At 34.4% G+C, this 144,179-nt stretch overlaps 2 protein-coding genes and 1 non-coding gene across 4 annotated transcripts; 2 read left to right on the forward strand and 1 right to left on the reverse strand.

Moving 5' to 3' along the window:
- The first annotated feature begins 25,613 nt into the window (after window positions 1-25,613).
- On the forward strand, window positions 25,614-25,720 carry LOC128282297 (small nucleolar RNA R71). Its single transcript, XR_008272518.1, has one exon. It is a non-coding gene; the product is annotated as a small nucleolar RNA R71 (small nucleolar RNA).
- Window positions 25,721-30,091: 4,371 nt separating this feature from the next.
- LOC108482575 (nuclear-pore anchor) lies at window positions 30,092-60,795 on the forward strand. Of its 2 annotated transcripts, none has more exons than XM_017785705.2 (48): window positions 30,092-30,608; window positions 30,731-30,877; window positions 30,980-31,078; window positions 31,198-31,326; window positions 31,409-31,501; window positions 31,612-31,677; window positions 32,600-32,689; window positions 32,783-32,860; window positions 33,106-33,215; window positions 33,853-33,973; window positions 34,059-34,151; window positions 37,106-37,154; window positions 37,430-37,533; window positions 37,623-37,691; window positions 38,449-38,586; window positions 38,709-38,813; window positions 39,222-39,335; window positions 39,441-39,519; window positions 40,556-40,599; window positions 41,620-41,693; window positions 42,783-42,885; window positions 43,034-43,168; window positions 43,298-43,396; window positions 43,733-43,774; window positions 43,877-43,930; window positions 44,102-44,281; window positions 44,418-44,465; window positions 45,333-45,380; window positions 46,813-46,893; window positions 46,969-47,043; window positions 47,142-47,326; window positions 47,411-47,513; window positions 49,846-49,962; window positions 52,400-52,492; window positions 53,268-53,420; window positions 53,519-53,572; window positions 54,101-54,214; window positions 54,485-54,562; window positions 54,700-54,849; window positions 54,926-54,997; window positions 56,627-56,782; window positions 56,877-56,930; window positions 57,078-57,165; window positions 57,237-57,310; window positions 57,394-57,522; window positions 58,205-58,309; window positions 58,886-59,060; window positions 59,133-60,795. In XM_017785705.2, the coding sequence occupies exons 1-48, from the start codon at window positions 30,303-30,305 to the stop codon at window positions 60,536-60,538; spliced, it is 6,279 nt and encodes a 2,092-aa protein (XP_017641194.1). In that variant the 5' UTR covers window positions 30,092-30,302; the 3' UTR covers window positions 60,539-60,795. The 2 variants fall into 2 exon arrangements, with proteins under 2 accessions (XP_017641194.1, XP_052885801.1); XM_053029841.1 differs by having other exon boundaries at window positions 59,139-60,795.
- A 7,729-nt stretch (window positions 60,796-68,524) lies between these two features.
- Window positions 68,525-68,959, reverse strand: LOC108481619 (uncharacterized). The gene has a single exon (XM_017784729.1). It carries the CDS (start codon window positions 68,957-68,959, stop codon window positions 68,525-68,527), a length of 435 nt encoding a protein of 144 aa, XP_017640218.1.
- Between the last annotated feature and the right edge of the window lie 75,220 nt (window positions 68,960-144,179).

Genomic DNA, 144,179 nt, shown 5'->3' on the forward strand with positions numbered 1-144,179 from the left:
CATGATTTAATGGGAGTTTATATTTTATTTGTTTTATGTTTGTTTTCAGACATTTATGTATTTGGTTATTTTCTGATCAGAAATAAAGTATTCAGTTTATTCATTATGTTTATTATTTTGGTACTGACTTCACTTAAGTTTAAAGAGGACCAATTGGAAATAGACATATTTAGATCATATTGCATGTAATTTCCATGCTACACATTCATACTTGATCTATGTCACTCGGTTGTATTAATATACGTGATCATGGATGGATTTAGTTACAATATATGTAATGAAAGTCTCATTGGTTCTATGTTAACATAATTAATGGACGAGATTGTTCGGAATACCTTTTAGATATGACAGTAAAATTTTGAGCTCATAAAGTTATATAATGACATGTAATTATAGAGTAATTAGTATATATATATATATATGTGGTCCAAGTGGGAAATTATTGGAAAATATAGACATCACATATATCATAAGGGTAATTACATGTTATTATTTATTATCATAATAGGTTAGCCCAAATTAAAAGTGATCTCATTTGTTTAAAATTTTATTGGGCTTTAATTATTAAATAAAGTATGGGTCACATATGTGTAGATACTCTAGTACTTGAATTCTAATCAAATTCTGATTAATGATGGGCTAATTAGAATTTGATTAGAACCAATGTACCAAGGTTATAAATATTAGGGTTATGGTCCCCAAATTATACACAAGATATCTTTTCTAATATCCTATCATTAGGAAAGAGTGAGCAGATATTCTCTGAATTTCTTGTGTGCCAATTTGGAAGATCAAATCCCTAAGATCCGGTAAAACTTCAAGAAATTCATGGATTCAGGTACGCTTCTGCATCTAGTTTTATTCTTAATTTGCTCTTAATTTATTCTTAATGATTTGACATGATAGATCCTGGTTTATTAAGTTTTATTTCAGATTTATTTTACAAATCTAACAGCATCACCTACTAATCAATATGTACTATCTTATTCTGGTACCTATACTAACTCTATCATCTTCACACAAGCACCATATATTCCACCACATTTTTTTACTTCTACTTCTATGCTAGGTTTTGTTTTTGGAGCTCCGTCCCTGATGTAATATATGCCCATACCTTCTACATTTCCAATGGCAACGTATAGCCCGTCTATGTTTCAAGCACAGATCGGGAGTCCACTCATTATGTCATCGGTGTATGAGACACAACATAGTTATACTCATTCGACGTTTGTGATGCAAACACCTCTAAGATCATTGTTCTACCAAGGTGGATCATCTTCCCAACCACCTATTCCTAAACCGGAGGATGCACGGTAGCAGCTGAAGATGGACGAATCATAATCAACCAAAGGCGAAGATGATGAACTACTGAGACCACAACCCCAACTGGAGGTTAAACCAAGAAGGAATTTGGTATGCAACTATCGACCACCCCGACGTGGCACAAATTCTGACCGACATTTCAACTAATTTGTTTTATCATTTTAGCAAACTTTTTTTTCTGTATAGGTACTATATTTATTATTATGTTTTTAAAAGAGCATAATTTTTTCATCCAAGTTGGTATGTTTTACCATTTTACATAATTAAAGTTGGTATTTGTTTATTTCAAAAAATTAAAGTTGATATTTGTTATCATTTCACAAAGGCACACGTTTACAATTTACAATAAAATTGATGTTTTCTAGTTAGCATCGTCCTTTCACTTTGGATATGACAGCATTATATGGCTCGGGTTCTTATATCACCCTCGTAACTTCAGTTAGTTTGTCCTCTCTTAAATATCCATGTTGTCACGTGTTCGAGTTGACATCTGTTGACCTTTTGGTTTGCGATGCAATGACCTATCGGGTAACAACTTAAATGGAGCGCTCAATACAGGCAGCCACATATGTTCATTTAGGACTAGTGGGAAAATGTGTCTCCACACATTGTACAAGTTTTCTAATTTGTACACTTCATCTACAAAGCTCATAGGATCCAAGCGTTGATTGCTACATCTGTAATTGCATAAGTACATGGAAAACAAAGTGCGTCAAATCTCCCATAGTCACAAGTCCTTTGTCTGAGGTGTATACGGTACACTCCCCTAGAAATACCTTGGTCCGGTCTATCAAACTCCATTACCCAAAACCATAGTTCTTTACACTAGTGACATACTGGATGCATACAGTTCGCTTGTGCCATAGCCTTTCTAATTTCTTTAAGTACATTCGGGCTCCATATATGGCCTCTTTGCAGTTGTCCAACATAATTTGCCGTTCACTTTAGGAAAAGTTTCACCAAATGGAAGTATGTCTCACTCACAACAAAGGTTATCGGCAAATGACGCATTCCCTTCAAAACGAAATTTATCCATTCCGTCATAAAAGTTCATGAAGTGGTAGAAATAGCTTAATTTTCCACAATGAATTGTTGCGGATTATTAAAAATAAGTATTCAGTAACAATGTAGTATAAAAACATGTCTCGGTTCATTTGGAAATTATTGGTTGGTGACTATTTGGTTTCTCTAATAGACAATCATGTGGTAACGTCGAGTATTGGTCTTCACGATAAGATCTAGTCAGTGTGTCGCGTCGCGACGAGGAGCTCTTGAGGTCGCGACATCAACTCGATGTTTTGATTTTATTACAACTTGATCTTAAATTGACCTCGAGTTAGTAATAGAGCTTTCGTAAACTCGTATAATGCCAGAAAATGAATACCTATCATTTTATATTCTTGTTTTACTTATATTTGAATGTTTAATGATTTTAAATTGAGTGTAATTTGATCATAGTTGCTTCAGCAACGAATGTGGCACCTTGCAGCTCGAACTTGGCGTTCAGGTTGAGAATGGGGCGTTATAACATAAGCATAAACAGAACATAAATATAACTATAGAACTCTTTCAACCCACCATTATCCCCCTTTCACCAACCTTGTTCCCAACCAAACTCTCAGCCCCTCATTACACCAAAATCATAATACAATTTGTACATAGACATATCATTTCAAATTCGAGACACGAAGCCCTAGAAGTTGTGACACCTATGTGAGATATTTTTAAAACTTTGTAGTTTAGTCCTTATTCACTATCGGGATGGTATTAAGCTTTCGTAATCTCGTATTTGACTCAAAAACATTTATATAACATGTTTTATAAATATAATACTTGTATTTGAAAGTTTATTGATGGAATGTGAATATAGTTTATCGTATTTGCTCCAGCAACGGATATGGCATTCCATAACTTGGACTCAACTATCGGGTTAGGTATAGGGTATTACATTTAATGGCATCAGAGTTATAGATTTAACCAATTCTCAGGCTAAGTCTAACTCGGGATTAAGTCTAGAGGTACAGGCCAAAGTCGATTTTGAGTCAATACTTGGATGTTGATTATGAAATTAATTTATTTTATAGTTGAAATGTCTGAAGAATCAAGAAATGTTGTTGAATAAGGAATCAACAAACAATGATCACTTTGTTGAGGGTGAAAATCAGGTTGGGATTGACGCACACGGTGTTGATCAAGCTAGTGCTCAACAAAATATAGTTAATAGACCTCACTGAGAAGGTAAAGATGATGAAGATTTTCTCCGCATAATAGTTGAGGTGCTTTAGAGAATAGCGGTAGCTGCTCCACGAGCTGCATCAGTAGCCGCAGCCCAATAAGCCCTGATAAAAAAGTTGCGAAGGTATAGAAAAATTGAATTTAAAGGAGTGATAGGTGTCGACCCTTTTACAACTAAAAACTGGTTAGATTCAACTGAATGAGGTTTCCAATAGTTAGAATGTATGTCAATTGAGTGTGTCACTTGTGTGGTGTCTCTTCTAAAAGAAGAAGCTTATTAGTAGTGGCTAACTGTTACTTTTCGTGTTAAAGTTAAAAAGCAAAAATTTATATTGGTGAGTTGTATTTGGAGGTTAGAAAGTAAGAATTTATAATGTTGAGGCAATGAGACATTTTAGTAACCAATTACGAACAAGAATTCTTATGACTCAACAAGTACACTCTCAAGTTAGTGCCAATAGAAGAAGAGAGTTGCAGGCGATTCCTTTAGGGACTGTAAGATAAGCTCCAAGTTTAGTTTGTCACATCCCGAAATTAGGTCTAGAAGTTTCAAGAGTAATTTTGGAATTATGGCACGAAATGAGTTCAAAAATTTAGAATATGGTAACTTGAAAATAACTTTGTCTATGGTTTTAGAAAATTTAAACTAATTTATGAAAATAGTGGAAAATAGGCTTTCAATTTTGAAAAGACAATTGTTAAATTAGGAGTAGCTGTAAAAAAAATTATACCATGTTTTAAAATCAGCCCATATTTTCCCCATTTTCACTCTATTTTTGACGTGGAAGAAAAAAAAGAGAAACACATTTTCACCATTTTCTTTGTACCGTCCATTAGAGAAAAAAATCCTTAAACGCCATTCTTCAATATTTGGCCTTCACCATTCCAAACCCTTGTTTTCTATCATCCTCCAAACATCAAATCTCTTTTAAATACAAGAATAAACCAAAAATACCATCAATTGCATTGATATTCTCTAAGTGGGTTTTCTCAAATTTCAATCAATCATTCGTCATTTTCTTCAATCGATTGTAAATATGAAATTTTTCTTAATTAATAATTTTTTTTTCACTTTAAAATCATTCTAAATTAATCAAAATTAAAAAAATTTTTAAGTTAAAATTTAAAATTTAGAATTACATAATATTTTCATTTATAAATATAAAATTTACATGAAGCACTATATATTGATATAGTTCAGCCATTAAATCAAAGATTTTCCATGTTAGTTTAAATTAAATGTTAATGGTAAATTTTATATTTATAAATGAAAATATTGCTTCTATGTAATTTTAAACTTGTTTTTATGTGATTAGAAAGTTTTTAAACTTGCTTTAAAGTTTCGTTAATAGATTTGAAGGTTTTATTGAGTTTTTGTTAAGAAAGGCCATGGATATCGAAATTTTCAAAACAGTGAATATAAACAGTTTTAGGTGTTTTAAAGGTTGAAATTTGTTCTTAGATGAGTAATTAGATGTTTAGAATCATTTATAAGTGATATGAATGAATGTGGATCAAGATATTTGGGTTTTGGCTATGCTAGTCAAAATTTTCAGTTCCAAGAAGAACTAGTATTAGACATGCGTTGTTGTTTGTTTAAGGTGTCTTATGGCAGCTAATTAATTTTTTATATTGTGTGCTTAATATGTGTGAAGCTTCGGCATCATTGGGACCTTCTTTAAGTAAGGCGAAAGGCAAGAAAAAGCTAGTTTAAGCTTTCGAAAAATTGGCCAAAGCGTGAACAATAAGTGTTGTAGAATCGCAACTTGTAGACATGATTCATAGCATTAATTAAGAGCTTAAGAATAGCCTAAACCCTTATCCTAAGTTCCATTTGTAAGCTTTTCTTATACTCTTTTTCTTATTATGAAAATATGCATAATGTATGTCAAATTATGGAATGTGATGCTGATGTGACAGGTAAAGTAAATGAATATTGGTATGTGGTATGTGATAATTTGATTTATAATACATTCATATATGAACGGATATGTGATGACTCAATGAGCATAGTTGTGGCACTTAAAGTGCAATTAAATGTGAATTTGATAAGTGGCCTTCGAACATACTAACATCCAGAGTGTGAATGCTGCAATAAAAATAGAGAGTTATGAGGCAGATCTACAAGTATACGGGTCGAGTTGTAATATAGATTTTACAACGAATTAGGTGAGTACTCCGAGGATCATACCCAAGGGAAGTGAGTACTAAATCAATCTTAACCTAAACAACTAAAAATCTAATTAATACTTTAAACCAATTATAGTATGAAAGTAAAATAAGAGATAATTTTAGGGTTTCTTAAATAAAATAACAAAGAATTGAATTTCAAAAGATATAAAGAATAAAGTGAATCGAATCTAAAGATGGGTGATTAGCTCACTTCAACAATCCCAATAAATTATTGTCTCGAGTTCTTTGTCAACCAACTAGTCATTACCTTAGCAAGATCTTCTGATATTTAACTAATATAATGAGTCAGTATTGACTACCTATCTTTTGACCTCACAGTCTAAACTGGCTTGGGGTAAAGGTGTTCACGAATGGGCAATACCAATTTTGGGTTAATTCCCACCTTGATGACTTCTTGGGGTTGTCAGGCCTAGGGTTTGTTTCACGTTCTTCCTTTCCTAAACAAATTATCCGTTAAGTAACCCTACAAAATAGTTAAGAGATCATGCTTCCACTCACTAATTCGCTATAGAAGGATTAGTTCCTCATGATTTTCATAAATAAGATAGAAAAGATAGAAGAATTAATCATAGGGAATAGACTGAAATAGAAGGTTTAATAAAAGCCTGATTGACATTAATAATAAGCACGAATCCACAACAGTTGACATCCTTTATAAATCAAAACTCTTGAAAGAGACAAAGAAAAAATAAACTAAAACTATGAAAACCTAAAGAAAGCAAGAAAATAAAACTTAAACCTAAAGAGATAATCTAAGCTAATGGAATAATGTTCATAATGTGTGCCAAAGGAGCCTATTTATAGCTTTCAGGTAGCAGTCGTTATTAACCTCAGGTTAGCTAATGTTCCCGAGCTTTAAGTTTGATTGTGTAGACCAAAGTGCCCGTACTTTATGTTTTATTCTTGTCACAGAGTCGATGTCATGACACACTAAGACTTGTGTCACGACATAGCAACCATTATGCACTTTTGCAGCCATCTTTAGGGGTATGTTGTGACACCCTCAGCCTGTGTCGCGACATTGAAGGCAGTTTCTTACTTTCTCCATTCTATTCTCTATGTTGCAATATCGGATCTCCCATGTCGCGACATAGCATCCAATATTGGTCCAAAATACCTTCTAATAGTTTCTTGTACATTCACAAAGTACATTAGTTCTCCTTTAGGCCTCATTGGCCCTTAAGATAAATAAAAGACTCAATGTGCACATTTTATTTAATGTAAGTAAAACTAAAGAAACCTACTTAAAACATAAGGAAAATGTTTGTATTCAAGCTCCTTAAATGTGAAATCTAGTTTAATCTACTACATAGAATTATGGCAAAACAATAAGTATGAATTATGTACAAATTGTGATGTGAATTGATGTTCATGAATAGAGATTAATTGCTTAAGAACAATAATTAAATGTGTGTATTTATGGATACTTTGGCATTGTGATATCGTGAAACCATTAGATATAGTTGGAATGTCATAGGATTGTGAGTATTCACCCTAATGTTTTGTGATTTAGGCATTAAGGCCCCGAGACAGATTGGTAGGATAAGGGAATGTTGAGCTAAGCTCCATTCACCGGGATATGTTGATATGTTGGGGAATGCTTAGCTTTATGGTACACTTATGGGATATGTAAGGCTCTTTGAGTCATTAGTGTGATGGAGATCCGTGTATCCAATGTGTGGTGATAGAGTCCACTTTTATGTTTCATGTTTCCAGGTTACCAAATTATCATAAATTGATTAAAACATGAATATGTTGTGTGTAAATGCATTTGAGTATATGAGCTAGACTTGTGAGTCATTAAAGCATGAATACATTGTTTTATCTTGATCAATTATCGTTAAATAAATTATATATATATGAGTTGAGTGTAATAGCATTTGAGAGTATGTAATAGTTTTATGATTTAATGAAGCATGAATATTTTATTTTGACTTATTGAAAATATAATTATGAGTGAGTCGTAGTATGCTCTTGCTTAACATGTGATATTGTGTATATTTGTTGTAATTCCCAACATTCACTAAGTTTATTTAAGCTCACACTCCTCATTAACATCTTGCAAATAAGTAGTGTTTTCGATGTGAGCAGTGCGGCCAAGGAAGTGATCTGTGAAAGGCAATAAACTTTTGAGTAGGTGGTTTTATAATAATTTTTGAACTTTTTGAATAAAGATAATGTGGGTTTAGAAATTTCAGTTGGTTATTATTACTATAGTTTTTGTTATTAATCTTAATTGTTTTAATATGGATTTGGACCAATAAGGTATCAATGTTATGTTGGACTATGTTTTGGGCTTATTTGATGTTTAATGATGTGGTGGATATTGCATGTTGGAAAGGGAATATGTTAAGCATGAAATATACATTGTTTTGCTATATTTTTGTCGAATTGTACAGGGGTAACGATATTCAGGGCATAAGTATTAATACCTCAGTGTTAAAAAGAGTGAGCAGGAGAAAAATAGCTTTATTTGGTATCGATACACTTTCATGAGTATCGATATTCAGGGTAAAAATATCGATACCTTTGATTATGGATCAATGAAATGTTTTTGGTCCAAAAATGAGTTGGAAAAATAGAATGCTAGAATGGTATCGTTTTTCTTATTAGTTTCGATACCTATCATCATAAAATATCGATACCTATTATTGTGTATAGCTACCTACGTGGTTTTCTTGGGAAATTTATTAAATGGTCCTTAAGCATGTTTTTAAATTATTTCTAATGTCAATTAATAATTGTTAGGCTGTGAGTTTCTCTGTAATTGATTAAGTTATTAAAAGTTGACCTTGTTTAAATGTTATGTGTGTATGTATAAATTATGGTGGTTGATGTGGCATCCTATTTCTCGGGTTCAATGATTGGGCTGAGTGTGAGGTGTTACATAGTTGATATCTCATAAAATAAAAGAGTTTGTCGATCTACCTGAACGAGTGAAACAAGTTGAACAAGCCATGAGCTTAAATAAAAAAGTAGAGCATTCCCAAGTATTCGAAAAAAAGTCGGGACCACTAGTTCGCAACATCTGTCTAAGCGAGCTAGAGAGTCTCGAATACCTTGGAGATCAAATCAATTGAATTTTGGATCAGAGAAAGGTCGGGTTAATAAGCCATTAGCATGTATTAGCGGTACTGAGGACTCGGAGAGGAATGCACGCATCCTAAATTGTGAGTATTGTGGAATGAGGCATAATAATGAATGTTGGAAGAAAATGGGAGCATGTCTCCAATGCGGATCCTTTGAGCACTCAGCTTATGATTGTTTGAAAAATGTTAAGAATGTTCCTACTACTACCTAAAGCTCAGCTCCTACAACTAGAGATCAGGGGATCACCTTTGATGGCTCAGCCACTAGGGGTAGACAGTGTAGAGGAACTGATTCAGCAGTACTTCATCCCCATCATATTTCAGGTAAAATTTCTAGGATGAAATTTCTTAAGGGGAGAATGGTAACGACCCAATTTTTAGCGGTGTCAAAAAATGTAGTTTTGGAACCTCATTTCCATAAATCGAGTCTATAAATATTAAATAGAGATATTTACGGAATTAATATATAAATGTACTGGAATTTGGTTAAGCAATTTAGTTGGATATGTGGTTAATTAAAGCATAAGGACTAAATTATAAGGCTTAATCTTTATAGATTTTAAATTAGAAAAAGGCTTTAGGGCATAAATAGCAATTATCAAAAGAACTAGAATAGCAAATAAAATAATTTTAAATAGATGATAGTGAGATGTGATGTTAAATGTATAACAATCTGAAATTTAGTGGTGTTAAAAAATACAGTTTCAGAACCCTATTTCCATAAATTGAGTCTATAAATATTAAATAAAAATATGTACGGAGTTATTATGGAAATAAATTGAAGTTCGGTTAAGTATTTTAGCCGAAAAAGTAGTTAATTAAATTTAGGGACTAAATTGTAAAAATCTAATCACTATAGAATTTTAATTAAGAAAAGGCTTGAGAACCTAGATAAAAATCATTCAAATGAACAAATTGGTTATTAAACCATTATTTCTTTAATGTTAGTGGACAATGATGATGTTGGCCATTTAAATTAAGTTAATTAAGTTTAAAGAAAAAATAGGTTTAATTAAGTTATAGACATGATTAATTAGCAATTAGTTTTATCTTAATTATAATATATATATATATATATATATATATATATATATATAGCAAACTAAGTGGGAAAAGATGAGATATTATCATCTTTCCCATTTCTTCCCCGTCTAACTTTTGAAAGAAAGAAGAAAAAATCTTCAAATTGTTTCAATATTCGACCAATAAATTAGGTATGAGTTTCAAGCCATTTTCTTGTAATTTTTGTAGATTTGTGATCATCTGAGCTTGATTTAGCTAGCCCATGTACCAATTTGTGAAACTGTTAAAATTTTAAAAAGTTTCCATTGTTGAGTACTTGAAAAATTAGGCTTGAAATTGATAGATTTTAAGCGTAGATTATGAAAAGGACTAGATTGTAAAGTTAATTTAGCTTGGTTGTTAACTTTGATACATTAGGGAACAAATTGAATAAATGTAAAATCTATCATGAAATTATGTTAGAAATAGAAAATATAAGGTCCCTTATAACACCCTATACCCAACCCGATCGTCGAGCCCGAGTAACAGGATGCTACACCACCGCCACACATCAATCTCATAGTAGTTTGTCACGTTATTAATAAATCACTCTTTTTATAAAGCATTCGCACGAATTTTAAGTCCAACATACATCAATCAATATTAAAATATGCTCAGCATACTTCAATGGAACTAATATTAACAAATATACAGGTTTTTGAACAACTTAGCAAAAATTCCTAAATAAGTACGTAGGTATCGATACTGTAACAAAGGTATCGATATTTCTCTTAAAGGGTATCGATACCGATTAGAAAATCAATACTAAATCAGCATTTTGTTTCTCGTATAAAAATTAAAGTCTCGAAAATTATTGGTACCCTTATTAAAGTATTGATTATTTTACCTCGAGTATCGATACTCGTGATATGGTATCGATACCAAATTGTAAAATTGACTTCCTGCACTTTGAAATATCACAGAGGTATCATTTTTATAACCCGAGTATCAATACTTCTATTCCAAACCATAAAAATACAACACATTTAAGCATTTAATCCATTTCAACAAATATCTAATCAACATGAATCATTTACCTTTGTAAACTAATGTCAAAACGACCAATATAACAGTTTAAAACATCAAAAACATGTCCTAGCAAGAATCAACATACCAAGGTCCAAGCCTATAATTCCTAAGAACAATTAAACCACAAAATATCCAAAACATCATGGAAATATCATGCAACATTTCTACCACATTGCCTTTATTCCCCCAAAACATAAACAAATAAATAAACACCTACGGATAATGTAAAAGTCTCACTTGGATCACCTTTCGGAATCACACCACTCACACCGAAATTCAACTAGACTGCAATAGTTTAAAATGGAGTGGGTAAGCTTAACAAGCTCAGTGAATGTTTAAAAAAACTATCATGCAAATGTATCATCATGCAATATCAAGTAACCATATAGCACAATTACAACATTTCAACCCTAGTGTCGTGTTATTTTTTTATGCATTATCTATTGATTTCGTTACATAATAATCACATAACATTTAAGCATACATCACAATACTCATAAACATATTTATGGATAATTTGGCACTTGAGCTATGAAACGTAAAAGTGGGCTCTACTACCACTCATCGGATACACAGATCTCTAATACACTAAAAGACTTATAGAGTCGAACATATCCCAAAAAGTGAAGCATAAAGCTAACACTCTCCAGCATACCAAACATATCTCGTTGAATGGAGCTTAGCTCCCATTCCTTTATCTTTCCAACATGTCACAGGGCCTCAGTGCCCAAAATCACAATACATATAGGTGAGTACTCACGTCTCAACGTTCACAAGGCCAAAATATATGTTATTAAGCATACATATTACTTACTATTTTCTACACTTTTCTCTGCATAATCACATTATAATCACAACATATTCACTGTGACATGGCATGTATAACATGCCCACAAACAACTCTCTCGCAATAGTTATCATAAGATTATTACACATATCATAATATCACATTTTAATCCACAATTTCACAACACATTTTCACATATAAAATCATAACCATGAGAAATGTTACACTCAAAATTTAGAGTAAGAGTTTGGGCTACTTCTAAATTCTCAATTAACACAATGAATCGCGTCTACAAGTAGTGATTCCAAACACTCACCAGCTACTTTCCCCTAGATAACAAAAGCTTCAACTATCCTTTCCTTAGCTTGTAGAAGGTCCTAATGAATCTGACGCTTCAACACAATAAATCACACAGTAATACAATCAACAATCAGTTAAATACTTACCTTAAGCAATTAAAAACAAGCCTAAGCTAAGTTCTCAAGTAACCAAAACTTTCGACATAGCAAACTTAAATTCCAAATATCTCGGTCTATACTTAATATTTTTGCCAAAACCTTATTTCGTTCATCTAATTATTTACTTATGATAGATTCTCAACCTTTAAACTATGCAAAACTACTTAATTCATGTCATCAAAATTTTTGACATGTTTATGATAATTTTCCCGAAATTCATTTAAAACCCAAGAAATACTTAACAAAATCTTCAAATTAGATTTGGAAACCTTCTAATCTAATCAAAACTAATTGAAAAATACCTTGAAACCATATTTTAACTCTAAATCCTGAAATTCACTATTAACGACCCAAATTTTGGATTTTATTTAAAACATGCAATTTAACGGCTAAAAAATCAGTTTAAAAATCTGGATAACATTTAAAAACAAAAATGAAAATGATTTGTTACCTTCAATGACGAAAAACTGAGTTTCTGATCAAAAACTCAAGAAACCCGAAAGTTAAACAAAAAACAGATGAGAAATCTATGGTGTTTTTGGATTTTTTCTTGACATACTATGGAGGTTTTTGGCTTAGGTGATAATAGGAATAAAAAGGATGAAGATTTAATAAATAAAATTGAAAGAGAGAACTTGAAAGAGAAAGGGATGGCAATAAGGGGTTAGGGAGATGGCTATCGTGAAAATAAAACTATAGGTGGGGGATATTAGGTTAATTTTAGAATTTTGGTTTAATTACTTCATAAATGCACAGAATTTTTCCCATTTTACAAATCAGTCCATATTTCAAAATTTAAAGTCTTTTGAACATCATTTTCAAAAATTGATTTAATTTTTAAAATGCCTTAGACAAAAATATTCTCGAACACCATGCTAACAAAATTCTTGAGCTCACTAGAGCTAAAATCACTAAAATACCCCTAAAACTCTTAGGTCCAATTTTGGAGTATTACATTCCTAATGAGAATATGTGAAATCAATTTTTTATTTCAAGCTAGGAATCGAAAGATATGATTATCTCGAGTTTAGGTACTAAATTGAATAAAATGCAAAATATGTTTAACTTTGTATTTAAGTGTGAATTGGATGAAAATTGATAATGGTTTATCTACCATATTAATATACATAGTTATTGACGACGTCAGGCCATCGAGAGGGAAAGAAAAGCGAGAGATGTCAATAAACGATGCAAGATATCAATTTATACTTTTATGATTTGAGATGGATATAATTGCTTACATATACATATTAATTGCATGATTGAATATTAAGGTGAAAATATAATTTTGTATGAATTGATTTGCTTTGATTGTTATTTAATATCATGATAATGGACTAAATTGAATAACATAGAAAGGAAGTATGATTTTATGAAACATGGTTGTAATATTTGAATGGACTGAATGATGTTATTTGATATGAATTAATTGTGGATTGATGATGTTTTGAGATATGATTCTTAAATTGAATATAAATATATATAAATAAGAATTGGTTTGAATTGAAATGAAATGTAAATAGCGATTCCTATGTGATTGTATAATGTACAAGGAATGTCAGGTAAGTATAAATAATTATAGAATACAATTGTAAAAATACAGATGGATTTCATGATATGAAAATCAAAGATGTGCCTTTTTACAAGGTGTGATATGTATATGTAAGTAATTACAATGACGATATTGAAATAGGTGAAATTTATGCCCATGTGAACTTATAAAATGTTAGGGTACGATTGGCATGCCAATAAGGACATATTCGCGCTTGTACAGTTTATAACGAGATCTAGAATTTATTGTAGATTCTCAGGTTATATGTAACATAGGTTTAGGTTCGAACGAGTAACTTGATGAAATGTCAGCTTGTGTGAGCAATTTAATTCACCCGTATCCCAGTATGTTTTACTAAGGTTTTATCAAGCAAAACATTATAAATGAAATTGGAAAATTGAACATATAACGAAATAGGTTGATAATAGGATATGGAAATGAATTGAATTGTATGAAATTATTATGAGTTGTAAACTGAAAAATGTATAGGAACTATATGTGTGCTTTTATATGACTTGTGATATATGTGATTCATGTTAAAGAAAGTAAATAAAAGAGATCATGAAAATGGTTGGAAACGAGCCCTGGAGGCTGAAATGAGTACGAATAGATCAGTAGACTCCAGATAGGTATTGAATGGTAAGTTAAAAGATAAATGATGCAAGTTAATCATGGAATTGAATGGCTTAATGTTTATGGTATATATATGTTATTTACGAGTGGTATTGAGTGTTTTTAAATGGCATAAAGTGTGGCACTTGACAAATAGCATGAATTGGTCATTTCTTTTGCAAATGTTGAATGATTTGATTTTTCCATTTGTAATATGTATGCTCACATACACACAGAGACACATATATATATATATATATGATAATGGAATGAATTGCATAAGTAGGTGGTGAATTTAATGGCAAATGGCTAGGTAAGTATTAGAAATTATAATACGTAACAATCATATGTATTGGTTGAAAAAAACCATATTTTCATTTGAGGTGCTATGAAATGAAAGTATTGGTATCTTTATGTAGAATAGCATGACATGGTAAGTTTAAATCCTAATATGAACCGAGTTGAATTGCAAAAAGGGTTATTTGTATATTTCACTCGATAGTAGAAGTTTTTGGAATGAACAAGTATGTGAAATAGCTAAAGTTTGAAATTGAATTGATTGTATGAATTTGATTAATGTTTGGATTTTATTGACTTGAATCATGAAAGTACTGCTAGGCTTTAATGCTCAGCATACGGTTTGTTTATCTGTGTGCAAGTACAAGTACATTTCAAGGTTACAAGAATTAATTCCAGCATTCAGGCAGTGACCTTCGACTTAACAATATTTGTATAGTTCCTTTCATTTTGATATATGGCATATACCTAGGTTGTGAGTTAGTTTTGTATAATATATGGCTATGTGGATAGTTTATATTAGAAATGGTTAATTATGATGTGGTTATATGGTGAGTTGAGTAAATGAAATTGGTATATTATTTGAAAAGCTAAGTTTGCCTATGTATATATATGATACCTAAAGTTTGAATGGTTCAAATGATAGAATGGTCTTGTATGATAAGTTTGTCCTTGAATTGAATGGTTAAATGATGAATTGGTTAGTTATGAACTTTCAATGAAATATTTGAGGTATAGGATATATATATATAGCTTATGTTAAAACATATTAAATGTGTGTTTGGCTAGCTTATTAGGCCATTGTGAATTGGTTTCATTTGAACCATTTAGAATCAGGTAGCCACATTACAAAATCGGGCCCCTTAACATCGCAACGAGGCCAAGTCACTAAGTTACATCGCGACGAGGAACACTCGAAGTCATAACGTCAACACAATATTTTGTAAACTTTACAATTTGGTCCTATTAGACCTCGAGCTAACAAAAGAGCTTTCATAAGCTCGTATAAGACCCATAAATGATGAAAATTTATATTGAAATTTAATAATATTGTTAATAACATTTATAAAAAGGTAAATTAAATTGTAGTTGCTTCGACAACGAGTCATGTATAGGGTGTTATAAAATGTCATTAGATTAAATTAATTAAGGATTAATGTTTAATTAAACATGATTAAAATAATTAATTAAGCTTAATTATAATCTAATCTAGCTATATAAGTGAAATTGAGTGGAGAAATGTTATCATCTTCTCCAAACTCTACCATCCACCATAGCCAAGAAGAAAAGTAGAAAGCTTTAAAACTAGCTTGACATTCGACTAATAATTCCATGTAAGTCCCTAGCAATTTCCTTTTGATTTCTATAGATTTTTTAATCATGAAAGCTTGATTTAGCTAGCCCATGTATCAATTTGTTCAATTAGTGAAATTTTGATAAGTTTCCATTGTTAAGAATTTGATGAATTAGGTGTAAAATTGATAGAAATTAAGCATAGATTATAAAAATGACTAAACTGTAAAGCTTGATTGTTAACTTTGTACATTAGGGATCAAATTGAATAAAATAAAAATCTATTATGAGATTGTGGTAGTAATAGAAAGTATAAGGTCCCTAATGAATAAATGTGAAATCAGATTTTAATTTGAAGCTTTAGATCAAAAGTTATGCTTATCCTGGGTTTAAGGACTAAATTGAATAAATTGTAAAAAATGAATAATTTAGCATTTTATTGTGAATTGAATGGAAATTTATAGTGTTATATGTTTTGTGACTTTACGTAGCTAATGTCGATGTTGAGCCCTCGAGAGGGAAAGGAAAAGCTAGAGTTGTCGACGAGTGACGCAATATTCCAGTTTGTACTTTTATGACTTGAGATCAATTTAATTGCTTGGATATACACATTAATTGCATGATTGAATACCGGTCTGAGTATACAACAATCATATGAATTAAATTGGAGTGATTGATATTGAGTATTGAAATTGTGAACTGAATTGAATAGTGTGATGGTGTTGAATGCCGGAACTATGAATTAGTCCGAGTATAGTAAAATGAGTTCAATATGAATTGCTATACGATATGAGATGTATGAATTGAATTAGTGTTGAGATTGAAATATGATAGGTGGTTATGATGTTTATTGATTCATCGTCACCCTATTAACGAACTTGAATACTGTCAAATTAGTTGCCATGACTTAGGTTGAAAACTATCATTGCTGAGCCATACAAGTTTGTAAAATGTGTATATGGCAAAAACCATCATTGTCAGGCTATCCGACATGGTAGAATGTTCAGATATTGAATGACATCATTGTCGAGCTATCTGGGATGGTGGGATATATAAATTGTGAGAACCATCGTTGCTGAGTCCTCTAAGGTGGTAAAAAATAAGAATAATGAAAGTCATCGTTTTCAGGCCATCCGGGATGGTAATATATTGAATAGTGTGAAGCATCAGGCCACCTAGAATGGTATAATCAGTATATACTAAAAGTCATCATTGTCGGGCAACCCAAGATGACAAGACTAGTATAAAAAGTTATAGAGTGTTGATCAAATTGGTATATTGTGTTTCTATGTGTAGTTCATGATAGATAAGGTGTGTAAACTACTATGTGAATAAGTTGAAAACGAGCTTTGGGGGTTGAAACGAATATGAATGAGTTGATAGACGCTAAAAAGAGATTTGAATGATAAGTTAAATGGTTTATTGATGCTGAATGAATTTGAAATTGAATGTCATAATGTCAAGGATATAAACTTGTCATTCATGAATGGCAATGAATGATTGAATGGCTTAAAGATAGGTATTTGGCAAGTGCTACCATTTGCTAATTGTATGCTCACATACGTACATATTAATGGAATTGCTTGGCATTATAGGACATGACTTGGATAGTTATTAAGATTTTATACTTATTGAAAATTGTTAATGTTTATGTTATATTATCTTGAATCATGAAAGTACATCTAAGCTTTATCACTCAATGTACGGTTTGGTTGTTTTGTGCGCAGGTATGGGGTAACTCTGAAAGCCTGGGAAGTGAATCCAACATCCGATCGAAACCTCCGACACAACGAAGTTTTTATAGTTCCTTTCATTTTGTCAAATGGCATGTACCCATGATTTGCTAGTTGGAATTGTAAATGGTCAAGTTTTGGTAATGTTGTTGTGATGGTAAATGTGGTAATGGTTTGAAAATATTATGTTGAGCATGTCAAATTATGTTGAATGGTTGATTAGGCCTTAAGGCCAAAATATGTTATCTTATGTTAGGTTGTATGAAATGGAAATTTTGGAAATAGTGGACTACCGTGGAAGTTGCAAATTCACACATTGAATGTCGACATCACGCTATCTCGTCGCGACGTCCCCTATTTGAGGTTGCGATGTTGACTTTATTTCATTTTGAAAACTCTTCAATTTGGTCCTCAGGTTGGGAAGCTTGATTAGTATCTGATACGTGATATTCGTGACAGGTTTTAAAAATTTATAATTAATCACTCTTGAAACTAACTATTTTCACGATAAAGGCAAGTGTACTTACTGAACAGTAGTATAGCTTTAGCAAGACCTGGTTGTCGAACCCAAATGAACCAAGAGTACTAGTAATTACTTTCTTTTTATTATCTAGCCTAAAAATTAAGGGATTTGTTTGTCTAAACTAATTAATTAAACTAAGGGTGCACAGAGAGAAAATTAGGGAAAAGCTTTTGGGAAAACTCGATTGATGAATACAATACCTAAGGAAAAATCCACCTAGACTTCACTGTTATTTGACTCTGAATCAGACGATTTATTCATTTGACTTGATCCGTAGAAATCCCTAAGTTATATTATTATCTTTCTCGAGACTAATAACGTCTAACCCTAGGTTGATTAATTGAAATCTCTTTCTAATTAACACCCTGGTGTTGCATTAACTCGATCTATAGACTCCCTTATTAGGTTTCACCCTAATCCAGCAAAATCTTGTCACCCTATCTCTAGGCATACAATCAACTCTGATTAATTATGAAAAATTTACTCTTAGATAGGGACTTTTGCTCCTCTAAATAAGCGCATAAACTTGAATCAATATCCTCAAATTTTAAAACAAGAATTAAGAACACATAATTAAGAACAAGTCAAATATTTATCCTACAATTCATATAATAATAACAAGATCCGTCTTAGGTTTCATTCCCCTTAGGTATTTAGGGGTTTTAGTTCATAACTATGAAAAAAAAACATCTCAAAAGAATAAAGATAACAAAACATAAAGAAAACCCAAAACTCCTGAAGGAAATTGAAGGGAGATATTCAGTCTTGACGATGAATCCGGCTTCTGAGATGGATCAATCGACTTTCCTTGAGTAATTCCTTGCCTCTTACTCCGTGTGTCTTTTCTAGTGCCTCCTCATGTGTTTAAACAGGCTTTAGAATGCCTAAGAGCCCTCAAAAGTGGCCTTTTCTGAATAGGACTATACTTGGGCTCGACAGGGACACGCCCGTGTGCGATTGCTTCAGACCGTGGTTAAAGCTGTTAAATAGGCACCGGCGTGTGGTCTGCCCGTGTAAGTCGTGCTTCGATTTTGCTAAATAGACACGGCCGTGTAGACTACCCGTTTGAGGAAGTCTAGGCTGTGTTGATTTCTCATGTTGGTCCATTTTCTCCGTTTTCGGCCCGTTTCTCGCCCTTTTTATTCTCCTATGTTCACCTAAGTATAAAACATGAAATGAAAGGATTAGGAGCATCAAATTCACCAAATCTAAGAAGAAATCATCCATAAATATGCTAAGTATGGGATAAAAATATGTATAAATTACGGTTTATCAAATACCCCCATACTTAAGTGTTTACTCATCCTCAAGCAAAATCCTCAACTCACAATCAAAATAAACTCTTCTCAACTTATAATCCCTATTGATAATATCTCAAAATAAACATAAGTAGTCATACATTGAGAGTTCAACTAGAAGAACATCAAAGTTTCAAACATTCCAAGTTGAGCATTTTATCACGAAAGCATATGTGTCTCCCCTCATTTAAGACATTACCTTTGATTCAAAATATCACAAAGTTTAACATCCTCACTAAAGATTCACTCAAATCACTCGAGGTGTTTAAGGACAACAAATGAAGCACTCATTAGTCACTATGAAACGTTATTACCATAGGCTTGCATAAAAATCAAATCTCCACCACTATATATTGAGATGATATGTTAATCAAAAAGTCTTTAGAGGGTTGTAACGTGGCTTTGGTTAGGGGGTGTGGTCACAAGCTGAAAGAAAAGGTTAGAATCAAGATTGAATTAAAAAATTACCTAATTAGAAAAACAACTAATCATTAATTTGAATACAAGTGAGCTTCAATTAACACTTAAACTAAAAAAATGATGAATAACTACTAATATATATGTATGTATTGTATTTTTTTAAAAAAGTCAAATAACATAGGCAATCTATAAAAATAAAACATAGCTAAGAAATTTATTCAAATCAAATCTTGACAAAAATAGGGATCAAATTAATTTAAGGGATTTCAACAATAATAGGTTAAGGGTTAATGTTGAGGGTAAATCAATGATTGGGTTGTTAGGCTCGAGGGGTTCACTAAGGGTTAATTGTGAAGGTAGGCTTTTATGGAGTGAGTGGGTTAAACCTAAATGCCTTTATCATCTTGACATATCAAATCAAATGGTGTGCTCTTGACATGCATAATCAAGCAAGTTCTAGAATGACAATTCAATATTGACGCACTCAAAGCAACAATAAAAGTGATCATGAAAGAAATAATACATGCTCTACAGGCTCAAGATCTCATAAAAATTATGGCTTTTTGATGTTTAAACCCGTGAATTTCAACTCAAGATAATACCTAAACTTGGGGAAACAACCTAAAAATTTTTAATTATCAAAAATCAACTTTATCATGCTTGATTCTCTAATTCCTTAAAGTTTGAATAGTTAATGCATAAATACCCATATTTTAATTGAAAACATATTAATAAAAATCATAAATTAATCAAAATTCATTCTAATAATGATATGAGAAGATCAAATGAGAATAAGACAAAATTCAGGGATTTTTCTGATAATGATATAAAAGACCCCCCACACTTAAGATGTACATTGCCCTCAATTTATAAAGTTAAATTTACGATGGTATAGATATAAGATCATAAGATAGGGAGAGAAGTGAAACTTCCTGAATGATGAATGGATTCCTTGAATCGGAGTTATGGAGAATAATCGGCCAATGCCCTAATAAGAGTGAAGGAGGATACTCCGGTGGTGGTAGAGGTTCATTAGGCCATAAGTCCTGCGCCAAAAGAATATTATATCTGGTAGTAGCTATGGTCATGGTCGAGCAGGACATGGTAGTCGTGGAGAACCTTCGTAAGTAGAGGTTCGTGTTTCTAGGTAATGATGAGCTTTGGAGCTCTTTATAACTGTGATAACATCAAGAACTCTTTAGGAAATATAAAGAGGCATAATTACTCAAGGAATAGCCGAAACTATAAATTGTTTAATAAAAATTATAAAACCTAAAAATGAAATAATATTAAGGAAAATAAAATAAAAAGTACTTAAAGAAGATAAATAAAGATAAAATTAAAAATAAAAATGATAAATAAAAAAGGTTCTTAAACATCGTCATTGCTGGATGGTTCGCGAGGTGGTGGTGGCAATGAGATATGAAGGTGTTGACAAATTTGATGAAGAGTAGCATCAATGTGATCAAAGCGCTGAAAACACTGTTGCTCAAATCGAGTAACACGCTCAGAGATGTCAGAGTATGAAGCCGCCGCATGAACTGGACGATGGATAGGTGGTGGCTGAGAAGGTGGGTCCTTATGACGTGAAGGGACATCATCAGTAATGTTCTCTAGGTCCTCCTCCTCGGTGGACTGGACGAGGTGGTACTGAGGTGGGTAGGTTCTACGTCGTTTTTCGATCATCTTCATATGTAACATGCTCGAGATATCCTGTGGGGTCATCTGGCCGATGAGAGTGAGGGAGGATGATTGTACCGCTGTGTTGAGGAGCCCGAAGTACCGTGCCAATCTAGTCACATAGGGGCCAATGGAGATGACTCATCTCCTATGCCGCTCCGTCTGATGGCAAATGGCGAGGGCAATGAAATAGGTAAGGTCAAAGACATGTCCGTTCGTCATACTCCATAAAAAGTAGGCGTCATGAGTGTTGACGACGTCGGTGCTCTCCTACCGTATTGTCAAGGTGTGAGCAAGGATAGCATACAGGTATCTCAAGGACGGGGCGAGAGCTGATGCCTTAGAGCGGCTGGGGTCATAGGTGGCTGAGTCAGGGACTAAAGCTCTTCAACACTTCGAAAGAGAATAGTGGATATGGCGATGAAGGGTGTCGAGCTCGTTATCGTCCACAAACTCTTCTGTATACAGCCCTAGTGTAATTTCGAACTCGGGTATGCTCAACTGGTGAACCAAACCACCGAGGCAGAATTGGACCGTTCTTGGATCATCAAACTCCGTCATAATGGTTTCGAAGTGAAAGGTTAAACAGAGTTCCAGGGCGAGCTCGAGGTACGTCAGCTCGATGATCCCAAAGAAGAGCTCCTACGGGTCAGTCATCAGAAGAGCTTGGACTGCGTCAGCCAGTTGGACTTATTCAAGTGCGGCCTAGTCAATGCAGCGACCCACACCTAAGGGTCAGGCCTGAAGTATCTGAAAGAGTTCTTCCTGGGGCCCTAAGGGGAACTGAAAAAAATGGTGGAGAATCTCAACAGTAGGACCCGAGGATGACGTTGCTCATTTCCTCTCCTTTGAAGCGGGGACGGCGGTCTTTTTGCCACGCGAGGTTGACATGGTATACCTGCAATGAAAAGTAAAAGTTAAAACAATACTACCCAAGAATGGCATGGAGAGGTATGCAAATATGCTATCATTAAAGAAGAATACTTCATGGGCATCACAGGTAACAGATATGATGAAAAGTAACTAAATCCTAATAGAAATCATTATTAACAATAGGAACATGGGAATAGTGCTAAATGGAATATCTAGTTAATGGATGTATGTAGGTTTGATAATATGAAATATGGTGTGGGTAAGCATGAAATCCATGTAAACAAGAAAAATAGATGAATGTAGCATAATGCATTGATTAAAATGGCAAATCTAACAAAGAGCATAAGTATTACTATCATTATAACCATAAATATTTACCCAAAATAGTCAAATAAAATAATAAAAAATCTTGAAATAAGTAAAATATTTGAACAGAATAGAGAGAAAAGAGTAGAGAAACGCAAGATGAAAGAGCTTGGGTCGGCGTACGAGTGTGGTAAGGAGGGCGTGGGCAAGAGTTGCGGCGGCTAGGGTTAGGGATTTTAGGGAAGGGGATGATGAATGTGAGGGGTTTATATAGATTTTAGGGCACACGGTTATGGGACACGGTCGTGGGGCACGCCCGTGTGCCTTTATCTTAGCCCGTGTTTATCGTGATTTTCAAAATTAGGCGCATCTGAAATTCGTCCCACTCCCGTGTCCTTTGGGAGTGTCGATGCACACAGTCGTGTCACACGACCGTGTTCTACTTCGTTCGCTTCTCTCACGCTCGTGTATATAGCTGCACGCCCGTGTTGTTTTATCAGTCTTGAGCACGGGTGGTAGGCACAGACGTGTCACACGCTCGTGCTAAATTCTCAGTTTCAACCACGGTTTCGAGACACGGGCGTGTCTCACGCCCTTGTTATTTTGACAGGCTCTTCCACGGCCACGTCGCACGGCCATGGCAACTTATCGCATCTTGTGTTGGGAAAAATTTTACCCTATTTTCATACGGTCGTATCGCACGGCCGTGTCTCCGCTCGTGGTGTGAGCACAGCCTAAGGCACGTCCGTGTGCCTGGTCGTGTGGATTAGAAAACATGTGTTTCAAGGACTCAGTTAGTGATTAGATGTTAAAAACTAAAATTTTAAAGAAATCAATACTGTTAGTGCTCGAGTTGCCTCCCAAGAAGCGCTTATTTATAGTCTAAGCTCGACTTACTTCGATCTTCAATAGTCATGGTGGTTCGAGTAGTTTACACTCTTCATCCCTACTATCAATTTTATCAAAATAAGGTTTAGACGAGTATTATTTACCTTGAAAGTGCGAAATTTAAGATGAATTACCTCGGCTGTACCGTATGGAAAAATATTGAGTACCGTGAGAGGAATTTCTCCATTAGATTCAGAAGTGGCAATACGAGGATCTACTGAATCCAGCAGTATTTTGCCTCAAACCTTAAGTTTATTTTGAGCTCGTCAAGGCCTGGTTTTGGTTTATGTGTCCGCCATTTATCTAGTTCTTCAACTCGTAGCCTTTTTTCTTCATAGATAGGTCCTTTGTTGTTGCTTGAACATGGCTCATGTATGTTCTTCGAACCTATTTTTTGTACAAAGGGTTTCACCACATGATCAGTACTAGTAGTATGATTTATGCAATCACATTCGATTTTTGAGGTGTTACTCAAATTACGAGCTTGAAGGGTGATTGTTTCGTCTCCCACACGAAATATGAGTTCACCTATGTCAACATCAATTATTGTTCTAGCAGTTGCTAAAAAGGGCCTCCCGAAAATTAAAGGAACGTTATTATCCTCCTCTATGTCTAGAACAATGAAATTAACTAAGAATATAAATTTGTCAATTTTAACGAGTACATATTCAATAATACCCCTAGGAAATCTGGTTGTTTTATCGGCTAATTGAATACTCATCCTAGTTTGTTTTGGTTTCCCAAGGCCTAGTTGCTTAAACATTTTGTAAGGCATGTCATTGATACTAGCTTCTAAATTAGTATTAACATCTAAACTACCAATTAAACAAGGAAGCGTAAAACTTCTTAGATCTTTTAATTTATTGGCCAGCTTATTCTATAGTATGACTGAGCAAACCGTATTTAGCTCCACATACGACGCCTCATCCAACTTCCTCTTATTTGTTAAAAGCTCCTTTAAGAATTTGACTGCGTTTGGCATCTGCGAAAGAGCTTCAATAAATGGTAAGTTAATATGTAACTTCTTTAATAATTGAAAGAATTTACTGAATTGTTCGTCTGTGCGGTCTTTCCTTGTCGCATTGGGGTATGGTACACGAGGTTTGTACTCTTTACTTATCGGTGTTTGTTCACTGTGGTCTTCCTCACCTCTGCTTTTACTTACCACAATTCCTTGCCTCGATTCTGGTTCAGGTTCTACTAACCCTTCCTTGTCTTGGATGGTAATTGCATTGAGTTGTTCCCTTGAGTTAGATTAAGTATTACTCGGCAGGCTACCTTGTGGACGTTCAGATATTAATTTGGCGAGTTGTCCTATCTGAGTTTTGAGCCCTTTGATCGACGCTTGTTGATTCTTAAGTGTTGTATCGGTATTCTAAAAATGAGTTTCTAACACCGAGATGAATTTTGTTAGCATCTCCTCAAGGTTTGACTTTTCTCTTATTGGTAAGGTGTTTGTTGGAAGCCTGGAGGTGGTGGTGGTCTCTGATTTCCTTGGCCTCCCCATGAAAAATTTGGGTGGTTCCTGCAACCTGCATTGTAAGTGTTACTATCAGGATTATTTTGAGATCGAGGATTATTACCCATGTAATTTAACTGCTCGTTCTCCATGTTGTGGCCATAGGGTGGGTATTCTGAATTACTTGATCCACCTCCACTTACTTCGCACTGCATTACTGGGTGAACCTGTGAAGAACAAAAAAAATCATCAATTTTTCTATTCAAAAGTTCTACCTGATTAGAGAGCATGGTGACCGAATCGACGTTAAAAACGCTGGCTATTTTCGTTGGCTTTGTCCTCATGACTTTCCACTGATAATTATTCAGTGACATTTCTTCTATAAATTCATAAGCATTATCAGGTGTCTTATTATTGATAGTTATACAGCAGCTACGTCAATCATTTGTCTAGTCGAAGGATTCAGGTTATTGTGAAATGTTTGAACCTGTAGCCACAGTGGTAACCCATGGTGAGGGCATCTTCTCAAAAGGTCATTGTATCTCTCCCATGCATCGTAGAGTGTTTCTAAATCTATCTGCACAAAAGAAGAAATATTATTACGTAATTTAACTGTTTTAGCCGGAGGAAAATATTTTAACAAAAACTTTTCGGTCATTTGTTCCCAAGTAGTGATTGACCCTCGTGGTAACGAGTTCAACCACTGTTTAGCTTTGTTCCTTAATGAAAAGGGAAATACCCGAAGACAAATGGCATCATCAGAAACATCATTGATTTTAAATGTATCGCAAAACTCCAGAAAGTTCACCAAGTGAACGTTGGGATCCTCGTCCTCAAACCATCAAACTAAACAAATTGCTGTATCATTTGAATTGTGTTAGGTTTCAGTTCAAAATTATTTTCAGCAACAGCAGGCCTAACTATGCTTGATTCAGTTCTTGTTAAAGAAGGTTTAGCATAATTATACATAATACATAGAGCAGGATTCTGATTAGCAGCAATCGCAGGAGGTAGCAGATTTTCCTGGTTTTCAGCTATCTCTTCGGTTGTGGTGTGAGCATCGTCCTCTTGCTCTTCCTTTGTGTATCTTAAGGTTCGCCTTATTTCTCTTTGGTTTTTGCGAACTGTGCGATCGATCTCACTATCGAAAAGTAATGGTCCTGACGGGTTTCTTCTGGTCATAAACTAGAAAAACCCATTAGAAGAAAATAAAATAAAAGTTAGAAAAGTGAAATTAAACTAAAAATAGATTGCACTACAAGTAAATATGGCTAAAGTAATAAAAATCGAATGTTCCTAATATCTTAGTTCCCTGGCAACTGCGCCAAAAACTTGATACGTAATATTCATGACAGGTTTTAAAAATTTATAATTAATCGCTCTTGAAACTAACTATTTTCACGATGAAGGCAAGTGTACCTACCGAACAATAGTATAGCTTTAGCAAGACCGGATTGTTGAACCCAAAGGAACCAAGAGTACTAGTAATTACTTTCTTTTTATTATCTAGCCTAAAAATTAAGGGATTTGTTTATCTAAATTAATTAATTAAACTAAGTGTGCACAGAGAAAAAATTGGGGAAAAGCTTTTGGGAAAACTCGATTGATGAAGACAATACCCAAGGAAAAATCCACCTAGATTTCACTTGTTATTTGACTCTGAATCAGACAATTTATTCATTTGACTTGATCCGTAGAAATCCCTAAGTTATATTATTATCTCTCTTAAGACTAATAACGTCTAACCCTAGGCTGATTAATTGAAATCTCTTTCTAATTAACACCCTAGTGTTGCATTAACTCGATCTATGGACTCCCTTATTAGGTTTCACCCTAATCTGGAAAAATCTTGTCACCCTATCTCTAGGCGTGCAATCAACTCCGCTTAATTATGACAAATTTACTTTTAGACAGAGACTTTTGCTCTTCTGAATAAGCGCATAAACTTGAATCAATATCCTCAAATTTTAAAACAAGAATTAAGAACACATAATTAAGAACAAATCAAATATTTATCATACAATTCAGATAATAATAACAAGATCCGTCTTAAGTTTCATTCCCCTTAGGTATTTAGGGGTTTTAGTTCATAACTATGAAAAAAAACATCTCAAAAGAATGAAGATAACAAAACATAAAGAAAACCCAAAACTCCTGAAGGAAATTGAAGGGAGATCTTTAGTCTTGACGATGGATCCGACTCCTCAGATGGATCAATCGGCTTTCTTTGAGTAATTCCTTGCCTCCTACTCTGTGTGTCTTTTCTAGTGCCTACTCATGTGTTTAAATAGGCTTTAGAATGCCTAAAAGCCCTTAAAAGTGGTCTTTTCCGAATAGGACTATACTTGGGCTCGTCAGGGACACGCCCGTGTGCAATTGCTTCAGACCATGGTCAAGGCTGTTAAATAGGCACCGGCATGTGGCCTACTTGTGTAAGTCGTGCTTCGATTTTGCCAAATAGACACGGCCGTGTGACTACCCGTGTGAGGAAGTCTAGGCTGTGTTGATTTCTCATGTTGGTCCATTTTCTCCATTTTCGGCCCGTTTCTCGCTCTTTTTATTCTCTTATGTTCACCTAAGTATAAAACATGAAATTAAAGGAATAGGAGCATCGAATTCACCAAATCTAAGGAGAAATCATCCATAAATGTGCTAAGCATGGGATAAAAATATGTATAAATTACGGTTTATCAGTATCTTCAAAGTCGCGACACTAAGCTCTAAAAGTCGCGACACCTACTTGAGATATTTTGAAAACTTTATAGTTTAGTTCTTATTCGCCCTCAGGATGGTATTAAGCTTTTGTAAGCTCATATTAGACCTAGAAATGTTTATATAACGTGTTTTATGCATATAGTGCTTGTATTTGAAAGTTTATTGATGGAATGTGAATATAGTTGATCGTAGTTGCTCTGGCAACGGATGTGACATTACATAACTCGGACCCCATGATCGAGTCGGGTATGAGGTGTTATATTTTTTCCTCAAATAACACTTTTTTTTTTGCTTTGAGAATTTTGTGGTGTTATAGTATCTCCTCAATTGGACTTCATAAATGACATATTAGTTATTCAGTTGATTTGCTCAAATCTTATTAGACTAAGGACGTGTTTAGATTATTTACTAATATAAGTTGTCTTTCCATACTATGATATGATCACGTAGTACCACTTTGTATTAGTTAAATGTTAGATAATCAATGAGTCAATATTTACTTTCATTTTGCTTTGCTTGCAAAAATTGTTGAAGACAATATACAAAGATAATAATAAAACTAATGAATATTTTATTAAACTAATTTATTCAAAAAACACCAATACATATAGACACTAGATCCCAACAATTCTCTATAATGACTTAACAAAAGCAATAAAAAAAAACATGTCTCCAGCCATTTCACCAATCATGTTGTCATTTGCACTAGATTCATGGTAAAAAAAAAGAAAAAAAACCACATGGATTTGTTTTCTCTTTCACCTTGTTATTAATTATTATTTTAAAATTATAATTGTTTCATGTTTATAGGTCAAATGTTTATCCTCAATTTTAGTAAGAAAAGTCACTTTCATCTACTATTTAATTATAGAATTTGCGCCTTACATTTTAAGTCCCTTAAAATTACATTTATTTTGGATTGAGTTAGCTCGATTGGTATTAATATTTTTATCAGTATAGGAGAATGCGGATTTGAGTGCGCTAAAACGTATTATCTTTTTATTTAAGGGTTAGGAGGGCTATGAATAGTTCTAGGCATTATATTAAAAAGAGCACATATGCACTAAGTTGTTTATTTATTTATTTATTTTTATAATTATATAAAAATGATTAAATTTCAATTTTGATTTTTCTAGATTTTAATTTATTTCAAAATTTGGTCTCTATATTTTATAGTCTTATTAATTACTTTATATAGTTAATATCGTTAACTTTTCGGTTAAAATGTTAGGTGGTTATATATGATTAAAAAGTGGATTTTTAAACATGAAAAGTAGATGGATTGAATTCTTAAAAATTAAAGTAGGGAGACTAAATTCTAAATGTACGAAATGTATAGAGGTTTAGAGTCATGGATTTTTGAATCGGATCGGACTAATTGGTTGGACCAATTGTATTAGCAATGCTATGTACTAGTCTGGAAAGAGGCATTAGAGCGGTTGAGCTTCAAACAGGTACAAACCGGTTGAACTATTTTTTTTAAATATATTGAGATTTAGAGTCATGGTTGTTTGAATAATATCAAATTAATTGATTGGACCAGTTGGATCGACAATATTAATGTACTAGTTTAAAAAGTGACATTAGAATGATTGATCTTTGAACTATACAAATCGATTGAGCTATTTTTTAAATATTTTTATAATTTTTTTAATAAATTTATATAAATTGATTGGACCAACAAACCAATCACTTGATGGATTTATCAATTTGAAGTATATTTTACTTTTAATTTGATACTAGTTTATTTATAAAAAAGAATGAATTAGAAGTAGAGGTGAGCATGGGTCAGGGCCAGGATGGGCTCGGCTAAAAATCCAGGCACAATTGCTGGGCTTGGGCCTGACCCAAAAAATGAGTCTAAAATTTTACTTAAGCTCGACCTGAATAAAAATACTAAAACCGGTTCAACCTTGCCCCATTTATATTAATTTTTATATTATTTTTATATAATTGTAAAATATATATAATACATCAAAAATATTAAAAACATCAAAATATCAATAAAATAATAGCAAAATTAAAGTTTTATACAATATTCAAATAATACCAATAAAATAATAGTAATATAATAGTAAAATAATAGTAAAATATGAAAAATAATAAGAAAATAATATTTAAAAAATTAAATATCTCACATTTTAGGCGGACTTTCGGGTTGAGCCGGGCCGGGTGACCCGTGCCATGCTAACCACTAATTAGAAGTCGTATAAATGAGATTCTTATAATTTATAACAAAATAAATAAAATATGAATTAAAAATTTATACGACATTTCTAAAATTTCAAAAGATGTCTTCTTTCATATATTAGGAACCAGTGTACTATATAAACAGAAAAGACGGGAATGAGGAGACAGATATAGGGTTCCCTTAATTCACAATAGACTCTCAATTTCTTCTTCTTTCTATTAAAACATCACAACAAGATTTCTCTCGTCACCCATTCGCACCAGTAATCACCTCAAAATCCCCCTACATGCCCCTCTTCATCTCCGACGATGAGCTGTCGCGGCTCTCCAATGATGCCGCAGCGGTGGCGGAGAGGGCCGATGCCTTCATAAGGGAGCTATACGGAGAGCTGGAGACGGCGAAGGCCAAGGCCGATGCCGCCGCCATCACTGCTGAGCAAACCTGCTCACTTCTAGAGCAGAAGTTCCTCTCCATCTCTGGGGAGTTGTCGGACCTCCAGTCTCAAAACGCACAGCTTCAATCTTCTCTGGATGAGAGACACGCCGACCTCGCCCAGGCTCAGGCTCAGAAGCATCAACTCCAAATCCAAACCGTAAGAATTTAGTTGCTAGTTACAAGTGTTATATTTTTTTATCAGTTATAAATGGATTTTTCCCTCCTTTTACTTCTCTACAAATATATTTGATGAAGCAAATAAACTGTAAATTTTATTAGATTGGAAAAGATGGAGAGATTGAGAGGTTAACGACGGAGGTGTCGGAGCTACATAAGTCGAAGAGGCAGTTGCTTGAGATGATTGAACAGAAAGATTCGGAGATTGCTGATAAGAACGCTACTATTAAGGCCTATCTTGATAAGATTGTAAATTTCTATTTTTATTTGAAACTTTTGCATCTGTACATCAATTAACTTTTGCTAGAAAACTAATGGCTGGCTTTTATGATTTCGATAACAATATCAAAGGTTAACTTGACCGACAACTCTGCCCACAAAGAGGCTCGATTAAGTGAAACCGAGGCTGAGTTGGTTCGAGTACAGGCTACTTGCACACGTCTTTCTCAGGTTTTTCCAAGAAAATTTCCATTAGGCTTTTCTTTTTCAAGTTATATGCATTCAAGGGTGTCTTTTTCCTTTCTCTTTGATTTGAGGGGAAAAGAAAAATAAAATTTGGATGTGAACAGGAAAAGGAGCTTATCGAGAGGCACAATGCTTGGCTTAACGAGGAGTTGACTGCCAAAGTTGACAATCTTACTCAGATTCGTAGAACACATGCTGAACTTGAAGCTGATATGTCTACTAGGCTTGCTGATGTAATTTTTTCTATGAAACATCGTTCGCAAAAAAAATTATGCCCTTCATCTTTCTACTTAGTTGTTCTTTTAATTCTTTCAGGTCGAGAAGCAATACAATGAATGCTCCAGCTCCTTAAATTGGCAGAAGGAAAGAACAAAGGAACTAGAAACTAAGCTGACATCTCTACAGGAGGTTTTTTATACTAAATTTTCTTTATTTGCCTTCTAAAATTGTTATTACTGTTATATTCTAGTATCAGCTGACAACAATCCTGAGTCATTGTTTTCTTTTAATTTTTGAAGGAATTGTGCTCATCGAAAGAGGTTGCTACATCCAATGAGGAGAGGTTCTCTGATGAACTATCAATTGTGAGTGCCACAAGATTTATATTTCTTGTATTTAAACCGCCTGGAACAAATTATTATTGAAAATGGAGAGACCCTTGAAAATAGCTACAATTCCATCTCTACATTTCTGTTTGGTTTTAGTTACTTGCAATTTTTGGAGATGCAGTGTCTTATGTCTCCATTCTTCGTTATGTTAAAATTGATACCTAAATAGGATTACTTTGTGAATGGACTTGACACACTGTGGAAGAATGTGCCACATTGTTTTTCCCGTGGGTAATTGCATGAGTCCTTTCTCTAAATGAACTTGACAAACTGTTGAGGATTAGCAATTTTGTTTTTCCAAGGGTATTTAATTAGTTTATTCTCTAATGTGATATTTTATCATGATATGGACAACTTGTCTTTGCTAGTGTGGTTATGAACTTAGATTTTGGTAAGATAGTTATTTACTAGTGCATAAACGTTTCTAGTTTCATTCTGTTTAGAGTGTGGCCCTATGGCCAAGGTACCAGTAGCTGCTACTGGATTCCAGTTTTATTGTATGTAATTGGTCTAGAAGGGAAGTTAAAGCTGTTTTGGGTAATCAGCTGTTAGCAATTCATGGGGATGACTCCCATATGAGATAATGCTTACCTATCCTTTCAACTGTTTAATTATGAGTTCAACCTTTGGTGCAATTCATATGTTATTATGAGGTTTTTAATAAGTCAAGTTCTATTTTAACTATAGTCAAGTCAATTAAATGACTTCAGCTGGTTAATCTTTCTTTAGAGTTTTATTTCTTTTTGCTCTCTTATTCTTTGATTTTTGTAAAGGACAGGATGATTGCTCACTATGTATTTTGCTTTATAAATATTATAAGGATATGTCTATAACGTTTTCTCTTTTGTAGTCTCTATTGGCACTAATTTGCTTATTCCTATGTTACAATGCTCTGTAGGCAAATAAGCTTGTTGAGTTATATAAGGAAAGTTCAGAGGAATGGTCCAAAAAGGCTGGGGAGCTTGAGGGAGCTATAAAAGCTTTAGAAGTAAGATTTTAGTGAATTTAGTATATAAATTTTCATATATAGGATTGTGTTGTTCTTTTTGTTAGTTTATTGTTTATTGTTATTGCAAAACAGATGCACCTTGGTCAAGTTCAAGATGATTACAAAGATAGGCTTGAGAAGGAAGCATCTGCCAAGAAACAGGTTGAAAAGGTATGGTACTTTTTTGTTGTATTCTGGTGATTTATATATCTGTCTTAAGCAACAATCTTTTTCTTGATCCATAAAAATATCTTCTCTTCGCTATTTCCGATGCATATTTATGGCTTTTTGCTCATGAACCGGTATTTAGCCATCAATGTTTTCCTTTCGTCTGAGAGGAAATACTTGGTTTCTTTGGAAATCAAACTTTTTGTCCCACTTGGTTCTAAATTCCTTTTCTGTATTGACACTTATAGGAGATGGCGGATCTGAAAGACGAGCTTGAGAAGTGCAAAGCTGAAATCGAAGCTGGTAGGAAAGCGAATGAGATGAATCTACTTCCACTTGGCAATTTTACATCAGAAGCGTATGTTTTTTTTTTTTATTGTTATTATTTTTCAGTGAAAAGAAGACTTTAAGGAGCATTGATGTATCAATGCATGTGTACTTCATTAAATCAGTGAATACTCCTAGTTACTACTGCATGAGTATGGAAATTGAGGTCATAGATGGTTGGATTTTTTTTGAGAGCAAGGTAGGAATTTACTTCAAGTTATGAATATTGGGTAAATCGTGGTTTTTGACTGCAATAATGGAGAGAAATATATTTAATATAACAGAATAAATATTAGCTATTTATCAGGGTTTTAAGAATGAACTAAGGAAGACTGCTGCTATGTTTGTTAGCCTCAATGGTAATTTTGTTTGAACCATACAGCCAGTTGCTGGAATTTGCTTGAGATTATGGTTTCTGAGTGCAATTATGGACAAATATAAATAATTAAATCAGAATAAAATATTATTCTTTATCAGGGTTTGTAAATGAACTACTGAAGACTGTTGTGATCTTTGTTAGCCTAAATGGTAATTTGTTTGAACATACAACCTGATGCTGGAATTCACTTCAATTTATTGTTGCCTTTTTGGCTTAAATTAATGATTCTTGTTCTTAATTTATTTGATATCAGTTGTTTACTTGATTCAAATGTACTCTTAAACTTCAGATGGATTAGTTCATATGATGCTAATAACATGGTTGAGGATAATCATGCGCTTGTCCCAAAGATCCCAGTTGGGGTTTCTGGAACGGCACTTGCTGCTTCTCTTCTCCGTGATGGCTGGAGCGTGAGCTTCTTGTATATTTAATTTTTCACTCTTTTATTTCTTTTATTTTGATTTTTATTTATTTTGTCTTTCTTTGGGTCTCTAGCTGGCTAAAATGTATGCAAAATATCAAGAGGCTGTTGATGCTCTTCGACATGAGCAATTGGGAAGGAAGGAATCTGAATCAATATTGCAACGGGTATTGTGTACCTTACCTTTTATGGGTTTTTTTGAAGATACTCTGCTTTTTTTGCTGTATCCTTTTTTGCGTGGTGATGCTTTGGTATACAATGATATTCCTTTAAAAGGGTTTTGCCATCTCTACTATTTTTAGAAGGGTTTTAACTCCTCAACAATCCAATACTTGTGGCTTTAGCCCCACTTGACCTAAAAATCTCCTATACTGATGTATGCTCTAAACTTCCTTTGTAAATAGATTTTCATTGGCATCTTGCTGCATGGTTGAAGTTGATGAACTTGTTTAGAAACAGTATCCACCTTGATTCTTTGATGACAAGAAAGAACAGAAGGCCTGCAGGCAGCTTTTGAGTGCATTGTGATTTTCAAGTGACATTTTACTCTGCCACCAGTATTAACTTGGTCATGCACTTTGCTAAATGAGTTGTTAAAGAGTTATCATCTCCAATTTCCCATTCTATACTTTTCAATACTCTTAGATAAACTTTTGACTCTCTTAGAGCTGGTAAACAGCGTTCCCCTCATTATTTTTAGGGTTAAGTCTCAAAACTATGCATGAACATTGGACCAATGTGAAATGTGATACATGAATTTCGATTTTTGTGCAATTCTATACATGACTAACCCCAATATTGTGTAGAACCATTTTACATTTATGTAATGCATTTAGAAATAGTTATATTTATTCAACTTGAAAATAAATGGATGCATTTACCTTTTCTCTGTGTACAATTGAATCAAGGGTCTTTGTTTGTTTCCGGATAATAAATTTAGTCAATGTAAAAAGTTTTACAGGTCAACCCAAATTCGCCTTGTTTCTTGGTAAAATGTTTTACCCTTTACGTAAGGGTAAAACATTTTACAAAAGCTCCTCGTGCTTTTAGGCAGCCTGGTTTTTTTTTTTTTTTTTTGTTAAGTCTTTTCCTTGCCTTTTTACAATTAATTCATCATATTTCCTTTTTATTTATTGAACAAAAAATAAAAATGATTGCAGATTTTCTCAGTGTTGAGTTTTGATGAGTTGACCTTGAATTAAATTTATGATAACAAATCAAACAAATAACCTTTCTATTAAATTTGCTAATCGAATTTGAAAAAAAGAACTTGCAAAATAAATCAAAATTTTAATTTATAAATTGGATTGAGATTTGCTGTGAATCCAAATTTTAAAGGTAAATTCAATTTTCTTTTAATTATATAATATTTACCTTATTATGTAATTTATATATAAAATTTGGCTTCAAAGTTTTACCCAAGATTAACTTTGTTGTTTTAATGTTGTTCGTATATTGAACAAATTGTGCTTGTGGACAATTTCGATATAGCTGTAGTATGCACTTGGACATTGTTGTTGGATTATATTTCTGTGAACTGTATGATTATAGTAATTTTGTTCAATTTATGCATTTGATTATTTTAGTTATGCTACAAAATTTATACCTACTAATTAAATATTTTTTATATTATTATAGAAAATATCATATCAAATCAATGTTTATTAATTTTATTAATTAATAATCGAACTTTTCTATAGATCAATTATATAAAAAAATTCTTGTTAATATTGTATATGTTTCACTCAAAATAACTTTTGGAAAATGATTTTAGGAAAATTTACCAAACAACAGAAAATATTTTACATCCAAACATTGAAAAATATCAGTTTTTCAGAAAATCAATACATCTTTCAGAAATCGTTTTCTGTAAAATTTTTTTCACCAAATAGACAGACCCCAAAATCAAATTTTTATGTGTATAATTGAATTCAAATAAAAATTTATTGAATCAAAATCAAAATCAAATTTTCGTGTGTATGATTGAATCCAAATCAAAGTTTCATGTGTATTATTGTATCAAATTAAAGTTTGTGTATTACATTGCATGTTGAGTCAAATTTCATGTATAAATTTGAGAGCCCTTATTTTTATCATAATCATAATAAGTTTTTTGTTACCCTATGACTTCTACAAATCAGGCAAGTTCCACTTGTTTTTGTGGTCAAGCATGAGTCATCTTCTATTCTACCATAGTTAAACCACTGAATTTCACTTTCTCCTGGCTTGAAAAATATTGGAACCAGAACTTGTTGTTCTGCATAATTTGTTGCCTGCTTTCCCTTGTCACGACTCCCTCCGCTTGGCTTGGCAGGTATGGTGGCTCCTTGACCACCCATCCTAACTGTTAGGTCATTCTTACTGTTGATCATCTTAAAGGTTAATGTCTAGTTCACTCCCATTGATCTCTAACAGAAGTGACTTTTTGAGCCGACACTAGTATGTATGAAGGTTGTTTAAGTTCGATGTCTTCTCCTAAGTGACCTGTTATTTTGGTTTTAGTGAATGAAAATTTTGATTCCACTGTTTGATAAGCCAACTTAAGTTTCTTCCTAATCTTTTCTTTCCCATATTTTGAAATTCAAACTTTTAGCTTGCTTTATTTTCATTATATTGCAGTCACCTTCGATATGAGCTTTACAAACAGTAACTTTCTTGCTTTAGTTTTTTAGCCATTTCTTTCGGCTTAACTTGCATTCAAGTTCGTGGTGTGTGGCGGTTGTTCATCAAATCCACCACCGATAGCAAATTTCTTAGTACTGCATCAAGAAAGGACTTTAATTTTCTCCTTATTTAGTTTCATTCTTAAGCCTAGCCATTAGTAAATCTAAAAGGTCATGCAGGGTTCTCTATTGATTGTGATGGTGGTCTTGGTGTGGCTATATTGTGATAAATCAATCTTCAAAAAGATGCCTCGTCTTAGTCAGTTATGTTAGCTAGGCTTGAGTTATCCTCCCACACAGTTGCTCTTCCACTTTTTTAAGGATGTGAGATGTTTATTTATTTGTTTGGAAATTTTTTGAAGATGGATAAGCTTTACTTTTGGGTGTTCTCTTTTTCATTTTGCTTCAAATTTCTTTTGAATAGAAATCTATGAACTTTTTTTGTGGTGTTTTTACAGGTGCTACGCGAAATAGAAGAGAAAGCAGTAGTCATTATGGATGAAAGAGGTACAGTGCTATTCTTGGTTGATGATTAGTACTTGTGAGTTCATAGATGAACTTTTCTTGGTCCTTCAATGGACTTCTTGCTTGTAATGTCTGGTGCTATTTGAAGGGGGCATCTGGTATGTCTTCAAATGACTGAAAGTATTGGCAACATCCTATCTATGATAAAAGTTTTAAAGTCTCTTTTTCATAGAGGAATTGAGTTACTTGATCAAAGCTTGGATATTATTGGATGATGCCCATCAGGTTCTAGATCTTGACGCTTGATTTTTGTGCAGCTGAGCATGAGAGATTGCTTGAGGCATACACTGTGATCAACCAAAAATTGCAGAATTTCACATCAGATCGCACAAATCTAGAGAAAGCAATACAGGAATTGAAGGTATGTGAAAATTTTCCCTTCAAAGGAAATACATGCCTTAATTTGTTGCTGTTTTCGTCTTTTTATGGATGGTGTGCGGATTTGTTCAGGTTGATTTGAGGAGGCATGAACGAGACAATTCCTTGGCTCAAAAGGAGATTGCTGATCTTCAAAAGCAGGTAACTGATGCCCTTATTTTGATGCTTAAGCCGCAGTTAAATTTGTTTTTAGCATTTGAGATGGAAATTATATACATTATAAACTATGAAGATTTATTCTCTCATTTTCATATTCTTTTTCCCTCCCCTTTAAGGGAAAAGTGGCCTTTTTTTATACTTAGTTGACAACTAATCATCCTTTTTTTAATTCTCTCTTTTTATTTTCCCCTATCTGGTATGGTCCTTTGGAGGACCATATCTTGTACTTTCAAATAGGGGATTCAAGTCTCTTATTCCATTGCCGTTAGGCACATAACAGGTTTCTCCCTTTTTTTTTTTACTCTCTTTTATCTCCTGACTTTTTTCTCTGCCCTTCCACTACTTCTAGTTTTCCTCTGTTTTCTGTTCTTTTCTTTCTTGATCTTTTGTTCCCAATCTTTACTTCTAATCTTTTTTTTTTTAATAAAAAAAACTATGTTCCAGTGATTGAAACAATGGCCATATATTTTCAGGATGATAATGTACTTGATGTGTTGTAAACTTTTATACATTCTTGATGTATGTATTCAGTCTTGGATGTCTCTGACGTAGACAGAATTCTTTGGGTCTAAAATTGGGTGCTACTTTGTTATCTAATCAAAGCACGAAGTTGGTTTGGGATTATGTCTATGATGAAAGATGCGATATATTTTATGTGACATTTAGTTGTGTCGAGAAGGGTCTAGGGATGCCAACATCGATCCGCTTAACCTATTCTAACTGGATCACAATGCTGTAGGTGACGGTTCTTCTTAAGGAGTGCCGTGACATACAACTACGTTGTGGGTCTCTTGGGCAAGATTTTGCAGGTGGTGATGCAACTGTTGCTGCTGCTGATATGAGTCTGGAGCCTAATGCTGACAAAGTTATATCAGAAGTGAATATTAACTTGAAACTCTAGCTAGAATTTCACTTCTCCTTTTTTTAGAATATCTTTCTCTCTTTTCTTACCCTCCAATATAATGATCTTTATCTCACATATGTTCGTTTGTTTAATAGTTGACATTCAAGGATATAACTGGCTTAGTCGAGCAGAATGTCCAACTTAGGAGCCTTGTGCATGATCTTTCTGATCAGATCGAAAGTAAAGAGATGGAGTTCAAGGTAACTAGAATTTTATATCATTCTGTAGAAATATCGATTTGTTTAGTGGAAATACACAAGTAGGGAAAAGAGTGATAATATGGAAATTTATAGGGAACATCAGAAACAGACAAAAGAAATTAGAGTGAAGCAAGGAAACAGGTATAGAAAGAGAGTATTTAGGGAGAAATGAGAAAGAAGGAATTGATATAGAAAAATAACTATACTCAAATGTTTCAAAGTAAAAATATCCATCACCCAGAACCTAAGCAAAACCTTGAATATCTTTGTACTTACAAGCCATATTTAGAACCCAAAATTACATGAATACCAAAACCCTGAAAAGCCAAAGTGATTCTCCATCTTTGGTTCACAGACATAAAAAGCACTATTTGACAAGTAGGTGTGGTTGAATATATGGTACTGCAGGAAAAACTGGAGTTGGAGCTGAAAAAACAAACTGATGAAGCGGCATCGAAAGTTGCTGTAGTGTTACAAAGAGCTGAAGAGCAAGGGCGGATGATTGAATCACTGCATACCTCTGTGAGTCTTTTATGGCCTATTATTTTCTGATCCTTTTTTTCTTGAGTTTGCATCCAGTTTTTCCTTAGTTAATCCTTGTTTTCCCATCATTTCTGTAATGTATAGGTTGCAATGTACAAAAAGTTATATGAGGAGGAACATAAGCTTCATCTGTCTTATTCCCCTGCAGCAGAAGCCACTCCAGGTTTTGTTTCTGTCCATCTTGTAATATTTTCTTTTCTATAGCCGGGCAACCATTTGATCAGGAGCTCGCATTTTAGGGGTGTGTTTGGAAAGCCACTAAGTAATTGAATTTGGGTGTTGCTGTAATTAGACATAAGTGGCATGTTTCGGTAACCATTGTAGTTAGTTTTCATCTTTTCTTCACCATAAGTTATAAAAAAACCTTGGTAATGCATTCTCTTGTAGAAGGGGTGTGTGGCAATTTATACACTTGGGACTTTGAACTTGTTTGTGGTAACTTCTGTGGGTATAACTCATTGTGGTAGTTAACATGGCAATCTGCTGTAAAATTTTCATCTTTTTCCATTTTAGGGTTATATTATAGGACTATCTGTACAAGGTACATTTACATTTATTTAAATCTAGAATATAACCTCCAATAATGCCAGGTCATCAGTGGTTTTATTTATTTTTCTATTCCATAGATTAAACATGTAACTATCCTAAATTGATTGCTAGGCTTGTAGCAGTGGGGAAATAATAAAATTGAAGGAAGCACGTGCTTTTTTGTGGGCAAACTTGATTGCTTATATTATAACCTAATGTGTCAGATTGCTTGCATTTTTAGTAGCCTGACTTGTCTATTATTTAGCATTTGCGGTTTCTTAGTTTTTATCATATTTTGTATATTTATATACATATTAGAATTTCTTTTTCTCTTGGTTTCCTTCTTTTTGAAATTTCTGTTTGTATGATGATCTTAAGCTTTGCTTGGTATGGAGGATGGAATAGAGGGCAGTTAGAAAATTTGTTAATCAAACGGTCAAGATTCATAATGACTTTCTAACTTTGTAGCTTAACCATTAGGTTGACAAATTTTCTATCCTCACTCTTTTCCATCTTTCGTACCAAGCAAATCCCTAATGATATAATTTTCATTTTTTGTTTTATTTCTGTTTTGCGTTCTTTTTGATTTGCACTACTTTTCTTTAGGCAAATGCTTCCCTTTTTCATTTTTTTTTATAAATTAATATTTAGAATTAAATCAATTATTTCAGATACTGGAAGGAGGGATCTGTTGCTTCTTCTTGAAGGTTCCCAGGTATCAATCTTATACCATTGTATTTGTTTTTATATTTTTGTAATTTATATTACATGAACATGAAATACATAATACCATAATGTGAACATTAAAAAATATTTTAAGTTGTCCATGTTTAAAATGTTAATAAAATATATAGAATTATTAAATATTATATACACTTTTAAAGTTTTAAAACAATATGGTGTGCCTAAACTAGTTGGATTAGTCATTTATAAACATGGGTGGGTTTGGGAATAGTTTGAGGCCCATATTGCAAGTTGGGCCGGCTTGGGCAACCATATACTGTGCTGATGCGATACACAGGTCACGCCTGAATCTGACCTGGCCCTAATCTGGTCCGACCAGAGATCTAACCAGGAAATACAAACTAACAAAAGGAAATTTGGGCTTTCAGACAAATCAAAGCTGAGGATTAAGGGGACAGAAATTGTTTTGGGTGGGGGGAATCCTGGGTGATATTTTTGGGAGAGGAAATAGATGAGAAAAAGGATGGGTTGAGGATTCACAAAGAGAGAGGATGGGTGGTTGGGTGGGTGACTAGAAATTTCAGCCTATGAAGACAATGCTTATAAAGTGGATGGAATTTGGTAATTACATGAGTTTGGTGAAATGGGTTTTTGATTGGCTGGTCTTACCATTTATTAGGTAACAACTTTTGAGTGTAAGATCATTGGGTGAAATTAATTCATAATCCAATACAACTATAAAATTGCCTTGATACATGACAAAATACTGCTAAAAGTAAATTTTATGTACATTTTAAAATAGATCTGATTATTTTTATTTTTGAATAATAAAATTCTAAATACGAACATGGGGATTTTTAATTTTGTCTTTTCCGTTTTTTAATCTGCATATCCTTGTAATGTTGTATCCCAATTTGTAACAAATGTGTCATTACATTTGTTGTGTCATACTGGTGTCTCTGTCCATGCTTCCTTGGGGGGTGAATATGCCTTGTTCATTTAGTTTCTGTTATATTTGGGCTGACATTTTGTATCATAATTTATAAAACAGGAAGCTAGTAAGAAAGCACAAGAAAAAGCCACTGAACGTTTAAGGTGTCTTGAAGAGGATCTAGCTAAGGCCAGGTATGTTCTTGTTATATTTTTCAAGACTAATTTATGGTTTTTGTTCTGAAATTTAAAATAGAATCTTTTGTGGAGTTTATCTATAAACTAGATCCATATATCATACGGTCAAACTAGTGTTGGTAGGAGTTCCTATTTCGTTTAGGATTAGGATCCTAAGACTATTTGAATTAATATACTCTTCCTATTGAGATATAGTTTACTATATAGCAGAGAATTTCCAGCATTATTATTTTGTGATTGTCTGATGCAATCAACCTTAGACTTGATTTCTAGATAACCCTAGGTGTATCAAAATATTCCTGCCGTATCTTACTTTTATTTGTCTTTTCTATTTGTTGTATCTAAATTTTCCTGCTTCCTCACATATCCTGATTGGAATAGCCACAAATCCTGACATCCTGGCCATCATATGTCAATTGGTCTCTTTATTTCTTTGTTATTTGTTGCTCTCTTTAAGCAGGGGATCAGTATGTATGTTCTATAGCCATGTAGTCTTTGCATAATTGTTTCACTTGCGTTACGAAACTTGTGTGTACTAGTTCAAAGAAGTGAACAATTCATTTTCTTTTAATTTTAATAGTCTGTTGATATTCATTTCCTTATTGTTACAGACAGTTTTTGTTTGCTACTTTATTAGAGCAGTGAAATGCTTTACTGTACTAAATCAACAGCTTTTATGGCAACTAACCAGCAGCTGAAGCCTCCTTTAGAAGCTATTTAAAATACAAAGAACCTACATAAAATTTATTTAAAATCCTTGCAGTTTCTGAAGATTATTCGTCATACAATGACCAGTTTAAATGCACCAGTTTAAAGCTATTTATCTTGTTTAAGTGTATCAACTAAATACATTCTTTTGATTTAAGCTTAGTAGCTTCTAGTCTATGGCAACTTCCATACTTTTGCATTATTTTAGTGTTACAAAATTGCTGTGAATTCTTGCAGCAGAATTCAGTGTTGGATTATTTGGGTCATTGCATACCTTTGATGTGAATATAATCCTAAAAGTCACCTTTTCTATTTTCTTTTTGTTCTTACGTGTTGAAACATCTTATTGTTAACTTTTGTCTTGTCTTTGATTAACAGGGGCGAGATCATATCTTTACGGTCAGAGCGTGACAAGTTGGCTCTTGAATCTAATTTTGCTAGAGAGAAACTTGAGAGTGTCATGAAAGAAGCTGAGCATGAGGTGATTAGTTTTAGCATGCTCTTTATTTTCTCATTTTATGAAGCATGTTATCTACTGTTTGTGATTCTGTTTTATTACATCTTTAGTTTATGGTCATTTACATGTTAGTGTGATGTTCTGTTTCTTTATTGCATTTGGAACATCATAGAGGGATAAAATCAATGGTGTTCTGGCAAGAAATGTGGAGTTCTCGCAGTTGATTATTGACTACCAAAAGAAGCTACGTGAAAGTTCTGAATCTTTAAATGCTGCTGAGGAGTGTTCTCGGAAATTGACAATGGAGGTAACTATTTTGTTGGCAACCTTGTCATTATATGACTTGCTGATGTTGCTGTTTATATTTTGTGTTTGGCAAACTTTGTTGTTCTGACTGTTGTAAATGTTGCTATTTATACTTTCTGTTCTCAAATAGGTGTCTATATTGAAGCAAGAAAAAGAGATGTTAGCAAATGCTGAAAAGAGAGCATGTGATGAAGTTCGCAGCTTGTCAGAGAGAGTTTATCGTCTGCAGGTTTATAGTGTGATTGATTTGGGATTTGTTTCCTTGTTGCTTTTAAAATGGATTTCACTTCTTTAAAAATTGCTATAAAGCTAAAGCAAATGATGAAAAACAACATAATTGATTAAGAATGAACAAATGACAAGTGAAATACTAATTTTGACATAATTGTTCTATGCAGAAGTCAGATAAAAAATTTTCCCCTTGATTGTTTGCCTTTTCTATTGAAACACAGTTTTTTTTTTTGTTTCCAAAAGTGAAAGTCAAGAAACAGAAGAAACAACCCAAACTTTCTTTTCTTTCACATTTGGTTGGTACCAGTAAAAATTCTAATGTTATTATATGCAGGCTAGTTTGGATACCATACAGAGTGCAGAGGAAGTTCGTGAGGTAACAAGGTTTAATTATTTTGTTACGAGAATACATCTGTTCCCTCATCTGTACGTATTTGACATGTATGTTGGTTTGATCACCTTTCTAATTGTGTTTTAGGAAACAAGAGCTTTGGAGAGAAGAAAGCAAGAGGAGTATGTTAAAAAAATAGAGGTGATTTATTTTGCATTATTGAATATACCTTGTAGAAGTTAGGTCGCAGATGTATCACCTGATGATTGGTCATATATCTTTAGCTGATTATTGAAAAATTTTGTACTTTCTCAAGAAATGCTGACATGTTTGTTTTCATGACCAACTTCTTGGCCTGACCAAATTTTGCAGAAAGAATGGGCTGAAGCTAAGAAGCAGGTGCAAGAAGAGAGGGATAATGTTCGTACTCTCATATCTGACCGTGAGCAGACTCTGAAAAATGCTATGAAACAAGTTGAAGAAATGGGAAAAGAACTGGCTAATGCTTTGCATGCTCATGCTGCTGCTGAGGCGAGGGCTACCACTTCTGAGGTAATATCATTTGTCTAACTCTTAGCTCTGCTTGTTCTTATTCACTCTTGGAGTTATATGTGCTTTACAGTCATTCCCCCCCCCTCCCCTTTAGTTGAGTTTCTGGTCTGATTTTTCTATTACAATATTTTATCAGGCCAGACTCGCTGATCTGGAGAAAAATCTTAAATCTTCTGATGCTAAGGTAGTGTTGACTATACTCCTCTGTTTACGAAGCACTATTTCCACTTTAGATGCTAATCTCTATCTCATTGAAGTGCACTATATCTTTTATATTCTTTCTACTGTGTATTTAGAGGTTTCTCCATCAATAGTGTTGTTTTTGGCCTCCAAACACTTTGCTATTACTAATTCCTGAAATTGCTATTCCACCTGTTTAAAATGTTGGGTAGAATCTTTCTGTTCATATCATTATCGCCTGCTAAGCTGGATTTCAATTTTATGTTTGAGATCAAACTTGGGTCTTGAAGCGCTTTTGGTTTTTATTCTAAGATATATGCGGACTGCTATTAAAATCATCATTTTCTTTGCCAATATGTCTTTTAAATAATTGAAAGAAAAGTATTATTTGTTGCTCGTGAGGAATTAAATGGATGTAAACTCAATATCAACATTGGGTTTCTGCAGGGCTTTGAAAAATTGCAAAAAATGCTTTGCTTTTATGAGTGTAATTAGGAAATTAATTTAGGGAAAGTTGTTTATAGCTTGTCGGTGTAACCATTGAGTTGTCTACTTTGGCACTGCATCTGTATGTGGGTGGAACTCTTTTTGGAATCATTTTATGGATTAGGAAATATATAAGATCACCATTTCTTCCATCTCATGTGCAATATAATCTTGATCTCTCATCATATTGTTAATTTGATTTGTTAATATACAAGATTTGGATATTGGTCTAAATGGTTACTTTTGTTTTTGACTGCTTTTGCTCCATCCTCCTGCTGTCTACTTTTCCTTTCCCCGCTACATTTTTATAATTTTGTTTGTTTAGTATTTTACTTCAGGTCTGATTTGGATTTCTTGCTGACTATTTGTTGGTACTCTGATGCAGATTTTGGCACTAGATGGTGGTACACCATCCGCTTTTTCAACAAACGAGGTTAGCTTTTTTCATTTATTGGTTTGGTTGTCTTTAATGATGCTCTTGCTGAAGTGTATGTGTTATGTTCCATTTCCACTGCTTACTGCTTGTTACATTTTGGATGGATACTCTGGCATTTGAATTGTTAGAAGTAACAAGTTTTGGTTGTCCAGTAAAAAAAGAAATTGACAACAAATGGAAAGGATGTAGAGCTATTTTAGGACAGCCCTTCAAACTAACATCCAGTGTACCATTTAAAGGGCAGAATGGTTATATTAACACTTCCATGAAGGCGTCATTTTCCTCAAAATAAAAAAAAAAATAAAAAAAAAAAGAAAGGAAAAAGAGGAAATGATAGTCTGACTCTTGGTTGTCTGGGAAAAAGAACTGAGAACAAACGGAAAGGAAGTACAGCTATTGTAGGGCAACCCTTGAAACTAACATCCTGTGTACCATTTAAAGGACAGAACAGAATGGTTAATGTTATTACTTTCATGAAGGCTTTTTTACTCAAAAAAAAAAAAAAAGAACAAGAAAAGGAAAGGGAAGGAAAGGAAAGAATAGTTTGGGTCTCTTTGTGCATGCTACTTTGGATAGCTCCTAGGAGCCAACACGAATGCAGATCCTTTTTCTTGGTAAAGCGAGAGTCAAGTGGTGTTTACAGTTTCTTATCAAGATTGTCTTAAATCAAAACAATATGGAGGACTTTCCATTTGTGACAAATATGCCCGTGCCTACTCATGTCCAATATAACTTTTAAAATATTTATTAGAAGTAGCATAGTCATTTTGGGTTTAAAATCTGGCTCATTTAGTTTGAGCTTCCGTATTGTAGAGACGAAGTTCTTTATATGGAACTGCATACTTCCGGTTTTGCCATGTTTATCCTGTGTTGTAAGACCAAGTATGTTGAACAAAACTTGAGATGGAAAACACTGAAGGCGAGTCATATCTGATGCAGCCTGAAACTTGAAGAACTAATACCAAGCAACGGCAATTGAAAGTTGGGGTGAATTAATTCATGGAATTTAGACTTCATTGACAAAATCTGGAACGTTGCATCTTGTTTATTTGCTTGACTTAGTCAATTATTGTTTCACAGTTCTATAGAATATATTTTTTGGTTGCTGAGAAACATCTGAAATTACCTCTCTAAATTCACTATATTCATGGAATCTAGACTTCATTGATAAATCTGGAACAGCGCATCATGTTTATTTGCTAGATTACATCAGTTACTGTTTCATGGTAAATATTTTTTATTGGTTGCTAAGAAGAAACAACTTAAATTGCCTCTCTGGGTTCTCTGTTGAAATTCCTTTTTTTTTCATATGAAAGTCTTTTCTGATTTGTATTTCTGGATGTTTTCCTGAATTTTCTACTGATTAATTGAATATTGTGTTGATTTTGGTTCTATAATTTGTTTCCCTGGTTTGGCTAAACGTCTGCAGGAGACAGAACTGCCAATGACAAAGGAAGAGAGAGAGAAACTAAAGGAGGAAGCAAAAGTTAACAGGGATCACATGCTACAGGTTTTCTAAATTTGAGTAAATTAGATTTTAATTTGTGGTAGAAATTATGTCATAATATGCCATGTTGCTTTGCAGTATAAGAACATAGCACAGGCAAATGAAGATGCATTGAAGCAAATGGAACTGGCACATGAAAATTTCAAGATTGAGGTATTTGCTGTATTTTAACTTTTGGCTGGTGAACTTTTTGTAATTGGTTGTCTGATCTGCTCTATATGCTAAATCTTTCTTTTCAATTAATTTGTCAGGCGGAAAAGTTGAAGAAATCTTTAGAAGCGGAGCTTGTTTCACTTAGAGAGAGGGTTTCTGAACTTGAGAATGAATCTTCTTTGAAATCAGAGGAAGTAGCCTCTGCAACTGCAGGAAAGGAAGAGGCTCTCTCGTCTGTATTAGCAGAAATTTCAAGTTTAAAAGAGGAAACTGCAGTCAAAAGGTCGAATTTTTCTGCTCTATGTTACATGGGGACTTATTTTAATCATCTATGATTGATTTCTGACATTCTGTGCTTTGCATATAGTTCTCAAATTATGGCATTGGAGATTCAAATTTCTTCTATGAAAGAAAACCTAGAGAATGAACATGAAAAGTGGCGTGCAGCTCAAGCCAATTATGAAAGACAGGTTTGCTCACTGCACACAAAGTTGGCTAGATAATCAATATCTACTTTGTTAATCAATGAATATGTAAGTATTGAGCCATGCCCAGTTTTCCTTTGCTCTAGCTTTGCCACATCTAATTATTAATGAGCCAAGTAATAAGTGGCCTCATATTGAAGTCTAATAGTTGTTCTCTTGGTTGAGTTGGCTAAGTTAGAGGTGGTAGCATAGATGGGCCAGGCCGTCTTAGTACCAAAGCTTGTTATTGGTCAATTTTGTCACTCCAATAATAGGAATGTGATTGGCAAGGCCCAGATGTTTATAGACCTTAAGCCCAATATTGCTGATGGCACACTATATTGTGGGATGTGCCAAGCCTGGCCTTGTACTTAGGGCTGAATATTCTTTTTTTAAAAAAAATATTATTTTCTCTAATGCATCTACTTTTTAGTTTCATAATTATTAAAAAAGAGTTAAATTTTTTAAAGAAAAAAAAAATAGTCGCATGTTACGTGTCTCAGCCTAAAATTCCCACATTCATAGGAAGAGGAAATTCTGAATTTTGAGAAGTGAAGTTTACTGACATAGAAGATATGAAAAAAGGAATTATGAGTATATCATATGAAAAGAGGGAAAGGAAAAACAGATGGAGCTATTTCCCATTAGTCAACCAAAAAAATATTGAAGATGTGATGGGTGTTGATCTAATAAAAAGATGTAAGGGTTGGGTTGTGCTGGACTGTGCCACGTGCTAGCCTGTGCTCATCATGGGCTCTGCTGTTCCAGCTATGAGCCAAACGTTTTTGACTCAGCCTGGCACTATATTAAGTACCATCCTGAGCATGATCTGCTACTATATAGCAATACGATCTGTGTTGTGTCGGCTGTACTGCCATTTTTCCAGTTCTAGGCTAACTTAATTGAGCTCCAAGCTGAACACCAGCTATTATCGAGCTTCACTCCAAGCCATAAAGATTGGCTTAGGCTCCACTTGGCTAAATTGATAACTTCAAGATAAAAAATCCACTAAGACCTATAAAAATGGCCATCTTGAAGTTCAATGGCATTGTCCTAATCTTGCTGATATCTATAACTGATAGCATTAGGAGATAGCCCAAAAAGCATTTATGAGAACTATTTCTCCTCGTCTTGTAATAATTTTGGTTTTTAGTACAAAACTAAAACAGCAAATTTTTCTTCCCCAACTCTTTAACATGTTTATGTTTTCCACTTTTAGGCACATTAAAGCTATCAACAGTAATAATATTTTAAACATCATCAAAGTTTTGACATATCTTTAAGTGTATTTCTAAATGATGTAATATTAACTAGCGAGCAAGTCTTGTTAAAAGATATTTATGGTAGTCAACATAAAGAGAGTGAGAACAAACTATAATTTAGTTCATTAGACTTGTTCACAAATATTAAATGATCTTGCTCATGAAAAAGAAAGAGCTGAATGCACCTATGTTATACAGCTTGTTTATTAAATGAAACTTGAAATCTTGTTTGAAGTCATTTGTTTGACCTACTAAACCACTGTAAACAGAACTTGAGCTGAGCTTGCTCTTGAATAGTTCACCAAATGCTTAATTCATTTACAGCTATAATTGTTTTGGTGGTGCTAGGGCATTGTTCTTAATTAAATATGAAGTATCGTTTCGTTTAATATTGATCTGATATGGTTTATGTAGCATGGTCAAGGTGCTTTTATGTTCATCTTAAGAAGCAGGGTACCATTTATTTTTGGAAATATGAATCAGAGTATCTATTATACTTGACACTCGACAGTTTCTCACCTGTAAGTTTATTGTTCAAACATCAGGCTGTGGAGTGGAGTAGTGGAGTCAACTTTTAAGCTCTATGTTTTTGAGTGTGTTAAATACAAATAAATGTTCTTTTATGTGCATTTATTTGCACCTTGCTTTTGTTGCATGAGTACATTTTTGGCAATTTACCTCTGGATTAATACAGGGGTTTCTAGTCTGTTGATGGTGCTTTTCAACTTTGACCACAGTGGAAATATGTGAATATGTTCTTATGTATTTGCATATTCATGATACCCTATTAAACTCGTATTGCCTTGGGTTGTCATCTTCCATTTATTACCATCCCTGAATTTGAAATTTCTTGGTTATGATCTCAAGACACCCAATTAAATAATGTGAAATGCTTGTGTGTTGGTTATTCATTTGAAGGGAATCAAATCATATGCTTGTAAAGAAAGATCTTTGTTTCGAGTTTGTCTATACGGGGTTTTTTTGAGTTTTTACAGCTTTTATGCATTCTATTTAATGAAAACTGTTCGGGGCTGCGTAATAGTCTTGATTGCTTTAGTGACATCCTCTTTGAACAGGTTATTCTACAATCAGAGACAATTCAGGAGTTGACTAAAACTTCACAAGAGTTGGCTTTACTGCAAGAGGAAGCATCTGAGTTGCGTAAACTGGCTGATGCACACAAAAGTGAAAATGTATGTTATTTTTACACTTTCTATTTTATTTTTGTTTGTTTGTTTTGTATGTTGAATTTTTTGCCTGCTTTTTTGGGCTGGGAATGAGTGCCCCATTGTTGAGCTTGGTTGTGTTGAGGCTAATGTTATCTTACTAGTATGGAGTTTGAACTTGTTTGGGCTTTAGTGATTTTAATGTTTAGTTCAAGCTCATCTCAAACAGGAAAACCACGGATCAGATGCAAAATATATCAAGAAATGTCCATCTCTTCCTTTACATCCTAAACCCGTCTTCACCAAGAATGCCACTTTTAAATTGAGACCAACATTGATTTAATCCAATTGATTGCAGAGACTCAAATAATCTCGAGCAATTTTGAAGTTAGTGAAATGTCTTTAAGATGTGAAATTACATAGGATCACAGGTAGGAAGAATAATTTTGAGGAACTATGTGGGGTTCAAACTGAGTAGAATGAAGAGAAAGAGAAGTCTAGTTGGGAGAGAAATAAAGGGCTCTTATTACTGATTGTTGTAAAAAAGTGGTGAGATGAGATGGTTCTGTAAGTCATGAACAATGGAAAAGAGTATCCTTAAAATAAAAGGAAAATAATATTAAACAATGGGTGCAAGCTTCTCTAATCAAGACTTGGTACAAGTGATGTCCAATCTGGAGCTTATGTCAGCAGGGCCTGTCAGTGTAAAAACACCTTTTTTTGTATTTTATTTTTCAGGAGCTTTAACATTTTGTTTATATTTATTTGTTGATAATTCTAGATTATCATAGTTGCTCCTACTCATATAAATAAATTCAATTAATTGTTTTGGATATTCAGAGATTCAAGGGAGACTCAGGAAATCCAGGAATACTATCCCAAAACCCACAATACTAATAAAACTTAAAATGTTAGGTGTTTATTATTTACTAACCATATTTAGGCAAGCCTACTATATTCGAAACCTATTTTCGGCATAGTTTATGTTTGGTAATTATAGTGGCCTGATTTGAGTGATGAGATGGCATGTTATTGTGATGGAAAGCACTTGTGGTTCAATGTTCTGAGGCAGCTCAGTGGTCGGATATGAGCTGATAGGGGGTGGTGAAGTGCTGTAATAGTAGGGCAAGAAAGAAACAGTTAAGATGTGAAACTGTTGAGCTGCAAGAACCCCAGAGTTTAGGGGAATTTAATTCGAGCTTGTGTCGCAATGTGGCTAATGAAACCCAATTACCTGCAATGGCTGATACCAAAAACATTTACCGGAGCTTTAATGGGTTATTATATAAGTAGGGGCAACTATGATAATCTGGAACAGGAGCTTTAACATTTACCGGCTGGTTCATTAGTAACCCATTAAATAAAGCCGAAACATTACATAAATCCAGAAATACTATCCAAAACCCATTAGCAAATAAACAATTCCCTTTCTTTTCTATCGAACCTTCTCTTTTCCCATGCTTCCTTTCTTTCAGTTTCTGTCGCGCTCTATCTTTCTCCATTGAACCCTAAGCCTCTCATTCTCTTTTGTTCTTAGTTCTGGCTTTCTTATTAGCTTTTCTTCTCTTTCAGTTGCCCCTTTCTCCCATTATTTTTACCAGTCAACTTCGAGCTAAGAGTTGCATTAGTTACCCATTTTTTCCAACCTCTTCAGTTTAAAAAATATGGATGAGACCACTGTTTTCTCTGTTAATGGTTTCGGCCAATTTTTCTCCATGTTTTCCTAGATTAATCACTTTCTGGTTCCAGTTTATTATCGGCTCTTGCTGGTTCACTCATTTTCTGGTTTTAACATTATAGTTGATTTGGTACATCCACTATTCCTGGTTGAACTGGCCCGGTCCGGTCCTGTTTTTACAACACTAGGTGACATCCAAAAATTATTTATTTATTAAATAATTGTAAAAAGCTTCAAATTCATACAAAATAAAAGGTCAGGTCTTTGCATTCTTACTTTTTGGGAGTTTTTATGAAACCTAAGTTTAAGTAAGTGGTTAAAGAGCAACAATGATTTGAGCGTAATAATTGCATAAAAATTAAAAATTATGCTTCCTTGTTAGTCAGGGAAATCAAATTTAAATTTATAAATTCTTCATGGTTGTGTATATTTTTCATCTACAACATTTTTTCCTTTTTAAAATTTTGTTTCAAGAGCAAAAGGAAAATGGTTGATAAACAAGTAGAACTTATATAATAGATCCCTGCTTAACATTGAAGTTGTTTGCATGCTGTTAAATATGATGCATATTTTTATGATTGTCTATAGCCTTTTAAATTGGGGGATTTGAAATTACTCTGCTTCAGTAGACATTTTCATGTTATGTCACTGTTCACTGCAATTCGTCAAGTGGTTTATTCTATGAGTTACTCTTTCTGTTTTATTTATTTAGTTATTTTTATGTTGGAATTTGTATATTGCTAAATGCATTGATATGACCTGGTTAGCTGAATATGTTCTTTCCAGGCTGAACTTAAGGCTAGGTGGGAGATGGAGAAATCAGTTCTCGAGGAATCAAGGAAAGAAGCTGAGAAAAAATATGATGAACTTAATGAACAGGTCAGTGTTGGTGTGAGTTCCGCTTGTTTATTTCTTTTTGTTCTTGCACCTTAGTCCTCTCCTTTCCTCTCCTCTCCTCTCTGCATTCATTCTCACTGGTGCAGTAATATCAGTTCTCCTCTTGTAGATGGAGTTTCAGGTTGTATAATTCAAACTCATGAAACATGTACTTTTCCTCATTATTCCCAACTTTATATGCAAGAGTATGATGTGTTCAAGGAACATTAACATTGAGCAACTAGCTTATTTGATGAGAATAGGAAAGAAGGCAATTTTACTTTCAAACCAACATTTTTCCCTTTCAGAAACTTGATAGCTTCAATGCTAATTTAAATAATAGGGTAGATACAGTCACAACAATTGCATATTAGGCTACTCAGGTGTTAATTCGGACTATAATCAGCATTTCCAATGCTGTGGTGTCCTGGCTAGCATTATCTGTTGGATAATTGAATTGATGGGTTGCAGTGTTTGGCACTTAGAATTTATTTCCCTTACGTATAGGCCATTCTAGTGAAGATTTGAACCATTGGATGTACATTTTGATTTACAACTTGTTTCTTAGACAAGACACCTGTGAGCGAACTTTGAAAGGGTTGAAGCATGTCTTCCTTCTACTATTATTTGCTCAGATTGAAATAATGTATTTGATGCTATCCTTTTTTTGTTTGTTTTTCTACTCTAGAATATATGTTGTAGTTTTATTTTAATGCAAGAGTAGAAAAATGCAGTTTTCTATGATTATTAATATGATCTTTTGTCACATGTTCTTCAGAACAAGATATTGCACAGCCGGATTGAAGCTATGCATATTCAGTATGCTGAGAAAGATCGTGGTTCTGCACTTGCTGAAAGTTCTGTTCCAGATTCACATGGTGATTCTGGTTTGCAGAATGTCATTAATTACCTCCGACGGACAAAACAAATAGTATGTTCCATTTGTTTTTTTTTTTTTTGGGTAGATTATTTCTCCTTTTGTCTTTCTAATGCTGCCTGTACTTTCTGATGTTTTGTGATTTTCTATAGGCGGAAACAGAGATATCTTTATTGAAGCAGGAGAAGCTACGGTTGCAATCACAAGTTAGTAATTCCTTTACGTAATATTAACTGAATTGCATATTTGATGTTCTGAGTCATATTTGTCGTAGTCAAGTTTGGTTTCCTATCTACCTATTGTGGTTTTATCCTTATTAAAAAAATGATGAACTTTTCAGGTTATTTTCCGAACTTTTTATAAGATACCCCTCACTCTGATGATATAATGAATTTATTTTATTTTTCTTACTTGAAAACTCTATTTGAATTGCCTATGATCACAACTACATTGTAGATGGATTCTATATATATTAAGGAGGCTAAAGGTACTTTAATGGAAGTGGTTGGTACAAATCTTTTGTTTGCTCAAAAGAGCTTTGTGAAATCAAAGAATATGTAGAAAATATGGTTTTGAGATTAATATGTCATCAAATGTGGTGTGTCCTCTTTTCCTTGTTTAATTTTGTGGTAAAAGTTTGTATATATTATAGTGTTGGCTTCAAAATGGAACAGCAGTTCTCCTGTTTCATGGAATTGTTTAATGTCATAAGTTTCCTTGCATTTGTTTTGTAGCTTGAGAATGCTCTTAAGGCAGAAGAAAGTGCCAAAGCCACACTTAATGCTGAGCGTGCCAATTCAAGAGCAGTGTTGATGACAGAGGATGAGATCAAGTCTTTACAGCACCAGGTTAGTCTTTACTTCCTGCCAAAATTATGTTAGTTCATTTGGCTTTTTTTTCCCCCCCTATGTTTTTGTCCCCTTATATAGTTTTCTTTTCTTCCAAAATATGTTGACACCTTGTCAATTTCAGTACCCTTTCAGAGACCTGGCATTTATTAGTTTATCCCTATTTCTTTTAATGTTGCCCTTGTTAATATTTTTGTTCCAAAAACCTGATAGTTAGATCATGTAATTCTTTTTTTTTGTTTTGTTTTTGTTTTTTGTTTTTTTTTGCAGATCAGGGAAATGAATTTACTCCGTGAAAGCAACATGCAGCTTAGAGAGGAGAACAAGCACAATTTTGAGGAATGCCAGGTAGAATCCTGGCACTCTTGGCCTAAGATCATTTTGGGAAAAAAATATCAATATAGTTACTTTTCATAATAAGCTGTATTTATTTAAATTTATTTATTAAATTTGTCTTTTTACAAACTTACCTGTTTTGCTTATAGAAATTACGTGAGGTGGTTCATAAACATAAGATTGAATCTGAAGCTCTAGAGAGCCAGCTGATGGAGAGGCAATTTGAGGTTGAAGCTTCTAAAAAGGAAATTGAAAAGCATCTGAGAGAGAGAGAGATCTTGGAAAAGAGGGTCTCTGAGGTATGAACACAGGTTAAAGAGTACTACTGTTTTTTTCTTTATTGTGACATTTTAACATATATTTCTTCTGTTGTAGTTACTTGAGAGATGTAGAAACATTGATGTGGAAGACTATAATCGTCTGAAAAATGATGTTCTACAGAAGGAGGTAGGATGTCCTTTTATGAACATGTCACCTTGTTATAAGTATTTGAAATGCAATTTGTGAATGGGAACTTCTAGAATCACGTTGATGCTGCCACCTGCAATAGATATAGTTGTGGGGGAATGCAAGACAGAATCAGACTTAATGCGGCGAAAATTAGGACTTCGGGAAGATGTTTTCTTTTGCTTACCTATGGTGCTGGTTTGTTAAGAGATAGCCTAAAATCTCGAGCTAAAGCATCCTAACGCCAGAATAATTTTCTGCGTAACTACTATTGAATTCAAACCTTAAAGACTGCTTGGTGGTTTTAGGGTTTAACGAATGAAAGGAAAAAATGTAGGCATAACCTCCTAATGCTACTGGAATTTGAAAGTGGAGGGATGTCATCCTAACTAACAGACATGGAAAGTAGGAGATGATAACAGAAGATGAATTCATTAATACTTTTGACTTATTAAATTTAAATTTCTGGTGTTAAATGTTGGTAAACTAAAGGGGTACTAACACATTCTTTTAATTCCTAGTTAAACATTCGAGTTATTCCTTTTTTCATCTTTGGTTTATTTCTATTAATAATTATTCTTTTTTTATCCCTTGAGTCTTTTGTGTGGTTAAGATTTTGCTATATGCTATTTGTTTTTAGATAGATTGCCCATTTTCTTAAGGGCAAATTGAACAACATGATTGGACCTGCTTGTTAAAAAATGTTACAACATTTTTTTCTGGAAACTGAACTTTTGTGAGTTCAATATTTTACCATTTAAACATCTTTGGAGGCCTTCATGTGTCAGCGATGAAGTCCTACAAATACTAATACTTTATTGTTACATTTTATTGTAAGCCTTGGTTTTACATTTTTAACCAAGAACAGACTGTTTTCATTTAATTTGTGTTTAGACTCTAGAAATTTAGTGTGTTTTTCAAGGCGTGCATCTTGCACCATGTGCCAGACAACAAAAGCACGTCAATCCCTTTCAGGCAAGGCACATTGATTAAACAAATTCCTGGTTTGCCTAGGCATGGGTTTTGTAAAGCGGTAGTGCAAAAAAAGTTAGCATGATTGAAGTTCTTTATAAATTTCTTTATTAATTGTAACTTTAATAGCAAACAAAGGGAACCATATTAAATTTTTTATAGCTTAATATTTGACTATTCAACTGTAACAGCTAGAACATAAGGAGACAGTGCATGTTTACCAACAATTGAGAAACATAATTTTGCATGTTTTGTAGGAAATATAATTGGACAACCCTAGGGTTTATTATCAGAATTATATATCTTAAGCTTATTTTGTATATATAGACAACTACATACAAAATACACATACATATTGCACCTTCACTTAGGGAAGCACTCTTTTGGTGTCTTCCACAACAGGCGATAGTACTCAGAAAGTTTCTTGTGCCTTTGATGGCACTGGAAATTTATGTGGAAATGACATGCTTTAAGAATTTACTTCTATGCTGAAAAGGGAGAAACCAAATCGGAACTGGCATGCCGATTTTAAGGTTTCTTTAGTAGGCTGATCAGCTAATCTATCATTTTGTTATAGTCTTATTGACAGCGGTTATAATTTTATATTAGCTTGTATTACTTTTTTATTTGATTTCTGATGTGAATATATCAATCCAGGAAAACTTGAAAGAGAAGGACGCTCAGATTGAAGAGATCACAAACCTTCTGTCTAAGAAGCAGGATATTATATCAAAATTGGAACAAGATCTTGCAAACAGCAAGTTGGAACTCAATGAGAAGGATAAGAAGTTAAACGATATTTTGCAGCAAGAGGTAAAACTCTCCAATTCTCTGTAATTTAAGCTATAAACTTTTAGGCTTCACTTTAGGTGTAAAAAAGTATTTCACTGTATTATTTTTTGTGTAGGCAAATTTAAAGTCAGACATTGAGAAGCAGAAGAAGCTTGTTGTTCAATTTAAGGTGGTTATGAAATGGAAACTGTTACTTAGATGCATTTTCTTGCTCATTTTGACTACAGTGCTTTAAGAAATGGAGTTGTGAATTTCGCATTTTGTGTTCTGGTTCTTATTTTTTACCTAACTTTAAAAAAAAAAAAAATTCTGCCAGAGGAGAGCTGAGAGTTTCGCAAAGGAAAAGGAGCAATTGAGCAGAGAAAATCAAGGTCATTTGAAACTGGTGGAGGAATTGAAACAAGGTAGAATTTTTCTTAGAATTATCTTTTATTATCTAAGCATCTTGTTGTAAACATTTGAATTCTCAAAGCAGGTAGAAGGTCCGGTAGTGATATTACTGGTGACCAGGTCATGAAGGAAAAAGAGGAGAAAGACACTAGAATACAGGTGCTTAAGCTGATTTTCTTCTTTTCCCGTTTTCTTCTTTTCTTTATTTGTCCACAATTTTTTCTTCCACACTATTTGCACAGATTCTGGAGAAAACTGTTGAGAGACAAAGAGAAGAGTTGAAGAAAGAGAAGGATGAACATCAGAATGAGAAAGCAAAACGTATCAAGTGTGAACGGACTATTATGGAAGCAGTCAGGAAAACTGAAAAGGTTTGTCTATTTGTTCTTCGAGCATATTTTGCCTCATGAACTGGAAGGGTTGTCAATGGTTAATATACATGTTAGCTACTGAAGTCAACTTGGACAGCGTCATGCTAAGCTTGAGCTTGAATTATTGAGCGGATTGAGTTCAATCATATTAATCCCTGGCCCTAGTTTTATTATTTTTTAATATATGTTTTTGTCATATTATGTTGGACAATTATCATGTAAACTGCCAATAGAGTTTTTTAACTCCACAATTGGAGTTGAAGAAAACTGACACATTCCTTGGATTTTATTTAGTAAATAAATAATATGGTACATGCTGTAAATATGGTCTGCCTCTGGAGTTAAAAATGCTTAACTGTCGGTGTACCTAATAATAATATTTTATTATATTTTGTATGTATTTTTAATTTATTACAAAGATATTTGTATATGAAACGTGTCGACCTCAGTACAAAGAATCAAGTTTGAGCTTAATCAAATTACTTTATCTTGTTTACGAGCCTAATTGAATGAGATCAGAAAATGTGGCTTCTTTCTTGCTAGAAAATCTCTTTAAAGTTCAAGCTGAGATATGTACCGTTTCTGCTCAATTATACCCCCAAGCAGAACAAAGTATTGTGCTGTGAATTTCACCCTTAACTTCGGTCTTGTTTATGTTTGTTTCTCTCTTAATATTTTACAGGGAAAGACAACCGTTTTAGGTGAGCTTGAGAAGTATCAACTCTCGGTGAAGCGAATCTCAGAAGAACTAGAAAAGCTCAAACATGCTGAGGGAAATCTTCCTCAGGTAAAAGAAGTTGTGAGGTTTATCAATTTATTAGTTTTCTTAATGTGTTTTGGTGAGCAAAGGGTCTGGTTCCTTCTATCAGTCATACTCCGTGTATAGCGAAGGATCAAATAAATTGCTTTCAAAATCACACTAACTTCTTTTATTTCGTAACACTTGAAAAAAATAAAAGGGAACACAAAGTGAAAAACCTTTTGTCAGAACGATAACTTCTTCCCCCTTTTCTCCCTTTTTTATTAATGCCAAATTAGAGATTTATTTATTGTTTATTATTATATGCTCCTGACTGTCAGTTTGTTAATCGCTTTTAAAAGAAGATAGAGGTTCTTGACTGGAAACACTAATTGATTCTTGAGAGGGACTTGGGGCTTCAGTCTTGCTTTGAATGAAAAGGCACAAGCAGCCTTTCCTATGATTTTAGCAGTTATGTATGATTAGTGTTTACATATATTGAAGTTAGTTTTGAACAAGAAAGGGGGACAAATACTATCTTTTTCAGGCCTGCTTGTATTAAGTACTTTTGAGCATTGATATTGTAAATAGTAACTGATATCTTGCTGGATTTAACTTTTCCAGGGTACCTCAGTGGTTCATCTTCTTTCTGGCACCATCTCTGATGATCATGCTTCATCATATCTATCTGCTGCAGAAGATTTTGAGAAAGTAGCACGTTCAATTCTAAATGAGCTTGGAACTGGCTCCATATCTGGAGATGTTCCTGCAGTTGACAATTCTACACCAGTCTTAACAGGTGACTTTTCTGAGAATTGTGGCTTCTTTTCTTCTTTCTTTTTCTTCCCTTGGTGTGATAACCTCATTTCAGTTTCAGGCACAGTAGTTTCGGATCAGGGTCCCGTTATTGCATCCTCAACAGTTCCTGTAACAAGTCACCAGCAACTGGCCAAAACATCTGAAGATAGGAGATCTATTTTACCTAAAACCAATACTGACACTCGTAAAACAGGGAGGAGGCTTGTTCGCCCACGTTTTGTCAAACCTGAAGAGCCACAGGGTGATGTGGAGATGTCAGAAGCTACATCACACGATGTTGATGCTCAAGGAACTCTCACTTCACAAAACCAACAATCAGTTCGCAAACGTCTGGCTTCTGCTACATCTGAGTTGAGTGAGGATTTGCCAGTTCCCGGGGAGACCAGCACGGATGTGGTTGTACCTGCTCTTAAGAAATCAAAGGGTCCAGATTCTGGACAAGAGGCTGCTGAAGGTCAATTTGCTGCACTCTCAGAAAATGTTGGTTGTCCACAAGTAACAGACGAAGCTTATGATAATGTTGGTGATGTAACTCAAGGTTCAAATGAGGAGCTTGTTGATGTTGAGAAGGAAGAGGCTTACACAATGGAGGAAAATCTTGAAGAGTCAAAAGAACCCCAGGTAGATGGCATGAATGAGGTTGGATTGCAGGAAAATAAGAACAATATATCGGATGAGATCTTGGATAAACCAAGTGGAAACGAGGTGGTAGCTGATGAAGATTCAAAGAATCCAGCTGAGCAAGATAATCTACAGCCCGTGCTAGAAACTGAGAGTGAGAGAGAAGAAGGAGAGCTGGTCCCTGAGGTAGCAGCAGATACTGAAGGAGGTAATGATGCGCACAATGTGGTGGGATCCTCCGAGTTTGGCGATGGTCAGGCAGAGCTAGTTTCATCTCCTCTGGCTTCACCTTCAGGGGTTGATGATGAAGCTCTAGTTACCACAGCAGAAGGTGATAACTCTCCTGATGCTGTAAATGATGAGAAGAATGAGGAAGGTTATATAGGTGAAGAGACTGTTGCCGAAGGATCTGAAAAGTTGAATGATGGTAATGAGCAGAGTGTAGTGGAGACGGATCCAATGCCTGAAGCCGCTGCCGCTGCCGTTGCTACCTCTGGCACTAATGAGAGTGGCACAACAAGTGGTACACCTGAGGGTGAGGTCTCAAAAAACGTAGGTAGTTCAAGCGGTGCAGCAGCAGCAGAAGCAGAGGATGTGAAGCAGATGTCTCCCATAAGTGGGACTGGGAGCGGGAGTGGAGGTAGTGCAACCTCAACGCTGGTAAATCTTCAAGAGAGAGCCAGAGAAAGAGCAATGTTAAGACAGGCAGGAGTACTGGGTTCTACTACTTCAGGTAGAGGTCGTGGAAGGGTTGCAGTGCGTGCTCGAGGTGCTAGGGGGCGCAGTGCGCGTGGTGGACGAGCAGGTGGGGGACCACAAAATTCTGATCAACAGTGACCTATATTTGTTATGCTGGAGACCGGAGAGGTAAGAATAGAGAAGATGAAATGAGATGAGAGGATGTACTTTTTTTTTTTTTTCTCTATGAATCTTATTAAAAATATTTTTGGGAAAGAAGTTAGGAGATGAGAAGTTTTTAACATAATATATTTTAACGGACATAATATTGAGCAGTGGGTGCTAAATGAAGGAATGAATGAATGACAAGCTTGGGCTGGCAAATATCTTTTGTCTATAGCTCTTATGCTAATAAATTGAATTTCAAGAATACACAAGACGAAAGCTTCCAAAACACAGAAGAAATACATTGTGGATAACTTATTTTTCTCAGTCAAGAATTTTGTCTCTACTAGTTTGTTTTTATTTCATTTAATAATAATAATAGCAGCAGTAGTATGCAACGATCGATCTTTTCACAAGGATTGGTTGATTAGCTCGGACTTTGTAAAACCCATCTTCAGCAATGCACTTCCATTGTTTATTAGACTGAAGAAACAACATTCGGATCACAACCATTATCAATCAATAGTTCGTCGTCTTGGTCGGAACTAACAGACTACATCTCTTTTCTCCTTAGGGTTTTAAGTATCCAGTTTCATCACAGTTTGCAGGCAATTTTTCCTTTTGGATCTGCTGTGTTCGCTACTCATAAACTCCGATTATAACGTTGATTGTACCTGTCATGAACTCATAACGCTTTTTAGGATTTCTTTGACTCCAATCTCTTTCTTAGGTGGTGGTTCCACAACTAATATTTTTTCCTTTATTGCGTATATTATATCGATTCACATTATGTTGAGTGTACTGTTCAAATTTTTGAGTTTGATGAGTTCCATCCCCGTTTCTTTTCTTCGACGTTCTTTGGATGAGATTGTTCGTATTTTCACTGGATTTTGTCGGCTTGCTCAATCTTTTTCTTGGCCAGTTCTACTTCTACTCCAGTCCTTATAAAATTGATGGAGCCTAGACAATTGTGCATCTGTTAATGCATATCGCATGCCTAAATCCAAATATAAATGCCTGAATGACTCATTCTTGCGATGTGGAATCATCTAATGTACTCGTATAAAGTACCGTCTTTAACTTTGAGCGATGGACATTAAGCTTGAAGAAGTTCTGGATGTCACCATGCAATTTCCAAAGCAGGTCATAAAGTCTTGATTCAACCGATCGAATTTACGATTTACCCAAGGGTAAGAGAATGCCACTATGTTTTGGTTGGACCATAGAGCGTGGTTGGGAAAACTTATCAAATTGGGAACATTCTTGAGGTTATGGAAAGCCCTGAAATGATTTAGATTGTCGGTCGCGTGTGTGGAGCCATCGTAGATTTTTGGGAATAATTTCACTTTGGTTGATACATGGATTTGTCTTATGACCAATGGCAGGGCGATCTGTGCAACATTTGAACACTCAATCGTTGGATTGCCTTGAGTTTTATAGCTTTTGTTTTAATGCAGCTACTTATTTTGCGCTATCGACCGGATTTGGTTGACAAAACTTTATCCTTCATTTAGATGGTGGTTGGAGAGTGTCCGTTGTCTTAGCAGAGGTTGTGTGTTGTTCCCTCTAGAGGAGTTTGAACTTCTATCTGATAAGATCTGTCTAGAAGGTTGTGCGACGTTTTTTGTCGGTGGATTTGCTCCAATTCCTTCTGTGTCTTCTTCAATATCTTTTGTTTTGCATCAAAGGTGTTGGGAAGGAGTTAAATTACGAGGTACATTTAGAGTGAGAATCAAGTTGTTGTGGAATGGATGACATGGCATTTGCAATTAATGACACTGGCAACATCAATGGAGAATTTTAATATTTGCTGGTCTAGATGTGACCAATAAAGTGCTCATTCTAAGAATTACTCGGTTGGTTGCAATTGCATTTCATAGTACTATTGTCGTGGCTTGACTATACCTAATTAGTAAAATAGGCTAAAGGGATCTCGTAATAAATGTACTACATCGGGAGGTTAGTGGTTTGGGTTGGACTACTCGTTCCAGTGCTAACTGGTTTGGGTGGATGGCTAGTGCTGAAAGTTACCATGGGCGGTTGAAAGACAGTTGTCTACATTTATGACCTAGGCTTGTGATTTTGGGTATTTGTGATAGTTAAGTTGGGTTGTTTGGTGGGAGAGTCCGGCTTTTGTTCAAAGAATTCCCATTAATGGCGTCAATTGTTGATGTCTATTTGTAAAGGATGATCTGGAATGAGCTAGATTACTGTCTTAAGTGGTCTGCAAGGTAGAGAGATTATACTTTGGGACACCTACTAGTACTCTTAAAGTCAGTAAATATAAAATGGTGCAGGCTACTTGGTTAATATCAAAACATTGGTATTTATATATCTTTATAGTGCTTGCTTGATGATATGTGCTCCGTCACATCTTGTGAAGATTCAAATAAAAGAGCTCATAAGTGGACCAATGATATATTTTCATTTGCAAACATGATTCGTTTTGGACTATTATGGAAGAATAATTGGGCCTATTGCGTGAAGCCCAACACTAAGATGAAATGTTACTTTGGATTAAATATTTGCGCCCTATCACTTAGCCAGTTAGTTTTTGGGTTTAAAACTTCGTTGGTTTAATTTATGATCTTCATGTAGTAATGTATTGTATCTTGAGGTGTCAAGTGTGTCTTCAATTTATGCTTTGCATTATATTTAGTTTCCACAACTTTTGTGTGTCCATATCATATTTATATCATGTCACATGATTGTTGTCTTTAATGTGTCATGTTTATTATGTTTTAATTTCACAGCATGCATATTTTTATTTATATTGTGTTTGAGTTTTAACTATTGTATGTTTTAGTGATATTTGTTGTTTGTGATTTTAGCAAATGAGCTAATGGTTTCTATTTTTAGTGTATGTAGGTATATGACCAGTCACAAAGAGGTGCTTATGACTGTTAGTATTCCCATGCAAATTTATGCACGTTCATTTTCTTAGCCAATAAGAATTCATGTATTTCTTCAAACATTAAGTGACCATTTGAGTTCTGCACACAAGTGCATTGTTCTTGCCAAATTCATGAATGGCTGAATTCATGTACCAAGGCTCTTAAATGGATGTTCCTTCAAGGGGAAATAATGTGACTTTTGAAACAAACATTGAATATGCAAGTTCATGTATGGTAAGGGGAATACAATTTGTTGGTTTATGTATTTCCCAAGTGCATGTATGTCACACGCTAAAATAGGGCCTAAGAGTTTTAGGGGTATTTTAGGAATTTTAGCTTTCGTATGTTCAGAATTTTGTGACATGACATATCGGTAATGTTTGTAATTATGGTTTTTATAAATTTAATCAATTTTTAAAAATGAGTTTTAAATACCTTTAATTTTAAAAAAAGGAGTGATTTGTAAAAGAGTTAAATTTGTGAGTTTTTAAGAAGAATTAGACCAAAATTTAAAAAAAAACCAACCTATTTCTTCTTCCCACTTACAGTTTTTCACGTTAACTCTTCCCCAAAATCAGTGTTGCCGTCCCTTGATTCTCTCTTGCTATTTCAATCAATTTTGAACTCAAATTCCTAATCCTTTTTTATTTTTATCACCTTTAAACCTTAAACCTCTATAAAAGGCCAAGAAAAACACCAAAAAAATACCATAGTTCCTCCATTGTCAAGTTTTTGGATTTTTCGAATTTTCGATCAAACGCATAGATTTTCTTCATCTAAGGTAATGATTCAATTCCTTATAGTTTTTAATGTTATCTAGTATTTAAAACTAAGTTTTTAGCTGTTAAAATGCATGTTCTTGATAAAAGCCAAAAATCGGGTCATTAATGGTGAATTTCGGGTTTGTGGATAAAAACGTGATTGCAAAGTGTTTTTCAATTATTTTTAATATGATTAGAAGGTTTCTAAACTTGCTTTAAAGTTTCGTTAAGGATTTCTAAGGACTTGATGAATTTTCGTGAAAATTACCATAAACATGTTAAAAATTTTGATACCACGAATTGAGCAGTTTAAATGAGAATCAATCATAGGTGAATAATTAGATGAATGGAATTCGTTTTAGGCAAAAAGATTAAGTATAGACCGAAATATTTGAGTTTCAAGTTTGTTAGTTGAAATTTCAGTTTCTTGAGGAATATAGTTTAGGCTTGCGTTTTTTGTTGGTTTAAGTGAGTCTTTGGCTAAATTTTGATTGTGTATATTGTGTGGTAATATGTGTGGAGCATCGGAATCATTGGAACCTTCTACGATCAAGGTGAAAGACAAGGAAAAGCTATTTTAAGCTTTCGGCTTTTCGACGAAAGCCTAATTGGTGAGTGTTTTGGAATAGCTGCTCGTAAGCAATCTGTTGTGTATTTGGGAATTTAGAGATAGCCTAAACCCCTTCTTTAAATTCCGAGTGTAAGTGTTCTTTTACCTATGCTAAATATGTGATAAATATGGTTGTGAATTGTGAAGAGGATTGTGATGTGATGAAATATAAACATGTTGGGATGACTATTGTGACGATAAATATGATGGTATGTTATTCATGTCATGTGACAGTATGTATAATGTGCTAATGATATGATTATGCGGTGAATACGTTCGGATAATCGGTAAGTAATATTTGATGACATTATGAATATTTTGGCCTTGTGACTTGATGAAACCGTTGGATATAGTTGACATGTCATAGGATTGTGAGTACTCACTTATTTGTGTTGTGATATATGGGGCGTTGAGGCCTAGTGACAGTTTAGGAGAGATAAAGGAATGTGAGCCGAGCTCCATTCACTGGGATATGTATGTGTGGTGTGTTGCAGAACATTAGCTATATGCTTCGCTTATGGGATATGTTTGACTCTACGAGTTTATGTGTGGTGTGTAGAGATCCATGTACCCGATGAGTGGTGATAGAGTCCACTTTATGTTTCATAATCTCAAGAGCCAAATTATCATATACTGTAACTAAATGTAATTATATGTGCTTATATTTGATTGATGTCTGTCAGAAATTGATATATGTATGCCTAAATGTTTGTATAAATAATGTGTAAAAGAATGCATAGAATATGACTAAATATGTGAATCATGACACTTAGTTAATGATGTTTTGGGAATATGCTGTATGTTGTTTGGTTGATGCGTGATGACTTGTTTCCGTAGTGGTTATTCTAGGTATTCACTGAGCTTGTTAAGCTCACCCACTCCATTTTATCCTTTGTAGAGTAATTGTGTTCTCGGTGTGAGAAGTGTGGCTGTCGAGGGATTGATCCAAGCCATTCTTTACTTATTATAGTAGGAGTTTTGCTTATTCTAGTTCTAGGGAATAAAAAGGCAATGTGGTAGACATTATATCGGTTTATTAAGATGTTTTGGGGATTATTTGTATATTGCATATGTTGGGAAGCTTGTGAACTTGGACTTGGTGTTTGGTTTATTGTTTAGTCATTTTGATGCATATGTGACTAAAGGAAAGAAGCATGATGTTTAGGGACTAGGTTTGAATGATTCAAATGCTCTTATATGCTGAATTTTTGTAATTTGAAGCAGATGTATCGATATTAAGGCTTTTAGAATGATACCTCTTTATTTTTGAAAGTGTAGGGAGTTAGAATATCAATTTGGTATCGATATCTTGGTCTGAGTATCGGTACTCCGGTTGTAATTATCGATACCTTGCGAAAGGTACCGATATTTTCTGATGTTTTGAAATTTGGTAAGAAATAGAATACTAATTTGGTATCGATTTTCCCAATGGTATCAATACCACTTAAAGGAAATAACGGTACCATAGTGGTGGTATTGATACCTATGTAAAATTTTTTGGGAAAATTTGCTAAGTAGTTCCAATGCTCGAGATATGTACATTTTATGTTTGTTTGTCGTATGTTAGTATGATTAATTGCTAAACTAAGTTTGCATGACTTGATATTCTTATAAATGCTAGAATAATTAAAGTAAAATGAAACTGCATGTATTTCAACTATGATAATTACAATGAAGTCGACATGAGACGATAGTGTGGCATCTCAATATTCAGCCTGGTGTTCAGGCCGGGTATTGGGTGTTACAATGCACGTCGAAGGGAGATGTTTGACCATTCATTCATTCATGAACACCAAGAAGTTGTCAAGGGGGAATGAATTGCAAGAGAAGATGAATTCGGTCATACATGGAACCTAGGAATTTATATTCATGTACGACTTGATTCATGTACAACATTTAAGGCCGAATTCGACCATTTGTCTACCTAGGATAGTCTATAAATATTTTGCATTAAAATATTTTGCATTTTGTAACTTTGAAAGGTTAGAATTTTGATTTTAATCAAAAATATATTTTGAGAGTTTATTCTCTAAGATCTCACGAACACCACGAACTTATCAAGACTTTGTCTTGTGGCGTTCAACCCTTTAAATCTTATCACTCCCCTTCTTATCTATATCCTGAGTGTGGCGATCAACTATATCGGTGGTTCCTAGCTCTCTATAGTTGACGGGTTTTAATTTTTTTTAATACTTTTCGATTCCTTAACAACTTTATAGAAAACGTGACATGATCTCCTATATCGTTGGTTCTTTTCTGGGTTTGTTATCGTGTCAAAAGTCTTGTATTTCCTTATCTTGTTATTTTATCTTTTTCTTTTGTTTTAACTTGTTTTCATATATGTTAGAAACAGTTGGGCAACAAAAGTGATCTTGTGATCATCTAACGATTACGAGCTCACGTCATTTGGTATCATAGCTATTTTTCTGATCAGGTATCGTATCTTAATTCTTGATATTATTTTTAAAAAAAGTTCAATATATGTATCTATAGAAAAAAGAGAAAAAGTTCGAAAGTAAAAAAGAAGTTTGGAGACCTATAAAATTTTTTTCAATGAAATAGTGTTGTAGATGTTCTACACATTTTGGTAAGTTTTGGTGAAAGAAAATTTCTTTCTTTGTTTCAAGATTTTCCAGTTTGCCCGAACTACCAAATTACTTTCCAATTTGTCAATTTGAGTCTATCTTAGCAAGATAGTATAAGCCTTTTTCGCATTTTTATTTCTTATTCAAATTTGGTTTATTCGAGTCATGTGCGTCATTCTCACCATCTTATTTCCATTTCCTTAGATTTCCACCTACATGCACGCCTACAAGATTGATTTTGATTAACTTCTTCTCCAACGTTCTAAAGAGCTTAAGAGAATCGAGAGGTAAAAGGCAAGAGTGGTGAGCACATTAAAGCAAGTAAAAGCCATGATTGAGTCTAAACACGATAAGAGTGTTTCAATCAATCGAGTGAAATTGTGAGGAAGTGAAATGTGAGGTTTTATTTCATTTACTAATCTTTTCTTGTTTTATAGCCACTATGCTGCAAAATGAGCATGAAAGAGGACGTGAAGGAGTACTTAATTTGAAAACACAAGCTTTGATACGCGAAATGCGAAGGTTGTTGGATGAAAGACTTGAAACAATCAACAAAAGGTTGGAATGAGTGGAGGCACGAACTTGATGAGGAAGATCTCCAAGAACCCTAAGTGTGGAGAAGGAAATGCTTCGAATAGATCCGATAACTACGGATATGATGGTAATGACAAAGATGATAATGATAGAGGTTTTGTCATTAGCATGAGGCGAAATGAACAAGACCAAGGGAAAGACGAGGCTGTGAATTGGTTGATGAAAACCTTGGAAATATCACATTGACAATTCCTCCATTCCAAGGAAGAAATGACCCGGAGGCGTACTTAGGATAGGAAAAGAAGATAAAGCTTTCCTTTGACTGTCACAACTATTCTGAACTCAAGAAGGCTAAGTTAGCTGCCATTGAGTTTATGGATTATGCCATGATTTGGTGGGACCAATTAAATTTGAGTCGGAGGAGAAATAGAGAACGATTGGTGGAAACTTGGGCTGAAATGAGAGCTATCATGCGAAGGATGTTTTGGGTCGCTGGGATATCCCTTGGCACAGTAGAAAAATTATTCCGGCTTTCCTTTGCCCTTGTTCTTACGAACCATCAGAATGGGCTTAGGTCCAGCCTGTTTCATGTTACTTTAAGCAGTTCGTAACATGCTGAATAAATGTGGCAAAGTCTTATTAATCTCATTCATATTGAAATTAAGGACAAATTGGCTAAAACTATCTGACAAAGATTGCAAAATAACACCGATGGCCAATTCCTCACCTAGAGGGAATCCAAGTTTTTCAAGGCTTTTTATATAGCCTATCATTTGGAGAATATGAGTTCCCACAGGAGTTCCCTCTACCATTTTGCATCGAAATAGAGCCTTAGAGGTTTTATACCTCTGTTGACATGCTTTCCGCTCATATAATTCCTTGAGGTGCTGGATCATATCATAAGGAACCATATTCTTATGTTGCTTTTGAAGTTCAGGAGTCATAGTAGCAAGCATTAGACATCCTATGTCTACCATGTCATCAAGGTGCTTCTTAGAAGCATCCTTTTTAGCTCTAGAGGCATTAGTCATTGGTTTATTAGGAATAGGTTCTTCAATGACATACAATTTACGTTCTTGCTTGAGGACAATCCTGAAGTTACAGAACCAGTCAAGGAAGTTTAAGCCATTCAACTTGTCCTTCTTAAGGATGGATCACTGTGATAATGAGTTTGTGTTGTTTGCCATAATAAATCTGTAGGAGTGAAATATGTGCATGAGTAAACTTACCAAGTTTATTACAATCATTAAAAGTACTTTATTAAATGATGCGCCCACTATTTTATTCAAAATTAATAACCTTCATATATTAATTTCAAAAAATCCTTTCTCTCAAGTTTTTCTAGCGGGTAAGGATCTGTATTTTACCTCCTCTCAAGTCAGCTTTAGCTTTACTCTCAAGATTATGGTTATTTAGATAAGCAACACTTGCTAATTACATCAAATGTAACTCCTTACTATTTGGTGGACAACTTTTGTTCCAATCATATCATGATTATCCAAATCTCTTGCCTCTAGGTTTCTAATCTTATTAGAGTAACCTAGTTAAGTTATTAACCAATATTATAACCAACGAATATCACTTACTTATTCTTCGCGTTTGACCAAGATAGATACAAGTACTTCGCTTTAGCATAGCCCACATTGTATTGATCGAGGCTTTAACGAGGGTAAATATTGGAAGGCTATCTTAACTTAATATTTTATTGAGGGTTTTAAATACAATTATCTCACCATTAATAGTCAATTTGGCTTATTAATATTTTAATTGATCTCATCAATTTTAATAACATACATGCTAATATATCATCCACTGCATCACATACATGAAAAATATAAAGTAGTAAATAGAATGCAATGGTTATAGCACATAAAACTAATATGGTTCAGCCAATAGGAGAACCGAAAGGAATCCTAAGGGTGTAAGATGCTTCTCAAGCTTCTTCTTTGCATTAGGTAGCTCTACCTTCAACTCCTTTAGTCCGCAGTAGCTCGAACAAATTTACAAATTATAGAAACTCGTTTTACATACGAGGGAGTAAGATGATAAAAGAAATACAATAGAAAGCATAGAAAGACATGACACACAAACTATATTTATAAATTTACAGCCTTTGTAAATAATAAAATAAATGTGTTATCAGGCTATAACTAAGCATTCCCAAACATCGTGCAAATCAACCATAACATACAACATGTAAAATAAAAATATGTTATGTTTTATTTTTTAGTCGATTGTTAAAATTAGAACAGTGATAAATCTGGGGATTTGTGTGTACTGACTTTGTCGCACAAGTAAAAATTTTGAGTAGGATTGTTTTTTTTATGACCTTTCTTACTGGAACAACCATTGTTCCCTTTCGGAAATACTAGTAAGTTAACTGTTAACTCCAGATCGGTTAACCGACCCAAACTACCATTAACCGAATTAACCGATCCTTTTAAACCCTTAACCGTTAACCGAACTGAATTTTTTTCAAAAAAAATTAAACGAACCGAACTTTTTCGGTTAATTCGGTTGGTTAACCGAATTAATCGAAATTTATATATATATTTAGTTTTGGTTAAAACAAGTATAAAACATATAAAAAATTAACCGACTTAACTGGCCGATTAATTTATATTTCTAAAAAATTGACCAAACCGACTGAATATTTATATATTATAATATTATTTATTAAATTCGGTTAATTCAGTTAACCAATCGATTTTGAACCGAATTAACCGTTAATCGAACTTCTAAAAAATTATTAACCGAACCCCGATCAAATTAATTGGTTAATCAACTGATTAATCGAATTCGGTTGGTTAACCAAATTAATTCGATTTTACCCGAAATTTGCACACCCCTAGTGGTTCTGTGCTCTACTTTTATGTTTAAGGTCTGGAGTTCAAGTCGCATTGCTAAAAGTTGTATTATTTTAAAAACAACCCTTATCCATGCATTACATAGTTAAGTTCAATTCAGTATAAACTTGTATCAAGAATGAGCCTGCTGGTTCACTAGCTAAACATCTGTTTACTCTCTGGTCTTGTGTTCGAGTCCCAGAAAGGACAATAAGGAATATTTTTGTCAAATGCTAGAAGTTTGCTTGGATGTTAAATTTTAATTAACGTTAGTTCCAAATTTTAATTTTTTTCTTAAGTTTTCTTCTTTTCTCCTTCGTTACTTTTCTTTCTTTTTATTCTTCATTCTTTTTCTTTTCTTTTTATTTTTTCTGATCATGGTCGTAAGAAATACATGATTAGTTGAAATTTTATTGTTAGCCATTGGTTGGAAGGCTATCGAGTAAGTCACTGTCAATTTGAACGTTTTTACAGTTTTTCTTTATTTTCATAACTTGCTTTGAATTGGGTATTTTGTGTATTGTGAGAACATTTGATAAACGATTGGTTGTTTCCTTGTTAGGTGAGAATATTGAAAGTAGGGAATAGCAACATGATAATTTCAGTGATCGTGGTTGAATTTTTGGTAAGTTTTGGTTCTATTGAAGGTCTCGTGTTGAAATTTTTGACATAAGCATTATGCCCATAATTGAGAAATTTTGTTGATTAAAGGGCTTAATTGTGTGACTGAATGATTGTTTTAGGATTCGGAGATCCTTTATGTTGTTATTGCTTCAAAATCCCTTCAAGCGCTTGCCAAAAACCCTTAATTTTGTGAATTTCAGATGCCGAAAAATGTGGCTATCGAAGCCACACGGCCAGGGAAATAGGCATGTGGTTGGCCGTGTAACTTACTGTTCATCAAATTTGAACACATGGGCAAGTGACACGGTCGTGTGTCCAGGCCGTGTATGGCCATGTTAGTACAGGGTTCACATAGGAAATAGACACGGGCATGTGTTTAGTTCGTGTAACTCACTACTTATGATTTAGGACCACACGACCTGGGACATGAGCATGTGCCTAGGCCGTGTGAATCACACGGGTAAGGATATGGGCGTGTATCCAGGCCGTGTGAGCCATATGGACAAGGACATGGATGTATGTTCAGGCTGTGTGAGCCAAACGGACAAGGACATGGGCAAGTGTCTAGGTCATATGGCATATAAATAGGATCCGGATCTTGTTTCTGAGGTTGTGAGTGTTGTCCAACACGAGTACTGACCTCCACAATGTATGCATGATCTGAATTTGATTGTATGAGGACTCTCTGATGCTCTAAGATTGATATATGGATGATATAAATGTATGTGTACTGTTATGGCTATTTCTGATACTGATATGTAATTTCTATTTGTGAAATGAATTAGAATGACTGAACACATGTTATGGATATTTGTAATCTACATTTGCATGGGTTGGGATTTTGTGAAGAAAGAAGTAATCTGCTCTGAATCAGTGGCTAAGCCACGATGCGTATAAATACTAATCTGGTGTTTTGTTGCATTTCCATCAAGCAGCTAGGTTGCATCTCTATAAACATGTCAGATAGACACTCTATGGTGTGTAGGGTTGGTTGGACGTTGAACGCCCTTAACGGTGTGTTGGGATGCCCAAAGATGGTGTGTAGCAGATGGGGGTAGGAATAACTGCATATGAATCTGATCTATTCTGTATATGAAATTGAAATTGCTTCTGCGTATGTAACTGAACTATTCTGTATCTGAGATGAAATTGCTTCTGTTATCTAATTGAATCATGGGATTCGAGAACTATCTTACATAAGTGTTTTAATTGAACAAACATCTTTTACGTACTGAGTTCACAACTTATTTCGTTGTTGACTGGATTTTAGGTGGCTCTCAGACTTGAACGGGTCGGCGCTGCTGGAGTTCGGTCAAACCCTTTTAGCTTTCCTTTAAATTCTACTATTAGTAATTCCAGTATTCTATGCTATTGTGATATTGGGAGGATTATGTAGTTAGTTAATTTCTGTGATGGATATAATATGTTGAATGGTTTCATTTTAACTGCGTTATAAGTGTGGTTTCCTAATATTGATAATTTAACTCTTTGGACTTGGTCTGGTCGTGTAGGACAGGTTTAGGGTGTTACATGAAATCTAAAAAATACGAAGGAACCGCTGTTGGTTTTATCCCTTTTGCACATTGTCGATCCTAAGCCACAACAGAATCGTCCCGACCTCTAAGTAGTCTACCCCGTTGCGAACGAACAGACAAAAACTCTCTCTGAATGTTTCAGAGAGTTTTTTTTTGAAAAAAATGTGGCTGCTAGACCTAGGTTTCTTTTCCTTTTTGTGGTTAATATTGGTAACCTTAGGGTTTTTATGATTTCCTTTTATTTTAATATCTATATTAAAAGTGGAATCACCCCTTTTTGGTTCCAAAAAATATAAGGAAAATATCATAATGTAATATCCTTTCCAAAAGATATTAATTTCCATATATTTTCGTTTGACTGAAATTATTATAACACTTTATTTTAATAATTTCGATAAGCAATACATAATTAATATTTTAAATGAATCAAATTCATACATTTATTTTAACTATGTTTTCTATTCTTGCACAACAAATTTGTACATATACTGTGTTTATTATTTAACTATCAAATTAAATTAATTCAATAATTAATATAATTCTCGTGATAGTTAAATTTAATACCAACTATGTTTAGATTTTATTCGTTTCAACCATAAGGTGTGACCCTGTAGGCTATTATAATATTGGTAGTAATACTAGAACACTTCTAATGTTATAAGCAATGAGTGGCATCCAGCAATGCATCATTGCTACCCAAGTTATAGGAACTCATGGTTCGACATAACCTTTATGTGATAAATTTTCATGTATTCTATCCTTTTGTCCTTTATAACTCGATTGGACACAAGTCATGAAATAGTCACACTTGCAAAGTCCAATCTCATGTTTCTTGATACCTGAAGTAGACTACAATAAACAAATAAGTGTAATATCTCATATTAACTTATTTGAGCATGGCCATGCATTTCTAGTTTCACTTCATCAAGTGGCCTAAGATATTGCTCCCATTATGTAAGAGGGACAAATTCTATCTTGATCAATCATATCCCACTACATAGATTGTGGCATACTGTAACGCCCTAAAATTCTTATTTCGGCTTTTGTGTAAATGTGATACAAATTTTTATCTGCTTCAGTGGTTAAGTGTTCTAGGAGTGTGTGAGAGGTCCCAAGTTCAAGCCTTGCATTTGGAAAATTTTGGTATTTTTCTGACTTAAGCCTTATACTTGTTCAGCGGGCTTATAATTAATTGTTTGTATTTCCATACCAGAATGAGCCTGCTGGTTAGATTGGTAAAGGTGTGTTGTGTAGAGGTCTTGTGTTTGAATCTCCGCGCTAGTGTGGGTATTGTTTTTGCTCGATTATCAAATATAATTTGGGTTAAGTTAGAATTTTGAGAAGTAGGTTAGTGGGAGAGTGAATTTAAGGATTTTGGAAAAAATCTGATTAGTTTTGTTTTTGTTTTTCTTTTTTCTCTCCTACCGAAAATCTCTATGTTTTTTTGGAGTATTCTTCTAACTTTTTTCTTTTTTAGACTTTTCTTTCTGGCTGCCATCCTTTTGATTTTTGTTCACTTTTCTATCGTGCAAATCTTCGTGGATTGGTATTTTAGGTAAGTTTCATGAAAGTTTTGGAATTTTTGGAAACAATTTCAGTTTTGTTAATGTGTTAATTTCATGTTTAGGTATTTCTCAAGGGAGTCAAATCACGTTCTCCAGCTAGTAGAGTGTTCAGGCTTCCGTATTCACTTCGGTAAATGACCGAGCCTTCATTTGAAGTATTTTCTCGAGTTTGTCATTTAGGGGTGATGAATGGTTTGGCTTTGTTAGATGGAATTGATTGGGTTTTGGTGTTATTCTTAGGTATTGGCAAGCTCGGGAGTGGTTTCGCAGCGAATCGATAGTAGGTGTGTACCTGAAAACGCAGAAAACGGGATTCGACGAAAGCTGAAATTGCAAACTGTCGATGCTACATGGGCGTGTGGTCGCCCGTGTGGTAGGACGTGTACGAAAACACGACCGTGTGGTCGATGAAGACACGGTCGTATGTAACACACGACCGTGTAATGGCTGAAACGTGGCCGTGTGGGTTTACACGATTAGTCCACACGGGCGTGTGGAAATTTAGGCCAGGCCGTGTGATCTATACGGGTCGAGGCCAATCTGAGTGTGTGGGCCAGACGGGCGTGTTGGCCCACACGGGAAAACCACATGGGCCTGTGGGTCCATTTTGCTAAAATGTTTCCTAGGGTTGCATGGTTCGCCCAAGTCAACTGTGAACCTACTGTAGGGTTGGTAAGCACTATTTAGACTCTAAATTGTGTGACATGGATATATTATGTATGTATTGAGCACGATAAATTTATGCATGTTTACTGATCTATATGTGTGACTGATAACTGAATTTTAGCATGCATTTTCGTATGTCTACATTGAGCATGTTTAGTTGCATCTGCATTGGGGTGGGATGATTGATTATTGGAGGAAGTGTACTGAAAGGCTTTCATGACTATTACCTGGCAGCTCAGCTACAATATTACTGTTATGTGCCGAATTCGGTACGACTTGGTGTGTAGGGCTGGGTGGGTGTTTTAAACCCCACATGGTGTGTAGGGATGAACGAAGATGGTGTGTAGAGGCCGGTGGGTAGGACACTGATTTCTGTTATTGTATGCATACTGTATCTGAGACAGGCCAATGCCCTAATTATTATCTGAAACTGTATTTGAGCAGGCTAAGGCCTAAACTGTATCTGAATCTGTAATGGGCTTAGGCCTAGACTGCATTTGACTGATAACTATTGTCTGACTATATGCATGTCTTCTGAGGGGATTACACACTAAGTTTACATAAACTCACCCCTTTTTGTTTAATCTGTACAGGTAATCCCCAGGTTTAGATGGATCGGTATGATGGAGAACTCAACGGTGGCCACATGTCTATTGAACTGTTTTAATTTCATTTTTGATTTTTATTTCCTATTTGTTTTCTAGGGTATTTTTGATGTAATTTGGGACTTTTGGACTATTTGCCTTTATTTTGGATTTTAACTGTTTTCATGGGCTTTTAAACTGCAAAACTTAATGAAAACTCGGTTTAATTAAACAAAACATTTTTCCTAGATGCGAACGATTTTATTTAAATATCACAATTTTAAAAGCTTCCACTACATAATATGTTTTTAAACGAATTGAGAGATAAATACAAGCTAAAAAAATAGAAATGGTTTTAACTTGATAAATTCGATTTCAAATCCCTTTTCATGTGACATCGCTAGATTCGGCCATAACATCTAGGCCTGATTTGGGGTGTTGTATTTAGTGGTATCAGAGCCAGGTTACACAACTCGACTATAGATTTTGGGTTTTAAAACTTGGTTTTAAAGATCTGGTTTTAAAATAATTTGAAATGATTTGACTGAAAATGTGGTACACCGAGTCTTCGACGCTGATCCTGTAAGTATTCTGATAAACTGTTATGATATTATAGATAGTCTGTTATGAAAACACGCCAGTTAGTGTATACTAAAACTGTAGTGGAACTGAAATTGATAGAGATTGTACTTGCAAAAAATAAACTTTAAAATTATGAAACTACTTTACATAAAACATCTATTAATAAATACTGAAACTATAATTGATTTATAAAATTCGTAATACAGATAAATCCGAATAGACATGAACGCATGAGATATCCGTGGATGTGGTACTAGAGGCTGAGGTAGAGGCCGTAGGGGTGTGACAACCCTAATCTGACCCCAGTCGGAAAGTGGTTTCGAGACCACAAAATCGAGTCATAAAAATAATTAGATGTTATATTCGGTGCTTATTATATGTGAAAGTTCATGTGTGAAAATTTCATGCTTTGATATTGTCATTTGTGAGTGAAATTATTAAATAAGACTTATGTGGAAATTTTTTAAAATGTGATAGGTAATTTTTGTAGTGGTTAAATAATTAATGGTGTAAGATAAGTGGGTTTGCATGTTAAATTTCCCACTTTAGTTTTAGTGGCCGGCCATAATGATGATGTTAAGCAAAATATGTATTATATATTAATATTATATAATAGTAATGGTTTAAATTATGAAATAAAAATATTAATTGAAATAAGAAAAGAAGAACAAAAGGTTTGGTTCATCTTCTTCCTTGTTTAGCCGAACCTTAAAGAAAAAAGGGGAGATAGCCATTCGGTCACTTTTGAGTTAGAATTAAGGTATGAAATTCATGTTAATTTTTGAAATTTGTAGCATATATTAAGTTAGTTACTAAGTCCCTAACTTAGCCATGTCAAAATTTTGATTTAGTAGTGATACGAGTTTTCGGCTATGGAAGATTTTTGAAGAGAAAAAGATTAAGGATGTCACCTGATTCTGGTTGCTGTTAAATTTTGCATATCTTGTATTGTGGGTAAAATGCACAAAATAAGTATGGTTGGAACTAACATGCATTGCTATTCGGTTTATGCTTGAGGAGTTTAAAATTTGGGAGCTTAAAACTGTTTAAATTGCTATTTATATTGCTGTCCAAAAGTTTCAATTTTAGTAATGTCCCATTTGTAATAGTTGAAACTAAGAAATAAGTATTTGATGAAAGGATGTAGGTGGTTGAATTGTCTGAAAATTTAATTGTTGTAGCTCGAAAAGTATTCAAATGCGTGCTGGAAATTTATATCTAAAGGCATGCTAGAGTTTAATATGTCTGAATGTATACAAGAGATTAATTTAACCCTGCTTAAATAGACGAAATGTGTACGTAATTTAACCTTGTCTATTCAATAATTATTGTTGTTGTTCTGTTTCAAAACAGGTCAAGAGCTTATATACTTAAAAAATTAAATTAGTACATTGCATGATCTTGAATGATTAATTAAATGCTTTTTGGTGGCTTTGATATATCATTATCGAATTATAATACAATATATATATGAGTACTGTATGTATAAAATATTGAAATTTTATATGTAATGTGATGTTTGTTTGTGTGTTTAGAATGAAATGCCGAATTTGAACTTGAATAATGATTTGAGCACGATGTATTGTATTGAGATTATGCTTTAGTGAAATTATAGATATATGTGATGAAATTGATTGGTGATATACATGTTTAAATAATATGAATGCAAAGAGTTGTGAAAGAGTAAATTGTAGTAAATCTGCTTGGGACAGCAGCTGTAACTTGAATTTGGAAAATCACCATAAATTGTGGGAGTGGAGTTATAAGCTGAATAAATTATGTAATTAAAAATTAATGAGTCTAGTTTTAAATGAAATCAACGAGAACATATTTTGACTTTTGTACAATTAGAAATTTGATTCGTAGTAAAGGGTGGTCAGATTAGTCAAACAGTGAAACAGGGGAAACTTTAAGAAAAATCTGGTATTGATTGGCCAAACTAAAAATTCTGAAAATTTTATGAATAAAAGATGTACAAGTCTGTTTTCAGGAAAATTTTACGGTAATTGATTTGGAGTTTCGTAGCTCTAGTAATAAATAATTTAGTGACTGTTGCTCAGGAAGACAGCTTATTGTGAATTTGTGATTATGTGATTATAATATAATATATATACTTAACAAATCTATTATAATATATATTTAACTTTAAATTTTATATTAATTTTAACCTTATGCCGCATCATTTTAAGACAATGGCATAATTGCTTCTTTAGTCCCTTTAAGTTTTCTTTAACCTATAATTCAACTTTCACCCTTTATACAAGTTAGTCCTTATACCTAATTACTCTTAATTCATGCAAATTCACTTAACCAAAACCTAATTAACTATTCACTTAACCAAAACCTAATTAAGTACAAAACTACTTCGTAAATATTTATTAAATATTTACTAATTTGATTTACAAAAACAGAGTCTCGGATATGCATTTTCTAACACCTGGCACTATCGGGTTGTTACTTAACTATTTAATAAGAAATGGGTAAGGGGTGGCTTGAACCTAGAACCTTTAAGGAGTGTACTCACTACTTAACTATTTAACCTAAGTCATTACTTAATTAATTATTTCAATAAACCCCTTATGTTTTGGGGCGTGATAGTGGCAAATTTAATTAAAAGATACTGTAAGTGTTAAAAGCACATAAATAAACTCAATTGGTTCCACACACAATAATTTGGGGTTAAAGATGGTCAATTATGGAGTCAAATTAAGAATATGGGTCAAAATAGCAGAATGAAGACTTACGTTTCGCGATAGCAAAGTCATGTCTCAAAACATGCCTCCTTTTTCAGTTTTAGCTTTGAAGTTTCATTTCTCAAGACAATAGACCCATATCTTAAGACCTTGACCCCTATGTCTCAAGACTTCAGTCTCATTTTCAGGAATTTAGCATCTATGTTTTGTGTCTCGAGATAATTTTACCATGTCTTGAGACATGTAGCCATAAATGCATGAATCACATGATTTTGATCTTAAGGTCTCTAGACATATTCTTGATGTCTTGAGACATATGTCAATAAATACAAAAATTAAGGAATGTGAGTCATACAATTGTTTTTCTACAAGCACCTAAAAATATTTCACATGCAACCAAACTAATGCCAACACATTTGGCATTACTAAAACAAGTCTAAAACATGTAAAATCATTATATTAACATAATAGATCAAAAGTTCACTGGGCAAGTAAAATGTAAACCATAAACCATACATTTATCTTAGGAGATGGTATAACAAATCCAAATCAAAAGTATTCCTAAGTCCTAAAATGTACCAACATATCAAATATGCTAATTATATCAAATCCATATAAAAATATACTCAAGATAGGACAATTCACCAAATGACATAGGTACATGCCCAATACTAAGTTCAAAAGCAAGAAATTATAAAGTCCAGTGATTTTGTAATTGAAGCTTGAAGCCTTAGATACTGGGAACAACTAAATCAAATTTCGTATGCACTTCTAATACCTAGGCACAAAACAAACAATCTGCACGCTGAGCTTTTAAAGCTCAGTAGTGCTAGAAAAAAGCCAATCTTGTAATAAAAAACCATTAACCAATAAATCATGCTAACTCATCAAAAGATCATCAATTAAACATATTTTTATACTCAATGTGACAATAATTTAGTCTCTTTGTCGTATTTCAATAACATAATTCAAGCCACCTAAAACATTTAAATCATACTTAGCATTATCCCAAGTTGGCATGATAAGAGGATTATGCCACCAAAATTTGAACTAGGACAGTAAATGTTGTTATTCAACTCAAGGTTAAAACTATTCCCTGGCAAACTAAAATCCTGCTTGTAACGCCTTGACTAATTTATTTTTGTTTCTGTAAATTTTGTCATAAATATGTATCTTCTTTGATGGCTAAGTGTTTTGGGTGTATGTATAAGGTCTTGGGTTCAAGTCCTACAGTTGGAAAATTTTGCTATTTTGCTCCTAGCTTATCCCTTGGAAATTTGGCTTATATTCTAACTTCAGTAAACTCATATTAAAATGAGTCTGCTAGTTTAAATGGTAAGATGTTAGCTACCATAAGGTCTTGTGTTCGAATCCCCATGTGACCATGGGTGTTAATTTTGTTTCGATTGTTTGATAGAGGTTCGGTGGAACTAAAACTCTGAGGTAGTTAGATGTGGTTAGTGGGTAGGATTTTAGGGGATAAGGTTGTTAGTGGATGGAGTGGGGATTTAGTAAATTTTAATTTTTCTTTCTCTTCCCAAATACTTTCTGACGTCAGTTTCTGCTTTCCTCCTCTGTCTAACATTTTTCCCTTTTTTCCCTTCTCTGCATTTTTTTTTGTTTTTCGTTTTCTCCTTCAATTTTGTTCACCCCTTTGTTTTCTTCTCATTGCAATCCAAAATTTTGGAGTTTTACGTGCGATTGGGTAAGTGGGGATTTCACTTGTCTGTAGCTTTCGATTTCTGTAAGCTGTTTGGATTTATCTTTCCGTTTGAATTTCTAAATGTTGTGAAGTAAAGGAAATTAATTCTCTGTGAGCGTATTGCACAGGAGTAGTCAGTGAACCTTTGAATTTCGCTTCAATAGCCTAAATCGCGATAGTAGTTGTTCTCATCGGCGGTAAGTTTGTTTGCGTGATTTGATTTTACGATGTTAAATTCTTAATTGGTTGTTAATTAGTTGTGGTAATGTCATTTCTAAGTTCTGGTGGTCTCGGGATTACTATGGCATTAAATCCTAATCAAGTGTGTAACGAAAATACGAGAAAATGTGGTTCGGTGAAAGCTAAAAAAGTGGCCTTGTGGTCGGTCATGTGTCACACACAGCCATGTGATGGGCGAGTGTGTGGTCGTGTGGGTCACACAGGCTAGGCCGATTTGGGCGCGTAGGCCACAAGGACAAGGACAATTTAGGCGTGTGGGCCCACACGAGCATGTGGCCTCAAATTTTTAAAATTTTTCCTATGGTCATAGAAGTTGTTTTGATTGATTGTGGGCCTTTCGTAAGGTTGGTAAAGGCAAACAAACCCTAATGCATGATACCTTCATATTTTGATAGACTAATTTGAGTTTAAGAAATTGATATGAATGATTTGTCTATTTTGTAAAAACATGTATGATATATGTATGTGAGCATGCGAGACACGTTAATTCTATATATCTGTCATCTGTATCTATATATAGGGTGGGATTAGTTTATTAGAGGAAGTGATTTGTAAGGCGACATTTCGCTGATTTACTAGCAGCTTGGCTGCAAATTATTATGATAAGTGTCGTAGAGGCACTAAGTGGGGTGTAGGGTTAGGTGGGTGTTTTATACCCCACATGGTGTGTTAGGATGGTTGGAGATGGTGTGTAGAGGATGGGGCTAGAACTTTGCATATTTGTATGTATCAGATACTATGATTCTGATAATAACTTATGTTCGCTTCTGTTATGGTATACTGAAATTTTGAATTTGATGCATTTATGTCTTAGTTAAGTTACACAAGTAGTTTACGAAAACTCAAATCTATTTGTCTGTTTTGTTCAGGTAATCCTCAGACATAGGCGGGTTGGTGCAACGGAGTCTCTACGGTGACCACAAGTTCAAGAACTGCCTTAAATAATGGTTTTTATTTAAATTATGGATTATTTCTTAGAGTTTTATAATTATTGGACTCTCTAGACTGTTTGATTTTAATTTTGGTTTTTGATGTGTTTTTGACTTTTATATTGTGATATTTGAAAAAACCACGATTTTACGCAAATAAAAGTTTTTCTGAAAACACAAATTCAATTTTCATCTTTAACAATATCAAACTTTCGCTGCAAAATAAGTTTTTTGAAAGAGAAAATTAACAATATTTTCCTTAACGAAAATAATAATATGTTTGATAGAATGTGGATTCTTTTTAGTAACAAATAAACGTGAGAAATTTAACATAATAAGATTGATTTCAAAACTCTTCTGCGTAACACTCCTAGATTCGGCCATAACGTCTAGGCCGGGTTTGGGGTGTTACACTGCTAGTATGGTCCCTTTGAAGTAGCCAATGTATACCCTCATGAAGAAATTGAAGTCAAGGACATGCAAACGGATGGTCACATTTAAAGTCAATGGACAACACTTAAAGCACTACTGGGGTGCTTATGTGCATCGAGACAAACAGTTCATAGACCTCCAAGACATTTAACCTCAACATTTCGATAATTCTTTTATTTTATTTTATTCTATTTTCACTATTTTTAAGTTTCTCCTAGTTGTTTCATTTTTTTTTCACTGTAATAATTTTTGTTTAGTTGGTATTGCAGGTGTTACTTAGGAAGAAACAAAAGGTTGAACGTCATAGAAACCGGTACCATGGCAACGGTTGTGTAGCTCTTGAGAAATGAAATAGTTAGGAGAAATGAGTTGGCCCAATTTTTGAAGGAGGTTAAGATGTTGGGTCCCATTTACAAGAGTTAAGCCCAATACCAATTTCCCCAAAACACTTGGCCTCAAAATTTTTAATTTCCCTCTTATTCCCATAGCACATTGTGCCACTAAACCACGTCAGGCCTATCCAATCACCCATGTCAAGCCATAATTACTATTTACATTATCATCGTTACTTCTACCTTTACCCTAATCCCATCCTTTTTCCTCACAGTTACGCTAACTCTTTTATCCCTCAAAACTACCTGTGCCTTTTCAACAAATAATATTTTTCCTTTTTCTCTTCTAAATCGACGTTGTCCCTAACCCATAACAATGGCTAGATGATTTACCCCTCAAACTGTTGTTGTGCCACCACAAATGTTTCTCAATGTTGCAGCAGAGGAGAAGTATAAGAACAATATATCCAAGAGACCATTTTTCCTCGAAAAGGCTTTCTTTTTAAAGATGAACCTTTCATGGGGTATGACGTCTCCATTTCATCTGTGGTAGAAAAACATGGTTGGCAATTCTTTTGCTTGCATCCTGAGGATGTTTTGACTAAGCTTGTTTGTGAGTTTTACGCTCACTTCACTTCGCCCAATAACACTTTCATATTTGTTCGAGGAGTATCGGTGTTGTTTGATGATGACAACATCAATGCTTAATATGGGCTCTCCGATGTACAAGACAAGCATTCTCAATTCGCTGCAACTGTCACCACTGATGGGTTGAATCATGCCCTGCAAGACCTTTGTGTTGAGGGAACTTAGTGGACAGTATATAGGCAAAACTGTTACACAATTTAATGGGTGTCCTTAAAGCCTAGTTGCAGAGTTTGGTATCATTTCTTAAAGACGCAGTTAACCCCTTCTATCCATAACTCTATAGTCTCTAAAGAATGGATGTTGTTGCTCCACTCTATAATGATGGGCAGAAGGATTAATGTAGGAAAAATAATCTTCAATGAAGTCCATCGTTGTGCGCTGAAAAATACAGGGAGTATCAACTTTCCATCCCTAATCATTGCATTTTGCCAACGAGTAAAGGTCCAAGTCCAGCCCAGCGAGGATGTAACCTCAAATAAGGGGGCAATCACAAGGGTTATTGTAGCCAAAATATCTAGAGTGGCCTTGCCATAGTAACAACCACCTAGCTCAGTTTTTACATCCTCTACACCAACGTTTTCCACTGCAACCACTTCTACTTCTAGCAGTCTATATGAGTAGTAGGTGCTTAGCTCATTTGCGAGGTTACAAAAACAATTACAACTCTTCGAGACTCAGCAACTTCAAATTACTGCAAACTTGGCAAAGGCACAAGAAAGAATGGCCATTTTATGGACCTATGTGGAGAAGAGAGATGTTGCTTTAAAGAGGCCCCTTCAGAAGAACTTTACCAAGCCCATGCCTACATTTCCTAAATTTCCTAAGGAATTGCAATCATCTATCGAAGAAGGGATGGCCATAGTAGAGCCAGTTGAAACAGAGCTTGGAACCACCAACCCTGCTGCTGAAGAGAAAGAAACCAAATCACCTGATGAAGACACAAAAAATACTAAATCAATCCACATAGAGATCGATAATGAGCGGACTAAAAAATCAACCCCTACATCAACACCACCAGAGGATAGTACTGCAGCTATCCCAGTTACATCTACCGAAGCAATGAATGAACAAGACCTCAAACTCAATTGTATCATTGATGAGATCACCAAACAAGAACGGCACGAAAGTCCACCCGTCAAATTTAAAGCAACGATAAACAAGCTCCGAGCCAGGGGAGTTCCTTGCCCTTTATTGCATCATAACATCTATATGTTTTCCATGACATTCTAGGTGTAAATATATTCTTGCATTCATGATTCATGTCTGTGCATGCATTGAGGGCAATGCATCCCTTAGGTTTAGAGGAGTGTTAAGCATTTAGGATGCATCAGATATTTAGTTCAGCATGTTCATTTTGCCATGACACATATAATTGCCAAGGATTGTTTAGACTGTTATGAGTGTAATTTTTGTCTCTGATGTTCGATGAGGAGATTAATTCTTTAATAAGCGCAGCAAAAAACACCGCTATGATAACGCCGCTAAATTTTGCAGTTTTTATGTGAGAAAACGCCGCTAAAGATCATGTCGTTTAACAACGTTTGTTGTAAAAACTTCGCTAAAAATCATGTTCTTTAGTGGCATTTATAGTAAAAGTGCCGCTAAAGACCATGTTCTATAGTGACTAACTTTAGCAGATTTTACCAACCCATTTTATTTCATATAGAACCCAAATTTTCAACATATTTTCTTATAATATCAAATCCAACCAAAAATTTCAAATCTAAATGACACTATCACGAAAGAAATATGTATGTGATATAAATTAATAAATGAAATAAAAAAATATATTTATTCTAAAGTTATATTGTTAAGATATTCTCACAATAAGAAAACAAAAGTCTAAGATGGTGGATTCTACGATTAATTCTGCTGAAACATCTTCATCATATTTTGAATCTGTTGCTGGAGTTTGTCGTATTTTCTTGTTGCCTCTACTTCCCTCGCTACTGCCCCCGCTTTAAGTTGTAGCTGGAGTTCATCATATTTTCTTTGAGCCTTTGCTTCTTTCGATGCTCCTTCTCATTAAGTTAGGCAATTTGCTCAACTGTGCTCGCTTGTATCTGAGCCATCTGGTCACTTAACCTCTGAACTTCAGCTTGAGCTTGATTTGTTGAAGGCATGTATTGCTACGAGCTGGATCTAAAATATTGGGTTGGGTTAACAAAATATCTTTGAAATCGAACTCAACCATACCTTTTAGGACCTAAAACTTCAGTAATAATTCGGTTATCAATGTCATCCAGATTAACAGAACTATCACTTGAAGCGATCACTTCATACTTCGCCCTTTTATCCTTTAGTTTCTCCTAATAAATCAATCAAGAGTTAGAAATAAAATATATAATCAAACAAATGCAACATAACTTTGCATTATTTGAATTACAAACGATGAATTAAACCATTATAATTAAACATGATAAACATTTAAAATAATTCAAATTTTATTAAGTAAATATACCATTATTTCTGTAGCTTCAGTAATCATAGGAGATCCATCTTTCTTTCTATGTGTAATGTAAAAAAGATGAAGGCATCTAACTTTTTGACCAGACGACAGTTCCTACAATATAGTAGGAAAAATATTATTTAATTAGTAGAAAGTAATTAATATTTGACACAGTTAATAAATTCAAAATACCTCGTCATCAGCTACACAAGCAAAACTTTTCGACCCAATTGTGTGCTTGAATTTTTGTTTTTGCCTACTTGTAGTTCCTACTCACTCGCGATCCTACATTAGAAAATTATTATTATGTATATTGTAAATACTATAAGCAGAAATAATTATAAGAGTTTGGAAGAACATAATACCTCTCCTTTCTTTGAATTCCAAAATCTAACTGCATATTCACATTGATACCTCAGCATTCCCGACGGGACATTTCGCTGAGACCTCTAAAGCAAATCTCTCCTGCAAATAACACAGGTTTAGAAAGTAAATATAAATGAAACTTAAACCAAAGTATTATAAATTTCATTATGTTATTACCTTAATATTATCGAGAGCTTGATTTTTTTTTACTATTAGGCATATGATGCCATGACTCATAGTTAATTGGCAATAGATTGGCATTTCATGCTATAATGCCCAAGTACCCTACTAAAAGTTGAGCTTTTCATCCAATAGGCTGATCATGACTATTTCTAGATATTTTGACACGCTCCACAAAATTTAAATCGTATAAATCCTTTAATAGCGTACGTCCTCGAGTTTTGAGTCTCCCACCACTTTCAGCTAAAAAATAGTATGTGATAATATAAGAAATTGAAACAAAAATCAATAATAAAAGTCAACAAGCATGTAAATTAAAGTTAACATTACTCTGAATTTCTACAAGTTTGTCAACTGTATTCAAAACATTTGAAGATCCAATAGCAGTCTGTTGATTACTATTCGTTTCTTCCAAATTTGGAGGATTTTGAATAATACTTAGATCTCACAATCTTTTTCTAGGCATATTATCTGCAATACACATGAAATAGTTGAAACATTAGTAACTAATTACAACAATAATAGTACATATAAAATAATTGAAATATTTAACAAGATCAAGATTTAAATTATAATATTACATATAATTAAAAAATCATAAAATCTTGCTACATCATGATTTGTAAATATATCCATCCACATCCTAGCGAACCCATTGAAATTGTGTACTAGTACTGGGGATAGTTTCATTTAAGTTTTATTCTGGAAAAGACAAAGTTTTTGATCTTTCATTGATGTCATCTCTACTTCCATTGCCCATGTCAAACAAGTCTCTAGGGGTGTTATAGAGTACAACGTACTAACCTTCATCATTTGGATTTTTCGAGTAAAAAACTTGTTTGACTTGAGAAGAAAATACATACAGCTCGTCTATCAATTATTGTCCTGTGTGAATTAATTGAAAGAAGTTCACTATTGTAAAAACAAAATTGATCTTTTTCAATTCCACGAGCAGTATTAACATTAGCCCAATCACATCGAAATAAGACAACTTTCAGTTTTCCATAGTAATCCAACTCAATAATGTCCATAAGAAGTCAGTAATACTCCACATTTCCCTCAACAGGATTACTGTCCCTAGCACTAGCATAACTTGTAATTGAAGAATTAACAACTATTCCACATTTTTTAGTCCTCCTCAATCTTTCGCAAGATTTTGTATGAAACTTGAATCCATTAACGAGGAAGGCATTATATCTTTTTACTACTCTATTCAGACTTTAGGAAAGCCATTTAACTTATTCTAAACCTATTGAATTGAAAGTAAATTGATTAATTATAATTTTATACGAAAACATTATTATTTTTCATTGAAAGCTTCAGTTGCATACCGTCTGCCCTAACCATTCAAGAAAAGATTCTATGAATAACTTATGAATCTCTCAATGTTGTAATCTTCGGGAGCTTGAATGAGATCTCAAGACTTGTTTGTATTCACTATGTTAAAAAGTAGATTACTTGGTTAGAAGATAAACAAATGAAAAAAATGAATATTTATCAAATTCTAAAACTTACTTGCGTAATGGTTCAATTGAATCATGGTGAAAAAGAACATATCGGTGTATTTGTACCCAAGATCTATCATCTAAGTGTGCAATTTCAACTTTACCGATTGATTGTCCATAACTTCGAAATAGATAAGTTTCAGCTAAGTTATGATTTGTGAGTCCAGCATTTCTACTTGGTCTATTCAGTCTTGTTTCAACATCTTCTAAATATCTAGAGCAGAAAGTCATACACTCCTCTGCTAAGTAACCTTCAGCAATTTGTGTTCTGGATAACCCTTATTACGACAATTAGACTTCAATTTGCATAGGAACCTAAACACGATATACAACATTATCAAAAGTTGTAATTAAAGGTATATTCATGAATGAATGAAAACTTTACAAATAAATTAGCACCTCTCTATAGGATACATCCATCGATAGAAAATCAGTCCACCAAGTTTTACTTCATGAGAGAGATGGATTAGCAAGTGCACCATAATAGTGAAGAACAAAGGTGGAAAGATCTTCTCCAAGTTGTATAAAGTCAAGGCAACTCAATCTTGTACTTTTTCAAGCTCTTCAACAATCAAAACTTTACCACAAATAGGTTTCATTATATTGGATAGTTCAATTATACAAGACTTCACCTTTTTTGACATACCACATCGTAAAGCAACTGGCAGTAAATCTTGTATCAAAATGTGATAATCATGTGATTTTAGGGAATATAGTCTTCGATTATTAAGACTCACACATCGAGATATATTTGATGCATACGCATTTAAGACCTTTATATCCTCCAACACCGTGCAGAAAACTTCCTTTTCTTTCTTCGACATTGCAAAAATAGAAGATAACAAATGAGATTTTCCATTCGGAAGTAATTAGGGATGAAGATCACGTCGAATTCCCATGTCAACTAGATCAAGTCGACTCTTAAGATTATTTTTTGATTTTCTATCGGTATTAAGAATTTTCCCGATTATATTCTCACAAACATCCTTTTCAATATGGATGACATCAAGATTGTGTCGCAAAATGTGATGCTCCCAATAAGGAAACTATAAAAATACTTATTTTTTTTCACAAGTCTGCCTCATTAGGATCATCCTCTTTGTCAGATTCATCATCAGTCTACCGGTCAACATCGCTAACATACGCCTCCTTCGGTCTTCTCTTTGTTTGTGTGTTGGGTGGTTGATTTATCTTCTCATAACTGAAATTGATATCTTTTAACATGAACAAGATTTTAGATCCAATGGTCTGCTCATGAGCTTCTCTGAACTCTTCAGTACCATCAAATAAATTCCTCTAAAATCTAAATCTATGATTTCTATCTAACCATTGACGATACCCCATATAAGAGAACTTATTCCCATTATAACCATTCTGAATATCTTTGCGTAGCACAACAAGGACAAGCATAATTTCCTTTGGTACTCCAACCAGATAAATTGGCATAAGCCGGGAAATCATTAATAGTCCACAACAAAGTTGCGCGTAAATAAAAGTTCTCCTTTCTCAAGACATCGTATGTTTCAACACCCGCCTATAACTATTTCAACTCTTCAATAAGTAGCTGCATATAAATGTCAATATCATTCTCGAAACCTTTCTCTCCAAGAATAATCATAGATAAGATAAAAGAAGATTGCTTCATGCAAATCCATAAAGGCAAATTGTAAGGAACAAACACTATAGGCCAAGTATTGTATGACGTACTCATGATTTTAAAAGGATTAAATCCATCAGATGCTAGCCCAAGCCTCACATCCCGAGGATCACTTGCAAAGCTTGAAAATTTACAGTCAAATGATTTCCAAGCTAAAGAATTCACAGGATGCCTTAATAATCCATCACCGGTTCATTGATCATGATGCCACCTCATAGACTCGGTTGTCTTTGATGACATAAAAAGCCTTTGAAGCCTTGGTATTAGTAAAATATATCGCAAAATCTTTACTGGATTTTTTCTTGATTGTGTCTTACCTTCATCCTTATTCACATCTTCTGTATTCCTATTCATCCAATGATATTTACCGCAAACATGACAAGACTGTTGATTTTTTCGATCACCCCAATACAACATGCAGTCATTTGGGAAACTATGAATTTTGTCGTACCAAAGGCCTAAATCTTTTATCAGTTTCTTTATATCTTTGCATGAATGAGGGATTTTTTCAAACGGAAAGATATCTTTCAAAAATTCTAACAGCAGCATAAAAGAGTTTCCAGTCTACCTTCCCAAGCATTTTAAGTGAACAAGACGAATGCATATGGATAGTTTTGAAAATTTCGATCCCTCATAAAGTTCTTTATTCATGTCATTAAATAACTTCTAGAACTTCGCCGCTTCTCCATTTGGCTCTTGATCAGGTGCACTTCTTCCCGTTTTGCTAAAAGCATTTCCACCAATATCACAATCATCGGATGCAAAAATTTCAGGTGGAAATGATTACAAACCATGACTGTGCATATTAAATGCATCTCGCAACATACCTTCCATGTCATCTTCTTTAACAGACTGATAGTGAGCATTATGATGATAAGTCGGATTAATCGTTGAAGAGGTTCTACGAGGTGTACACTCTCCATGAAAAAATCATTTTTTATACCCTGAATAAAGCCATTAACAAATAGATGTTCGTAGACAACTTCACAAATATGTCAATTCATGTTGTCACACTTCTTACACGGGCAAAGAATCATATTCTCTTGGCTTACATTTTGAAATGAAAAATTCAGAAAAGTTTATACTCCATTTCGATAGTCGTTGCTTACCCTTGACAAATCCATCCAACTGTTATCCATTTCGTAGTTCTTGAAGTTTAAATTTGACAATAAATTACGGTTACTTAAGTGTTCTAAATAGATTTAAATCATGTCATTGTACTAAAATATATAATATAATAGTTAAAAACAGGTGATGTCATGCCTATTATTATAACACTACTTTTTCTTCTTCACCAACAACTCCATATTTCCACCTAAAAGAAAGAAATATATTTAACAATCCAATACATTGTTGTTACCAAAAGACTTAAAACTTTTTATAAATATCTCATTTCCACCAAAGTCTAAATTTTTATAAAGCAATAATATTATAATTATATTAAATTAATGTAATATCTTATATTTATATTGAATTACACTTCCATTATAATTTAAAGTTTACAAATAAGTAATATCTTATTATTTAATGACTTATTAATTAAAATACAAAATCATTGTTATTATATTAAAAATAAGAGAAATTAGATAAATATTGAATTATACTTTATATTCATATTATATTACACTACTACTATAATTTGAACTATTATTTCTATTAACACTAAATAAAAATTTAAATAGATAAAGATTGATTTGTACTTTATATTCATCTTAAATTGTAATTTAATCCATTTAAATTTATAGATAAGCAATGTCTTACTATTTTTTCACTTAAACTTGAAAAACTAAATTTGTAATTATACTAGTCATTTAAATAGACTGAATTACAATTTTATTATAATTTTAAATATCAGAAAAATAATATTTTATTATCTTAAATTACATCTCAACATAAAATATATTATTATATTTAAAGTAAATAGAAATTTTCTGTACATCAAGTCTTATAAAATATTGAATTACATCATTCATATTGAGTTATATTCAATGTAATTTAAAATTATTATATTATAACTAATTATAAATATCGCTAATATTTAAGGCAAGATTTTATTATAGTGGAATTTCATGAAATTTTTTAAATCAGCGGTTGTAGTTAAAAGACAAAAATAAGTAGATTGTAGTCGTTTGATCAAGTCACATTAGAAACTAAAAAAATGAATTGGTGACTTGAAACCTATTAAATTTGTTATGGATACGTTATTTTTCTCTCGAAATTAGTTTATACTATTTTATATTCATGTTTGATTACCCTTTTGTTGTAATTTAAATTGTTCATATTTATAAATAAACAATTTTATTAGTTTAAATTGTCTTTTGTTTAGTGAAAGTGGATATTATTATGTTAAAATTAAACATTTGAAGATAAAGTCCAATAAATATTGAAGTACACATTATATTCGTCTTCAATTACATTTTCATTATAATTTATAATATTATTTTTATAATTATATTAAAGTTAAAAATTGAATAGACAAACTCCAATTAACATTGATTACACTTTATCGTCATCTTGAGATACACCTTCATTATAATTTAAAGTATTAAAATTTACAAATAAGTAATAATTTATTATAAAAATATTTTAATTATTCTTTATTATATAAATACACCAACATGGAGTAACAAACATATTATCAAGCTTTCCAGCTTGTTTTCATAACTATTTCATAAACAGAATAACAAACAAAATATTTTAATTATATTCTAATAAAATTTCCTAATAAATTTTTGCCTTCCATTTATGCAACAATGATAAGTACATAATGAATTCCTAGAGGTTAAAGCTGTGGACACGAACTATTAAAAGATGAACTCTAATGTATTCATATCACCAAGCATTATGCTTATGTTTTTACAATATCAAGCTGTAACTAAACTATGATGAGGGTGACAGATAGAGGTGGACATAGCAAGTTGAAACTTGTTACAATATGGGAAATGCGGAAAAGTTGGGTCGAGAAGTTCAAAAGGATAGTGCACCTTGGCAAAGAAGATTATGTTTGGTGGTCGGAGAAGGGAGCACCTATGACCTACACTGGGACAATGTTATCTGCCAACTAATGTTGATAACTACGTATCTCTAAACCCAAACTTTAATTTTTCCCCAAACCAAAACCCTGCAAGAAAACAAATTAACATTCATAAACCCAGTACAGTAGATACACACACCAAGTGCTAGCAAATATTTACCTAAACCAGCTTGAAAATAGAAAACAAAAAATCATGAAGCTTCCTCAAATGTTAAAAAGTTTCCTAAACATCGAAATTACTAAACCTTCATTAGTACCACCTCTTAAAACTGGTGTGATAAAAACTCAAATTATAAGATAAATTTTAAACTTGGAAGCATTTGGGTAGAAGATATCTGCAACAATAACACATGTTGCTAGATTGGGTTATTATGTGTTATATCATATAATTAGAAGATTACTATTTACACATATCTATATCGAAACTCTCATGTTTAAATAAAATTTTATTATTTTGTTTCAAAAAAAAATGAATTTTTATAAGTCAATATATCATTAACTAGTATATCAAGCACAAAAATTGGAATGGTTAGATGTTAGAATGATTTTCGTCCATCCCTCAACAAAATTCAAGTTGTAGGGCATGCCAATTAGTCTTTAGACTTCAACTCATATAGGAAATCGTTTACCTTTCATATAAATTCTTCCAGAACAAAAATATATATTTAAGGTAGATTAATATATTCTATATTTGTATTTTGTTAATATATATATATATATATATATATATGAAATCGTTTACCTTTCACACAAATTCTTCCAAAACAAATGTTTATTTTCTTAAAAAGAAACAGTGCTATTAAATAATTTAGTTAATTAAGCACTTATGTTCCTATTACCCCAATTTTCTAAGCACCCAACTAAAAATGATCAAATTTGGAATTTGAAAAATGAACTAAACCTACAAATATGGTACAAGACTAATACTAAAAATTAATCAAATAGATTTATCTGCTACCCCAATCATATTGTGTTCTTCTAAAAAAGGAAAAACAGAAACCATGCATAAACAGATTACTACAAATTAATCATATACCAATTCGTTCCTCAATATCTAACAGTCATATACCAATGCATGAACAAAGTAGGTCGGGATATACTTCAAAAAATACTTCAAAGAAAAACGAGATTTGAGCTTCTCATAATCAATTATACTTCAAAAAATAACTCAATAAAACCTTAAAAAATTACAGTCCCAACTCGTAAAATTCAACAACCCAATAACATTAACCAAATTTAAAAAAATATAAAAAATATAGAATGAAATGAAAAATTACCAGATTATTTTCACAGATCGGGAGAAATTTTTAGAGAAAGCGAAGAGAACGGTAGGTCGTTTATACAGAAAAGATGTTTCTAGTGTGGTGTTTATACAGAAGAGAAAAGGGTTAGGATTTCAAAGATGAGAAAATAATTTAACAAACAAACAAAATGAAAAAAATAAAAACTTACATGGCGATGCAACAGAGGACTATCGACGGCGATGCAGTAGAGGACTGTCGATGATGACGCAACAGAGGATTGTTGACAGCGACATAGCAGAGGACTAAGGGATTTGATTTGGGGAAAAAAAATAAGGGATTTGGGCAAATGATTAATTTAGGGAAAAAAACTATAGGATTTTAGGAAACTGAGATCAAAACGTTGCTGTTTCAATAAAAATAAAAGGATATTTGTGGCATTTATGGGCAAAACGCCGTTATTGCTTTACCTTTTGCGGCGCTTAAGCAAAAACGCCACTATTGCTTTACCTTTTATGGCGTTTTTCTCATAAACGCTGTTATTGGTTTACTTATTGCGGCGTTTTTTGATTAGCACCACTAATGGTATAACTTTATGGTGTTTTTGATCCAAACACAACTAAAAACAACGTTAAAAGCATAATTTGCTATAGTGATTGATATTTTTAGAGCATTACATTAAAGAGCTTGAATTGTACTTAAGTGTTATTACATGTTGCTTTTAGTTACATGTGGGGAGGACTTTGTTAATGGTTAATTGGCAAGTGCAGAGTATAGGAAAAGGAGTAAAGGATTGAAGGTCTGTCGTGACAAATTTTGGATAGTTTGCCAATACAAATGCTATGGCAGTGCCTAGAAGATGCCTAGTCAACATTCAATGCATACCGTTCTCAGCCCCAACTGTACTTGTACTAGATAAATCCACTTAAAAAAGCGAAAGAATTATGGGCTGATGAACCTGCCTTATAAGGTCAAACTTATAAAAGCTATAGGAGGAACCATAGAAAAGGAAGCAGTCTTTAATGGGAAAAATGAGGAGAAACTTTTGATAGGAAAGATGGGAACAACCAACAAAGAAGGCGGTTGAAGAAGGAGAAAACAACTACATTATCTTTGGCAACTGCAAGAAATTATGTTGTTGGTGTTGATAGCTAGATAAGTGAAAGCTATCATATTAGATTTTCTCCTTTGATTCTTATCACGCTTCTTTTAGAACTTATGTGTTATTGATGATGTTGGTTACTGCATTAAACTCGAACTTGATTTACCTAACTATGAGCTAAATCTCTTAGGCTCGAAATTACTTTGCTGAACCATTTAATTTCTATTAATGTTTACAATTTAAGTTGGAATTATTCTATTATTTTATCCAATGGTATTTCTTGCTTTATATAGGCAAGTTTTTACAAAATAACCTAATTCTGACAGGGTTAGGTTAACTAGACAGACATTGGATAATATGAGTGTGATAAATTATTTATTTGCAGCAACCTCTAGACATGGAGCATTGCCTCATACGAAAGAAGGTAGAAAATATTAGAGGTAGCCTAACTCAAGTCTATAGACATATAATACCCTAGGGGGTAACCTAAGGTTTTGCTCTCGAAAGAAGTAGACTACGGTAGAAACCTATCGAGCAATAGAATGTTCAAGACTTTGTCGTGGCATTAATAGTTAGAGAAGGTAGATGCATTAATAATCCCAGCCGTCCTAATCAACATTGTAGTTCTTTAATCTTCTTTTCTGTAGTTGCTTTGTCGTGACATTTTTGTTTCGTTTACTTGTTCTGTTTTGCACATTTTATACATAATCATTCTCTCATTTCGCCACTACATTCTCACTGTTTTTTTTCTCTAGCATTAAACAAGCCTAACTTTAATAACTTGACCAAATTATACCGATCTAATCCCTGTGGAGACAATCTCACCCATCACTTTATTACTTGTTCGACATGTATACTTGTACAATTCGCATATCATCTTTACTCGCAAAAAACCTCATCAACATATTTACCAATAGAAGATGATACGAAAACTTGTTTTACCACTTTAATCTTACCTTCATCGTCCAACCATTTCAATTTATAGGGTTGAGGATGGTTTGATGTCGAAAATCCAAGTTTCTTCACTAAAGTTGAACTTGCAACATTAGTGCAGCTTCCTCCGTCGATGATCATACTACATACCTTTCCATCGATGTGGCATCGGGTGCAGAAAATATTTTCTCTTTGCGAATCTTCTTCATTAGCTTGCATGCTTAAATTTCTTTTGACAAGAAGAAGTTCACCTTCCACCGGATATTTTAACTCGCTCGTCTCTTTCAAAGGTGGCATGCTTTCTTCTTCAGATTCAGCTGTGGTTTCGATCTCTCCATTGTCTTTGAGGATCACTACATTCCGGTTAGGGCATTGACTCGCAATGTGTCCTTTCCCTAAACATTTGAAACAAAAAAAGTCTATTGACATCCCTTTTTCATGTTGTTTTTATCTTTATTTGAAACATGATTTTTTTTTGTTATCTTAAAATTATTAGATTTTTCTTTTATTTGAGGCACAACCTCCTTTCTATTTGCATTTTGGCTCCAAGTAGATGTAGAGCCCAAGTTGTGTACTGCCCTAGCAATTCCTTTCCTCTTTAATTGTCTCTCCACTTTAATCACCATGTGGACCATATTGGTTAGCTCAACATAATGTTGTAACTCCACTATGTTGGCAATATCACTGTTTAGCCCCACTAAGAATCTCATCATGGTGGCCTCGCAATCCTCCTTGATGTTGGCTCGGATCATCACGACTTCTATTTCTTTTTGGTAATCCTCCACACTTTTGTTTCCTTGTGTGAGACTTTAATGCTTTTGGTAGAGGTCCCTTTAGTAGTGATTAGGTATGAACCTCCTGTTAGAGTATGCCTAAAGACCAATCATAAGATGATTGTAGTCACATATTCATTCTACTTTGTTTATTAATAAAAGGCATTGCCATTGTTATTTTAGTTTTACTTCCTGTGTGTAAAATAAACCGATTTATAATAATGTCCCGTGAATAATAGTATTCTTAAAAGGTCCTTAGTCAAGTATTATTGTGGGCTTAGACAACAATAATGCATTAAGACTAAGATGTAGTTGATTGATGACAAAGTGTTGTCATTGACACAGGGATGTCAAAATTAATACATGAGTACATGTTAAACAACGATATATTGGACTGACCCGCTATGAGTATGTTTCTTGGATTATTATATACTAGTTACAACATTACTCAAAGCGATAACTATGTATACGGTCCTTAGACTTGATATCATCATTGTCCCAACATAGTGAGTCGTATATTTTGGTACAGTCAAACGTCTACTGTAACGGGTTGTACTACAAAGGCTGATGTTGGGTATGTGTAACACCCCAAACCCAACCTAAACGTTATGGCCAAATCTGGCGATGTCACATAGAATGGGATTTGAAATCGAATTTATCAAGTTAAAATCATTTCCGTTTTTTTTATCTTCTATTTATCTCTCATTAATTTGATTCGTTTAAAAATATTCTGTAGCGAAAGCTTTTAAAACCATGATATTTAAAGAAAATAGTTCGCTTTTAAAAATATTTCTTTGAGTTTTGCAGTTTAAAAGTCCATGATAACAGTTAAAATCTAAAACAAAGGAAAACAATCCAAAAGTCCCAAATTACATCAAAAATACCCTAGAAAACAAATAGGACATAAAAACCATAAATGAAATTAAAACAGTTCAATATACATGTGGTCACTGTTGAGTCCTCCGCCGTACCGATCCGTCTAAGTCTGGGGATTACCTATACAGATAAAATAGAAAGGGGTAAGTTTACGTAAATTCAATATGTAATCCCCACAGAAGACATGCATACAGTCAGACAACAGTTATCGGTCAAATGCAGTCTGAGCCTAAGCCCATTACAGATTCAGATACAGTTTAGGCCTTAGCCCGTTAAGATACAGTTTTAGATAATAATTAGGGCATTGGCTGTCTCAGATATAATATGCATATAGTAACAGAAATCAGTATCCTACCTGCCAGCCTCTACACACCATCACCGTCTATCCCTAAAAACCATACGGGGTTTAAAACACCCACCCAGCCCAACACAGCAAGTCATACTGAATGCAGCACATAACAATAATATTGCTGCTGAGCTGCCAAATAATAGGCATGAAAACCTTTCAGTACACTTCCTCCAATAATCAATCATCCCACCCTAATGCAGATGCATCTAAACATGCTCAATGCAGACATACAGAAATGCATGCTAAAATTCAGTTACCAAAATCAATACATACATAATATATTCAGGTCATGCAAGTGCCTAAGTAGCGCTTACCAACCCTACAGTAGGTTCATAGTCGACTTGGGTGACCCGTGCAACCCTAGGAAACATTTTAGCAAAATGAGCCCACATGCCTATGTGGTTTGCCCATGTGGCCCACACGCTCAGATTGGCCTTGGCTCGTGTGGATCACACGGCCTGGCCCAAATTTCCACATGCCCGTGTAGACTACCCGTGTGGACCTACACGCCTGTATGGCCCACAAGGCTCAATTCTGTTTAGCCGTGTGCTGCGCACGGCCATGTCTTCGTAAACTACACGGTCGTGTTGTCGCAAAAGGCCTACCATACGGGCGACCATACATCCGTGTGGTGTCAATAGTTTGTAATTTTAGCTTTCGCTGAATCCTATTTTCTGCATTTTCGGGTACACACCTGCTATAATTCAATGCAAAACCACTCCTGAGCCTGCCAATACCTAAAAACAACACCAAAACCCAATCAATTCCATCTAACAAAGCCAAACCATTCATCACCCCCAAATGACAAACTCGAGAAAATACTTCAAATGAAGGTTCGGTCACTTACCGGAGTGAATACGGAAGCCTGCACACCCTACTCGTTGGAGAACATGATTTGACTCCATTGAGAAATACCTAAACATGCAATCGGTACATTAACAAAACCGAAATCGTTTCCCAAAATTCCAGAACTTTTATGAAACTTACCTAAAATACCTAACCACGAAGATTTGTGTGATAGAAAAGTGAACAAAAATCAAAAGGATGGTGGCCAGAAAGAAAGTTTGAAAAAGACGAAAAAAAACACAGGGATTTTGGTAGGAGAGAAAAAAGAAAAAGAAAAACAAAACTAATCAACTTTTTCCCAAAATCCCTAAATTCACTGTCCCACTAACCCACTTCTCAGAATTCTAGCTCAACCCAAATTCTATCTGATAACCGAGAAAAAACAATATCCACGCTAGCGTAGAGATTCGAACACAAGACCTCTAGCACAACATAACACACCCTAACCAATCGAACCAGCAGGCTCATTTTGGTATGGAAATACAGACAATTAATTATAAGCTCGCTGAACAAAGTATAAGGCTTAAGTTAGAAAAATACCAAAATTTTCCAAATACAAGGCTTGAATTTAGAACCTCTCACACACTCTAAGAACACTTTACCACCGAAGCAGATACAGATTTGTGTCATATTTACACAAAAGCTGAAATAAGAATTTTACGGTATTACAACTCTACCCCCAAAAAGAAATTTCAACCTCGAACTTTACCTGATCAGAACAGAAGAGTATACTACTGAAGCATCGCATCCTCAGGCTCCCATATGGCCTCCTCAGGCTCCCACATGGCCTCCTCAGTGCTATGATTTTGTCACAGAACCTTTACTAGTGGAATGGACTTCTTTATCAGAACTTTAACATTGCGATCCAGAATCTGACCCGGCTCCTCCTCAAAGGTCAAGTTTGGCCTAACCTCATTATCCTTTACGGAGACTATGTGAGAAAGATCAGAGTGGTAGTGCCTTAACATCAAGATGTTAAGTACGTCATGGATACGGTCTAATTCCGGAAGTAACTCCATCTGATAAGCAATCGGTCCCTCACACTTTAGAATCTGGTATGGCCCAATAAACCTAGGGCTCAACTTGCCCTTCCGACCAAACCTCAGAACTTTTTTCCACGGAGAGGCCTTAAGAAACATGAAGTCTCCCACAGAATACTCAATCTCACGTCTCTTCAGATCTGTATAGGACTTTTGTCTGTCAGAAGCCGCCTTCAGAAGATCCCTAATCAGTCGAACCTTATCTTTAGTTTCAAAAATCAACTCAGGACTTAACACTCGACGTTCACCCAACTCAATCCAACATAAAAGAGTACGAAACTTACGACCATACAGAGCCTCGTAAGGTGCCATTTGAATACTCGACTAGAAACTATTATTGTAGGCGAACTCGGCTAACAGCAAATAATCCTCCCAACTGCCTCGAAAATTGATAACACAACTTCTCAATATATCCTCCAGTATTTGAATCACTCTCTCAAATTGACTATTGGTCTGAGGATAGAACGCAGTAATGAAGTCCAATCTTGAACCCAGAGCCTTATGTAACTTTTTTCCAGAACCGAAAAGTGAAACGAGGATTTCTGTCAGAAATAATTGACACTGGAACCCAATGTAGTCTTACTATCTTAGAAATGTAGAGCTTCACCAACTTCTGAAGAAAATAGTCAGTCCTAACAAGAATGAAGTGCGCAGACTTGGTCAATCGATTCATGATGACCCAAACTGAATCCTTCTTTGTGGGCATTAGGAGGAACCCACTGATGAAGTCCATTGTTACTCGTTCCCACTTCCATAGTGGAATTTTAACAGGTTGCAGCAAACCCGAAGGTAACTGATGCTTAGTACCCGACCCATGCCAAAGTTTTAAAAATTATTGAGTTTTTAAGTGTTGCTAATGTTGAATAATTTTAGTATGAGGGATTAAATTGATAGATTTTTAAATTAGAAATGAAAAATGATTAAATTGTAGAATAAATTATCAAATTTTTGTAACACCTCAGATTTTGGGGCTAGAAGTGAGAAGGTTGCGCTATTGTGTTTAGTTGTGCGTTTAAGAGATAGAATGGGCCTGCTAGTCTGGTGGATTAGTGAGTGTTAGTATATCTCAAGGTTCTGGGTTCGAGTCCTTGTGTGTGGGTGTTGAGTGATATATTTTTTATACATTGTTTGTTAAATAGTAAGTTCGCTTTATGTTTAATAATAACTATTTAGTCTTATTTGTATGTTATTATTTTTTATTTATTTTATTTATTTGATTTTTATTTATTATTCTTTATTCTTTTCACATTCTTCTTTCCTCTGTTCTTTTAGAGTTTTTATTCTTCTTTCTTTTTATTATATATTTGAAAACAGTGGTGTTGTGGTTTTTGAAGAGCTTCGATTTCTTGGTTATTGAGTAGGCATCTGAACATTTCTGATCACTAATCAGGTGTAGGTTTCGAAACTTTTCTATTTTATTTGTGAATTGTAAATTTGTTTTTAAAAGAATGTGGCAATCTTGGTGTCTTTCGGAAATTGGTTGTTGAAGTTCGATAGTACTGTTGAATAACACATAAATCCACTCTAGTTAGTGTGTTTTTGAGTCCTATCAATTGAGGGTCGATTTAGTGACCAAAAAACTTGATTTTCAAGCTATTTTAGGGTGGTTTCGTGACCACATGGGTGGCCACATGGGCGTGTGCTGGTTCACATGGCCGTGTGTAATTATGAATTAGGGTTTTCTGGTTAGTGTTGTTGCCACACGGTTGTGTGGCCGATTTAGGAAATTTTTGTCGATTTTCACACGGCCGTGTCCCCTGGGTACACAGACGTGTGTGATTGGGAATTAATGATTTAGTGATTTGGTGTCACACGGCCGTGTGACTAATTTTGGGATTTAGGCATCCCATACGGGTGTGTGCTTTGGAAACACGGTCGTGTCTAGTTGGAACATGGGCATGTGAAACCCTCATACAGCCATGTCTGCCTCATACTCTATTTTAGCTCAATTGGAAAACGATTACATGACTAGTTTACACAGTCGCGTCCTTGGTTTACACAGGCGTGTGTCTCTGCTAGAGGTGTGCAAAAATTTGGGCAGGTAGGGTTTGGGTAGGCCCATAAAAAATTTCAGCCCGTTTTCAAGGCTCGGCCCGCCCAAATATGGGCTGAAAATTTGTCCAAGCCCTACCGAGAAAAATGGTAGGCCCAAGCCTGCCCCAACCAGGTCATATTAAATTTTTTTTGCTTTTTTATTAAATAAAAAACTTTAAAATATAATAAATCAAATATATTTAAAACATAAAAACAAATATTAAAACAAAAATAAATAAATAATGGGACTAAAATAATTATTAAAATAATACATAAATTAAAAATATAATAAAAAGTAATTATATTAAAATTGAAAAATTGAAACAAATTAAAACTAAATTAAGAATTAAATTACATTAATAACAAAAGTTTTACAATATCAAAATAACATCAAAACAACAAAAAAGTAAAGTAAAAGTACTAAAGTTATTTAAAATAAAAAATAAAATTTTTTTAAAATAATTTAATATTAAAATCGGTAAGGCAAGCCTTGCCAAAAAATCTTACCCGAAGCTCAGCCCGTTTTCTAAACGGGCCTCATTTTTTGTCCAAACCCGGTTTTCGGGCCTATATTTTTACCCAAACCCTTCCATTTTTTGGGCGGGCCTTCGGGCCGGACCGGGCTTCCCGGCCCATGCACACCTCTAGTCTCTGCCACACGGCTATGTGCCTCCCTCTACACGAGTGTTTTGACCCCTACACGACCTAAGTTAATCCACACGGTCGTGTGCCTCCCGTACTCTATTTCGGTTTTGTGTGTGTTTTTATTTAAGAATGTGTTTGTGTGTTTGGGCCTTGGCTGGTCCTTAGTCAGGGTGGCTAAGAATTCTAATCTGGGCTTCAGCTTATGTGTTATCTGTGAGTTGTGTGAGATGTTTGATTCTGAATTTGATCTGTTGGATGTGTATGCAAACCCTCTTCTGTTTGATTGCCGATTAACATGTTTATTATTTCTGTGAGATTGAAGGCATTCATGCACTTGCATAAAATATTTTGGCTAGGATTACGAAGAAAAGGGAGACTGATCCTGATCTGACCTGGCAATTTATTGCAACTTATTCGTACAACGATTTATCGCACTGTACTGCATGTGCGTCAGCTTTGCTACGTATTATTATCTGATCTGGTAGTTTAAACTGCAACATGTTTGTACATTGGATTATCGCATTACACTGTACTGCATATACGCTAGCTTTGCTTTGTATTAATATTTGAGTGGTTTAGCCCACATATATGGTGTGTAGGGTTGGATGGGCCTTTCGAGGTCTTATGTGGTGTGTTTTGGATAGATGAGCTTAATCAGCTCTTATGGGGTTTGATTGGGGGACGGAGAGGTGTGTTGGCTGGATGGATGGGTTTTATTACTTGACTGCATTTCAAACGTATCTGTTTGAGAGTTCTGGGTGTAAGATTATCTGTTTGTATTCTGTTTGACTCAACAACACTTATGTTGAGTTTTCTGTGTGAACTTGGTGTGCTCTGACTGTTATGAGTATTGAGGCGTTGGTTCCATGTTGGTATCTGTCTCTGCGTATTTCTATAAATATATTCTGCTATTGATTTGTCATATGGAGTTCTATTCTGTAGTATGTTGTTAGTCATTTGAACTCACACTGAGCTCAAGTAGCTTACCCCCTTAGTGTTTCCCCTTGCAGGTACGCTCGATTTTGGTAGCTGGACTCAGTATGCGGAGGTCTTGGACAGTCTCGGTTGTAAATAATTTATCAATTAAATTTTTAATTCCTGTTTTGATTTACCGTTTTGATATGTAGAATTTTATAAAAACTGCGGTACAAGTTTTGTTTGGAATTTTTTGCTCTTAAATTTTATTTTTTCAAATATTAAACTTAACGGCAATTTTTTTTACTATATTCTAAACGGTTTATTGTTTCGGTTCATTGTGACAACTATTTTTGTAAAATTTTCCTACGATCACTTCGGTGATCAATGTAACATCTGAGATTTGACCTAAACTTCTAGGTCGGGTTTAGGGTGTTACATTTAGTGGTATTAGAGCCAGGTTTGCAAAATCTCGGCCTATGTTTTTACATATCCGTGTGCGCGCGTGCTTGTTAAAAAAACTTGGAGAAACTTTACCGTAATAAGCAAAAATGATTTGTGTTTTGGAAATGTTTTATAAAGACAAAATGTCTGAGACTTCGATGCTGGTTTAGGTAAAAATTTGAAACTGTAAGATTAGAAATATAGATTTTTGTATTTAAATTGTTTTCGTTTCTAAAAATGTAGATATTTTAAGTTAGCCACAAAACGTTATGGATTCTGAAGGTAAGCAAGGTCACAAGGAGTCATCTGCTTCTCTGGGACGCGTTTCTGTTCAAGAGTTAGAGGTCAAGGCAAATTTTCCAACTTCGGTAGCGATAACCCGGAGCTTGGTACTGAGGCATTAACTTGGGTAGTGAGGGAAGTACTGGAGGAAGTGTTTGAAGTTAGGATAAGGGAGACTAGTGAAATGTTTCAAGCTAGGTGTGCAAATTCTAGGAAGAAAAGAGATCGCAGTCCTACGATGTTAGAGCCTCATTTTTCGAAAAGTGTTAGAACGCATTTGAGTGGTAATAGTAGTTTTGAGGAGGGTGTTGGTAGTAGTGCGAGCGCTCCATTTTGTGAGCACTGTAAAAATCGCCATCCGGGCAATTGCTGGAAAAATGCAAGAGCATGTTTTCGATGTGGATCCACATAACATCAGGTCAGGGAGTGTCCTCGACGACTTTGAGGCAGGTTTTGTTGTGAATGTTTCGATGTTTTGATTAAGAGTATAGTAATTGTGTGTGTGATAGCCCTATTCTGACCCTAGTCGGGAAGTGATTTCGGGACCGCTAAGCCTTATTTTTCGAAAAGTGTTAGAACGCATTTGAGTGGTAATAGTGGTTTTGAGGAGGGTGTTGGTAGTAGTGCGAGCACTCCATTTTGTGAGCACTGTAAAAATCGCCATCCGGCCAATTGCTAGAAAAATGCAGGAGCATGTTTTCGATGTGGATCCACATAACATCAGGTCAGAGAGTGTCCTCGACGACTTTGAGGCAGGTTTGGTTTTGAATGTTTCGATGTTTTGATTAAAAGTATAGTAATTGTGTGTGTGATAGCCCTATTCTGACCCTAGTCGGGAAGTGATTTCGGGACCGCTAAATCGAGTCGCAGAAATAATTGAATATAATATTTTATGTCTAAAATATGTGATCATGCATGTGTGAAATTTGAATGCTTTGATTTTTGTCAATTTGAATGTGTTTCTAAATAAAAAGGACTTATGTGAGAAGCTTGGAATATATGTGTGGCTTATTTTAAGTGATTAATTATTGAATGATGCAAATAAGTGGGTTTGCATGTCAATTTGCCACTTTTAATGTTAGTGGCCGGCCATGATGGTTTTGGTGAGCAAAATAAGCATATTTTATATGTATGATAATGAATTGATATTTTTTTAAGTAGTTTATTGATATAGTCATTATTATATAGTTTATTGATAAAAATAAAATAAGAATTTGGTGAAGAAAATAAGAACTCATCTTTGTTTCTTCACCTAGCTGAAATTCATAAAATGAAGAAGAGTGAAGGATGGTTTTGGGACCGTTCGGTCAATTGGAGGCAAATTTGAAGGTAATTTGATGCGGTTTTGTAAATTGTTGATGAATTTGTGTTTCTCTTCTTTTTCTAGCCGAAATTCACTTGATAAATTTAGTTTATGAGGCATTTTAGATTCGGTCTTAGTGAAAATGAGTGAGGAAATTTGAGTTGAGGATAGAAGATAGTAAACGAATGTTCAATGGACAATTTAATACCAAAATTCATATGTTTATGAGCTTGTTTTTGAAAAGTATGTTACATGTGAGTGATTAGTTCATGAAGGGATTTTCGGTTATGTTTGTTTTGTATGAGTAATGGGTTGTTGAGTTCATGCTATTATGAATAAAATTGTTTAAGAGAGGCTTGAGATAATTAAATATGCATGTTGGTGGTAAGATGAGCATTCAGTTTTGGACTTTTAAATGTTGTTAAATACTTTGAATAATACATATAAATGGCTTTGATATGTGAAATTCGGCCAAGTGGTTATAAGCATGATTTTAGAAATTCAATGATATTCGGCCAATTTGAATAATTCATGGCATCTCAAGCAAATTAGTTTTAGATGTTATTAAATATTGAAGATTATTTAAGCATATTACCAAATGTGATTTTAGTTAATGATTCGGTTATGAGTGCTGATTTTGTTTTATAATTAGCCGAATGTGTATATGTATGCTATGAGGTGGTTTAGCTTAAAGAAAATTAAGGTGCTCGGAAGGTGATTGCCGTGGATAGTTTAAGTAATGAAATTTAATTTCTGCTATGTAAAGTAATGACATTGCTGTTTGTAAATTGAGTATTTAAAATTGTTGATTGAGCATCAAGAGCTTAAGGGGACAAACTCGGATCGAGGAAAAAACGAAGGTAGTCGTGTAGTCGGTATAGGCGTACGATAACTTTTGAGGTAAGCTCTCAAACGATTAAGTTGAATTTATGTGTTTAAAGATTAAATGAATATAGAATAAAGTTTTAGTATATGTGATATATAAATATATATATTTTCGAATGATTAATAATGTTCATAATATGAGCCGAAAATGGCTAGCTTACTCGATTGAATTGTGCATGAAATGAGGTATATGCTAAAAGAGTTTTAGAGAATGATATATGGTCTCTGTGTTTCGGTTAAGTAATGGTAAATAGAATGAGTATGAATTTAGTGAGGACTATGTGTGATAGCCAAATGTCTTATGAACTAATATGTGTGAATGGTATTTTGAATACACGAGATAAGATGGAATAATCGAAAGCATCATGAGTTAAGACGTGAATAAAATACTATGAATTTCTTGTAAATGTCGAATAGTGAATACATTTGGCTATGAAATTATACTTTAAATTCTTGAATGTATTTGAAATCAATATAAGGAAATGGTATTTTAATAAATTATGTGATGAAATTGCCGAATGAATTATGAGATGAATTGTGGATTAATGTTACAAAGTAAGTGAAACTATTAATGTGATTAGGAAATTGAAGAAGGGAAATTGAGATCTTAGTAAGTTCTTAAGTGTTTGAACTTTTGGAAATTTAAGAGTAAATTGTAATAGATCTGCTTGGGACAGCAGCAATAACGTGATTTTAGAAAATCACCATAAATTGTTGGAGTTGAGTTAGAGGCTTAATAAATTATGTAATTAAAGTTTGATAAGTCTATTTCTAGGGAAAATTAACGGCACTTGATTTGGAGTTTTGTAGCTCCAGTTACAAATAATTTAATGACTGTTGCTCAAGAAGACAGCTTGTAGTGAATTTGTGATTATGTTGTAAACATTGATAAAACTGTTTGAGTTGCTTATAAGATACTGATTAAAACCATATGTTAATTTTGTATTGTGACGTTAGGAAATGATATATGAGTGTTAGATGGATCTTTGTTGTTAAAATTTGTGAAATTATAAGTTTATAAGTATTGAATTATTGGAGATGAACATGTCATTGTCGAATGTAAAATAAAATGTTAAATAATTGTAATTAAGAACATGTTTGATTAAATATTGGTAATCAAAGTACCGAATCCATATTAAAATGAGGCTATAAGCCATGAATGACTAGTATACCTAGTCGATTTTGATATGATGAAATTGATGTACAAGATATGTATATATGGTGAAATTTGAAATGGCTAATATTAAATGTGTGCAAGTTATCTGAATGGCCTTTATGAAAATGTGTGCTATCTTATTTGTATAGTGAGGCCGAATGGTTACTTAGAAATGTAATATGGCTGAGTGGTTATTTAAATGAAAGCAAAGTATATGATGTATTAGCAAGTAATGATAAAAGCATTATCTTATATATGTGCTTGTGTATGTGGTGTGACCGAATGGGCAAGTGTGAAATGTACATATGTTTATGTATATATAATGTGGCCGAATGACCAATTGTGAAAAGTGTGTATTATTAGATATTTGATGAGGACAAAGTTAGTAAAAAGTATATAAAATAAATTGTACTGAGATTGTATCCGGGTTTAAACTACTGTAGGCTTCGTGCTGGTGTTATTTTTGGGTTTTATACCTCGTAGGCCAAGTGCTAGTGAATTTGATAAAGTATATGACTACGAGATCCTATGCTAAGATGATAAATTGAACTCGTATTTCACATTAAGTGATTCAGGTATGTGATATATATTATATATGTGAGATTGATCTGACGGGAATTAAGAATGTGTAATGAGAAGCATATGAAAAGATGTTGTAAATTCATATGTATATTTGTATATGTGTGCATTCAGTTATTATGCAAAGTTACAAGATAGTTTTCGATATGTGATTTAACTATGAATGTTGAAAGTAAGTGTGGATAAGAAATGATACACTAGTGAAATTTGAAAGAATTTAAGTTAATCCTGAAGCTTGTAAATTCTATGTTTATATGAGTTTGAGTATAAACGGAGTAAAATGATATGTGTTTGTGCATAATCGGCCAAATAATATTGTACTCAGAAAGTGTTATGTGATTTTGAACATTTGGTTTGTTTTTTTTTTAAGTTCAACTGTTTAAATTGCTTAAGACTTACTAAGCTTATGAAAGCTTATTTTGAATGTTATGTTTCTCTGTTTATTTCTGTAGATCGTTGACTCTTACTATTAGCTCGATGATCGTCAGCACTTCGTCACACTATCTACTATTGTGGTAATCATGTGATTTGGACTTAGCTTATGGCATGTATAGGATAGACTATAAGTAGAATGATATTTTGACTATTGTATATAAGCCATGCGAATATGGCATCTTATGGAAGTTTACTTTTATAAGTTTTAAATTCGATCTTTGTTTGTGTCTATTAGTTATATAAATAAATGATCTTTTATTTAAGAAAGGTTCAAAATTTTACTGTTCTAATCCGATTCCTAATTTCTGGTAACATCTCGTCCTATTCCGGCAACGGTTACGGGATAAGGGTGTTACAGTGTGAGATAGGTCAACTGTGTATTTGCTTCAGTGGTTAAGCATTCTGGGTGTGTGTATGAGGTCTTAAGTTTGATATGGTGCTGCTCGGGCTAGAGTGCACAACGGGAGCGTAGTGGTGTAGCTTGTGTTATACCACTATTCTGTTAAGTAGGAAATTTCGGGGACGAAATTTCTTTAAGGAGGGGTGACTTGTAACACTCTAAATTTTGGGGCTAGAAGTTTTGAGTTTTGTGGTTAGGGTCAGTGAGAAGGTTGTGCCATTGTGTTTAGTTGTGCGTTTAAGTGATAGAATGGGCCTACTGGTCTAGTGGATTAGTAAGTGTTAGTATATCTCAAGATTCTGGGTTCAAGTCCCTATCTGTGCATGTTGAAAGATATACTTTTATACATTGTTTGTTAAATAGTAAATTCGCTTTATGTTTAATAATAACTATTTAGTCTTATTTGTATGCTATTATCATTTTAATTTTTTATTTATTTGATTTTTATTTATTATTCTTTATTCTTTTCACATTCTTCTTTCTTCTATTCTTTTGGGGTTTTTCTTCTCCTTTCTTTTTCTTTTCTGTTTGAAAACGATAGTGTTATGGTTTTCGAAGAGCTTCAGTTTCCTACTGATAAACCATAATTTATACATATTTCTATCCCATGCTTAGCACATTTTATGGATAATTTTCCTTAAAATTGGTGAATTTGATGCTCCTAATGCCTTAATTTCATATTTTATACTTAGGTGAGCATAGAAGAGTGAAAGGAACGAGAAACGGGCCAAAAACGGAGAAAATGGGTCAACGTACGAAAACAACACGACCTGGACCTCCTCAAACGGGCAGACCACACGGCCATCTCAATTTGGCAGAATTGAAGCACGACTCACACGGGTGGACCACATGCCCGTGTCTATTTAACAAGCTTGACCACAACCTAAAGTAATCGCACACGGGCGTGTCCCTGCCGAGCTCAAGTTTAGTCCAATTCGGAAAAGGCCAATTTTGAGGGTTCTCAGGCATTCCAAAGCCTATAAATACACTCTAGAGGAGAAGGAAAGAGGACATAGAGGGAGGGAAGCAGGGAACTACTCAAGGAAAGCCGATTGATCCATCTCAAAGCCGGATTCATCATCAAGACTGAAGATCTCCCCTTAATTTCCCTTCAAGAGTTTTGGGTTTTTCTTTATGTTTTGCATTCATTATTCTTCTGAGATGTTTACTGTCGAAACCATTTTTTAAAAGGGGTTTTTGAAAAACGGGGTTCGACTTTTTGAAAAATAAAAATGGGAGTCGCCACCAATCCTTTTAGGTGTAATTGGATCACCTTATAAAATGTTTTATTTTAAAACATTAATTTTGGTCTACGAAATCATGAGAAAAATAGGTTCGGGAGTCGGTTACGTATGAGGAAGGATTAGCACCCTCATAACGCCCAAAATTGGTACCAAATTTAATAATTTTTGTATTAATGTCAGAATTTTGAGAATAAATTTTTTTTCTTTATTTTCGTAATAATTTAAATTAAGAGAATCGAGATTCATTCGCTTTGAAGAAATAATAAATATCACATCCAGCATAATTGGACACGATACCTTTAAATTTTCATAGCTAAAATCGTCTCATGATTTGTAAAACCTGCTTAAAAAGAATATTTTAGATATTTAGATAAACGGGAAATTGCAACCCAACATGTTAGGCTACTATTTCTCAAATTTCTAAACATCCACAACATTGCCTCGTTCATTTTCTAAAAGTTCCTTTTTAATGACTTCTGGCTTTAAAATGATTGTTTCATGTATTAAAAAAATTAAATATAATATATACATATATGCTTTATTATTCCATGCAAATATAGTAAAGGTAACAATGATAGCATAATTTACACAACATACAATATCATTTTACACATATACCATCATAATGTTCATGCAACATTATTCCATGCAAAATATCATACAATGCATAATAAATACAACAAGTGTAAATTGCAGTAGACACACGATAATATCTTATACCAACCACCATAAATAATTGACCTAATGCAAATATACAAAAAGAAATATTATACAAAATTTAACCTATTAAACTATATCAAAATAAAAGAGAATTTTAAAATAATAAGCAAATTAAATGTATGAATATAAAAGTTAGCTATTTAGAAATACATTAAACGATGTAAGAATAATAAAAGAAACCCTTTTTTTAAAAAAATATGTATATATATTACATTATAAGGTATAATAACTTAATATATAAGGAAAATAGTATTCTAGATGTTGTTTATTTTTTTTAAAATGTATATAATTAATAAGTAATGTATACTTTAGGATAAAATAAAGGTGGTAAAGAAATATAGTAAAATATAATTTAAAAATAAAAATATGTAATAATATAAATCATATAATAATAAAATATATGTAATAAAATATATAATATAATGTAAGAAGAATATATAAAATAATAATAATCTAATAGATATTTCATATAAAAATATAATAAAATAATTGATATATATTAAAAATACATAGTATTTTACTAACTTTATAAATAAATATGTAATAATATGAATAATATATCATATATAATATATAAAAATAACATGTACTAAAACATATAATATAGATATAAATAATATATATATAATATATATAATAAAAATTAAACATATATAATAATATAATAAATAAAATATAGTAAAATAAATAATATATATAATGAAAATACATACAACATATAGTAAAATGCAAATATAAAATATATGATGAAAAAAATTTTAAAAAATAACAATATATTGGATATATAAAAATAATATATTCTATTTAATAATAAAAATTGAATTTAATTGAAAATTAAGGGTTAATTGTAAAATAATAAAAACATTTGGACTTAATTAAAACTCCAGTTGGAACGGAGGGACTCATTGGATAATTAAACCCTAATCCTTAAAACGTTACCGTTTCCAGAATGAATTCTAAAAGCTGTTTGGGCTAAATTAAAACAAATATAAAAGATTAAGGACAAATTAAAACAAAAATAAAATGCAGTTGAAAAAAAATTGAAAAAAACAGAAGGATCAATTGGGCAATTTACCCATTCTCTAAAAACGCGCGGACCCTTCCTAGGTCATCGGGTCAACGCGCGGATCCTCCTTGGAACGACGCCGTTTTAAAGCTTATTGCTTTAAGCTAAACGGCATCGTTTTAATAAGGCTATATAAGCCAATTTTAGCTTAAAAAGAATCACTTTAACCTGGTTTAAAAAAAAAAGAATCCTCTGAAAGAGGAATGGGGAAGGGGCTCTTAGCGCTCTGTTGAGCTTCCGTCTCCGACCTCTCACACTCTCATGCGCCACCACGCATGGTGGTCGGAGGGTCAAAACCTTCCCTCTTTTTAGCGAAAGTCAGGTAATCTCTTTTCCTTTTTACTATTTGTAATATATGTTAAAATATTCACCTTTGTATTCGATTGGCTACTGGTATTGTAAGTCGATACTACTGTGCTCTGTTGAATTTGTTTGTATATTTCTCTCTTCGTAAATCGTGTGTTACAAATCACAAAAAGATGGGTTTGATAACCCTTTGTAAGTGATTTACAATCTGGGAAAGAAATCTTTTGATTTCTTTCCATATTTTGCTTCTCTTTTCTGCTGCGATTCTTTCCATTTCTTGTGTCTGTTGGTTTCCTTTTTGCTTTGCAGGTACCCAAAATTCGGTGAAGATTGCATTTGTAGATGCGAATCTTTCCTTGATGACCACAAGATGGCTTTTGCTGCAAAGATCCCGGCACCGATGGAGGAGCGGAGATCAGTGATGAAGTCTGAATTGTGGTAGTGACACTCGGAGTGCCCCAAAACCTCCGGTCAACGCTTTGATAGACCTCGTATAAGGTGATCGTCAATCTGACCGACATTGATGAGGGCCAGCTGGGGTGACGTGAGGGGACAGGGCTATTGATGGCCCTTGCTTCGGGAGCTGGAACGACCCTGACGTGGTTAAAATTCCAGAACAACTCTTGCGGCGCTGAGATTCCAAGGAAACCCTAGGGTTTCTTGCTGATGACTTAAGTCATTGAGCCTTTTGGGCCCGAATGATTTGGGTCTATTTAGGTGTTTGGTGTAACGGGTCTATTGGGTAGTGGTAGCTTACTATGCTGTATCCGAACACAAGGTCCTAGGCTAATTTGGGTCACATGAGTCATGGGCTTTGGGTCTATCAGGCTTTGAGGCCTGTTTATTTGTAAATGGACTTTAATGGACTTTTTAAATAAATAAATATTTATTCATTTAATTCTTTTATTTTCAGCGAGGTCATATTTGGGCTACTACAGCTGCCCCTCTTTGTTCATTACTGTGTAACAGGAATCGAGCAAAGACTCATAGAAAGACCAAATTTGTCCGGTCTGGCTAAGTCTCAAAATCTTGATCCTTATTTTCCTCAAAGGTAGTCTGATGTCTTCAGGAGTGTCAAATTGACTATCTTTGCTTCTTGCAAACTCAAGAACACCAATCTATCATTTTCGATCTGCTCTCCGCCAATACAGAGATGCCAAATCTGCTGTCTTCGATCTGCTCTCTGCCAATGCAGGGATACAAAATCATCTTAGATTTGATTCAGCGTAAGCACGTAAAAGCCATATCAATTATGCCTTCGATTTACTCCTTGTAAGCACAAGGATATCAAATCATCTTGGATTTGTTTGAGAACATCTGTGAGTCAAATCTGCTATGTCCTCGATTTGTTCCTTGTAAACACAAGAATGCCAAATCATCTTGGATCTTCTTCAGTATAAACATCTGAAGGTTAGATCTGCTATGTGTCTGCCCTTCGTTGAATATGGAGATGCCAAACTTCGATTTGTTCTCTGACAATACAGATATGCCAAATCATCTTAAACTTGCTTCAACGTAAACACGTGAATACCAAATCAGCTATGGTTCCGATTTGTTCCTTGTAAACACAAGAATACCAAATCATCTTGGATTTGTTTGAGAACATCTAAGAGTCAAATCTGCTATGTCCTTGATTTGTTCTTTGTAAACACAAGAATGCCAAATCATCTTGGATCTGCTTCAGTATAAACATCTGAAGGTTAGGTCTGCTATGTGTCTGCCCTCCGTCAAATATGGAGACGCCAAACTTTGGTTTGTTCTTTGTCAATACAGAGATGCCAAATCATTTTAGACTTGCTTCAACGTAAACACGTGAAAACCAAATCAGTTATGTCTTCGGTTTGTTCCTTGTAAGCACAAGGATGCCAAATCATCTTGGATCTAGCTTCAGTATAATCATCTGAAGGCTAGGTCTGCTATGCTGCGGCCTATTACCCTACTGCTTAGGGATTAAGGCGCGTCCTCTTTGATAACCTGTGGAATGATTATGCTTGATAATTAGGATGCCATGATCAAAATGAGTCGAATGTTCCTAATTAAACATGTTATGATGTAGAATTTTGTGAACATGACCCTTATCCTAGACGTCACCACTCATTCCCTCATTTGCCTTTTCAAAGCATTATTCGTGCTTAGCCTGTAGGCCTGTATCCTTCCTCCAATGCTATGATCCATTGAGGATGTCCGCAAAACAATCTTTTCTTAAAATTGAATCATTGGTTTTATCCCTTTTCCTGAAAGGAAGAAATCCCTTGAATTCTTTCATCCCCTACTTTCGTGAATTTCTCGAACAATTGTCCTATTTTAGTTTCTTGTATTATCTAGAAATTTCAGAGTAATGCGTAAAACTTCATTTGTGAAAATATTTTAGTTCATCTATCATTATTTCAATGTAACATACTTAAAGAACAATGGAAAATGAATAAATCTTTAGGAACAATTGGATTTGTATGAATTGTCAAAAAAATACAAAGGAAATCAATCTGATAGCATATCTTTAAGAAGAAATAGAATCTGAAGATAGCAAACAGGATAAAAATTAGATGCTCTAAATGTCGCCGCTTGAGCGTCTATACACTAGCTCCATGAATTTTTCTTGAGTTCAACATGTGTTTAAAAGATCCAAAGTACTCCGACGATGCCCCAGTTTGCAACATTCTTCGCTCTTTGTTGTATTAGATATAGCAAGATCACTATATGCCTTTCAATATTTGAGCTGCCCTTTCGGGTTTTCAACTCAAAACCTCTTTGGTCACAAGGTGCCCTTTACGGGTTTTCACCTTGGCCTCTCCATTTTTTTTTTGAAATCTCAAGGCGCCCTTTGCGAGTTTTCACCTTGGATTCTTTTCCCTTTTAGACAAATTATTTTTTCACTGAGTTTGAGTTCACTGGGTTGGGTAAACTTTTCCCATTCATTTCTGTTAAGATCAATGCACCGCCAGAGAAAGCTTTCTTCACGACATACGACCCCTCCCAATTTGGCATCCATTTCCCCCTAAAGTCTTTTTGAATGGGAAGAATATTTTTTAGTACAAGGTCTCCCTCGTAGAACTCTCTGGGTCAAACTTTCTTGTCATAAGCTCGCATCATTCGCTTCTGATACATCTGACCACGCCGAATGGCTCTTAGCCTCTTTTCCTCAATCAAGTTCAACTGGTCATATCGGGATTGAACCCATCCAGCTTTATCTAACCTTATCTCTGTCAAAACTCGAAGAGAAGGTATTTCTACTTCGATAGGTAACACTGCTTCCATCCCATAAACTAACGAGAATGGAGTTGCTCCAGTAAAGGTTCTAACAGATGCTCGATAGGCCAAAAGTGCAAATGGTAACTTCTCATGCCAATCTCTATAGGTCTCTGCCATCTTCCCCACTATTTTCTTAATGTTCTTGTTGGCGGCCTCCACTGCCCCATTCATTTTTGGACGATAGGGAGAAGAATTGTGATACTTGATCTTGAATTGGTTGCAAACCTCCGCTATCATTTTATTGTTCAAGTTCAATGCATTGTCGGATATGATCTTCTCAGGCATCCCATACCGACAAATGGTCTCTTTCTTCAAGAATTGACTTACTGCTGACTTAGTAACATTAGCATATGAGGCGGCCTCTACCCATTTTATAAAGTAGTCAATTACCACGAAGATAAACCGATGTCCATTCGAAGCTTTTGGTGATATTGGTCCAATAACGTCCATGCCCCACATGGAGAAAGGCTATGGAGAAGTCATAACATGCAAAGGTGAAGGTGGTACATGAATTTTGTCCCCATAAATTTGACACTTATGGCATTTCTTGGTATAGTTGATACAGTCCCCTTCCAAGGTGGCCCAATAATAGCCAAACCTCATGATTTGCCTTGCCATCGTAAACCCATTTGCATGCGTCCCACATACTCCTTCATGAACTTCTTCTAAAATTAGCTTAGCTTCCACAGCATCGACACATCTCAAAAGTACTTGGTCTTTCCTTCTCTTGTATAGGATATCCCCGTCTAAGACATAGTCACAAGCTAATCTTCTCAAAGTTCGTTTATCATTTTCAGTAGCCTGTTCAGGGTATTTACGATCCCTCACATATCGTAATATATCCTGATACCAAGAGTTATTATCCTTTTCTTCACTCTCAATGTTGCAGCAATGAGCGGGAGCCTCATAGACACTCATTTGAATTGGTCTCATTTCTTCTTCTTTATTTGCCCTAATCATTGAAGCCAAGGTTGCTAAAGCATCTGCCATCTGATTTTCATCCCGTGGGAGATAATTGAAAGTGATGTCATCAAACTCCTCAAGTAACCCCAAAACTACCTTTCGATAATTGATTAATTTAGGGTCCTGTGTCTCCCATTCACCTTTAAGCTGATAAATTACCAATGCAGAATCTCCATATACTTTTAAGGTTTTTATACCTCGCTCTATAGCTGCTTGAAGTCCCATAATGCATGCTTCATACTCAGCCATATTGTTTGTGCAATTAAAGTTCAACTTACACGTGAAAGGGTAATGATCACCATTCGGGGATACCAAAACTGCCCCAATTCCATTTCCAACTGCATTAGAGGCCCCATCAAAATTGAGTTTCCAAGAAGAATCTTCAGTCGTTGCTATACACATCAACTCCTCATTTGGAAAATCAAAGTTCAATGGTTCATAATCCTCTAGAGCCCTACTGGCCAAAAAATCCGCTACCGCACTTCCTTTTATGGCCTTCTGACTTATGTAGACTATATCAAACTCTGAAAGCAAAATTTGCCATCTCGCCATCTCGCCATTCTCCCATTTAGAGCCATTGACTCCATCATGTATTTCAACGGATCAAGCTTTGTGATGAGCCAAGTGGTATGGTATAGCATGTATTGTCTTAATCTCCGAGTGGTCCAAATCAGTGCACAACACAACTTTTCAATTGGTGAATATCTCATCTCATAGTCAGTGAATTTCTTACTGAGATAATAAATTGCCTTCTCCTTTTTCCCTGACTCGTCATGCTGACCAAGCACACATCCCATAGAATTACTGAACACTGACAAGTACAGTATTAATGGTTTATTTGGGCTAGGTGGAGATAATACCGGAGCATTCAACAAATATTGCTTGACCTTTTCAAAAGCATTCTAGCATTCCTCATCCCAAGTACCTTGATTGTGCTTTCTGAGGAGGCGGAAGATGGGATCACATTTCTCGGTTAGTTGTGAAATGAACCGAGCGATGTAATTCAACCTTCCTAGGAATCCTCGAACTTCCTTCTGAGTACGTGGTGGAGGTAACTCTCGTATGGCTCTGACCTTGTCTGAGTCGACTTCAATTCCCTTTTCACTGACTACAAAGCCTAATAACTTTCCCGATCTGGCTCCAAAGGTACACTTTGCGGAATTGAGCTTTAACTGAAATTTTCTCAACCTCAAGAACAATCTTCTCAAGACCTCAATGTGCTCTTTTTCTGTATGCGATTTGGAAATCATATCATCAACGTATACCTCAATATCCTTATGCATCATGTCATGGAACAAGCTTTCCATGGCCCGTTGTTATGTTGCCCCTGCATTCTTCAGTCCAAACGGCATTACTTTGTAGCAAAAGGTACCCCATAAGGTTATGAAGGTGGTTTTATCCATGTCCTCTGGATGCATCTTTATCTGATTGTATCCCGAGAAGCCATCCATGAAGGAAAACAACGAATATCCTGCTGTGTTGTCCACTAAAGTGTCTATGTGTGGCAGAGAGAAATTATGTTTACGGCTAGCTTTATTTAAATCTCTATAATCAACACACATTCGTACTTTCCCGTCTTTCTTAGGAACTGGACCAATGTTAGCTACCCATTCGGAGTATTTCACTTCTTGCAAGAATCCTGCATCGAACTGCTTCTTGACTTCATCTTTTATTTTTAGAACAACATCCAGCCTCATTCTGCGCAACTTTTGTTAGACTAGCTTACAATCCTGTCTTATCGGAAGACGATGTACTACAATGTCAGTACTCAATCCTGGCATATCCTGATATGACCAGGCGAAGATATCCTTGAACTCTCGAAGCAACTTAACCAGATCATGCCTTGTGTCTTCACTAATTAGCGTTCCAATTTTCAGTCCCTTCCTCTAGGGCTATATTCTCTATTGGCTCTTTCTCATGTGGCATGATTTGTTTCTCTTCTTGTTTTACCAGTCTTAACAGATCGAGAGATACGTCATAATCTTGATCATCTTCAAAATCCTGAGGTTCCTCTAAACACATGTCTTGCTCGCAAGAGAAATCAGGAGTTGCAATATCAATGTTCACATCATTGATATTTAGGGATCTGAGAAGTATAAATAATATACAAAGAATGAATGAATTTAAGAATAATTATTTATGTACTATGAATGAAAGAATAAGAATTGTCAAAATTTGATGGAATATTGATTGATAAAAATGAAGCAATACTCGTTTGAATAAACAAGAAGTTATGTCTTATTAAAGAAATGATAAATGATCATAAGCCTATTTCACAAATGTAATCTTATTACTCCTAGGCTTTAGAATAACAAGAATGTTTGAGAATTACTCTGAAAAATCCCTAAAGACTACAGGAAGTTCTTCCGCAGTCCAATTGCTCAGAAAGCTTCCCGATTCGTAAGGACGAATGCCCTCAAGGTTCCTTTGTTCTGGTCTTTCTTCATGCACAGCATTGATTTGATGACTCTCCTCTTCAAGTAATCCTCTTAATATGAAGGTTTTAGTTATAAGAGGGAATGTCATCGATTCCCACCCCACTTCTCTTCCATCTAAACGCGCCCTTCTTCTTTCTTGGCGTTTCTCAATGTCCTTCCTCCTTTGCTTATAGTCTGGTTTGAAGCCCAAACCAAAGCGATCCTTCTTCTCGATTAGTTTTGGGATCTGAATTCCACCTTGCAACAGTCTTCCTAGTCCTTTTCCTGGCAATGCTCCTTTCCCCGTCATCATTTGTAGGGCCATTTTTATGGCTCTTGCCATTCTTGGCACCGGTAACTCACTTCCTTCTGAAATAAAGGTGGCATTTACAAACTCTAAAGAGCGAAATGAACACTCAATAGATTCTTCATTTTCCTTAACATAGGGGGCCTTGCTAGTGACTGCTGCTATAATATCCTCCTCCGCATTGATGGTTATTAACCGTCCATCTGCCACTAACTTTAATTTTTGGTGCAAGGAAGAAGGCACAACTCCTGCCGAGTGTATCCATGGTCTCCCCAATAGACAATTATAGGAGGGCTTGATATCCATCACCAAGAAATCAACTTCATAGGTATTTGGCCCAATTTCCTAAGGGATATCAATTTGTCCCATCACTTTTCTCTCAGTCCCATCGAAGGCTCTTACCACATTGCAACATGTTTTCATATGCGAACTATCAATGGGTAATCTATTTAGTGTAGATAATGGAAGGACGTTCAAAGTCGACCTATTATCAATAAGTACACTTGGAAGCGTATATCTCTTGCACCGAGTAGTGATGTGCAAGGCCTTGGTTGATCCTATGCCCCCAGGTGAGATTTCATCATTATTGAAGTAGATGAAATTGTCCGCGCTAATATTATTCACCAACCGATCCAGCTTGTTAACGGATATGTCATGGGTGACATATGTCTCCTTAAGCACCTTCATCAATGCTTTCCTATGCACTTTAGAACTCAGAAGTAGAGCCAATACTGATATACGAACCGGCTGCTTCCGCAACTATTCTACCATACTATACTCGCTATGCTTAAGGAACTTCAGAAATTCCTTAGCCTCCTCCTCTTTTACTGGTTCCTTGACGGGCATTTCAACTTCTTTTTCTTTCTCCTCACTAGCATTCCTTGTTTTTATGGACTCCTCTCTAATGCCTACAACATCATACCGCTTCCCATTTCGTGTATGGGAACCCTCAATTTGTGCATCCTTGGACGTACTGGCTACATCCTCTTTTTCCGGTAACGACACATGGCAGTTATAACTCCATGGTACCCTTTTGTTATCGTTATAAGGAAAGGATATAGGTTTATGGATTACAATCTTGGGCCTAATTTGCGTCTCCACTTCATCATTCCTTGGCAAGGAAATAATAATTCTTGGTCGGCTGGTTCCTTGTCGTTTATCTTCCAACGCACTTATTTCTCTTTTATAAGAGCTACCTTCAAAAACCTGCAGCTCTTTATTATCAATGAAACCTTGCACCAAGGCTTTGAATTCTTCACAATTTTGGGTCTCATGACCCTCTTTTCCATGGAACTCACAGTAGTTCCTCATTTCTTTTCTTTCTTTCTCAGAGGTTATCATCCCTCTCTTTACCATTTCTTTCTAAATTTCCCTCAAAGGCATTCTCACCTCATCAACATTTTCCTTGATTATCCCTTCCCTAGTTTCATCAATGGCATTCACTCCTTGATTGCCATGATCTGGTAACGGGTTTTCAGTGTTAGGGGTATTGTCGAATCTCACCACCCCTATCTTGATAAGCCTCTCAACGGCCTTCTTGAATCCAGTACGGTTTTCAATTGAATGTCCCGGTATTCCTGCATGATATTCGCATTTAGCATTTGTATCATACCACTTGGGGTACGGTGGCTGTAATGGTTTCAAGTGAAATGGAGCAACAGCGTGTGCATCATATAAGCTTTGATAAAGCTCACGATACGTCACAAGGATAGGCGTGAATTGCATCCTCTCTGAATTCTGTCTTGATCTAGATTCCTGTCTTTGAGTACTTTGTTGGCCACTCGTAGCCACTTTGGGCTGACTAACTGTGACTGCTTTCGAATTGAAGCTACTTGTGTTGTTCGCTTCATTATCTTTTCTTATTGGGGCCGATCTTTTGGCTACCTCCCCCTCAATTTTGCCACCCCTTATGGCATTCTCAATCATCTCTCCTGCCATGACTATGTCTGCAAAACTTTTGGTAGTGCTTCCAATCATGTGGGTAATGAATAGAGCTTTCAAAGTGTTGATGAACAACATGGTGGTTTCTTTCTCCAATATTGGTGGTTGTACCTGCATTGCCACCTCTCTCCATCTCTGTGTATATTGCCTAAAATTTTCATTAGGCTTCTTTTCCATGTTTTGTAGAGTGATCCTATCAGGGGTCATGTCAGTCACATAACTGTACTGCTGCATGAAGGCTTGTGCAAGGTCCCTCCACGAACTTATTCTAGCCCGGCTCAATTAATTGTACCACCTGGCTGCCGCTCCTACCAAACTGTCTTGGAAACAATGGATCAACAGCTGATCATTATTCACGTACCTAGTCATTCTTCTACAGAACATCGTAACGTGAGCCACTGGGCAAGTAGTCCCGTTGTATTTTTCAAACTCCGGCATCTTGAATTTGTGAGGAAGTACCAAGTCTGGGACCAAACTTAGATCTTTGGCATCGACTCCCTGATGCCCTTCAGCACTTTCTAAGGCCTTAAATTTCTCCTCCAGCCATCGACAATGTTCTTCTAACTGTTTTGTAGCTTCGGCTCTCAAATCTTCCTTTTCAGCCATACCCAAATTGGGAATGAGAGGATTGGTAGGGTTATCGCCTAAATTGAATCCCGAGCCAGTTGGGAAATTTATAGGAATCCCAGCATCAACTTGACCCTGTTGAGGCCTTATTGTGACAGACGTCCCACGAGGATATGCCTCAGGTTGAGTTTGTATGTGAGGTGGAGTGAAACCAGGAGGAGGAACCTCATTCTCTTCTCCAGCAATTGCCATGGAAGCCTTTCCCTTATCAGTGGTCCTCAGTAGTTGAGCCATTTCGGCCATCATATTCCTCTGAGCCTCTAGCATATGCTCTTTCATGTCAGTCTGCATCTTGGCCAACTGTTCTTGTAATTGGTCATGCATGTCCTTCTGTAGCTGCTCAAATCTTTGGTCCATATTCTTTGATTTAGAGCATGTACCGTAGGGATGTGTTGCTTCTAGATTTCTTTTTCTTACTCTCTTTTTTCCTAATAATTTTAACTTAATTAGGGTCTTTCTATAAACTTGAATGCATATGATGTAATGAAATGCAAATGCATGAATGCAAAAAAAAATGTTGATTCTGACTCAGTTTCATTTTAGAAAACGTTATTTAAGGAACAAAGATCTTTTTATAAAACAGATTACAAATACACTTTTGCCCGTAGGCCTAAAGTCTTAACCCTATCTAATAACAATGCTAACTCTCGTCCTTTGTCTGACGATGACTCATACATCATACTTAGTGTTCTAGCTTGTGGCAATTCCTGCAAGTGTTCAGTGACCTCTCGAATCTAAACTAAGGCCTCTCCCATGATATGATCTCTATCTCCCACTTGACTCTGAAGATGGTGAAGTTCTCCTTTCCACTGTTCTTCTCTTGCCTCGAGTTGCTCAATCTGTGACTCACAGCCCTGTAGTGCTATTTCTAACTCTCCAATGTTATGCTTCATATTCTCAATCTTGTCCAAGCTTGCCTTTAACTTGGTTGTAGAGTTACGACTTCAGTAATGATGAAGGGATCGTCCAAGCTCTGACACCTTAACTTTTAACCTTTGATTTTCCTTTTCTAGAGCCTGATTATGATACTGTATTTCTTAGAATCTTTTCTCCCAATACTCGGCCTTGACTCTTTCTTCTTGAATTTCTTGTTGCCATTGTTCTGAAGATCTCCCTAATCTGACCCTTTTCAGTGTCATCTGAGCTTTCTTATAATGTGTCTTTAGGTCATCTCGATCTTCCTCGACCTTCCTTTTTTCCTTTTTCATCTTCTCGACTTCCATCTTTTGAACAACAACATCAAGATTTAAGCACATTCTGTCTTCTTCAAGCTTCTCAATCCTCTTTTCTAGCTCTGAATTCTTTCTCTCGAACTCTTGTTTCATAACCTCCAGCTCCGATGGGATCACTCACAAGTTCTCCTCCAACGATCGAGCCTCTCACAAAATCGACCTAGGGATATTATCGTTGAATCTCTTACTAAACCAGCCCTTATACTCGAGGGTTGACGTCGAACCTTCCGTCAAGATCTTCATACAGAAAGGCTTCTTCTAAGCCTCAGAAATCTCTCGCATCCTCTTCTTATAGTGATCTCCTTTGTAAGAAAAATCACTCTGAGCTAGACCTTGTGTAGCCCGTATGAACTGCCTCGCTCGATATTGCCTTAAAACAAGCAACGGTGTATATCCAACAACTCCCCAAATTTTTGGCAAAGGGACCCAATCAAAACTGCTGCATCGGTAAAGGACTTCACTAGGAACCAACCAAGGAGCCTTCCACATAACATCCTTCTCTCGAAGATTCTGAAGAATGTTTAACCATCTCTCCTCTGAAATGTCATCTCTCCTAGGTATGTCCACTACTTCCTTTAAAGGAGAATAACCGTCAAAGAAAACTCGGCAAGGAACCCTATCGAGCTTCCAGAAGTGACTATGAAACCAAACTAACAGCAACTCTGCACAGCGAATGAATCTTCCTTCACCAGCTCTTCGGTATGCGCTCAAGGATCTTATCATTTCAGCTAGGATCGCAGGCACAAGCGTATTCTGTTTACTAAGCCGATCAAACAAATCTGCGACCGACTCATCTATGTGCCCCAATGCCTTCGGGAAGATCACCATACCATAAATACTCAAAGCCAGGACGTCGACCTTTTTCTTCACATCTGGATGCGTCAATATCAAATCCCTCAAAACGGCCCATGGAATGCACTTACTATCATCCTTTTACTGCATACGAGCTATAGCCCACTGCTCACTCATCCCAGTAATCATCACCAATTTCTTCGCAAAAGAAGGAAGGCTAGCAGGCCTAACATAAGCCTTGTAACCATGAATCCTTGAACAACGCAATAAACTCATATACTCCTCTAAAGTAGGGACAAGATCAACATTACCAAATGTAAAGCAACTATAGGCAGGGTTCTAGAACTGTACCATGGCTCGAAACAAGTGTCTATCTACCTTGACGTCTAGCAAATATGGAAGGTCTCCATAACTCTGATAGAAAAGCTGCTTAGCATCATTATCCCACTGGGCCCAAATATTTCTCAACTCCTGCAACTCATTCTGCGTCGAATTAACACGAGTGAAGTCTCGTAACTCTGACGTATACCCTTCGGTGACACTATCTCCTTTCTCTAACTGGGTTTTCTCTAACCAGGTACAGACAGAAGCATTGTCCTCCACTTTATTAAGGTATTCGTTCCTCATTATAAAACTTTCTAATCTAGAAATTGAGCCTTGAATCGATACCTTTAAATGCAGAATGACATGCAATGACAACAAAATAAAACAGTAAGTCAGTATCATATATATATAGGAAAGCGATAAATAAATCCTTATAAGGGTTGTAACGCCCCAATTTTTGGGAATCCTATGAATGTTGCCATAGGTTTAATTATGTTAGTGGGCCTCTAGAAAGCCCAAACTTAAGATAGAACCCGACAATTTTAGTTAATTTTTGTTCCATAAGAAAAAGGGGGTGAAATTATGAAATAGAACCTATGTGAAAATGTTTGAAAATGCTATAGGCTAAATTGAAGTGGCCAAACAAATAGGAGTGCAAAATAGGAGGATTTGCATGACAAACCTCCCATTTTACATGAAGTGGCCAGCCATCATGTTGTTGTAGACAAAATGTATACTTGATATCCATAATTTATGGTACAAATTGATACAAATTGATAATAGGTTAGGTAAATGTTCCATGATAATGGGTTAGGTAAATGTTTCATGATAATGGGTTAGGTAAATGTTTCATGATAAGAATTTCATGTCTTTTGTATTAAAGAATTAAATGGATGAAATATGAAGTTTTATTAAAAGAAAAAGGGGTGAAAAGAACAAAGTTTTGTCCATCTTTGTTCATCATAGCTGAAAGTTAGAGAAGAGAAATGAGAGGAGAAAGCTCTTGAGTATTCGGTCACTAGGAGGAGGAAAATTGAAGGTAAGTTCTTGGTACCTTGCTTCTATTTTGAGGTTCATGAGTTCTTCTTGATTCTACCTTAACTCTTGAAGTATATTTTGATTTTTAGTTGTGTTGTGAGCATTTAGTCATGAATTAAAATGAAGGAAATGGTTGTTGTTTCATGTTCTTTAGATGAAAAAAATGGAAGATAGGTGAAGTTGAGCCAAACAAATGAGCATGCATGTGCCTTAGATGTTAAAGGGAAAAATCAGCTAACATGTTGTGCTTTAAAATGATGAAATGGAGATTATACTTAAGTAAAATCATAGATATGTGATGATTGATTGGTGATATACATGTTTAAATAACAAGCATGCAAGTTAGGTGTGAAAGAGTGATTTGGTAATAAATCTGCTTGGGACAGCAGTAGTAACGTGACTTTGGAAAATCACCATAAATTGTGGGAGATGAATTAGAATCTGAATAAATTATGTAATTAAAGCTTGTTGAGTCTAGTTTTAAATGGAGTAAACGAGAACATATTTTGAATTCTGTACAATGAGAAATTTGATTTGTAATGAAGAGTGGTCAGATTAGTCAAACAGTGAAACATGGGAAACTTTAAGAAATATCTGGTATTGATTGGCTAAACCAAAAATTCTGAAAATTTTATGGATAGAAGATATATGAGTCTATTTTCAGGTAAAATTAACGGAACTTGATTTGGAGTTTCGTAGCTCCAGTTATAAATGATTTAGGGGCTGTTGCTCAGGAAGACAGCTTGCAGTGAAATTATGATTATGTGGTAAACATTGACAAAAATTTGTTAATGAGTTGCTTATTGTTTTCTTATAAGCTTACTATGATCTGTAGGTGTGGTTGGCCGAATATTGTAAGGGGTTAATACGTAGTTCGTATTTGAACAGTTAGATTAATGTGTTAGTAATCCAATTGTAGGCGTTCGTGTGTGGATCTCGTCGGCATATAGTCACAAAATGTGTGTAACTAACACCCTCTTTCTTAGTCTAGATCGGCAAAACCGAAAAGCGAAATGCGAAAACCGGTATTTTGTAGATTTGCAGTGTGCGAATGCTCGTGAGGTAAATCGATTAATGTTTTTGGTAAGCTGCAATGTTTGGACGCAAAGTGCATGATTTACGTGCCCTCGATATTTTTGGGCTTAATGGGCCAAAATTGGAATGATGGGCCAACGGGCCTAATTCGTAAGAACCCTCGATGCGTGATTTCGTAGTACGTGAAAGGTAGGAATATGCATGAAAAACCTAAAATAGATAAACTACTGAAATACCTTTAAAAGTGGAAGATTTACGTTTTACCCCTAGGAGATAAATTATCGAAATACCCCAGGGTTAAATTGACCTAAATGCATGTTTAATCGTTGTTATTTATTGCATGCCATGTTGTTATTATCGATGCATGGGATGGGATATTGACGGAGGAAGTCTGAAAGTGGCTTGTCCCACGTCTTGGAGGCTTTGCCCCAATTTATCGATAAGCGAGCAAAGACAATCTTTGCAATCGTGGAGTGTTAATTTGGGTGAGTTGAGCTATTCCCACATGGAGTGTATGGCTGGTACGGTGGAGTGTAGTGGTTGGTGGGTTGAGTAGTCTCCCAAATGGGCTTGCATATGTTTCTTGATGTTGCATGCATTTTGAAATGGGCTTATGGGCCATCTTGTTATCTGAATAAGGGCTAAGGCCCGGTTTATTGTAATCTGAAAAGGGCTCGCCCGAGTACCATCATTACTGAATGGGCTTAGGCCCAATGGGCTTGAGTGACTTGGGCTTTGAATGGGTTTTCCTTACACATGAGTTTCCCAAACTCACCCTTTTATTTTCATCCACGCAGAAATCCCCAACCATAGTGGGCTTGGAGCTGTGAGAGAATTGGAGTGGCCACCGCTCGAAAGTTTGATTTTCTTCTGGTGAACTGGACATCTTTTTTTTACGTTTGAAGTTTTGGGTTTTTAAATGTAATAAGGCCGCTTAATTATTTTTGATGGTGTTAATATGTGTTACTAAGATAAGTATTACTTATTTTAACTGTTGAAATTGGATAGCTTTAGGGCGCATTTTCAAAAATAGTAATTGTTTTCAAAATAACACGAAAACAAGCAAAGCTTCCGCAATGAAGATATTTTCCAAAATTAATCACTTTTCCTAAAAAGGACTTAATCAAATCGGTTTCCTAGAAATATACATGACGTTAAGGTATGGCAATGGCGGTTTGCATGTCTAGGATTGGATCAGAAGGAGTTTGGTACTTAGCGATCGATGGACTCACCTCCTCTTTTAGGTTTCCTACCGGTGCACGACTTCCATTCACTTTAACCCTTAATGAATTAATCTTTTGAACATCAAGTACGATTTTCTGGACTTAGAATGGAATTTTTTTTTTGATGTGGTATGCCGGATCCGGCCATAACTTCTGGGCCGGGTTTGGGGTGCTACATAATTGCTGAAGGTTATCCCTATTATCCCTAGGATAAGCACTTAAAAGTTCACTATATGAGTTTTAGTTCTAAAGCAAAGGTACCTGAACCAGCAGATTCCTCGGTCCTCACACACTATAGGTTCATATAGACCGAGTTCAGTTCAGGGGGACACGTTTCCCTATGGTCATATGGAGATGAAAATCTCAAGAAGACATAGGTAGAGTATCCCGGAAGCAATCCACTAGCTCCTACGAAGGTGAAAACCTTACGAAAGCGTAGCTTCTCACTCCCACTTAAAGGTATGACCACAACGATCGTGCAAATGCAATGTATAGCAATAAAGTAACAAACATATGCAGCAAAAAAAAAATTTAAGCGTTCCAAACTTCTGATATTAAGAAAAAAATACTCAATTTATTGGCTTGACTCTCTTAAATTCCCCAATGGAGTCGCCAAGTTGTCGAAACCATTTTTTAAAAGGGGTTTTTGAAAAACGGGGTTCGACTTTTTGAAAAATAAAAATGGGAGTCGCCACCAATCTTTTTAGGTGTAATTGGATCACCTTAAAAAAATGTTTTATTTTAAAACATTAATTTTGGTCTACGAAATCATGAGAAAAATAGGTTCGAGAGTCAGTTACGTACGAGGAAGGATTAGCACCCTCATAACGCCCAAAATTGGTACCAAATTGAATACTTTTTGTATTAATATCAGAATTTTGAGAATAAAAAAAAATTATTTTCGTAATAATTTAAATAAAGAGAATCGAGATTCATTCGCTTTGAAGAAATAATAAATATCACATCCAGCATAATTGGACACGATACCTTTAAATCTTCATAGCTAAAATCATCTCATGATTTGTAAAACCTGCTTAAAAAGGATATTTTAGATATTTAGATAAACGGGAAATTGCAACCCAGCATGTTAGGGTACTATTTCTCAAATTTCTAAACATCCACAACATTGCCTCGTTCATTTTCTAAAAGTTCCTTTTTAATGACTTGTGGTTTTAAAATGATATGTTTCATATATTAAAAAATTAAATATAATATATACATATATGCTTTATTATTCCATGCAAATATAGTAAAGGTAACAATGATAGCATAATTTACACAACATACAATATCATTTTACACATATACCATCATAATGTTCATGCAACATTATTCCATGCAAAATATCATACAATGCATAATAAATACAACAAGTGTAAATTGCAATATACACACGATAATATCTTATACCAACCACCATAAATAATTGACCTAATGCAAATATACAAAAAGAAATATTATACAAAATTTAACCTATTAAACTATATCAAAATAAAAGAGAATTTTAAAATAATAAGCAAATTAAATGTATAAAATATAAAAGTTAGCTATTTAGAAATACATTAAACGATGTAAGAACAATAAAAGAAACCCTTTTTTTAAAAAAAATATGTATATATATATTACATTATAAGGTATAATAACTTAATATATAAGGAAAATAGTATTCTAGATGTTGTTTATTTTTTAAAAAATGTATATAATTAATAAGTAATGTGTACTTTAGGATAAAATAAAGGTGGTAAAGAAATATAGTAAAATATAATTTACAAATAAAAATATGTAATAATATAAATCATATAATAATAAAATATATGTAATAAAATATATAATATAATGTAAGAAGAATATATAAAATAATAATAATCTAATAGGTATTTCATATAAAATATAATAAAATAATTGATATATATAAAAATACATAGTATTTACTAACTTTATAAATAAATATGTAATAATATGAATAATATATCATATATAATATATAAAAATAACATGTACTAAAACATATAATATAGATATAAATAATATATATATATAAAATATATAATAAAAATTAAACATATATAATAATATAATAAATAAAATATAGTAAAATAAATAATATATATAATGAAAATACATACAACATATAGTAAAATGCAAATATAAAAATATATGATGAAAAAAAATTTAAAAAAATAACAATATATTGGATATATAAAAAATAATATATTCTATTTAATAATAAAATTGAATTTAATTGAAAATTCGGGTTAATTGTAAAATAATAAAAACATTTGGACTTAATTAAAACACAAGCTGGAACGGAGGGACTCATTGGATAATTAAACCCTAATCCTCAAAACGGCACCGTTTCCAGAATGAATTCTAAAGGCTGTTTGGGCTAAATTAAAACAAATATAAAAGATTAAGGCAAAATTAAAACAAAAATAAAATGCAGTTGAAAAAAAAATTTAAAAAAACAGAAGGATCAATTGGGAAATTTACCCATTCTCCAAAAACCCGCGGATCCTCCCTGGGTCATCGGGTCAATGCGCGAATCCTCCTTGAAACTACGCCGTTTTAAAGCTTATTTCTTTAAGCTAAACGGCGTCGTTTTAATAAGGCTATATAAGCCAATTTTAGCTTAAAAAGAATCACTTTAACCTAGTTTAAAAAAAAAAGAATCCTCTGAAAGAGGAATGAGGAAGGGGCTCTCAGCGCTCTGTTGAGCTTCCGTCTCTGACCTCTCACGCGCTCACGTGCCACCACGCACGGTGGCCGGAGGGTCAAAACCTTCCCTCTTTTTAGTGAAAGTCAGGTAATCTCTTTTCCTTTTCACTATTTGTAATATATGTTAAAATATTCACCTTTGTATTCGATTGGCTACTGGTATTGTAAGTCGATACTATTGTGCTCTGTTGAATTTGTTTGTATATTTCTCTCTTCGTAAATCGTGTGTTACAAATCAGAAAAAGATGGGTTTTTATAACCTGTTGTAAGTGATTTACAATCTGGGAAAGAAATCTTTTGATTTCTTTCCATATTTTGCTTCTCTTTTTTGCTGCGATTCTTTCCATTTCTTGTGTCTGTTGGTTTCCTTTTTTCTTTGCAGGTACCCAAAATCTGGCGAAGATTGCGTTTGTAGATGCGAATCTTGCCTTGATGACTACAAGATGGCTTCTACTGCGAAGATCCCGGCACCGATGGAGGTGCGGAGATCAGTGATGAAGTCTGAAATTGCGGTAATGACACTCGGAGTGCCCCAAAACCTCTGGTCAACGCTTTGATAGACCTCGTGTAAGGTGATCGTCAATCTGACCAACATTGATGAGGGCCAGCTGGGGTGACGTGAGGGGACAAGGCTATTGATGGCCCTTGCTTCGGGAGCTAGAACGACCTTGACGTGGCAAAAATTCCAGAACAACTCTTGCGGCGCTGAGATTTCAAGGAAACCCTAGGGTTTCCTGCTGATGCCTTAAGTCATTGGGCCTTTTGGGCCCGAATGATTTGGGCCTATTTAGGTGTTTGGTGTAACGGGTCTATTGGGTAGTGGTAACTTACTAGGCTGTATCCGAACACAAGGTCCTAGGCTAATTTGGGTCACATGAGTCACGGGCTTTGGGTCTATCAGGCTTTGAGGCCTGTTTATTTGTAAATGGACTTTAATGGACTTTTTAAATAAATAAATATTTATTCATTTAATTCTTTTATTTTCAGCCCGGTCAAATTTGGGCTACTACAATTCTTCTGAGATGTTTACCTTTTTAGTTATGAACTAAAACCCCTAAATACCTAAGGGGAATGAAACCTAAGACAGATCTTGTTATTATTATCTGAATTGTATGATAAATATTTGACTTGTTCTTAATTATGTGTTCTTAATTCTTGTTTTTATATTCCAGGATATTGATTCAAGTTAAGCACTTATTCAGAGGAGGAATAGACCCTGTCTAAGAGTACATTTGTCATAATTAAGCGGAGTTGGTTGCGCGCCTAGAGATAGAGTGACAAGATCTTTCCGGATTAGGGTGAAACCTAATAAGGGGATCCATAGATCGAGTTAATACAACCCTAGGGAGTTAATTAGAAAGAGATTTCAATTATTCAACCTAGGGTTAGACGTTGTTAGTCTCGAGAGGGATAGTAATATAACTTAAGGATTTCTACGGAACAAGTCAAATGAATAAATCATCCGATTCAAAGTCAAATAACAAGTGAAGTCTAGGTTGATTTTTCATTAGGTATGGTCTTAATTCAATCTTTTTTTTCCAAAAGTAATTCCCCAATTCTATTTTCTGTGATTTCTTAGTTTAGTTAATTAGTTAGTTAAAACAAACCCCATTATTCTTAGGCTAGATAATAAAAAGAAAGTTAATACTAGTACTTTTAGTTCCTTTGGGTTCGATAATCCGGTTTTACTAATGCTATACTACTGTTCGATAGAACACTTGCCTTCATCATGATAATAGTTAGTTTCAAGAATGATTCATTATAAATATTTAAAAGCTGTCAAGAATATCACGTATCAGCTAGTCATTGAGTCGGCATCTAGATGTTTTTGATCACTAATCAAGTGTGGGTTTCGAAACTTTTCTATTTTATTTGTGAATTGTAAATTTGTTTTTGATAGAATGTGGAAATCTTGGTGTTTTTCAAAAATTGGTTGTCGAAACTCGATAGTACTGTTGAATGACATCGAAATCTACTCTGGGTAGTGTGTTTCTGAGTCCCATCGATTGAGGGTTGATTTAGTGACCGAAAAACTCAATTTTTAAGCATTTTAGGGTGGTTTTGCGACCACATGGGTGGCCACACAGGCGTGTGCCAGTTCACACGGACGTGTATAATTATTAATTAGGGTTTTCAGGTAACTGTTGGTGCCACACAGCCGTGTGGCCAATTTGGGAAAATTTTGTCAATTTTCACATGGCCGTGTCCTTTGGGTACACCGGCGTATGTGAATGGGAATTATGGATTTAGTGATTTGGTGCCACACGGCCGTGTGGCTAATTTGGGGATTTAGGGATCCCACAAGAGAGTGTGTTTTGGACATACGTTAGGTATAAAATGCGCTTTTCGGGGTGTGTGAAACCTCACACGGCCTGCTGCGCGCCTGCACTTTATTTTAACTCAATTGGACAGTGAGTTACATGACCAGTTCACACGGCCATGTGTCTCTACCACACGGTCGTGTACCTCCCTCTACACTGGCATTTTGACCCCCACACGGCCTAGGTTAATCCACACGGTCGTGTGGCTCGAAGTTACTTATTTTGGTTCTGTGTGTGTTTTTGATCTGAGAGTGTGTGTGTGTTTCGGCCTTGGCTAGTCCTTAGTCAAGGTGGCTAAGAATTCTGATCTAGGCTTCGGCTTATGTGTTATCTGTGACTATTTTGTGAGATGTTTTATTCTGAATTTCATTTGTTGGGTGTGTATGCAAATATGCTTCTGTCTGATTATCGATTGACCTATTCATTATTTCTGTGAAATTGAATGCATTCATGATCTTGCATAAAGTATTTTGGGTGGGATTGCGAAGAGAAGGGAGACTAATTATGGTCTGATCTGGCAGTTCTACTGTAACTTATTCGTACAGCAAGTTATCGCACTGTACTACATGTGCATAAGCTTTGCTGCGTACTATTATCTGATCTGGCAGTTTAAACTGCAACGTGTCTGTATAGAAGGTTATCGTATTGCACTATACTGCATTTACTCCAACTCTACTGCGTATTAATATCTAAGTGGCTTAGCCCACATATATGGTGCGTAGGGTTAGATGGGCCTTTCGAGGTCCTATGTGGTATGTTTTGGATGGATAAGCTTAATCAGCTCTCTTATGGGGTGTGATCGAGGGACGGAGAGGTGTGTTGGCTAGATGGGTGGGTTTTATTACTTGATGACATTTCATACGCATCTGTTTGAGAGTTCTGGCTGTAAGGTTATCTGTCTGTATTCTGTTTGTTTGAACAACACCCGTGTTGATTTTTCTGTGTGAACTTGGTGTGCTTTAATTGTTATGTATGTTGAGGCGTTGGTTTCGTGTTGGTATTTGTTTCTATGTATTTCTATAAATATATTCTGGTACTGATTTGTCATCTGGAGTTATCATCTATAGTCTGTTGTTATTCGTTTGAACTCACACTGAGCTCGAGCAGCTCACACCCTTAGTGTTTCCCCTTGCAGTGACGCTCGATTTCGGTAGCTGGACTCGATATGCAGAGGTCTTGGACAGTATCAATTGTAAATAATTTATCAGTTAACTTTTCAGTTTCTATTTTAATTTACCGTTTTGATATGTAGGATTTTATAAAAACGGCGGTACAAATTCTGTTTGGAATTTTTCACTCTTAAATTTTATTTTGTTCATATATCAAACTTAACAACATTTTTTTTTTTTTGCTATATTATAAATGGTTTAATGTTTTGGTTTGTTGTGACAACTGTTTTTGTAAAACTTTCCTACGAAAACTACAGTGATCAATTTAACATCCGAGATTTGGCCTAAACTTCTAGACTGGGTTTAGGGTGTTACATTTTGAGTAATATGGACTAAATTGTGAAAATTTAAAGTTTATGGATTTGAGTGAAAATAAGGAGTTAAATTTAGTTTAAAGTGGAATTTGTATGAAAATATAAGATTAAATGTGAAGAAATAAAATTAGTCTCAGTTTAGGGACTAAATTGAAATTTAGGCAATATTTGAGTAAAAATTAAAATATTCAATATGAAATTGAATTGTGTTGTATCGATAAACTTTTTATTGTTTTAATTTTGTAGCTAACGTCGTACTGAAACTCTCGACTAAAAAGGGGACAGATAAAGTTGACAAGGGATAGCTCGGAATTTCTGGTTTATATTTCTATAATCCGAACTTAGTTATTAATTGTTGTATTTTGATTAAATGTTTATAGTAAGTGATTGAGGTGAGTTTTTGGCATTTTGATATTGAATTGAATTTATATGTATATGTGATTATATGAAAAACTGATATTGGATATTGATTGTTTTTGAAATGTGAAATTAAACCCTAGTAATTGTATCGGACTGAGTCGGATATAGATGACATGCCATAGGATTGGAAGAGTTTAGGGATTTCTTCGACTTCGAGTTGATGAGACACTGGGTGTCAATTTACTACTTCAGATTAATTCGATGAGGCACTGGGTGCCAATTTACTTCGGTTTAGCCGATGAGACACTAAGTGTCAAATTATTACTTCGAATTATCCGATGACGCACTAGGTGCCAAACTGGTGTGTTTTGGTTGGATCCGTATATCTATTCGAGTCCGAGTCGTGTTAATAGGGGTAAATGAACAATAAAGTTTTATAATTGATATTGAAATGGCATGGTATGAGAAATGGAAGTGAAATAGTGAGCTGAAAATAGAATGTGAAATATGTTGCAAATATATGGAATATATGAGTTATATACTCATGAAATGAATATGGAATGGATAAAGCAATTGTATAATGAAATGGTAAATAAATAGTGAAAAGCTATTTATATAGCAAGTATGAGAATTGAGATATTTGTGAAACAAATGAAATATGATAAGGTTGTTGTAATATTTAAATATTAATATTTGTTTATATTTCACTTGTGTATTTGTAATTTTTTATCTTTAAATATTCAGATTATAGAAATATCACTGAGTTTTACTTAGTGTACGGTTTTGTTTTCCGTGTGCAGGTTAGGTACTTAATTTTGATCGTCGATTCAGCATCCAACAACAATCCTGAACTCAAACATGATGATGTCTATCCTTTTCTGTTGGCATGTACCTAGGGTGTCTAACTATTAATTATTTGGTGAGTTGATTGTAAATGAGGTTATAAATATAATGTTAGTTTGGTGTATAAATATATAAATATAAACATGTAAATTTAAGTTAATGTTTAAGTGATCATGAATTAGGAAAAATAGATTGAAGTTGACATGTTTACAAATTGGACTTGAATGATGTTTTATTGATATGAATTGATGATACAATTATTGTCGACTGACTGAGCCGTGTGAGATACATGGCTAGCACACGGGCGTGCGAGGCCATTTCGAAAGGGCACACGGTCTGGCACACAGGCGTATGGCTCGGCCGTGTGCCCAAGTCAGAGTGTTACACGGGTATAGACATAGACTGGGACACGGACCTGTGACCCTGTAGCTTTGAAAATTTTTAATATTTTTCGAAAAATTCTCTGAGTTTCTGAATTAGTCCCGATTTGTTTCTAACGCACATTTTGGGCCTCGAGGTCTTACATAAAGGACAATATGTATGAGTTTAATTGGTTTTTGACCTGAATATAATATGATAAGAAATGTTTGTAATTTATGTCTATTTCATCGATAAGCTTCGGTAATGCTCCGAAACCATATTCTGGCAACGAATGTGGGTTAGGGGTGTTACATTTAGTGGTATTAGAGCTTTGTAGGTTTAGTCGATTCTTGGACTAAATCAAGCTCATAACTGAATCTAGAGGGACATGCCATAATTGAGTCAAATTGAGTCGGGATTTGGATGCTGATATATATATTTGTTTTTGTTTTATAGTTGAAAATATCAAATGATTATAATGATGATGTTGATCAAGATATGTATACTGCAGATGATGTCTCCAATGAATTAGATAAAACCGAATCGGCAACACCAAGTGTTAATTCAGTTAGTACTCAACAACCTAATGTTGAACGAGGTAATATTAGGGAAAGAGATAATTCACTGTTACTTAGAGCTATTGCTGATGCTCTTCAGCGTGTGATGGGAACCACATCCGCTACGACATCTACCCTATTTTTCGTCGAGCTCTGATGAAAGAATTGCATAAATATGGTGCAACTGAATTCTTGGGATTGAAAGGAGTTGATCCTTCCACAGCTGAAATTTGGATTGAATCTACTAAGAGAATCTTGCAACAAAATGTAACCCGTATGAAAGTTTAATATGTGTTGTTTCTCTACGGCAAGGAGAAGTGTATACCTGATGGCAGTCAGTGACACGTCATGTACCCGCAGATCTAGTAAATTGGCGATTCTTCCAAAAGAAATTTCAAAAGAAATATGTAGGTTAATTGTCTATTAAATACAGAAAATAAGAGTTTTTGATGCTGAAACAAGGTGAAATGTCTGTGGTTGATTATGAACGAGAGTTTTCGCTACTTAATAGGTATGTTGTTGAGTTTGTGCCGACTGAAAATGACAATTGCAAGCAATTTCTGCGTGGTTTACATGATGAGTTGTTAGTACAATTGGTATCGCACAAAATTACCGAGTTTGGAGATTTAGTTGAACGGGCAAGAATGGTGGAGCAAGTTCTGGGTTTTGATAAAAAGACTGAGAATACTCGTACTGTTGGAAAAAGTCCTGAAGCTGCATCTTCAAATCCATAACTAAAGAGATCAAAGGAATTTTATGGTAGCTGGAGATCAAATTTTAAGTCAGAGAGAACTGATTGAAATTGTGATAGACAATCGACTATGTCTACAGGTAGTGTGCGAGGTCCATCTAGGGATATTGATATTCCAAATTGTGAGCATTGTGGGAAAAAGCACTATGGTGAGTGCTAAAAGTTAACTCGAGGCTATTTTTACTGTGGATCTACTAAAAATTTTGATAGAGATTGTTCGAAGAATGAAAATGTTACATTTGTTACTTCTCAGAGATTTATGCCTGCTTCTAAAGGTCGCAGGTCGAGTCGAAATGGTTCATTTTTTAGAGGTGGTGCTAAAAAGGGATATGATGCTGTTACTCAATAGTCAGAGGTCAGAACTCAAGCTCGAGCTTATGTTGTGTGGACTCGTGAGGATGGTGATGCTAATGATGTTTACTGTTGTGACAGGTATATTTTTATTACATTCAGAACCTGTTTATGCTTTGATAGATCCGGAATATTCACATTCATATGTTAATACTAAATTGCTTGAGTCAGGAAGTTTAAAATCTGAGACGTCTAGAGTATCGATAGTGGTGTCTAGTCCATTGGGACAATTTGTGTTAGTGGATCAGGTGTGTAAGAGATGTCCGCTAGTGATACAGAATATGGCCTTCCTTGTTGATTTGTTGATAATGCCGTTTGGCGATTTTGATATGATTTTGAGTATGGATTGGCTTACAGAGCACGGGGTGATTTTGAATTGCTGTAAAAAGAAGTTTGTTGTTCAGAGTGAAAGCGGTGATAAGATTGAGGTGAATGGTTTTTGAACAAGTGGTTCAACTCGTATTATTTCAACAATTCGAGCTAATAAACTTCTTCATTAAGGTTGTGAAGCTTTTCTAGCCTATGTTATAAATTCGAATTCTATTGGTAGTCAGTGCAGTAAAATTTGAACAGTTTGTGAATTCCTGATCTGTTTCCCAAGGAATTAATGGGATTACCACCGGATCAAGAGGTTGAGTTTACAATTGAAGTGTTTTCTGGTACGGCTCCGGTGTCAATGCCCCTTATCGTATGTCACCTACGGACTTGAAAGAATTAAAAGTACAATTGCAAGACTTATTGGATCGTGGTTTTATACGCCCTAGTGTTTCGCCTTGGGGAGCTCTTGTGGTTTTTGTTAAAAAGAAAGATATTTCGATTAAGAATCGATATCCTCTACCCTTTATTGATGACTTATTTGATCAACTAAAAGGAGCTTATGTCTTTTCAAAGATTGATTTGAGATCGAGTTACTATCAGTTGAAGGTAAAAGAAAATGATGTACCGAAGATGACATTTCGTACACGGTATGGTCATTATGAATTTTTGGTGATGCCTTTTGGATTGACGAATGCTCCGGCAGCATTTATGGATCTCATGAATCGTATCTTTTAATCATATTTGGATTAATTTGTGGTAGTTTTTATTGATGATATTTTGGTCTATTTGAAATCTGAATCCGAGCATGAGCAACACCTCAGAATTGTTTTGCAAGTGTTACGAGAGAAAAAGTTATACGGAAAGCTTAGTAAGTGTAAATTCTGGTTATCAGAGGTTGTATTTTTGGGTCATGTTATCTTAGCAGATGGAATTAGAGTTGATCCGAAAAAGACAGAGGCCATTGTTCAATGGAAAGCATCGAGGAATGTGTTAGAGGTTCATAGTTTTCTTGGATTAGCTGGTTATTATCAAAGATTTGTAAATAGATTTTCGAAGATAGTTTTGCCAATGACAAAGTTGTTACATAAGAATGTTTAGTTCGTTTAGGATGATCAATGTCAAGAAAGTTTTGAGAAATTGAAGTAGATGTTGACTGAAGCGTCAGTTTTGACTTTACCGAAATTGGGAAAGGATTTTATCGTTTATAGTGATGCTTCTTTAAGCAGTCTTGGTTGTGTTTTGATGCAAGACTGAAAAGTGATTGCTTATGCGTCTCGTCAGTTGAAAACGCATGAAAGTAATTATCCGGCACACGATATAGAGTTAGCTGTTGTGGTTTTTGCTCTAAAGATATGAAGACACTATTTGTACGGCAAAAATTGTTATATTTATACTGATCATAAGAGTCTCAAATACCTTCTATCTCAAAAGGAGTTGAATTTGAGACAGCGTCGTTGGGTCGATCTTTAGAAAGATTTTGATTGTGTTATTGATTATCACCCTGGTAAAGCTAATGTTGTAGCTGATGAATTGAGTAGGAAATAAATTGCGAGAAATGTTTACTTAGCTCAGTTCAGTATTAATGACGATGGAAGCCTATTGGTTGAATTAACTATCAAATCGATGATGTTTGATTGGATCAAGTCAACGGAGTTAGAAGATGACAAGTTGGCGAAGAAAAGAGAAATGGTTCAAAATGGTATATTAGAAAATTTCAGCATTCATGATTATGGTTGTTTGAGATTTCATAACAGAATTTGTGTTCTGGATGTTTCTAAATTGAAAGAGTTGATACTTTGTGAAGCTCATGATAGTCCTTTTGCTTGGCATCCTGGAGGAACAAAAATGTATCGTGATCTACGAGAATTTTATTGGTGGCCAAGAATGAAAAGAGATGTGGTTGAATATGTGACTAAATGTTTAACTTGTCAGCGAGTTAAGGCAGAACATTAGGTTCCCATCGGATTACTTCAGCCTATTTCTATTCTTGAATGAAAATGGGATTGTATTACAATGGATTTTGTAGCGGGGTTACCTTTATCGACAAATAAGAAAAATTATGTTTGGGTACTTGTTGATCGACTTACGAAATTAGCTAATTTTATAGTGGTCAGGACTGATTGGTCACTTCAAAAGCTTGCTAAAGTTTATATTCAAGAAATAGTGAGATTGCGCGGTGTTCGTATGTCGATAATTTTTTATCAGGATCCGCAGTTTACTTCAAGATTTTGGAAACAGTTGCACGAATCTCTTGGCACATGACTTAATTTTAGCACAGCTTTTCATCCGTAGACCAATGGACAATCTGAACGTGTTATTCAAATTTTGGAAGACATGCTTCGTACTTGTGTTATTGATTTTGAATCAGGTTGGGATCATTACTTACCTTTGGTTGAATTTGTATACAACAATAGTTTTCAATCAAGTATTCAAATGACCCCGTCTGAAGCTTTATACAGTCGAAAGTGTCGATCACTTGTTTGTTGGATGGAATTGAGTGAAAGAAAAAAGATCGGGCTACAATTAATTCAAGAAACAGAAGACATTGTTAAGAAAATTAGAGATAGATTGTAGGCAGCTTTTGATAGACAGAAATCATATGCAAATTTGAAACGTCGAGATACTAAATATTCTGTTGGTGATAAAGTATTTCTTAAAGTTCCACCTTGGAAGAAAATTTTGAGATTTGACTGAAAAGGGAAACTAAGTCCTCATTTTATTGGACCGTATAAGATCACAAAAAGAATGGGACCAGTTGCATATCGTTTACCTTTACTTATGGAATTATAGAAAAGTCATGATGTTTTTTATATTTCACAGCTTAGAAATCAGATCCATCTCACGTTATTTTGACAGAGGATATTGAAATTCAATCCGATTTGTCGTAAGAAGAAGAACCAGTTGAAATTTTGGTATGAGAAGTGAAATAATTACGTAATAAGCGAGTCCTATTAGTGAAAGTGTTGTGGAGCAGTCATAGTGTTGAAGAAGTGACTTGGGAACCGAAAGAAACTATGAGATCTCAGTACCCTCACCTTTTTTCAGGTAAATTTTGGGGACAAGATTTATTTAGGGGGAGAATTGTAACAACCTGATAGTCGCAGGTGTCAGAAAATGCATTTTTGGGACTTTGTCTTCATAAATCAGATTCGTAAATATTTAATAAATATTTACGAAGCTAAGTGTGAAGTTAGTTAGGTTTCGGTTAAGTGAATTTGCATGAATTAAGAGTAATTAGGTATAAGGACTAAATTGTATAAAGGGTGAAAGTTAAATTATAGATTAAAGAAAAATTAAAGGGACTAAAGAAGCAATTATAACATTGTCTTAAAATGAGGCGGCATAAGGTGAAAATTAATATAAATTTTAAAGTTAAAAAATATATATTATAATAGATTTATTAAGTATATATATTATATTATAATAATAAAACAAATAAATAAAAGAAAAAAATAGAAATAGAAAAAGAGACAAAGCAAATACGAAATAGAAAAGAAAGAAAGAAAGAAAAAAGAAAAGGGAGAAAGAAGGAGACGAATGCCTTGGGGCTTCAAAAATTCAAAGTTTAATTGGTTAGTCAATTTAGTCCCTTTTATCTTGTAATTTTATGTTTTTGGAATCCCGTGTTAAGTACTACCCGGCCCATGCCAAAATTTTAGAAATTATTGAGTTTTTAAGTGTTATTAATGTTGAATAATTTTAGTATTAGGGATTAAATTGATAGGTTTTTAAGTTAGAAATGAAAAAGGATTAAATTGTAGAATAAATTGTAAATTTTGAGTAATAGGGACTAAATTGTAAAAATTCAAAATTTATGGATTTGAGGAAAAATAGGGATTTAAATTTAGTTTAAAGTGGAATTTGTATAAAAATATAAGATTATATGTGAAGAAATAAAATTAGTCTCAGTTTAAGGACTAAATTAAAATTTAGGCAATATTTGAGTAAAAATTGAAATATTCAATATGAAATTGAATTGTGTTATATTGATGATTTTTAATTGTTTTAATTTCTTAGCTAACGTCGCACCGGAACCCTCGAAAAGATAAAGTCGACAAGGGATAGCTCGGAATTTCTGGTTTATATTTCTATAATCCAAACTTAGTTATTAATTGTTGTGTTTTGATTAAATGTTTATGGTAAGTGACTGAGGTGAGTATTTGGCATTTTGATATTGAATTGAATTTATATGTATATATGATTATATGAAAAATTGTTATTGGGTATTTATTGTTTTTGAAATGTGAAATTAAATCCTATTAACTATATCGGACTGAGTCGGATATAGATGGCATGCCATAGGATTGGAAGAGTTCAGGGATTTCTTCGACTTCGAGTCGATGAGACACTGGGTGTCAATTTAATACTTCATATTAATTTGATGAGGCACTGGGTGTCAAATTATTACTTTGAATTATCCGATGAGGCACTGGGTGCCAAACTGGTGTGTTTTGGTTGGATCCATGTATCCGTCCAAGTCTGAGTTGTGTTAATAGGGGTAAATGAATAATAAAGTTTTATAATTGATACTGAAATTGTATGGTATGAGAAATGGAAGTGAAATAGTGAATTGAAAATAGAATGTGAAATATGTTGCAAATATATGGAATATATGAGTTATATACTCATGAAATGAATATGGAATGAATAATGCAATTATATAATGAAATGTGAAATAAATTGTAAAAGCTATTTATATAGCAAGTATGAGAATTGAGATATTTGTGAAACAAATGAAATATGATATGGTTGTTGTAATATTTAAATATTAATATGTGTTTATATTTCAATTATATATTTGTAATTTCTTATCTTTAAATATTTGGATTATAGAAATATCACTGAGTTTTACTTAGTGTACGGTTTTGTTTTCCGTGTGCAGGTTAGGTACATAATTTTGATCATCGATTCAGCATCCAACAACAATCCCGAACTCAAACGTGGTGATGTCTATCTTTTTGTGTCGGCATGTACCTAAGGTGTCTAACTATTGATTATTTTGTGAGTTGATTGTAAATGAGGTTATAAATATAATGTTAGTTTGGTATATATATAAATATAAACATGTGAAATTAAGTTAATGTTTAAGAGATCATGAATTAGGCAAAATAGATTGAAGTTGGCATCTTTACGAATTGGACTTGAATGATGTTTTATTGATATGAATTGATGATACAATTGTGGTACCTATGAGGGTACATTGGTTAGACAGCTAAGATGTTTGTTTTGATATGATTTGGATGTGTTTAATTGTGTTTTGAATTGGTTAAACGAATAATTTTTGAGTTGCTTATTGTCCAAGCTTGCAGGGAATGGTAAACTTGTTGTTTAAGGTACATTTTGAGTCCATACGGCTAGACACATAAGTGTGTGACTGAGCCGTGTGAGACACACGGGAGTGTGATTGGGCCGTGTGAGACACATGACTAGTACACAGGCGTGCGAGGCCATTTCGAACAGTGTGACCCAAGTTAGAGAGTTACACGGGTATAGACACGGGCTGGGACACAACCTTGTGAACCCTACAGCTTTGAAAATTTTTAATACTTTTTGAAAAATTCTCCGAGTTTCCGAATTAGTCCTGATTTGTTTCTAACGCGTATTTTGGACCTCGAGGGCTCAAATAAGGGATAGTGTGTATGATTTTAATTGGTTTTTAACCTGAATATAATATGAAAAGAAATGTTTGTAATTTATGTCTATTTGATCGATAAGCTTCAGTGATGCTCCAAAACCTATTCCGGTAACGGATGTGGGCTAGGGGTGTTACACGAAGTCACCCTAAACTCTTCCTATCCTATGGCATGTCAACTATATCCGACTCTGCTTGACCAGTTAATAGGGTTTTTCATTTCATATTTCATTATCACTCAATATCTCAATTCACATCCATAAATATCATAAACACATTTATTCAACATATGGCAGCAATAAAACATCGCAGTATATACTCATTTTCACATTTGTATAACTATATGCCCTTTTCATACATATTCAATTTAATCCTCTCACTCACCTTTTTATACTGAACTGTAAATAGTTACAATTTCAATTAAATATAACTACAGCTATAATTCTAAATGCATAACAATTTAACACAAACATACTGTATGAACTTACCTAATACAACCAGCAAGCAAATTTGTTCGTAAAGACTATTCTGTAAATTTTCTTTTTTCCAGCTTTCCTCCGTACAAATCAAATCTTGATCTATAATAATTAAATTTAATCTTATCAAATTCAAATACATATTCCAACACACTTTTATGCATATACCCTAAAGTTTTCATTATTTACACATTTTTTATAAACTTTTACATTTCTTTCAATTTAGTCTTTAAACCTGAATTTCCAAATTTAACAAAATTTCACACATACCTATGTTAACTGAATTTATTCATATTTTAGTAGAGTCCAAAATTACTCAAAATTCACAAGAGTTCCATGAAAATTTTAATATTTTAACAAATTAATCCTTCAACTAAAAACTAGCTAAAATCACTTTCCAAAATAGTTCTAAACATCAACCAAGACTAAAGTTTCATCATTTAACTTCAAAAATACTTAGAATTCATCAATGCTAAATTTCAAAATCTTAAACAGTTTCGAAAATAAAGATACGGATTAGCTGGACCTAGTTGCAAAGATCTCTAAAACATAAAATTTATGAAAAATGGATAGAAAACTCACATACATGCAATGGAAATATCAAAGCCGAAGCTTCCAACGTTTCTCCCATGGTTGTTTCGGTTCTCAAATTAAAACAAGAAGAAGATGACAATGCTTTATGTTTTCTTATTATTATTTTTTAACTTTGTAGCACCCCAAACCCGGCCCAGAAGTTATGGCCGGATCCGGCATGCCACATCAAAAACGTAAAAAAAAAAATTCATTCTAAGTC

This window comes from Gossypium arboreum, chromosome 1, assembly GCF_025698485.1.
Source record: "Gossypium arboreum isolate Shixiya-1 chromosome 1, ASM2569848v2, whole genome shotgun sequence".
NCBI classification, from domain to species: Eukaryota; Viridiplantae; Streptophyta; class Magnoliopsida; order Malvales; family Malvaceae; genus Gossypium; species Gossypium arboreum.

What these genes read in the sequence shown, in the direction of transcription:
- LOC108482575 (XM_017785705.2), top strand. Translation starts at nt 30,303, where the DNA reads ATGCCCCTCTTCATCTCCGACGATGAGCTGTCGCGGCTCTCCAATGAT. An exon ending in TTCTTCTTGAAGGTTCCCAG is followed by an intron (nt 40,600 to 41,619) that starts GTATCAATCTTA and finishes TTTATAAAACAG; the next exon opens with GAAGCTAGTAAGAAAGCACA. An exon ending in ATGCACACAAAAGTGAAAAT is followed by an intron (nt 49,963 to 52,399) that starts GTATGTTATTTT and finishes TGTTCTTTCCAG; the next exon opens with GCTGAACTTAAGGCTAGGTG.
- LOC108481619 (XM_017784729.1), bottom strand. Translation starts at nt 68,959, where the DNA reads ATGACTAATGCCTCTAGAGCTAAAAAGGATGCTTCTAAGAAGCACCTT.